Here is a 134,240-nt window from a genome sequence, read left to right as displayed (position 1 = left end):
AACACCTGCTCGTCATGGAAAAGTTCGTGAACTGTCGTTGTCGAAATGTTTTCAGCTGAGTGATGTGTGTCGAATTTTTAGTCCTTGGTCGTCTTCGCGAATGAAGACAATAACGTGAGAGACGTTGATGTGGTTAAACGTGATTATCCCATGCGTGGGTTGTCATTCTGTTCATCATATTCATTTTATAATGTAACATGTCACAGAAACTCCTTTCCTGCTTCACCTGTTCGCCATATAAATCAACTAACGAAGTGTAAATTTCGGTTGGTGATTTTAGTTCGCATGCGGTAAATGAATCACTCCTTGGTTGTATGTTTGCCCAATACTGAAATCAAACTGTACTTCTAATTTTCAGAACTATGCGCGTAGGTAGAGAAATAGGCATATCTCTGCTTATTGCAATAACTACAATATGTCTACCAATGTTATATGATTCACTGTATTATTTAAAAAAAAAAGTATTTATCGCAGTTTATGTTCATTTGTTTTTAAACATGTATCTTATTCCAAAATGTTAAAATCCGCCTGCATACTTCCTGGTAATATATAGTAATTTTTAAAAATCTCTTATTTTTTTATTCTTTTAACATTTCACAAAATGATCGTTAAAATTATTTACAAAATAAATTAGAATTACTCAAAGCGGTTTGAATATTTTATGAGAACAGTTCATTGATCTTATTAAATGTTTAGTTTTTAAAAACAAATATACATTTAATAAGTGTTATATAAAAATAATAACTATTTTTTATTTTATTACTAGTTGTGGATTACTAATAAACAAAGTTTATCCGTAATCATTCTATCAAAATTAGACTGATTAGTTATGCCTGTGAATAATCTTGAATTAGCTAATTAACTTATTAGTTGAGGACAAGAAGTGAATAACTTATACATTCGGAATATTTGCATATCAGTTAAAATTAATTGATGAATTCATTTAGCTTCATTTTAGTGTAGAATTCTTTACTGTAAATAGCTTTTTGTTTGTTTGTTTATATCATTATTATATATCGATAATAACTGTGCAATTTTTGGATGTGTTTTATTATGTATAATAAAATAAAACATCTGAATTTTATAATTCTGTTAAAGAAAAACTGTTAAACATTTAAAATATGAATTCAAAGTTATTCATAAAGTGAATGAATGTGCAAAGCAAAGGAGTTAAACACTTTTAAACCTCTATATAGCTTTTTCTTGAAAGCTCAACACGTAACCACGCAATCAAGTAGTTTTTGGAATAGAAACATTATCTCTTTCTGATACAATTACTGTACCAAGTGACTCCAAAGAGCTGATGGGAGAATGTGATATGAAATTGAAACAAAATTCCTTAAATCACGTCAGCCAGTCTATGCTATGTGTTTTGACATCTAATAACAACAAAAAAATACAAAGCTGTTTTGATTGATCTCATGCATTTATATTAAAATCTCATTGTGGTTTTTGAGTGATTACTGTTTTTCAACATGGCTCAGGTACGCTTTTGATTTTTGTGGCAATTTCATTGTGACAAGTTAATTTTATTATTTTTGAATTCTCTGCAAATTGTTTTATAGTATAGGATCAAACTAAAGGTATATATAAATTCGGAATTGAGAAGAGAAAATTTTAAGATCTGATCATATTAGAGTCTTGACAAATAACAGATTAATTTAGAAGAAAATTGTCGATAGGAAGTAGTTAGTAATGATGCAACTTTTTAATGTTAATATAGCTTCTTTTCAATATATTTTCCCGAGGTACACACTTTGAAGGGAGCCTCCGTATCTCAGTCAGTATAGACGAAGCCCTTTGGTCGGAAAGACTTGGGGTTCGATTCCCGTCAGTGACATGAGGAACCTTTATCTGGTCTCTTTCGACTAAAGATGAGTTAGCCGGTCTCATACGGTGGTAGAGGGATTTTTTCTCTGAAATTTGGGTTTTTAGTCCCTCAAAACAGACAAACCGCACAGTAGAACAGACGCAATTTACAGACAAGAATACTTCGAAGCATAGTGGTAACGCCTTATCCATGTATTACGGTTAGGAAATCCAAGGATACTTGGAAAGCCATGGGCGTTTAAGTGTTGCCTGGTAAAAGCTACTGATAAAGTACCACTTTGAAGAAGTACACATAACAAGAAATTACGTAGCTAAACTACCACAGTAAGAAATATATCGACCACTCTTTTAACTAGATAAAGACTGACAAACGTGCTCTTCTCATACACTCCTACTCTCCGAGTGCAGCCTCTCATAGAGGGACATATCCACTTTTATGATCCAAATATTTCCTGTATATATTTATAAAGCGCACTTTTATGAATGAAATACTCCGTAAATCAAAGTAAATCAAATACTTTTGTACGGATAATCCGCAAACTGAATAATCTGCATCCACATGTATTACGGTTAGGAAATCAACAGTACACAACTTCACAATTTGAAGATGTCCAAAACCTTAAGTAAAACCTGTAATATAACAGTGTCGTCAATGGGCTGCTCTTAACATGAAAAAAAAAGGAATCTATTGATGTGTTGTTTCTAGAACACTGGAAGTCATAATACTTTAAGAGCAGTCCATTCTGAAACAGAATTTCAGAGAGAGAGAGAGAGAGAGATTGACAGAATGAAAAGGATGAGAAATTGGTATAATACATTTATATAGAAGTAGAAGAAATTATGGTACCCAGTTCGGTGAAGCGGTATACCTAAAGAAAATATCTATCGAAAAGGAGAAACAGAAGTTCTATGACAAAGTGGTTGGAGTAATTAGAGTGAGACTGTGAGCAGGACTGACATCCATTAAGCGGACTGCTCTCTTCTAGAGTGCAAGAAACAAGGAAGCTTTTGATATATCCTTAATTACGAAAAGTATTTCAAGAAGGGAAGAAATTTTTGGGAATTATGTAATATTAGAAGTTGTGCAGGCGAGAAGTAATGTCTTAAAAGGAAGAAGACACCAATTATTTGATCTGAGAACTATGAATGCCATGTGATGTATGCATGTATTAGTTCTGTTGGCTGCCTTCTATTTCCCTTTTTTGGGATAGGCTGAATATACTTGATTTCTATGCTATGGGATAGATGCTGTTAAATGAATACATGATAGCATGTGGTGACAACAGATGACAGATATTAATTCTGGAGTGTAAATTACGAGTGATTTAGGATTGCAATGCGACAAGGACACGCGTTAATATCCAAGCTATTAAGAATTCTACTGCTTTCTTTCTAACGAAAGATATTAGGAGGAATGCAAATGAATGAAATATGACATTACGACGGGGGGGGGATGAAAAGTTCTGATAAACACCTAGAACAAAATGATTGGCTCGTGTAACAAGGAAAATAATTTTTCTCAGAGGATTGCAAATTATGCAGCAGCGTTGTAACAAAGTGTATAGCACTTCGTGGAGAATATGCAGAATACTGTATAAAGTACATGGTTCTACCTCAATTCCTTCATGTTGATCACAACTATCACAATTTTTCAACACACATTCGTATATCCCACTATTCCATTCTTTTCATAGTAGGAAGTGATTTTCCTTAGTCTTCTAACTAAAGTCATCAAGTTAGCTTTATCTTCGCGTGATGTTTCAAAAGGGTATTATTGCATGAATGTGTGAGAGGGAGAAGAAAGAAGAATTTTCACCCAACAGTCTCGCTGTAGGATTAGAAACTTTGACTCAACTGATGCTGCCTACAGCTAATTTCTGGACTATTTTACCCACTCATGCTTCATGTAAATCTATAAACACGTTATACTGCAGTGTACCGATTCCAGTATTAATATCAACAATTTTTGGAAATAGGAGTTGATATACAGTATCACGACTCCAAAAAAATCAGAGGCGTAAGATTTGAATTGACAAGTCAGTAATTCCATCTTACAAAGTTTCGCCGAAAACACACTCGCACATTTTCTTAAAAACTAGTAGCCGCTCTACTGTGCTACAGTTCTATATTTCCTTCTTGAGAGAGATGAAAATCAGAAGGAACACACAAGTGTATCAGCATATCGAAGTATACATTATATGTAGCAGAATTTCCGACAAAAAGGCTCCTAGAAACTATTTCTACTCAGTGAAGAAAATGTTTCAACTTTAAGACTGTCACAATTTGTTCTCGATCATGTGCTGGTTTATAAGTATTCTACATCCTAGTTCATATGTGGAACTTAATGTGGTCACATTCACTGATTTTCAACGAAAGTTTTCCTTAGTCTGCCGACAATTATGTCCTAATGCCGTAATATAAAAACAGCCAGTCACCGAAAAAAAAAGAAGAAAGATTCTTGCAGTAAAGTAGCTTATCTTGTAGAAGAAATTCTACCCTAGTAAATTATAAAATTTGAATGACATGTTACCTCATTTGTGAAGCACCTGCATTCTTCATAACAAAACGAGTACTGAAAGCCTGAACGTCTAAACGAGGCTATTTTTATTTTCACAACTTAGGTGCAACAGGAAAGATAACAAGAAAGAGAAAATTTAGATCAAACATTCAATCAATGACCAATGATATGCGTTCTCAACCGGTATATTTTGTTGTTGTTGATTTATATATAGTGTTAATGCTTGCCATAATTTTTTTGTAAAACATTAAACCAGATCGATATCGGAAACACACGAAATGCTTTTGATAATCTTATTAGAGGATTTTAAAATGTATTGAGTAGTATATAAAGTTACTTGCAAATATTTGACATTTCCTTTACAAAATTTTATGTTAACTTTTTTACATGATAAACTGAACGGCATTTGGAAATTTATTTTATTGTTTTTTTTTTTAAATCGCAAGACCTACAAAATATCTAGAGCAGACTTTAACCAAATCAGTGACTTACAAGAGATTCGAATCTCCACAAAACAGGAACCTTTTAACCAACTGATCCAGCGAGACAAATCAGCGGGCGCTATCGTGAACAGCGCACTTATAATCAAGGTATCTGAACGCAGTTATCAGAGTCGGTAACATGAAGTATAACCATTTTTTCTTAATGCGAATTAAAATGCTTTAATTAGTGAAGGAGTCTCCGTAGCTCAGTCGATTTTGATGATGCACTTTGGATGAAAAGACCTGGGTTCGAATCCCGTCTAAGACTAGAAGAACCTTTATCATGACTTTTCAAAGGAAGGCGAGTTAGTGGTTTCATATGGAAGTCGCGGGGTTTCCCCCTCTCTGAAACTCGGTTTTTCGTCCCGCAAAGCCGGACAGAAGAACATACGAAATTTAGAGAAATAGGAGTAGGATACTACGGGAATACCGATTAACCACCTATACGTTCGAATCTGGTTTCAAAAGCCTACATGGCTTAAGTTTAAATGTAAATAGGAAGAAAGTCGTCAGTGGAACGTGGTATGTCGTTCTATCACTTTTCATTGCAACGAACTGTAATAAGCTAATAATAATCAACTGAGTACAAAGTTTCGACGGCTTGGGGATGCAATATAGCCACCAATTTATTCTCTGTAGTGATAAATCATTGCTATAATGACCAAAAAACATTATGTAATTTAGATATCTAAATTTTATGAATGATTAATAATCGACTACATATGAAGAATTTCAGTGAATAAGAAATAGGTGTAGCTAGAATGCTCACTTCACTCCTTCAACAGTTAACGAAAATCTTATATTATCTTAAAAAGAAGCGATATTCGACAGACCTGAAAAGCTGACATTTCATTTTATTTGAGATGTATTTCAAAACACAAATAACTTATGATATTGTAGTTCATTAGATGTCAAAATAATAGGTGACAACCAGATAGTAGATTTTTTTAAAATGCGATTCGTGGCATTCAGATCAAAAGCAAACAGACAAACGTTAAACGTGTTTACTTTTCACTAAAAATGCTGTGTAATCACAATTACCGCAGAAATCCCAAAATTAAAATTTAGAATAGAAACAGCCCTCGGGTTTTCCTGGATAAAACGAAAGCACAAAGTTTGTCCTCTGGATTAAGATTTCTAAACTCATAAATGAACAAAAAAGAGGATAAAAACAAATACCGCTTTGCATATTAGATTATTTTTAAAAAAATACCAACTTATGTGTAAATAAAGGTTAAAGCAATCATAAACTTAAAATGAATAACAAAACTGCTTACATAACTATGCACTATATATTCAGGTAGAAATTTGTAGAGTATAACATTTTGTCATCTCCCTCAACGATTCTTATATTTGTACATGAATCACTCAACTTTGCAATACTCCATAAAGCAGTAAGAAAACGAAATTTTTCTATAATAAAATTAATGACACTGCACCCTGAGATGGACATATCATGTGTTAAGTTCTATATGTTTGTATTTCAGTGTTCATGAAGTTCATTAAACAACGCATTTTGAGTGGAAGTCGTCCATCACCATCTTATTGATGATGTTATCAAAGTTGCTTCAGGAGTAATATGTAACATCTAAAATAAATTTTGGTTGACAGATAATGAAAAATATCAAATCAAAGAAAGAAGATATTAAAATATCCGGAATATGCAATAGCTTAGTTTAAGTTTTATAGAATTTTTTAAAATATTTATTTTTTTCAGATTTTCAAAATTTAATTATTTTTATTTTATTAATTTTAATATTAATTTAAAATTTTATTTCTATTTTTACATTTCATTAATTTTTATTATTGATAGTGTTAATTTTTTTAATTAACACTGACATTTTCATATCATTTTCAGCTTAACATTAGGCCTCATATGTACGAGAGGGGGGATGGAAAGCGCTAATAAACATAAAGCAACTGATAATAACCGCAAGAAAGAACATACAAGGATATACGAACGAGGGGACGGGGGAACTGAAACGTTCTGATAAACACCTAGAACAAAAATGATATTAAAGCAGCTGATATAACCACAAGAAAAAAATATATATTCAAATCCTTTAACCCCCATGTTTTATCAAATTGGTATAATTTGTTCTTTTTCTTTTAGGATATATAAGAAGACATGTCAGAGGTTTTGAAGAAATTTGAAGACAGAGCTGCGGGTCGTCATAAAGTTTTTCGTGATGCAAGAAACGTCCGCAATTGATATTCACCAAACTTTGTGTGAGATTTTAAGGTACTGTGCCTCACCATACCCAACCGTTGCCAGATGGGTGTCTAAGTTTAAAACTGGGCATCGTGAGACGACAGATGCTCCCAGGTTAGGAAGATCTTCCACAGCGATTACACCTGAAGACATCGATGCAGTGCATGCCATGATCTTGATGATAGACGAATACCTGGATATCCCCCAAAATAATTGCAAAGATTCTTGGGTATATCCAGGGAACGAGTTGGGGTCATTATCTACTAACATCTGGATATGCAGATGCTCTCAGCGAAGTGGATCCCCGAATGTTTAAATGCTGACCAAAAGAGAGTACGTGTGCTGTTATCTCAAGGGATTTGGGGTAATTTTGAGAAATCGGGTGCAAATGTTTGCTCATATTGTGATTATTAATAAAACATAGATTCATCACTTTGATCCAGAGACCAAACAACAGTCAGTGAAGTGGAGACACAAAAGTTCTACATCGCCAAAGAAGTTCCGAATTCAAAAGTCAGCGGGGAAAGCTCTTGCCATTGTCTTTAGGGATATGGATGGTATAATCCTCACCAAGTATCTAAAAAAAGGTGAAACTATTGGAGCAGTAGTTTATTCAACAGCTCTGAAGGAGGTACTGAAGGAAAAACGCTGCGGCAAACTGATCAGGAGCGTGTTGCTTTTGCAACACAGCGCACCTGCTTACACTGCTCATGAAACTCAACAGACAATACACAACTTTCAATGTCTGGCTCACTCACCCTATTCGCCAGACCAGGCCCCATCTGACTATTTCCTACTCCCAAATTTAAAGTAACACTTGAAAATAACAAATTTACCACAAATGATGAATTCATATTTGCAGCTGAGGACTGATTTGTACAACAAAGGAAAAGACTTTTTTCTAAGAAAATATTGCAATTGATGTAGCAGCGAATATGTAGAATAATGTGTACGTTACATGGTTCTACCTCATTTCCTTCATGACAATTATCACAACTTTTAGAACATCCTCGTAAGAATATAAGAACATAAGTTACCTTCATAACGCTGCTACTAGTATTTCTCCCTTGTGGTTATATCAGTTGCTTTAATATCATTTTGTGCTGGGTGTTTATCAGAACTTTACAGCCGCCCCCCCATATAACTTCTGAAACTATATAAATCCCAAATCAGCATAATCCTTATATTACAGTTATATCTAAGAGCGGAGCACCAAACCGTGAAGCCTAAGCGTTAGACGAGAGTAGATCATTCACCTGCTCGCAGAATATTGAATATCTTATTCTGCGAATGCGTCGATTATTTTTCAATTTTATAACAAATATATTTCAAGGAGTTAGAGCAGCTGCAGTAGCTATCTAGAGAAGAAGAAGCCTAACTATCAAATAGCCATGAAATTCAAGTTCACTGATTACTCGAGCGTCCAATAATCCACCGATCTGGAGAAATTATCTGTGCACTCATTAATAAGTGAAGGAAGCATGTGCATTACGAAACGCAAACAGACGATTAAATCTCTTTGCTCTTTCGCCAAGTTTACGCGAGTCCAAGTTGGTATTGTTTAACATCGTATACCATATAAAAGGATGAAAAAAAATCAGAAAAAAAAAAGCTTTTTCGTTCTTCTTCTTCATTAATCTAGAATCTTGGTTTGTTATTTCATTGAAATTGCTCTTCGATTGGTCATCACTATAGATGAAATATGTGCGTTTTCAATGTTATTTATTCAACTGCTTATTTCCATATGAATTAGTAAAAGAAAAAATACTACTGAATAAAATTATGGTACATAGATTGCTATGGAGTGTCACTTTGATTTTATTTAAAACTGAGCAATTTAGTTTAGTATTTACGCGATCTATAAATTATAATCGCATGTTTCGCAATGAAATGAATTATTTATGTGAAGAATTAATACTCTGGTTATAAATAACTCTTGCGCTCTAAGGAAATTTAATGCAAACCTATAATTCATCTCGGTTGAATTATGCACGTAATTCACATTTTTCATAAAAGAATAAGTATTGGTTTTCACTTTCTGTTCACTGCATTAGGGTCCTTTTTTTTAAACTCGATAAAAGATAATAATCAGATCTAGTATATTGTCCACTTCCACCGTTATTTTTCTTTCACTATATCTTCTAAGTTGGTTTTCCTAATTAGCACTCTCAAGGCAGTCATTACATACTTGTACAGAATACCACGTTAATCCCCGCGCCAGGAACACGACAATTAAACTAATTTATTATCTCTTTAAACTAAATACTTGTTTCACCAAATACGAAGGACGAAAACAACAAAAACAGCAACACATTTCGTGGTTTATCATCTAGAAATCGGCAAATTTGGCTCTATCTCTTATTCAGTATCACAATAATATGAATGAGTATTTTAGCATAAGCTACATTATCAAATTGATTTAATTATATAAATAAAATGAACTATTTTTATATACAGTGATTTTGATAGGTACATCTTCATAATTTATGTAAACCATGGATTCCTTAAACATTAAAGGAGGTAGGGAGATCTCTATGGATTTCATGCACACGCGCGTGTGTATGTGTTAACTCTTTAACTGGGTCAATTCTGTTTAAGAGCGAAATATTAGTTGACATGATACGTCCCGTTGTAAATTTAACACACAAAAAAAATTCTCTCCTGATGGAGTATTCATATAATGTTGTAGAGTATACTAAGATTGTTCGTGGAACTCGTGAGGCCGAAGACGACGGAAGGTATAAGAATCGCAGTTGTCACAGTTGATCAAACGGTGGAACAACACAACTGCGATTTTCAAAGGAGCATATTGGTACGTACAATGCATTGGATCCTCTCGCTAACAAACTATTACATCACTGTTCCTTTTCTATCAACTGAAACAAAGTAGCTACATATACAATAGGAAAGAGCGGAAAAAGTCGCTAGTGTACATAAATCTAAATAAATTTAGGCCAACATATCGGTTTCGTTAGATTGTTCTGAATTATGGCTGAAGCAAGTAAGTGTACTATGTTATTTTTATGAAACCTACACACGAGAGGTCACAAGACCTGTAACACAGTGCTGGGTTTGAACGAGTAGTGAGAGAGGGGGGGAAGAGATATCTCTTAATCAATAAGTTTAGGAGTTGGAGACTGTATTCATTGGGGAACACGACTGCAGGAAAAGTTTTCCAAAGAACAGAGGCCGACGAATAATGGAAGAGTAGAAGAAAATTGTTAGATAGTTGGAAGTTGAATTATGTATGGATTTTCACCAGGGACTGCGTGTTGCCAGTTCACTGGGGCAGAGCCCGTGAAAATACCAATAAACAAAATATGGGCGCTGCCCTAGTCAACTGGCAACATGTAGAAACCGAACATCTACGAGAAAGCGATTGGATAAATCAGTGAGAGAGAGAAAGAGAGAGAGAGAGAGAGAGAGAGAGAGAGGGGGGGTTCATCCTTTAAGCAGATAGCCCTCTTTTGGATAAAATGAAGCATTTGGAAGGAGATTTAGGTGCACCATATGAAAACATATTCTAAAGTCAGAGGAATCTAGGATTTAAACATATTAGAAGTTGGGTAGAAGTAAAGCAACTTTCAGACCGATTTCAGCCTCCAAGTTTTCTGGGGCCTGAAGACGTCATGGCTATCATGTTTTCGCTAGGATACGGCTCGATTTGTAAATCAACTGAAATAAAGAAACGTGATCCTGGTTGGCTTTGAGAGTATTATCAAAGTGAGGATAGTGAAGGGAGCTATTCCTTCAGTGTTAGTGAGAATGGCCAGGTGTCAATTGTTTAAGACATTTATTATGAAATATCTTGAAGCAGCTTGAATCGTTAAAGCTTCAAGAATGAAGAAGATGAATGAAGTTGGCTTTTAAAAAAACAAAAAAACAAACTATAAATGTGATTTGAGGTTAGTTGAGAGCAGGTTTTCGATGTACAGGAAGAAGAATAGAAAAACGTACAGAACACTGAGGTGCTCTAGCACTTAGGTGGAGGATATGGGCTATGTATGTAAGGAAAATGCGAAGTGAAGTGAGTTCTTTAGTGAGCGAAATCACACAGGAGGATGTTTAGCATCGAAGGGTACAAAAATGTCCTTACCTCAGTGGAGAATATTTAGTGAGGAGATTACTGTTCACAGCATTGCTTAAAGATCTGGAAGTATATGGCCGTGCAATGGTATTGCACGGTTTGTCAAATGCAGACGAAGAGTGAAGTATACTTCCATCAACAATAATATGGATCAGATTTGAAGTCAGTGAGAAATTTACATATAGGAAATGGCGAAAGTTCAGTCTTAGGCATTCCGACACTGGAAGAGAAATCAGAAATCTCAGAGGAAGGAAATATCAGCTATGATAGCTTATGAATGATCAGAAAAGGAACTGGCGACCTATTGAAAAACACAAACTATTATATATATATAATACTTTGTGCCGAACCTAATATAATGTCCAAAAACTGTGAACAGAGAATACTAGAATCCATCGTATGGACCATTAATTAAACTGGTCAGCCTCCTGGTATTTGTCGATGATTTAGCTGATGGTGATGTTCATTACATTTTTATAGAAATGAGATGAGAATAATATGTCGACAGTTTGATAACTAACTTTTATCTCTGTTTTTTTTTCAAACTTGCGTAAGTGGAATATATATAAAAAATACCGTATTTAAAATATTTTTACTGATTTAAATTAGATGTTTACTAATTTAATGCCAAACTGAATAATATGGAAAAGCAAAGTTATTGTGCAAACTGTAAACTGGAAATTGGAATGATTACACAGTAAACAAATTTCATGCAGTTTACTGTGTAGTCTTTCTGTTCAGAATTTTCATGAATCAATTTTAAAGTATTTAAGAACTTTGAGATGCTTTGTTTCTAATATGAAAAATAAAAACTAAATGTTTAAAAATGCTCCAACTTCCTTATGACATACTTTTAGATGTATTGCCACAAAATGGCATAATTTTACGAATCAATCGCCTCTCCCAACAAAGAGCTTGACAATATTTAAGGAGTATTCTTTAGACACTTGTGTATTAATATTTTATCTGAATTGCTACATCACTAATAAAGGCTACTCTTCATTTCATTACTCTTCATTGCTATTAATTGTTGTTTTATTTTCATGGATTTCTCAACATCTGCATATGAAATCGGATTAAATAATACTATCGTGAAAGATTACATTCTTTAAATGGCCTAGCATAGTTCTAAAAATAATGTAATTTCATAAGAAATGTAAATTACTACAATACTAAACTTATCATAAAGATAAAATATATTCAAAATGAAGGAAATGCTCATTCGTCATTGAAAATTTTAATGACATTATATCGCACTGAAAAGTAAATGAAATCAATAGATGTGGCCGGAGTAGCTAAAATGAAGATACTTATGAACAAAAATATGACGTAGAAAAATATGACGTAGGTAAATGTAGTTCACGATACGTACTAAAACGAAATCCTCAGCGATATACATCATACGATATATATTCAATTTGCAGAAGTGTTTTGAGTTCTTCAAATGAGCAACCAGCTATAACTCTGGTCGCACGTTATGTGTGATGCCGGATAGATCTCTATTCTTCACTCCTTTTTCTCCTTTGGGAAACCATCAACGACAAACTTCCGGAATGTTACTTTTATAACCCTAAATTCTGATCTCCAAACCATTTCTTCAATGGAACATTAATCACATTTCAATGCTAGCAAAGCTTGTTATTTCTCATACATAAACCTTCTTGGATATAACTCTTAACCAGTACCGTCCACAGGATGTAGCATAGGGACAGCCTGCCTCATGGCGCGGCTTAATAAGGGCGCTCGTTCAGCCATATTGCGGTAGGCGCCGTCGCTACGCTAACAATTCCTGTTAGCGTAGCAAGTGCGGAAAGAAGTTTTTCCAAGCTTAAACTGATTGAAAATTATTTGCGAACAGCAATGACCGAAGAAAGATTGGTTGGTCTAGCAATAATATCGATAGAGGCGGACATAACTTATAATTTAAATTTAGAAGAGCTTATAAACAGTTTTATTGTGCGATATCCCCCATAGAGCAAACATTTAATTAATATTATTATGTAATCGTTTTGCATTGATGTTTCTCTTGTAATAAAAACAAAATAGCATTTGGAGATTTTCTTATATTTTTGTCTTATAATCCATCAGGGGCAATATTTAGTTGTTTGCCTCAGGACGCGATCTAATCTGGCGATGGCCCTGCTCTTAACTCCGATTTTTCATGGATTAAACATATTACAAGTACTGTTTCCGTAGTGAGATAATAGCAGCATTCGTTCTTCGGTCATAAACTATCGATGATCAGATATAGTGTAATATACTGGCCTCATAGTTTCTTAGTTGCTTCGGGTGTAATTCCAGCCACAATTTACATTACTGCCAACCCAAGTATAACTTCAAACGAACTTTATCTTCTTTGGATAACTCTAACGTCAAATATTTTAGCACAAACCTATTACGGCTGCCATTTCAGAATTCGATAAATTACGTTTTTTTTTTCTTTCGCTCAAAGCATTGCTTTACTCTTGACAACTATTAATTCTGTACAAATCACATCACAAATTCATCTGACTACTGCATCCTGTTTTCACATTTACGCAGTTCTTCTGCGAGCTCTCTAAAAATTCTAGACTCAATATAAGAGCCAGAAATTAGGTTGATTAATGATCCACCTTTCATCAATTCATTATCTCATTCTCTTTCGCACAGGCATTTCTGTTCTGTTCATTTTTTACAAATACTTCCATGGCGATTATTTATTATAAATGACAACGTTAATTTTCCCGATCTGATAAAATATGTGCAGTTTCAACATGTTTTCACAGTTTATTCAACACGTTTTCACAGTTTAGATTTGATTCTAACTAAGTGTTCAGCGCTGTTCTAACCGCACTGGTGCAGTGTGTGCAGTGTTTTGTTAAATGGGGTTATTTGCTATTAGTCTCAGCTAGCATTACAGGATGGTAATATCATGTAAAGCGGGACTATAAGCGAAATGTCCTACCACAGAGATCAGAGATGTGAAAAAGTTGGGCAACTTAAATGTCTCATTGGTTGAGTAATATAAGTTAATGATGCTGAATGTTGGAGGAAAGCTATCGATGAGAAACACACATGAAGATATAATCAAGAAACATGTGTGCTGAAGTATGTGTAACACTAGCCGTAAGCTAATCATTTGCGAATCTCATTTGATCACTCCAAAACATCTTGGCACAAGATTAGACCAGATTCAAACAATCAACTCAATGCGCCTCACTTTGTCTTCTGCAAAGCAAAAGCCTTCAGTGAGTTCAAGATTCCTTTCTTCTTTTTAACCTCTGCCCACAAATAACAATGAAGTATTAAAAAAAAAATTCAGCTAACGCCTTTTTATTCCCTTATACGGGAGTAGGCGAGGCCATTTAGCCCTATCTAACTTTTGGAGACTGAGTGGGCAGTTCAATCTCCACTGGTACCCAATCAGAGACAGATGGCCCAAGGCTATCACTAATTAAGCGGTACGCAGTGAAGAGAGACGGCTCAAATGTGCCGCCATCTCGTGGTCTCTAACCCTAACACAATATATTTAATGTCTGAAATAATGTGGGTTCTACGGTCGATTTTCTTGAGTTTACAGGACGAAAAACCCGAGTTTCCGGGAGGAAAAACCTGCTTGCCCGTGCCAGAGATCGACTAACTCGGGAACCGGTCGAAAAAAGGCTTAGAAAAATTTCCTCTAGTCGCCGACTAGACTCGAAACCAAGTCTTCCTTCGTGCGGCCAAGCGCGGTGGTGTGCAAACGCCACATCCACTGAGCTACACAGGCTCTAATGATGTATTATGGGATTTGCAATCTTTCGCGTGTGGGTTTGATGTAAAAAAATAAAATAAAATAAAAATTCACTCTCTACTTCACTTTCTGTTCAAGTCAGTAATGAAGGAAATATTTGATGACATTTGTGCTCAAAATCTAACTGCAGCTAGATTTTGAGCACAGTTTGATCGCAAGGAGCTAATTTGTGGGGGGGGGGGGGCGGAATAGGAGCTAAATGCGGATATCATAGAGAAAAATAAATGAATACTGTAATGAAGGAAATATTTGATGACATTTGTGCTCAAAATCTAACTGCAGTTAGATTTTGAGCACAAAACGTCTGTATAGAATGATGGAGAGAATGGAAGTTTCATCAGATCGCAAGGAGCTACTTTGGGGGGGGGGGGACGCGGAATAGGAGCTAAATGAGGATATCATAGAGAAAAATAAATGAATATGGAAAATTCTTGATTGCATCCTTTCAAAACAATGATAGTCAAGTAGACATCCATTAGATTTTGGAACTATCGAATATTTATATCCATGAATGAATTACAGCACCCATTATGATGATATATAGCTTACGTGGGAGGTCTGAAAGGTTCTCAGCCTAACAATGAAAAAAAAAAGTTTATAATTTCAAAATTATTTTTATTTTTCAACATAATCTCCCTTGAGTTTAATACATTTATTCCAGCGATGCTCCAGCGCTATTATCCCGTTCCGTATAGTGATTCTCAGTAAGATCTGCAAAATACCCCTCTACAGCTGCAATCAACTCTTGATTCGAAGAAAAACGCTGATCAGCAAGGAAGAGTTTTAGTTTAGGGAAGAGATAGAAGTCAGAGGGAGCCAAATCTGGGGAATAGGGTGGATGTTCCAACAATTCGTAGTGCAGATCCCTTAATTTTCCCATTGCCAAAACACCTTTGTGGGCAGGTGCATTGTCCTGATGAAAGATGATTTTTTCTTCTGCAAACCAGGTCTTTTCTCACGAATTTTTTCGTCTAGTTTGGTTGAAAGATCGGAATAATATTCCCCAGTTATTGTTTTATCCTTTTCAAGATAATTAATAAACAAAATGCCTTCAGCATCCCAAAACACTGATTCCATGACCTTGCCTTCTTTAGGGCTAAACTACTGTTTGTGTGGTGTGTACTGGTGAATCCAAGTCTCATCCATAGTAATAAATCGATGCACAAAATCAGTTTTAATCTTGTTAAAATACTCCAAGCACTGTTCAGAGATTTTCATGCGAGTGCGTTTTTGATCTGCTGTGAGCAAGAGCGCGGCACCCATCTTGCGCAAAGCTTTTTCGTTTGCAATTCTTCATGCAAAATATATCCTACACGTTCTTTTGAAATGCCTATAATCTCAGTAACTTCAGGCACTTTGACTCTCCAGTCATCCAATACTATGTCGTGCACTGATCTATGATATCTGGTGTTGCTACACTTTTTACACGTCTTTCAAGTGAATCATTTTCAAGGCTGGTACGGCCACGTTTAAACTCGGCAGCCCATTTCTTAATTGTCGAAAACGAAGGAAAAGAGTGCCCATAAGCTTTTATGAACTTCGCATGAATTTCTTTTGGCGTTAAACCTTCTTTTACAAAGAATTTTATAACCGCAACTCAATTTTATCCATTTCAAGGGATACAGACAACACCTTTGCTTCAGACAGCTGTATAAAAAACTACTTGATAGAATGACTTGCAATTTCACATGGATGATTACGATATATGTGGCAACTTTGAAAAAAAAAATCGTGCCGATAATGTTGCCATTTATGGTCGAGGCCGAGAACTTTTCAGATCACCCGCGTATATTAAAAGTAATGAAACCTATGTTGCAGTGTAATATTATACAGCATTTATAATATAACAGTTGAGAAGATTTTGGATTTAAATAATGTTAAGAATTGTACAGTAGAGTACGTTTTTTTGGGGGGGGGGCTACGATGAATAGTCTCTTCGCTTTGTGATGTATTACAGTCAGTAAGGGCTAGAAGTCTGTGTTAGCTAGAAAGAGAAATCTGATATCATGAGTAGAGATTTGTTATATTATAAAAGATAAGCAGAAAATAAACGGAAAATAATGCTTTGGTAGCGTTAAAGTTCAGAAAGTTGTCATCATTGTCATCATCATCATCATCATCCCCCCAAAGAATGGCAAAGAGATCAATGATTCAGACATTAGTTTACTTTTAAGATAATGGTTATCCTGAAGCGGGCTTCATTTGAGTACTATAAAGTTTCGCAAATGAAGGAGAGGAACTGCAGTAATCAGCAATACGGGTGGGATTTGGAGTATAAGAGGATGGCTGCCTTTTGATTCGCTTTCCTATAGGAGGAAGAGCGTCGGTGAAATTATAAAGTCAGATACTTGGCGGAGACATCTCAAGGGAGGATATCATCCACCAAGTATGATACGCAGTGAACGAACGTCCAGAGTGGAAATTGCCTATGAGATTATAAAGAGCGGAAGTCAGACCATAAAATGATCTCTTGGTAATGGAAATGTCAAAAGTGACCGTACAAATTTCTTCAAACCCTTCAATGGATTATCCTTAAGGACAATCCATTGAAAGATGGGTAAAATTGGCTAAGATATCTGCTAGGCAGCGAGAAGGACAGAATCCATATTGGTGATCACTAATTAATTAGAGAATCTCTAGGTAGTGAAGAATTGATTCTTAGTGGTTTTCTCTATTGTTTTCGAAACAATTTAGATGAAAGTAGTGGTAGAATAGTTTGAATGCTGATTTTTTATCTCATTTTTTTCGGGGAAAGGGTAGGTACTAAATAGAGGAATGTGTCCATGATTTTGAGTACATATAAGTAGTATAACTTTTACAGATGATATAGGATGAGTGACAAATTCCAGAACGAAAATCAGAAGTGACTTGAGCTGCTCTTGCCTTCTATGCTTCTCATACCTGTGATATAATACTACCATCAGAGGCTTTATATAGTCGTACAGATGTCGCGAAGTTGTCTTCAGAGTTCACGTAAGCTCTCAAGAGGCATTGCAGTACAATGTCCTTCCTCACAAAAGGCTTTCCGTGTTACGAAAAATCAATATGAGGTAACTATCTAAACTCTTAATTCATAGTGGGATAAGAATTTCCACCCTTTTTAACTGAAGGTAAGTCATTATTTGCCAACATTCAGGCCATGGGTTTAAATCCCACTTTGACATACATGTTTGTTGCGAATATCATTAGTTAGTAGTCGAAAAAAAGTACATGTTTAGTCTCTAGAGAATGATTCAAAATTCTTTATGCTTTAGTCTATCCACAGTACTAAATATGCTATCGATTATCACCTTTCTTTGATGAAAAAAAGAAAAAAGAAAAAAGAGAGTCCGAAAAGAGTGGTTTTCAATTCTCTTCTGAACATACAGTACTATCATGATGTAAATATCTATAACGTAAACACTACCGTCAAAATAATAAAAAATGGGAAAATGATACAAGTATAGCAAAAAATATGGGCATTTTCCGTAACTTGGTTTATTCTGTAAAATCAAAATGTCTTTCTACTTTCGGTAACAATCCAAATACCATATGCCATTAAAAGTAGTTTCGCCAGAATGTCTCTATTATATGATATACACGAATGGACTGATGAAGTGACGTTAACAAATGTTTAATTATTCGGCGAAAAGCATTAACCGATATTACCTAATGCTATACAAAAATGTGTTTCATATAATATTTATTAATATCATAAGTCATTTAAAAGTAACTTATTTCAAATTGTACCAAGTTTAAATACGAGAACTAAACTTTGTTCCTTCGAAAAACGGCATTACCCTTACAGAGGTATTAAATTTTTCATTCGCTATTTATATAAACTAGGTATGTACAAAAATGAAATGATATAGCCTGAAACGAACCTGCAAGTTCAAAGTTCTGTCATAAAGTTCTGCCAACTGAGAAACAAAAATTTATGGATTTCTTATCGGTCTTTGTCCAAGCAGCATAGGAAGCATTAAACCGATGACTATTTTATTACGTAACCATCAGCTTTCTTATCATATATACCACCATATTTCTCCTTTCTCTTTTGTGTTCGTTTAAAATACAGTTAAATCTCTGTAGCATAACCTAAAGTTTGGAGCATCCATTACTGATGCTATTTTATCCGATGTTTGCACTTATTTCAGTGAATAACCCGGTTGATGCACAGCGTGCTCGCTGTGAATCAACCGGGTTATTTACTGAAATGGGTCTAGGGTAAAAGAACAGCTAACCGTCCATTTATTTCTCTGTTTTGTAAATTATCAAAGATTTTTGAAGCAGTTACTGCTACCAAAAGAAGGAAAATGGCATTCGTAACCAAATAATAGCAAATTTCTCTTTCTTCCTTAAAAGATCAATATTTGATCTACGCTCAGTAGTAAGTTATGGCGTGTAAACACTGAGTTAATAGAATTTTAAAATAGCTAGCAGGGGAATGTAGTATATAATAAAGAGAAATTATTTCAGCTACTTTAATATAATGAAAGACAGTGTAAATCCATTACTCATTTTCAGACTATGCTAGAAATGCAATAACGATTCAACGAACCGATGGAACTGTAAAATGTTTTACAGAGAACAGGCATGTTGGAGATTTTTATTTAGCATTGATAAAACAATGAAGAACAAAGGAAACAATACGAATCGCTATTTGTTATGGAAGTCCTATAAAATAAGTTGTAAAAGCACTCGTTACTGTTCTTGTTTAGAAATAAACACTACAAAGTAAACTAAAGCAATGAGGTGACTATAATATGTTTGTTAACTGAGTGTCCAGCAAGTTTTGTACACGGATCGAGTTTCTCCAGAAAAAAAATCTCTTCCAGCCGTCCTGAGACCAGACGACTCATCCTTAGATGAAAGGTCCTGAAATAGGTTACCTTTCCAAAGTCATGCAAAATACTGCAAATCGTTACTGCGGACGCTCCGAAAGGCAAGAACCTGAAACAAACCGTGCGTTGCTTAGTGCGTTTTAAGCATCGTTACTGAAATGACAATCCATGTCGCGTCATTTTTCGATTCTCATAGAAGGCTAGATGAATATAAATGTAAACCAGCTAACAAAATCGTATATTATTATTATTATTATTATTACGTAACACCTTCAAGGAGTCCTTTGAATCATTGTGGAAAGGTGCACTATGCAACAACTCACTGTCTCCTCTACGTAATCTTCCAACTACTCACTATGACTATCATCAGCACATAACGCCATCTACATCCCACCGCCACCACCACCACCACTATCACTAATAGTAGCTTTTGTCTATAAACTTCGTGTGTCCTGTAGGCTGATTTGCCTGTATGCGAGATGAAAACACGAGTTTCTGGGAGAAAAACCCTGCTATCTCCGTATGCGATCAGCTAACTAACCTTCAATTGAAAAAAAAAAAAAAAACATATAAAGATTCCTCTCGTCACGACGAGAATCGAACTCAGGTCTTTTCTAGAGGAAAGCTACACTGTGCTGTTGTTTTCCCAATTGCGCTACGGAGGCACTTAAGTAAATATCGATAAGCAAATTCGCGGTGAACTGGAGATCGAATAACATCTTTTCTAAAAAAAGAAAGTGTTAAGAACTTCACAATGGCCGGTGTAAATAAATATTTTAGAAACGAAGAATAAAAACTAATACGTCTTAGCCAAGTAACAGGAAATGTGCATTTCTATTAAAGTGAAAAGCTTTTGATAGTACAGCTTAATGTGAATTTCAGAGGTAGTGATTTACATCAGTTCTTTATAGCAATTTAATTTATTTAGCAATTTAAAATCAAAATCACCTTTCAAATCTGCGTTTAGTCTTGAAAATAGTTAAGAGGCTTTTAAATTCTTTACAGTGAATGTAATTTATGAATTCAAATAAAACCCATTTATAAAAATCTTCGAAGCAATCGCTAAAAATTTTCGAAATAGGATTACAAAACTGAATCCGATACACAGATGTAATTAATCCACAAATAAACAATGTTGTGGAAAATGCCCATGTTCTCGCGAATATTTTATTCAAACATTCGCGATCCTCTACTGTTCAATTGATTTGAAAAGGTTGAGATACATCTTACATATAAGTCTAGAATAATTTAGACTTATATTTAGATCCATGATAATTATCATCAAGTCAAAACTACTAAACTAAAAATTTTATCTTCTGGAATAGCTTACCTACGGAAGGGCAGATCGAAAAAACAACTATTGTTCTCGTATTCCGGGACAAGCTACTGGCTACTTTTCTATCTACATATTGACAACCAACGACTCTATCTTTACTTTGATATCACATGTGACTGGTATTTCATACCAAATAAACGTTCAAATTAATTATACCATAAATGAACTTTAAAAGAGGAATTTCTGAAGTTCATTGGTCGACTTAAGCAGAATATGAGTCTGCTGTAAAATGGCATTAATGGCACTATATTCACTGTAATTTATCTATTTATCCTATAGAATATATCAAAACAGGTGCCTGTTAGTTTTGTTTCTTTAATCGCTATTCCAATTTGCATCGCTGAATATACTATTATCAATTTTGCCTTCTCCATTCGAGTATGGATTGCCTACAGACTTTAATCCAAAAACTGAACTTCCTGAACTTGTACGCCCAATATCTCTGTGAGAGGTACAGGAAGTCTTAAAATTCACCAAGAATGGCAAGGCTTCAGGAGTAGATGGTCTCCTCCTCGAATTTCTCAAGTATCTCGGCCAACGAGGACAAACATGGCTGGCTTCCCTGTTCTCAAAAATTATAACAACTGGAGAACTACTAAAACTATAACGGGAAGCCAAAATAATTGCTATGCCCAAACCAGGGAAAGATCCAAATAATGTCAAAAATCTACGACCTGTCGCCTTGCTTTGCTCCACTTTTAAGCTCTTTGAAAGAATTCTCCTTAAAATAATTTTAACACTCATCTAAACAGCACTCCCGACTGGCTTCAGGCTTAGAAGAAGTTGCTCTGACCAGGTCTTGGCCCTGACAACACAGACTGAAGCAGGCTTTCAGAATAAACTTAAATCCGGAGTCACTTGCATTGATCTAACATCAACTTATGACACAGTCTGGATCAGGGAACTCCTCCTAAAAGTAGCCAATATTATAAGGAGCAAAAAAACTTTCCAGCTTTTGGAATCCATTCTCTGAAACAGAAAAATCCGGGTCCATATTGGTGACCCAGATTCCTCCACAACGATCTCCCATAGGGCTCTGTGTTAGTCCTTTACTATTCAACATCTACATGTCCGACATACCACATATCAGCTCATGCAAATACATATACGCCGAAGACCTAATGATCCTACACCAGTCTCCTACTTTGTCAACTTGGAAACAACCTTGAACACAGAACTAAACATCCTGGAAGAGTACTTCAAGCACCTGAAGCCAAATCTAGCAAAAATTGTGTCCACAGCATTCCACCTAAATAATGTAGAGGCAAATCAATGCCGCAACCGCTCTTTCTGTGGATAGATGGTAAAACATGAGCCTCGCCCGAAATACCTTGGAGTTAGAATGGACAGAAGCCTAACCTATAAAAGGCACATCACCAACCTGTACAACAAAATTAAAGCGAGAAATAATATCATTTCAAGGCTTCCTGGAACAACCTGGAGTTGTGGGGTAGAAGGCTTAAGGTCGTTTGCACTAGCCCTCACATTCTCTGCAGCAGAATATTATGTCTCCGTTTGAGAAAGAAGTGTGCAAACTAACATCAGAGATACCCAGCTAAATTCTATGATGCGCACAATTAGTTGGACACTGAGAAGCACCCCTTTCCCCCCATTGCTCTACCAAATATACGAAGAAGACAAGCCTCGATTAAAGAATTTAATAAAGTAATGAGCAACTGGCTCCTGCCCCTGTACCAAACTCTCAAAAATTCACCTACCCTTCGCCTAAAATCAAAAACTCTTTCTGGTCCATGAACGAACACTCTTCAGCTGCCTTACCATCAACATTTGACACGTGGAGAGGACACTGGTCCAACAATCTCTCAATAAATGGTTTCCTGGCTGAAGATCCCTGTGCTCGGCAGCCTGGTTTTGCTCTTCCTAGGAAAATTCGGTCATCTGTCAGTTAGTTCTGATCCTACTACATTACCTACTACACAAGTGGAAATGGTAGGACCGCCCTTATTGTGACTTTTAAGCTAGAACAAGCTTAAAACCACGACAAAGTTACAAGGCGAAACTTTGTTTTGCCCTAGTAGCAAAAGCACAAGAAACAATTTATGAAAAACAAAATACGTTATTATGCAGTCTCATTATAATAACATTCAATAATCGCAAATACTTCATAGTAGTTACACATTTCACAGATACTGTATATTCGAATTTGATGTTATTACTTATCTGACATTGTAGCAAGTGTTGACAAATGCAAGTAATATTCTTACGACACTATGACTAGTGTTGTGCGTTTATTTTGTAGACGTACGAAATTATGTAATATTTCATCTTCAAAATATATTTGAATATGAAATTAAATTATTATTTCTTTACTTCCAGAAATGCAAAATAAATCTAAAAAATATAAGTTGCAAGTTTGATCATAATACAATGAATGCATTTCTGTTTTGAAAATATCAGAAATTGCATAAATGTAAACGAGAGATGTCTATCTCCAGTAGCAAACATGATGTTACAAAGTATTTACCAAGAAAACAACAATTCTTAGACTTTTTAGGAAAAAACGAAGTTTTTTCCTAAAAAGAACTTAGTCCTAGGCTTCAGAATTATTAAAATCTGGTCATATTAGTATTGCAATGCGACCTACCATGCCGTATAGCTGCGGAGCATGCATACTTTGCTCTGGGCACTAAAGCATCAACTGTTCCATTATTTGAAGCGAAGTATTTTTGACTGAAAAGTTGAAGGTACTCAATAAATAGTTTCGCAACTAAAATTCTCGGAGATATAAATATTTATTAATGGATATTGATCAATCAACAAGTATGTCAATGGCACAAATATCGTTTTAAAACCAGTTTGGTTTAAAAATATTACCCTAACCAAAACTATAAATCCCTTGTAGCAAAGTGCAAAATAATAAATAACTAAATAATGAATAATTAACTAATAAATATAATTAACTAGTAAATATAACAATAATAAATAACTAAATACATACACAGATAGTAAGCGTTTTATTTATTTTTATTTTATTTTATCTTATTTTATTTATTTTTTTGCTAAAATTAAATATGACCTAAACTGTAGAGATCCATTTTGCTATTCTGAATGACGTTTCATCTGAGCCTTAAAAAGGTCATATTTTGCTAGCAGTGAAGATACCATCTTAAGAAAATAAGATCGGTTTAAAGCGCTTCATTATATATAGAATTACACCATATTAAAATACGATGCTACTTGTTTGACCTAAACGTCACAGTGAATGCGCTTATATATTCACAAATGTTACGCCACATGTCTGAGGTCCACTTACATAATATGCAACAACAACAAAAAAAAAAAAAAAACACAGAGTGTTTACTTAATCAGTGTTATCGTCTTAAAGTATATAATTTTTCGTAGGATAAAATATTTTGTGAAATTTCTCTTTAGATAGAGCTATTCTGGTTATAACGCAATTTATATATATACCTAGCTGTAGTGAGAAACTGTGTCATCTCAGTGGTTAAGCTAAATTGTGTACATGCTTTGCATATTGTGATATCATAAATTCAATATACATGCAGAAGTGTTTTAAAGTTATTCAAATCTTTAAATATCACCAATCAACAATTCTTCGAACTGATGAATCTCCCTCAGTGATAGAAAACAACTGTTTATTTTCAAACCTGGAAGGTTAATTTATGATAGCACCCCACCCCCTCAAGAGTGAAGGAAAAGACATCTATCAGCATAAAGAATCGCAGGTCAACCAATAAGAAAGCTGTTGCCATGGTCACAGTTGATATTTGAACTAATCCTGCGTGGTTTTAAGCTCGTTGTAAAGCTATGTTGCCGGTTTTCTGTCGTAAAAGAAATTTCTTTTATTTAAAGTAATAAAGTGAGAACATTCTGAAAGAACTTCTGAACGAGGGAGATCGTACGTTTCAGTGATATTTATGCAATCAGGTAATTTGAGAAAACGAGTGTTATCTAAGCGTTACGCATTTTTTAAAAAGTTTTATCAAGTTTTTTTTTCTTTTGCATAGATACGAAGTCGCTAAGTTTTCGATATAAAGTGTACAGTAATATATTAAACTTACTCATTTATAATTTTAAAATTGGAAATTTCAAATTATCATGCTTTAGGCTGAAAACTCAGAAGTTTTCCTTTTATAACGCTGTTTTATATAAAAGTATATTTTTTAAAACTTGTTTAACTGAATAAGCTTTCTATATATATAATTCCATGTAACATTCCGTCGAGTTTACAATAAAAAACTATATAAATTACTAGTATGTGTATGTGGTACATCTAAATGAATGCATATACAGTATATAATCTTAATGGATGTGAGAATTATATAAACGTTTTGGCACTCGTTTGTATGTGCGTGTGAGAGTGTGTGTGAGTGAATCCTAAACTTAGTATAATAACGCTACCCCCATCAACATTATACAAGTCTTAAAATATGAACTTAGTTAACTCGCAACACTGAAAAGGTTATATCCATACATCAAGCCTCGAGGGGGGGGGGGAAATAGCCTTACTATATATTAGGAAAATGGTTAGGAAATGTATTAGGAAAATTGTGTTTCGCATATAATTAAAAATGCTATTTAATATATTTTTAAGTTTTGCTGAAATACATCCATATGTTTAGATATTACTCTGATTACCTAGAAATTGACGGGGGAAAATGGTTTGTATTGTTTAGATTTACTACGAAGGCAGTTGAGTCATTTTCTTCAGTGTCATGACTGAGCTATCAACTGCATGTGTTCAGAGGCCTGTTTTTCTATGTAGTGGAAGAACAAACCTAGTTTGCAAGAGAAAAAAATTCCTAAATCCCCCCCCCCTCTCTCTCTCTCTTCCCAACACTTTCCAAGCATGCGAGTTTTCACTCTTTTAGTGTAATGAGAACAGGTTGTGCTTATTAGAGCTGTGGCCAAGTACAAAAGGCATAAAATTATCAAAGTCCTATAAAAATTGCAAGAGAAGATAATTAAAATCCATAAATGTTCATTTTATTTGTTTTTGTTAGATACATACAATGGTATTAGTTCAATCTCATGAAAGCAATAGAAAAATTAACAGGAATTTAAGAGTGTCGGCAATTGGACAGATCAACAAACAAAATTTTCTTGGAGGTCTCATGCACAAAGTATTTTTCAAAAGCAAGAGCCTAAATATGTGAGTCCCGGTAGATTAACTAGTAGTGAAGATGCCCTTCAGTTAGAAGACATGATCGGGTTCGAATTCCATTTAAGTGAGCCTAAGAAACCTTTACAATGGCTTATCAAATGAAGGTGAGTTATCCATTCTCACAGGCGGTAAAAAGATATTTCCTCCAGGAAATTCAGAAAAGAAATTCCAGAGAAGTAAGTGTGGCATTTGACAGACATAGCAGTCTATGCAGATAGGATTGACTGCTCTATCATAAATAATCTTTCGTAACTGGACTATTAGTTACCAATAATTAGGTATATATCAAGCCAAAATTACTTGGTAGTGCCTGTCACTACCAAGTAAGATTGTTTATATTATAAATAAATAAATAAATATATATATATTTATTTATCTTTGCTATAAAATAAAATCTTTGCTCGTTCCAGTTATTAATCTCTCTTTCTCCTCTTCCTCTGCACTTTTTACCCACTGTAAATCCCCCTCTTAAGACAGGAACCTCTAAACTTGCTTACGGTACTTAAAATAAGGATCAATTATCTCTTTGTAAGGGAATAATAACATCTTTTCCTACTAGCGAACTTCTGCAGGGTAATGAAAGAATGCCATTTGCCGTTCTGCCTGCCTTCTTATGTTTCTTAAGGAAGTTTCGTATCACATTTCATTATGGAATGAATGAATGAAGAATTTTTCATTTGCACTTAACTAATAATTGTCATTCTGGGGACAAGTAAAGTTTCCTATTTCTTCATGCCTAAACAGTAGACCTTGGTCACTGTTGCTCACAAATTCAATCCATTTTATTTTAAAACTCCGTCACACTTGTATCCACGCCTCTAACAATGTTGCTGTCTTTTCCTTAATGACATATTCATTCTAATTTGCGTTATTATTGTGTGATACTATACAAAATACCATACTAACTTCCAAATACTGTATATAAGAGGACTACTTTCTGCATCTCATCTTATTCTTCGTTACGAAATTATAATAACTAACCGAGTTTGCTAAACAGGATTTATCCTTTCCAAGAAAGTCGCAGTTCACATATAATCGCTGATCTATAATTCTCCACTTTATGCGTTGTGAACCTTCTTTATGTATTGGAATAATTCTTACTAATTTCCAGTCCTGAGTTACTATTCCCAATTTTGGAGCTTTATTGACGATGATCAAAAGTGAACTGACTAACCTTGGCATACATCTTATTACCACCAATGGAGATATATTATTCTTACATCGAACCTTATCAACTGCTAACAATTATCTCAAATTTAAGATAATTTAATATAACCATTTAATATGAAGACAAAGACCGGGACATCCAAGAATCATCTATGGATTACTCGAGTGAGGAAGAACATGATGCCCCTGAGATCTTACAAGGTGAAGTGGAAATAGTACTGCGGGAAACGAAGCATGGAAAGGCCCAGGAGAAGATGGAATTATGGTAGACTTCTTAAAACTGGGAGGAAGCCCTGTCATCAAACAGTTGAGTAAACTCTTCAATAAATGCCTAAAGCAGAGAAAAATTCCGAAAAATTGGAACAATTCACTTCTAATATTAATTTTTAAAAAGGGCAATAAGGAAGAAATTAAAAAATACAGACCTATAAGCCTACTCCCCACCATATATAAAGTTTTCACAAAAATTATAAATAATAGAATAAAATCTAAACTAGAAGGAATGCAATCCTGTGAACAAGCTGGATTTAGAAAGAATTACAATACTTTGGACCATATTCACACATTAAGACAGCTCATTGAAAAATCAATTGAATACAATAAACCCTTATGTCTGGCCTATATAGACTATGAAAAAGCATTTGATTCAGTTAAAACATCTGCAACACTAAAAGCACTTGAAACCCAGGGAACTGAGAAACCATATATTGAAACACTAAAACATATTTACAATAATGCAACTTCTGTAATTAAATTATATAAAAACAGTGAAAAGTTCCCAGTACAAAAAGCTATCCGGCAAGGCGACACCGTATCTCCCAAATTATTTACAGCTGCACTAGAGGAAGTCTTTAGAAGCCTTGATTGGGAAACAAAAGGAATAAATGGAGAAAGGCTGCATTATCTGAAATTTGCAGATGATATTGTCCTGATAGCAGATAATCTTGAAGATCTGGAAGAAAGGCTAAATCAGCTAAATGAAGCCTCCAGAGAAATTGGATTAAAAATAAATAGAGAAAAAACAAAAATAATGATGAATAAATACATAAACCATAGAACTATCAAAATTGAAAACCATGAAATAGAACAAGTTACTTCATATGTATATTTGGGCCAATTGTTATCCTTTGAGGAGTGCCAAAGAAAAGAGATTGAACGAAGAATTCACCTTGGATGGATGGCTTATGGGAAAATGAGAGACTATATTCAGAAGTAACATCCCTATGAGTCTAAAAAGGAAAGCTTTCGACCAGTGCATACTTCCTGGCCTAACATATGGAGGAGAAACATGGACTTTAACAGAAGCCCTAAAGAAAAAGCTGAGAACAACACAACATCGATTGGAAAGACGTATGCTAAAAATAACATTAAGAGATAGGAAGACAAATATCTGGATAAGATCTCAAACAGGTGTCATGGATATTGCAAAATACGTTAAACAGGCCAAGTGGAGATGGGCTGGCCATATTGCCAGATGAAGTGACGGGAGATGGACTAGAAAAACAACAGAGTGGAGACCAATGGATGGAGCAAGACGAAGAGGAAGACCGAGAAGAAGGTGGAGAGATGAACTGGAACAAATTGCAGGAGTGAGATGGATGGGAGAAGCAGAAAACCGAGTGATCTGGAAAATCATGGGGGAGACCTTCGTCCAGCAGTGGACAGAACCAGAAGGTTGAAGATGATGATGAAGAAGAAGAATATAACCATTGAAGACAATGTAAATTATCATAATTTCATATCAACAATATCTTTTTACCTTTATTAATCCATTAGATAACTATTGCCTGTCCAGAAGTATGTCTTTATGTTCTCTTCTATGTAACCAGTTTTTGACACATAAACTCAAAAATACTTATTGAATTCAACTACAACCACAGCTGATTATTTAAAATTATTCAAAATTTACGATGAACCTGGTTAATTTATTTTTATAATCGTTTCTTTATACATATACGTAAGATCTTAATGGATTAATCTAGAATTTTTAGTTCGCTGTAACTCAAACTTTGTGTTTTCAATCTTTAATATTTAATTAATCCGATATTACCCATAAGATTCAATGACCTTCTCCAATTTTTCCTTGGTACATACTAAGTGCACTGTTCAAGTATTTATTACTATATTATCTAAAATATTTGCTTTATGTCAAGTCAACATTAACGATTATCACGTTAATGGTACATTTATTCATATCCTTACTTCATCCTTATATCCAAAACATTTTGCTATTTTATAAGAAAATGGTTGGAATTTTGGATTTTGGAATAATATTTCAGATTATCTCTTATACAATCATGCCAAAAACGAAACATAATCTACGCTGTATTGATAAATGTCATATTTTCCTAATCAGACGATTATATGGCGAAATGTTCTCCATGAACATGCCTGCATTCTATACATTCTTGACGACTGCTAACCTTTCCATAAAACAGTGGGTAACTGTTGGAAGATTAATTTCTTTCCTATAACTTCTGTAACAGCAAATAAAGGACTAATTGGCCGCGTGAATAACAACCCACTAAGAATCGATGGTTGTGAAGATCTTCTGATGGTAGATGAATATCATCGCTTAGGGGGTGAGACCACCACTTTGCTTAGTAGAGGCCCGAAGTGGCTCGAAAATTTCCATACTTGGTCTCTTGAGCCAGGTTTCTGGATTATATAAACTGTGACCCACTCACATACTAAAGTATTATAGATTCATAAATTTTCTTGAGTGGGATTTACATTAAAATACTAATGTTTGTTGATCAGACTGTTCCTTTCCTGAATTTTTTCCGAAACGAAGAGGCGCACCATTCGCGAGAAAAAAAAATTAGATGGAATCATCAGCTAGCTAATTTCCAAACAGCGAGTGTGGTCTATATAATATTTCAGATTATCTCTTATACAGTCATGCCAAGAACGAATAATAACCTACGCGGTATTCTGATAAATGTCATATTTTCCTAATCAGGCGATTATATGGAGAAATGTTCTCCATGAACATGCCTGCATTCTGCACATTCTTGACGACTGTTGGCCTTTCCATAAAACAGTGGGCAACTGTTGGAATAAAATAAGAGCTCAACTCTCAAATGGTACTAATATTCAAAATATTTATCATACTGTACTTTTTAATGACAACCAATTTTTACCAATGAATATATATTCCTCAATTTTACGTCATGTAGTTGTGTGATATCTTTATAACTAATTTCTTTTATACTTCCCTATAAATCAATAATGATTGTAAGCCATCTCCATGTCTAATCATGATCCGAACATCGAGTAATAACTATTCGTCAATGCAGTATATTTCAATGCAATGCGGTTTCTATTTGATAACTAATGTAATTAAACAATTATATTAGATTTAAAACAGCCTGATTGTTTTCACTTACTTGTCTATAAAGTGTGATGTTTTTGCTCTTGTTATTTAGAATTACAGCTGCAGGAACTAATGCTATGAGGCAAGTCTAATATATCTATTAACTGCGTATATCCTTCTGGCCGGTATGCCTGATCAGAAGAATGATAAACCCGGGATTGATGGAAGAAGAAACCTCCCTTCCCTGTTGGGACTGATTAACTCTCTTACAGTTGAAAAGCCCTTATAAAGGCTTTTCCCTTCTTTACGAAATTTAAAAGTCAGATTCGCATTAATTCTTCATTCAAAATTCAAATTAGTAGTTATATATTACTATGGATATTCACAGAGCGTAACTTTTTTGCAATCTTTCTGAGTTAAACTCGTATATTTTTAAACCTGAAAATCTCTGAAAACAGCCAAATTGCTTGTCAGGATGATAAATAATAAATAAGGAAATATAGCAAAAATATTTGCGCTTTAAAATAATTTAATGTAATAATTAAAACATATTTCCATTACATATTTTAGATTAAATAACAAGAATAAAATGAAGCTTCCAACTATTAACAAGGCCCTGTTTCCTTTGAAGATAGTACTTTTTTGTTGGTTCGGAGGTAAGCATTTTTGTCTCATCGAATCTATTTTTATAATTCCATTAGTGATTTTCATTTTGAACACTTTGAATTTTATTCTCAAATTACGATTTTTCCACTATTATAGACCCAATACAAAAGTATCATATAAATACTAAAAAGGAATTATGGGAAGAGACTTCTCTAAAATAAAGAAAACATATCACAAACTTTAATCGAAGATGTACCCTATATTTGATCAAAGTGAAAATAACCAAATAAACGTGTGGAATTTATGTACGAAGAAATAAAAATTAAAAATCTTTATTGAGTATTATGCGCTGATTATCAATGCATATCTCTCAAATCAAGTAATAGTTATCAAAACATATATAAAAACTATTTTACTTTTATTTTGTCCAAAGTCTCGATATTGTAATAAAAATACTGTTTTAGGCAGTGATTATATTAATTGAAATATAATTGTAATTCAAATATAATTGTAAATGCAAATTACAAAAAGCACGACGTGTTATAAATTTAAATGTGGCATGTCAAGGTTAACATTTTGGTTTTACTTAGCATGTAATAAATGACTGGAAGGCTGATCACCCAAAATACAAGCTGTTCCAAAATTACAATTGCATTTAAAAAAATGTATTTCACGATACGCCAGGCTTAAAGTATTTGTTTATTTTAAGCTTGTGGTACTGTGTCAGTATCCTGGATACGGTTAGAAATACTTTGAAAACAAACTAAGGTTATCTCTCTAATTGATAATTACAAAGTGATTTCTATACAAATTCCAATGTAATTGATAATCGTTTGGTATAAAATCGGGTAGAAAAGATATCCATTGAGAATAACAGCAATAAGTAGCCATGCGAATAATAAAAAGCAAACAAATAGTGATATGAACAGTACAGAACAAATTAGAAGAGAGAAAAAAACTGAACAGAAGAGAAATCGAAACGTTTAACTGTAATGCATCCATAATTGAAGAATACTTGTTTGACGAAATGTTACAGAACAAAGAAATTTTATGTAAATAATTATTAATAAAACTGGCTAGCAGGCTCTTTCAAACTGTGCACGTAGAGTTCTTTAACGATATCGACTTACGAATGAGTTTTACTGTTGAAGCGGAAAAAGACGAAAATTATAGCATGTTTGTACATTTTCGTCCAAACAGGCTATAGTTTAGCAATCAGGGGGCTTCTCTTTAGTATTCAGTCTGGAGTATCCCCTCAACCACGCTTGCAGATAGATAAGACAGATACCTACATGACACTTCACATACCCTACTAAGATATGTAATTTTCAATTAGCTTCCAGGACAGAGAAAGTTTTGTCCTCATGATCGTCTCTGCATCAAACAATGACAATAATAAAAATAATTACCAAACGCCTTAAAAAGAGCAATACCCTCCAAATCACATTATTTATACACCACATCCTGACCTTACATGAAAGGTACAACCGATTGACAGGGCTTGCTTCTGTATATAGATATAGAATCAAAAGTCTTCAAACACCTGAACAACATTTCCACCTTCCTAAGGCAAATCAAGTGACCGCCGGGATCCTCACTATGTTAACGCAAAATTTAGGACACGCAAGACGGATCATCTTGATCAACAAAAAAAACGATAAATTCGGTATGGACAACCAAAAAAGGGCCTATCATAACATTTGGATAAGGACTGTTTCATCAGATGTAAGCCAGCCTATTACACAAATCCCAATTTAAATAAAGCACAAAGGTTCTACTTGGTAGCGGCACAAGTCCTACACAATCCTGTTAACCACAATATAACTGCTAGAGGAGATTATCTTACAAAAAGTTTCCACATGCCTTATCTTTCCATCAACAGTAATCGCAGATCACCGTGATGAGCGCCATTGTCGCCTGCATGCATATTATTGTCCTTGTTTTCGGGATAATTTTATTTTCAGTTTTCCCTGAGTGTATCTTTATGTGTCGTCGATAATGCTAGCTTGAGTTGGAGAAACGTTGGCATATATTGTTTTTAATGTGACTCCACCAATGAAAGGTTTTTGATGGAAACCTATACTAGGTATAGGTTTCCATTCGTATCGTGGGTGGGATAAGAATTTTTTTCTCCTGTTTTATTAATTTTTTTGTATTTATGTATTTTTTGCACAATCCGGAAACTCTGCTCTAGAGATAAAAGATGGAACTTTATCAAGCCACTATAGTCTAATTTCGGTAGTTTCATACCGGACGATAAAATTTCTCTGCCACTTAAAGTCAATCACAAAAACATCCATGTCCATACGCGAATCCCGCGCTTTATTTATTTTTATTTCAGTTCCAAGTAGATTTTTTTCTGTCAAAGAATACTTCAACCGGAATAAATATTTCACTACATAAAAGCAAAATAAATAACTAACTTATATTTTTGTTCAGATTTTCTAATGCAGCAAATCATTCTGAATATCATCATAAAAATCCAAAACTATTTCTTCACCTTAGTACTTTAAATTCTTATCTAAAGAAAATTAAAACGTATAAAAATCATCACAGCAACGTTATTACTATTAAAATGTAAAACTGAAAATAAATTATTTCAAGGAAATTAAATTAGAAAGAAATAAAAAAAAAACATATTATTCTAGTAAGATAAACGTAAATTATATATTTAAGAGGGAAAAGGAAATAAGGAAATTAGACATCATAATTTCAAAAGATGCTCCTTTTTCTATCTTTTATTTATTTTATTTTTTTGTGTCCAATGAATGAACAATAATAACAAACAAAAGACAATTCAAACTACTCCAGAAATAATAATTTCAAAAAGGTCAACCATTTTTTACTTTTTGAAATTAGGTGTAGATGAATATCAACAGATTTATTTGAATAATTTAACTGCATTTAGGAGGTAGATGAATTTCATCTTTTGGTGTGAGATCACCAACAAGAGATCTATTATTATTAGTGGCCCGAAATGGCTTAACTTCCATTTGGTCTCCAAAGCAGAATTTCTGCGCCCTCTAACCTTTTCTTTTACTAGTGAGCAGTAAATTTATAACCTAGTATGGGCTAAATTCGCATAAAATTATTTAATTTTACCGCGAGGCTGCGAATAACATAATACAGAAGCAAACTTCGGAGGCTGAGGTATAAATGCATAAAATATTTCTGTGTGGAATTCAAAACTATTTATACATATTCGTATTAATTATCTAAATTAACCTATTCATAGAATAAACTACGTTTCCTGGAATAACGTTCCAAGTTACTCCAGGGATTGAACCCTGTCCAGAAAAATTTAAATATAAGAATTTCACAACCAACTTTGCCAATGTGATACAGTTTTTTCTTCCTGAACGCTACGTATTTTCACCCCACAAAATAGATAAATCAGAGGGGAGAAACACTCAAGACAACACGCTTCGTTGTCCTAGTTAATTTGGCTGTAATTCCAAAAACCTAACCCCACCTGAAATTTCATTATATGAGCTAGTATATACTACAAAACGGAATGGAAAGAAAACAGCTCGAGAATAAAACAAATCCGCACCAAAAGAAAAGAAAACAAAGTAGTGAGTAAACATTGGGATGCCAAGTTACTGCCTAAATTGCTTGTAAGATTGGTGACTTTAGTAAAGTATAGTGAGATGGAAGATATTTCTTTACCACTGTGAAATTTAATTTGGATTCATTATCAAATCCCCACGAGTAAACAGACAATCGAGAAAAGAAAGATCCGCTTGGCTGCGACTAGTCTCGTGGTGCACTACTGTTGCAATTTGTTAAGTTCTGATGCTGCTAGAAAGCTAGGCAAGGGTTAAAATTTTTCAATTTAACTTGGAAAAGACTAAAAATAGCTTTTCATTTATTTACATTTACTTCACCAAGTATGAAGCTTCTGTGTGGATATACAGAAACATCTTACAAGAGAAGATTTTAGACTATTCTGTTGTAAGATTACTATATTTTGATATACATTTAATGTCATTAGTTTTGCTAGCATAAATCTTTGCAGCTATATTAAATTGCTATGAGGAAATCATAACTGATAACAAAAATAAGATATTTTAAGTTTCGCTATATGAAAACTCCATAGTTCCATATACTAACGGCAATACTAATACTGCTGTATTTTACTTCCGCAGCATCGTCATCTTTAATACCATATATGACCATCCATATGAAGGAGTTAGGAATAACGGTGGAGGAAACAGCAATCATCTACACTCTACTACCTGTAACTCAAGTGTTTTGCTCTCCCCTTGCTGGAATGATCGCTGACAAGCTTGGTCGCTATAAGGATGTGCTAATGTTGAGCGTACTCTTTTCAGTAGCTTTTGCCACAGCGATTCTTTTCGTTCCTCCAGTACCGGGCCCCAGAGTTGATCCTCCAGATATACATATACACTGCGGTCCAGTTTTCTTCCCACACGTAGTGGTGGACAACTGCTGGGGTGGTCAATGCGACGTTTTCTACACGAATGACACAAACATCTTAAAACTTACTGCGTGCAGTATTCATTGTCCGCACAATCAAACAGCCCGCATCAAGATGGATGAATTATGTTTGGATGATAGTGGAAATGAACTATGTCACGTGGTGGATGAAAATAGCACTTTGTCAGAAAATTTCACACTGGGTGTTCATTTTCACAGTCCTCATCCTGAACGCACTTCCTGTTTATATCCAATTCAAGCTGTAACTCTACAAGAGAAGACGTACGAACAGTTTGCGTGTCCAATTTCAATAAAAGGGATTGAAAAGAAGTGCTCCACCATCTGTGATGCTCAGCATATATTCGATGAAAATAGTACTCTTCCTAAGAATCACTGTATCCGGTCCACAGGAAACAGAGCACTCACATTCTGGTTATACTTTGTTCTACGTATTATGTTCAATATATTTATGTCTATTTGCCTAACGTTACTTGATGCGACAACGCTAGCCATGGTAGAAGCTCATGGAGGGCAATATGGTCGTCAACGTTTCTGGGCTATCTTGGCACAAGCGGTGTTCTCCCCTGTCACTGGCTTCCTAGTGGACCTAATTAGCGAACACAGAGGTTATATGGACTATTCACCAGCGTTTCACTTCTATAACGTGCTAGCAGTGTGTACCGCTATTGCAGTGTGGATGATGAATGTAGATGTCCCGCCTCCAGCGGAGAATGTACTACAAAACTTTCGGAAGCTTCTTCGCGTTCCTCCAGTAATCTTGCTAATGATAGTCACATTTTGGCTTGGCAGTATGTGGGGATTCGTGGAGTCTTTTTTATTCTGGTACCTTCTTGATCTTGGGAGTCCAAATTTCCTTCTAGGATTGACATTAACCACAGGAGCAATTGTAGGATTGCCATTTTTACATGAATCTGACTGGTTCGTGAAGAAAGCGGGACAAGTAAAGCTGCTTATCAATGCTTTATTATTCTACTTTATTCGTTTCTTCGGGTACTCTTACATCAACAATCCATGGTGGTGCATCCCTTTCGAAGCAATGGAGGCATTTACATATCATTTAATGTGGGTAGCTGCTGCTACATACAGTGCTCAACTTGCTCCGCATGGTCTACTTGCCACTATACAGGGTTGCGTTGGAGGACTTCATTATGGAGTAGGTAAGTAAATTACTTTCATATATTAGAATGATAATCATCATGAAATACCTCTACCTTATATATTCTTTAACAGATTTTTCATTATAACGTGATTAAATATAAGTTATGATATAAAAGGAAGAAGTACAATCTAAATATAGAAATGATTCAATTAGTTCTTGTTTTACAAATTTTATCACATATGTGTATAATTCGAATTACTTTATTTGAAAGATATTTCGTTTGAACAAGCGGGAGAAGGTTAAATTTCATTTATATTGAAACGAAAAATATGAATTTAATGATTAACGTAGGGGTGGTCTCTGCTCCGCATTTTAAATTAGGCGTTCTAAATTAATAGCTTATTAATCATCCAAATGGAAGTTGAAAACAGTGTACATCAAAATATTGAAAATATTGCTTGCTTCTGTGTCAGCTGAAATCTTGTCAATGTTAAGCAGATAAAAATTGGTTAATATTTTATGTTAACCGATAACTATAGCCGCAAAAATATAGGTGATGTGGATATATGTTATTTTGCATTCAATTAACACTTACTGGAAGAATGCCTGCTCAGAGCATTAAAAATCAACAATACAGTTCATCACGTTTATTAGGGCAAAGCGAATTGTACAGTTGGAAAAATAGCTATCATTTATTACAGAATGCTCCACCCTTTTTTTTGGGGGGGGGGACAATATGCACTCTATTGCAAGCTTGGTTTGTAGCATAGATACCGCTGCGCTTTTCAACCAATCTGCTATGTGCTTGAATCTCTGTGACATGAATGTTTGTGAATTCCATTCGGTGGTAGATGAACTTCATTTCCCGCTGTTAGATTATCCACTTAGTTACTGGATGAAATGGTTTGAAAAAAAAAAAAAAAGAGCCATGGGTGCTTCAAATGAAATCGGAAGCTGATGCCCTGCTAGGACAGTGATGTTTAGCATTATTGGATAGTGTGATAAACAGAATGCTTCACGTAGACGTCAGGCATATTTGCTGTAAACAACTAATCAGCGCAAGAAGAGAATGAAAAATCTAATGAAAAATCATCTGTGAGAGAATGAACGCGCCATGTGTCAGACACCCATACTGACAACCAACATTGATGTTCAATATGGTTCTGTTATTTCATGAGGACATAAGAACAAGGATATGATGATATAAGCAGGAAATCATGAGTAGTCATGTCTAGTCACGACATAGAAAATCAAGGCATGGAGGTGGAGTGATGATTATGAGTATATTTTCTTGTCACTTTTTAGATCCTCTATTACTAGTAATGCAAAGTTTGAATAGCGCGTCATATCTGAACATCTTTGGAACGATGTTCAGATACGGAACGATGTTCAGATACGACGCATATATAATAAAGCGTTATTTCACAAGGCAAATGTCATCTAGGAATCGTTCAGGAACATAATAGTGACTTTACCATAATCGCCTGCGATCTCTTTTCTATTAGGCATCTTTGGAAATGAGGCAGAAAAATATTATTACGATAGGAATCCACTTCAGACAAATTTGATGAAAATTAACAAATGCATCCTGTTTACCTGAGATGGGATGGGATACCTGTGGAGATTTTCAGGAACGTGAGTTAATCTTTTTCATAATATTGAGGCAGTTCTGAAAGTTCAAATAATTCGACAGGGTAGATGGAATATATCTAATAGCAGCTCAGTATATAATGCATCTTACTTTCGTGTTCGTATTCCATATGGAATACATATAAAAATCTGTATCAAATGAATGTTGTTTTTCTTTTTCTAAGAGTATACTGCAAAATGTAATGAATAATAATAAGCAAAGGATCTACTTGCAATTATAATGCGATTAATGACGGTGGCGCAACTCGACAATTTGAAGTAGTTATATGCGTTTGATATTTATATGAATTATATAATTTTTGATAGATGAATCGCACCTTCATATCTTCGCATCTTCCATGTTTCACAATCAGAGCATAGTGAACTATAGACTGTTATTCCATAACCAAAAAACATCAATTATATGACAAGAACATAATTTAATCTAAAAAAAAGTGGTTGGGTATTTAGAAAATATTAGTTAAGTTTGCAATGGGGGAACATAACAGTAATCCATTTTTTAACAGTCCTTAACACCGCATGCCAAAAAAAAAAAAAAAACGTTATCTTAAGCTATTACATATCATCACTCCCGAGTACTACAGCACAACAGACCACTTACTCATTCGATGACAAGAAATATTATCAAATAATTATAATTCACTGACTAAGAAAATAAAACCACAACCTTGTTAAAATCTTTTAGTAAACTTCACCTGATATCAGTATTCGACTTAATAGTACCTATTTTCAGAAATGAAATATACCTTTCAATTATTTCCTTAATGCGATGATATACAATCAGTTCCCTAAATCGCAAGAGAATACTTTTCTATCCACCTACTATTATTCCGTATACAACATCACATACAACAACAACAACAACTGCATGAAACAACAGAGATAACAACAACTGCATGAGACAAAGTAAGAGCTGGCGATGAAATTCATCTTCCATCTAAAGACAATCACAAATTGCGCTGTACATCCACGGTGGAATTCGAGTCCTCAACCTACTGCGTGGAGAGAGGATGCGCTAACAGTTGGCCAACCAGGCCGAATAGTTAGCGTATCCGCTGAGTATTTACTATAAAATATGTAGCAGTGGTCAAAAAAGCAGTACCAGTAATTTTATCAAGTGCCTCTTTAATAGGAAAGACACTCAAATCACTGTAAGCAACACTACTTTATAGGATTAAGATTTAGGTTCTTTCCAGGCCACATAGTGTCGGAAATTTTTTTTAGGTGCTAGACTATGAACTGCGCATCAGGAGGAAGATTACTTAACAGTGTGCCGTTTTTTAATACATCGGTGGGTTCATTTATAAAGTTCTTCAACTTTTATCAAGGTCGATTTTTTTTAAATTAACTAATATTTACTTTTCTGTAAAAGTTTCAAAGATATTTATGTATGCACAGAATATGATTTCGTAATTATAGCACGATATTCAAATACGATAAAAATAAAACGGTCTATCGATCAATAATTTAAGTGGGAAATATACAGAGCTGGTTTCCAGATTATGTACAAAATCAATGAAAAATATAAAAAATAAATAAAATTCAGCCCGTCCATGGTACTACTCTACTATAGGTTTACAACCTTTCGTTGATGGTAGCACATTAAAAATCATTTTCATAACCTGGTGAATGTAGACATTAAACTCAATATTACATGTTGCATTCTCATTCCCCCTCTTTTAATGTGATTTCCAATTTATTACTTTTTTCGGATAAACACATTTTTTCTTTCACTTACCAAAGAAAATTCAAAATTCTCTAATACAGTATTTACCTTTCTTTTTATAATTGAAATCCTCAACGTCAGCAGAATTCAAAATGCACATCTTGTGTAAATCTCTACAATTTCTAACTTTTATCTTTTACTTGAGGTAATTTACAAAAACAAGATAAAAGGATTAGCAAGGCTAGGATTTTCTTCGAAATAAAATCCCAAGTTAAATGTTTTGTGCTCTACGTTCTTCACCAACGCATTTCATATCACGCGCAGATCATAATAAGCCCATCTTACATAAAATGGTAAGATGGGCTTACTTCTCCTAGCAGTCACATGGTAAGTCATAAATATATACAGACACTATTTATTACTGCTTTTTTGTGCATAATGAATCCCTTCTTATTCATTTCATGTTCCCTTAAGTGAATTCACAAGGGATTTGTGCCGAGAGATTATAGCCCATGTATAATTCACTTCATCCCATATTAATTTATTGACCTGCATACATAAATCGTCTAAAAATCATTTTTCTGTATCGAATGTCTATTTCTTCTTCTTCTCTTTTAAAACGTTTCGTTTTTGCCCTAAACTTGCTACTCATGGGCACAAAATTATTTTCTTTAGATCCTAATTAAAGTACAATTCATTCCGCCATTCACTTATTTAATACCCGAGCTAAATGCAACCCAAATTTGGGAGATAACTTAATTAGTCATTTCCCAAATTTGGGTTGGGAAATAACTAATCCTGAAACCGATAGAAAGAATCTATTAAAATTCAGAGCTGCGTATTGCTTTTGTATTTTAACAGAAAGGGCACGCAAAACTTCTTGGAGTACTCCACTAATGCGCAAACAGAAATCAAGAGACAAGTGTATAACACAAGCCCATAAGCAACTACAACATGAGCCAATTCGTTCCTGTAGCGGGAAAGTATACGGTAGCAGTAGGCAAGGGAGGGGAAATGAAAAACATCACGTATTTTTAGTCGATTATCACTGGATGTATCAGGACAAAATAGTATACTTAAGTTTTCAGATTGATGCATCGTGCGGAATCATCCAGAAATAAAGAATCTATAAATGTATCATATTATTGAAATATGGACGGCAGCGACTTTTTAGGTTGCCAATGGCCATCAGCTGTATGTTTACCTTAGAGGAAAATGTATTAGAAAAACCCAATCACTTGAAATAGAACCCACAACCTGGAAGAAAAATTTGACTTATCCTACAAATAATCTTAATCTGTTTACCAGTGAATTCTATTTGAACTGTAGGTTAAATCGTAGATTGCATATATTCCATATATTCCAATAAATTGTAGATTGCATATATTCCATATATTCCAATAAATTGTAGATTGCATATATTCCATATATTCCAATAAATTGTAGATTGCATATATTCCATATATGCAATCCGACGTCATAAAAAAAAATATTACACTATTTCATCTGTATTTCATTTAGCTTGTTCCTTTTCCCATTTAACTGTGCAACACGATTTTATTCGAAAATTGTTTTCTTTTCTTTTTTTTACCTGGGACGATATACTTTCAATTTTCAAGTTACTGTTGTTTCTCTCTCTCTCTCTCTCTCTCTCTCTCTCTCTCTCTCTCTCTCCGTTAGAACAGCACTAAACTAAAAGCTGTGACTTCTGTACCATTCTGCTGGCTTTTCATTTCATTTTACGTAGATGTATTCCTAATTAATCTTACACATCCAGATTTCCTTCTCACATCAATTATCTCACGTTTCTTGGGACATAATAATGATGAATGTTATATTATATTACAATGACACACTGCCACTTATATTCCATCCTTCATGAAGAACAAGAGCAAACTTCTTACTCGACTTAAAAGTACTATTATACTCACAAATCAACAATAACGTTAGCAGATGCAGACCTTTTTAACATTTAAATGAAGAAACATCTTGTATATGATGCAAAACCAGATGTAGTGTAGTATGCGAGGAACTCTGTGATTGGATTAAAAGAACGATATCTACAGTATTTGTGGGGTATCATTTGTTTTATTTTCATTTTTTTAATATGTTTGTGCCATTAAAAGCGAAATTTATACATTTCCCTTTTAATGCATACGTAATGAGTTTTTTGGACAGTATTCTATGTTGAAATACTCAAACACGTGGAAGGCTTATGTGTTGGCAGTATATGTTAATTTATTTTCACGGTATTGTGAAATACCTGAAAACAACTTAATATGTTGAAATATTGTTCAGATAATGCAGTCTTGCCTTACTTCCTCTTTTCATCTTCCCTAATTTCTTCCTGATATCAGTATACATTTCTTGTTTCCAGTAAAGTATCGTAATTATCTCGAGGTCCATTTTGTCCATTTCAGTTTCGTGTAATTGCATATTTGGTCAGTAACCTTTTCGAAGGATGTAAGTGTGTATATATGTTTTCTTTTTAATTTCTCTAGCTCTCTCTCTGTCATTATTCTACAAAAAGTAAAGTCGATATTTATGAAACTGTTCCTCTTTCTCCGGTGCTTTAGATGGGGCATATGACAGAGGAAAACATTTGTTCAATAGTGTTTCCGATCAGTTGGTTTCGAGAAATTCGCAAGACACGTGGATAGAAAAAAATTAGACCATTTTTGATTTAGTGGTTTACATGGTGATCAGTAGTATTATGTGCAGGAACATATTTCGACTTCTATCAGAAATCATTTTTCATGAAGAAACCTTTCTAATTATTTCTGTATGCAAGGTATGCCTACTCATTTCATGTTTCTTGAATAATCGCCTCTTATGAAAGCTTGAAAAATTTATGAGTTGCCACCTAAAGTTTCCAGAGTGAATGAAGTAAAAAAAGCGAGCATGACATAGGAGGGGGGAAAAGAATTCTTACAGTTCTTCAAAACAGTGCTGCTCAGAATTTATACACTTCGCTTAGTGCTTCTTCCATGATAGTTTTTCAAAGTTTCTCGTGAAATTCTCTTGAGAATTGTTGTCGTATACTGTTAAATGAACCAAACAACACAGTTGCTTCCTATTTTTCAAACTTCGTGCCTACGTTTAGGAACAGAAACAGGAGGAAATCGTGATGATAGGAGGGGGAGATGATATGACTGAGTACTACGAAACTCGGGCAAAATTCTGTTATGTATTCCATTATATATGTGTGTGTGTGTGTGTCGGGTTAAACCTAGAAATAAAAAACAGAATAAGCAAAACTGGTATGGTGAGTAGCTAGCTAAATAAAGTTGTATGAAATAAGAGAGAAATTAGCCAAAACACCAAATTAGCAGTATAAAAGACAGTGTTTAAACCAGTTTTAAGTTATGAATCTGAGTTGGGTTAGAAATAAAGCACTTGATCAAAGACTAGGGACCACTAAAATGAGGTTTCTGAGAAACTTCGTTTTAGTGGTTTGTGAACCGATGGTATCTATGGCAGAGTCATATTGAAAAAGAAGATATTAGAAAGGAACTTGATATTATTAGCATTCAAGAATGTGTCAGCAGAGCTAATTTAAGGTGGTGTGGCCACTTAAATAGAATGGATGAAGAAAGTTTAGTAAAACAGGTGTTTGATGCCAAGATGACAGGATTGATTCGGTCATGCCTTAGAAGCATGAAATGTTAGATATGACAATATTGAAGTGCTCACAGATAACAGGCTGATTTGGAGGAAAATTGTTGATAGGAGATTAATAATAACGTAAACTTAATCATGTAGTACTGTCATAGTAACCTGAACATCTCTTAGGATACATATCAGAAAGTGATAATGATGATGATGATATATATATATATGTTAAAAATACCAAGCAATTTTAAACTTGGTTTTACTCCATTTCCCAAGTAAGCAAACAGACAAACAAGTCAGGTTTGCGCCTGCAAGTGATGCAAGTGAGATTTTATATATATATATATATATATATATATATATATATATATATATATATATATATAATCTCACTCACACCCTTTTGTGTGAGATTTTGTAAAAGAGTGCTGGCGTGCCTCATGACTATACTAGTTACCCTTAGCATTACATGTAGGTTTCATAAAGGACACAACAAGATTAATCATTCAGTTTAGCAGTCTAATCGTACATCATGCATACTAATTAATATAAAGGTAATGTTTTCATATTAGCAGTATTTTGAGTTACACAGCCCAGTCCGAATAATATAACTATTCTATTATTAGTTAAGGCTCTTCTTGTTCTCTAAACGTCCGCTATGCAGAGTAGCTGAAGACCTTTGAAAGTTGAAGGAGGTGTGCTGCGATACGGCATCAGGATTGATTCCCATAGATCTGATTTCCGGATGAAAGATTCAAACGACGGATCAAGTGATCCATAATCACAGAGATATTCTATGGGATTCAAATCCCATCGAATTTGGCGGCTATGGTAACCTGTAAGTTTTATTTGTTTATGTTTTTTAATATCTGATCCTCACAAGAAAAGTCACAAGACCTATAGCACAATGGTGCCGTGTGTGGGCAAGAGGAATAAAAGAAAGGAGGAGTTGCTCAAGCAAAATGTTCACATTTTGCTTGAGCAACTGAGTATTCAAATCTTTGGGGAAGGCAAAGTAGGGAGTAGGGGGTACTGTTCGAAATGAGAAAAGTAGATGGAATAAAAGAGGAGATAGTGAAGTTGATTCGGTGAATTTTAAGACAGACTAAAAGGGTATTGGTTAGCAGTGGCTCTTGTTTTAATGATTTTGTAGGAGAATAGAATAATAGTGGCCAATCAGCAGAGCGATGTCCATGAAGTATCTGTAGAAGAGGCACAAGGCAGAAACTGAACGACTCAGAGAGGGATTGAAGTGGGTTTGTGAGAGAGGAATCATTAAGATCATTAATAACAGGGGAGACAGTTGGCGATCATGTTGCAGATTCAGGAACGCAGACCATAGGGTGGCAGTTTGGTAAGCAGGTCTTTGTGTCAATCCCGTCAAATGCCTTTGAAATGTCGAGAGCAACCACGTGAGTTTCTCCAAATCTCTCCATGGTCTGAGTCCATATGTGGGTGGTGAAAGCAAGAAGATCAGCTACAGATCGCGAGTGGCAGAATCCCCATACTGCTGGTCACTGATTAGTTGGTATGTCTTTAGGCGGTTCAAGAGTTGGTTCTTGATTACCTTCTCCATAATTTTTGAGAGAACAGAAGTGAGAGAAATTGAACAGTAGTTCGTTGGTTGACTTTGATGGGCTGGATGTGGATCTATTTCCATGTTGTCCAAAGTTCTGTCACATTCGGTGAACCACGCTCGAAAGATGCTGCACCAAGAATATTACCCTGCGTGAATACATCTGTGCAATTTGGGGAGGTATTCGGGATGAAAGGGAGTACCCAATCAGACATGAACACGAATTTTGAAGCATTCTTAGTATGCTCTATTAGTATTATGACTCCAAGAGATTTTCAGTAAAACATCCTTCATAACATCATAACGCTTCCTTCTCCTCTCACCTATTTCTGCTGGATCATGACACCGGGTTAACTCCTCTCCTCTCTCCAGGTTTTCTCCTAACTATACGACTACCGTTCATATGGCATTTCTAGAAACTAGATTTATCCGAAAAGGCAACTTGTTTCCAATCTTCATTATTCCAAGGATGTCTCTCAGATGCAAACTTTACTGGGCGCCTATTTCGAAGTCCCATATCAAGGAAGGTGTTGAATGTGATCTGGGAAAACATCACCATTACCATTCGTCTTCTGGTTAAATCCTATGGTTAGCCATTCCGCTGTTTTTCGATTGGGCTTACAAAAGGCGAAAAACCTATGTTCACCAGGAGAACCGATGAAGCGTGGACACCCAGCTAGACCATTATCCTTTTACTTCGGGAAAAGTTTAACTACAGCACTCTGCGTACAGCCTATAATATCAATAATTTCCTGCATACTTCCGTCCTGTAACCGGCATCCTACAATCATGCCTTTTTCGAAGTCCACTGGATCCTCTTTGCCCATGACAATTGGCAACTTAGAATAAACAGTATGCATACACGCTATCAGTAACTCACATACTGGCTTTCACCATAATATAAGTGCGCAATCTGGCGGGATAAAATCACACACACACACACACACACACACACACACACACACACACACACACACACACACACACACAGCTATATGATTTTAAAACTGGATCAATGATTTGGTTTTAGAAATTTGGGTAGGACACGTACTATTTCACATAACAACAATGTTAAGATGAAGACCAGAAAATAGCGGTAGTAATCTGTCATATCCTCGTATAAAAATGAAGATATGACTTATTCAAGCCTCCGCTTATTAAAGGTCTGATTAGGCTTGAAAAAGGTCCATATTTGATATCTAAATTAGGATTTCGGATCAGGTAAAAGATAATACGTTCGCTAGTAGCGATAGTATTAATCTTTCAGCGAACGGCTAATATAGAGCCTGGTTTCGGCAAACCGATCTCCAAAAATCTTAGGGGTAAAGAGTGCTGCTTGCTCTTTTTGCGGAGTAAAAAAAGGTATACGATCAAAATAAATATTTTTAGATAACTATATAGGGTTTCATCCTAATTATTATAATATTTATGTCCATTGCACATCTGCCTCTTAAATAAATGTATAAAAAAATAAAATAAATGCATTAATATAATATAAAAAGATAAATATATTCCTCAATGTTTAGAATAGGAAAATTCGAAATGTGATCGCTTTGTGGGATATTTCACATTTTTGGCAGTTGCTGTATACAGATATCGTATTAAAATATTTCATTTGACAAATCCACCAGAAACGCACTAGGATGACAAATGCTATATAAAACTATAGTTACTTTCATCATATATATATGAATCTGAACATTTATGCTACTATCCCTCCTGAAATATAGAAAGGCGCACGTGGATTATACGAACTACTGAATATTATATCAATAATATATTGCAATAAATTACTGCTTAATATATCTGCAGAGAGCTGACCTGAATAGTACAGATCATTAATGATTATTCAAACTTACTTAAGGATAAAGGTAGCACGTAAGAAAATATAAAACATACAAATTGCCGTCCAGTTTGGCCGAGTGATTAGCGTATCCAATCTACAACCAAAACAGGCTGTGGGTTCTAGTCCCGCGATGGACATAGATGTATGTGAGAGCGCGGAATTTCATCACTCAGTGTGAGACCACAGATATATATATATGTAGAAAGTATTTTTAACTTAGGTATAGTTATGTTAAAGATACCAAGCAATTTTAAACCTGGTTTTACTCCATTTTTTCCAAGTAAGAAAACAGACAAAATGTCAAGATTAGTGATCAGAGCTTGCTCCACTTCTACCACGAGTTGCCTTGGTCTTGCACTACCTGTGGGATCAGCTAGTCTTGCATAAATTGCAGGCGCAAACTTGACATTTTGTCTGTTTGCTTACTTGGAAAAAATGGAGTAAAACCAGGTTTAAAATTGCTTGGTATCTTTAACATATATATATATATATATATAAAGTAATTTTTAAAAAAATCCATACCCCACACCCCACACATGGTATTGATACTGTAAATTTACAGCCTTACGTGGGTGGGAATCAGATAAAAATAAATAATAAATAAATATAAATAAATGAAATGTGCTAATATGCTATATAAATTCATATTCATTAATATCAAAGGTCCAATTAATGTGTTATTGCTAATGGAGCAGTTCTGTGGTCTGTTGTATAAAAAGAAAAAAAAATAGAACCGTTCCTTCCTTGAAATGGAATAAAAGAAATCTTATCTTTTATGTGTTTGTTAGAAAGAAATTTTTAATAAACTTTAATGGTTGATAGTTTATTGAAATAAGCAAAGAATACGGCTCATAAAATTATTTTTATATTGTACAGAAAACAGTAAAAAGAACATCTTTTGTTTATCCTCACGAAGCTACTAACAAATGCTGAGTGTAAACAGCAAATTTATTACCATAAGCGGATTAAAAGCGATCAATAAAAAATCCTGTGCACACTATGAAATGCTTAATGCTTTTGAGGTCAAAAATGTCTCCGAATTAATACAATGCATGCAGGTCTGTTATTCTTGTGTTGGCAATGGAATTTCTACACCGAATTAAATACATATAAAGGTCCTTTTAATCATATTTTGTTCCACAGTTGAAGTACTGTCTTTGTATAGTACAATTCAAAATTTGAGTTGTACTATAAATTTTATACTATGTACTTTCATTTCAAGCTAGAATAAAAAAATAATGCAACAAAGAATATAAAACTGTTTGCAGTATTCAAATAAAATTTCTTGTGAAGTCCGATTATTTAATGTGTTTATAAAGCGAACTATTTTAAATTAGAATGATTAAAATACATGCATTCATTGTTCGCATCTCGTTTCTGAGTAGCAATGGGTAGTCCAAACGCAGTTGCAATAAATAATAAAATCTCTCCCGCTCTTCTGCTAATTATAAAATGAAAACTCCAATCATTATTGAATAATGTGTTTGAATTTGTATAATTTCTTAATGCCTTTTAAAAGCATTATTTAAAAATTCAATATTACCGTTACAATTGCACACTGAAACTCATCTCATAATAATACTTGATGCACGTCTTTTAAATGTTTAGAATTAGTGATTAAAACATTTATCATTTATAATAATTCATCTATTTATCATTTATCATTTATAATAATAAGTTATCTTTTTCAGAAATCATAAGACTGCATTTCTAAAAGTTCAATATGAATAAATATCTCCTCTCGCGTAAATGTGTTTTTCTCACTTATCATCTATTTCAATCATTCGTCTGTGAGGAATGCTATAAAACTTTTTATAGTACTAAACTCGATATAATACTACCTATTCATGATTATCCGGGCTAGCAGAGGTAGAGAATACATGGATAATTAAAAAAACACGGATACTTTGAAGTTTATCGAGTCAAGCCATGAATACTGTTGCAACTTGAACAGCGTATACATTTTTAATCTATCAATAAATGATTTACAGCTTTTAGTACATACAAACTACATATATAACATGCATAAGCAGCACTCAATTTTTGAAATGCTCCCCTTTTGGCTTCACGCACAACATCCAACAGAAACGCTGCTGCTGCTGCTTGCTCCACTTCCACTTTCAATTTCAAATCGAACGGATTCAGATCGGAACTTTCAGACGGCATCAGATGGTGATATTGACGGCGAATGTGCCCGACCACTGTTGTGTGGTTCTCGCCCTGTGTGCAGGAGCTGAGTTCTGTTGAAGGTGCACTGCCTACCATGAAACAAGGCGTTGTTCAGGGACCGTACCACAGGTTACAGCACGATGTCTTGATACAGTCTTTGGCAAAGGTTTTGACCCCATTCTCGCAGAAAAGCAATTTGGACAGCACGATATGTCACTCTCTCCTCAACTAAACCATCACTGACGCGGAGTTGATGATCTCTCTGAATCCTGGGTGCTATGGCATGTGCTGTACGACCACCGAGAGAATATATCCGATTATTCTGGCGACTAAACGACTCTTCAGTGCTGAAAATCTTGTCATCTGTGAAGAGGATATCTCTGTCTGTTGTTCGCGTGCCGCTGGAGAAGTGGCTTTGATTTTATCACTTTCTGCTGCATACGTTGTGTGTTGGGAAGTGTCCAGTAGAACGACGATACTCTCTCTCCCCCAGGTCATCAGTTAATAACGCGTGAATCATTCTCTGCGAAACGTTCATCTCTCGCAACATTACTCTCTGTATTCTCACAGGAATACGGCAGAGGCGTGACTTCGTAGCCCTCACAAGCTGCTGCGTATAATAAGTAATTTGCTGATCAAATACTAGATATATTAAAGCAGATCATACACAGATAATCCGGGCGCAGGACAGTACTCTTAATTGTGAATAAAAAATAACAAAATAGGGAAAAAATAATAAAATAAAAATTCATAATTTTCAGACAATTAAAATTAATATTGACATTAAGAAGCTGAGACTTATGAAGCGATAGCTGCCTGTTTATAATAGCTGTCATAGTTATAATCCGGTTGAAAAAAAATTAACGATTAGTTTAATGGAGTAGTTTCTTAGTATGAATATTTTGGGAGAAAACACACAAATTAGCTTATTTATGAGCACTTCAGTTATAAGAAAGGAGTAATGCAGGAAGAAGAACAGTATATTTAATCTTTATTAAACAGCGTAAAATAAAATGCGTATAATTTTAGATGTAAATTATAAGATGATAAAGCAACAATAATCAGCAACAATAATCAGCTTCCACTGAATGAAACCTCAATGAAGGCTGTACCAGTTTGGGTTATGACTCTTCACGTAATGCACAGCATTTTACTCTTAAAGGACGAGTGCTGTGCATTATGGGATAATAGGGCAATTTGATGTGAAGTCATTTGCTTCCGTATACAAGTGGCCCAGCATGAAGATACTTCACACGAAAATTTCCTTTTCTTCAGCTTTGGGTAAGGATGAAAACAAGAATATAATTTCTTGTCATCTATAATTTATTTTTGTAACCTAATTGGGAAAAAACACTTTCTACAATTATGTGTAGCTAAATATTTATTGTATGTTAAGCTTCCCCAAAAAAATTTCTATTATCATTGATTTAACATTTTATAATTAAGATATAATTGCCTCTATAAAATTATACGTGTTTTATGCTCAGACGATGCTAAAACTAAAAATTAAGAGCAATCGATCATCCACTGAAATCAACGCTGAGTGCTTGTTTGTCTTCCCAAACAGGGAAGACAAACAAGAATTAGAATTTGAGAGAACTGCCAAAAATCCAAGTAAGAGTTTTCTTTAAAAAATAACGTGTAGGTTTGAGAAACCTCATTTAATGCATGAATGGTCTTAGACTGTTATCGGGTTTATTCTCAGTACAACTCAACCCTTTCTCACTAGCTGACATCCAAGCGAAGGTAAAAACCATCTTTACAAATTTATGTATGTTTTATACCTTCAGCGATATGACGCATGCGTGCGTAGACTAGTAGGTAACTTTCAGGTTTTTCTCAGAACAGAACGATAAAAAGATAGACAGGCAGAAAGACAAGAGGAGAGAGAGAGAGAATCCTATGCTATAATACTACTACTAGAGACTACTATAATTAGACGAAACACACGTATAAACCACAGTGAAAATTATTTAATTGTAAATATTTCATCCTAGGTATCTTAGGGCATCATCAGTACAGTATTTAAACAAAAATTAGGAATAACATACAGTTAGGGCGCATGATTACAATAGAATCTCATGAAAACGTGCATAACGTGCTAAAGTAGTACAAAAAAAAAAAAAAAAAAAGTTAATTATTTAACACAGTTTTGTATGATAATTTCCCATACTTTAGGAATAGTAAGAACGTCGTTGCGGTTTAGGTTTGGTCTGTGTAGTAGGGCTTCAGAACTTTCTTTGTATAAATTCATGTTTAAATATAGATCTATGTAAAAGTTTAGCCTTTTCCCAATGGATCCTATGGTTTGGATTTTCAATTCCGTGTTGAGAGAGGCCAGATTTCTGCGGTTTAAGAAGACGAATGTGGTCTTGATGTTCCGAGATGCGTTTCTGAACAGACCTACCTGTCTGTCCAAAGTAAGATAATTTGCATGAGCATGGAATCTCATAAACACCAGGTAACATCAAGGGTGAGAATTTGTCCTTAGGAGAAGGTAATAAGTTGTAAATTTGGTTGATAGGTTTGTAAGTAGTGGCAAAATTGTATTTCTTCATAATTTTAGAAAGACGTTCTGAGATGCCTTTAACGTAAGGTATGGGAATCCTATGCACTTCTTCCTGTCTGGTTTGATGTATGCAGAAGTGACTGATGATTTTTTGAGTTGTTTTGGGATTATATCCATTTAGGATGGCTGTATTTTTGAAAACTTCTAATTCCTGGTTTAAAGATTCTTCAGAGGAGCAGAATTTGTGTGCTCTGGAGACTAGTGATTTAATAATGCCAGATTTCTGAGATGGATGATGAGCAGAAGAATTATGAATGTAGCGACCTGAGAATGTAGGCTTGCGAAAGACGGAAGTGGCGATGGAACCGTCTTCTTTTCTTTTGATGTGTAAATCCAAAAAAGAGATACCTGTGGAGATTCTTTTTCTAACGTAAAGTTGATGCGATGATGAAGAAGGTTAATTTTATCTAGAAACAGTTGTAATTCAGGTTCGGGATGATTCCATACTGCAAATAATATGCTCTACATATTAAATACCTTAATCTATTAAATCGATCAAAAATATCACTAACAAATTACCAACGGAAAAATGGGTAGTCAATTTATCTAAACCGTCAACTAACAAAAGATGAATTAAATGTTCTAGCAAGAGGCCATAAATTTGCGATTTCACCAAAGTGTTTCCCATATTTAGACTTTATACATAATATAGAAAGAAACATCAAACATCTCTCCAGTATTGAAGCCAACAAACTTCGTTTCGAAGTAGCTAAAGTGATCTATAATGCCAAACCTTCAGAATTAAATATCCCACCGTCGGAATTGAAAGCTATTATTTCCTTAAAACGTAACAAAAATTTAATCATTACTAGAGCTGATAAAGGAAATACCACTGTGGTTCTTGATACCAATTCATATGACCGAAAAATTAATTCACTTCTTCGAGATCGTAATACTTACTCCAAATTGGATTTTGATCCTACGAATCGTCAACTCAGAAAATTAAATAAGCTACTTAATGAAACTTCCTCCTTAGATGAAGAAACAATCAAAAAACTTAAGACATACCATGCAAGACCTCCTAGAATTTATGGCTTACCTAAGCTACACAAAACTAATGTTCCACTTAGACCTGTCGTAGACTGTATCGGCTGTCCAACGTACAAGTTATCAAGATTCTTATCTAACCTTCTCCGCCCTCACATAGGCCACTCAGTCTCTTCAATCAAACATTCTACTGAGTTTCACACAAAAATTAAAGACATTCAACCATCAAAAACTGACTTGTTAATCAGCTTCGACATTGTCTCCCTCTTCACTAACATTCCCCATAAAGAAACAATAGAATTACTAACTCAAAAATTTCCGTCTGATATACAGGGTGTTCGGGATAAATTTGACATATTTATAATTAATTATATTTTTCCGTAAGTTACATGTATTAACACACACTTCTCTTCATTTAAAAGTTTGGACCCTTCTTCATTCATATACAAGATGTCAGAAAGGATGGATAGCTGGAACCCACCTGAATCATGGAAGAGAATAACTTGTATCATGATGATTCGTGCCCGCCATCAAAATAAGGATATTACGACTGCTGCCCAATGCTCCCTGAATACAGTAAAAACAATCAGGCATGAACTAGAGACTTGCAATGGTGACTACGAGGATGTAGCAAGAAGAAAGATCCCTAGCAGACGATCTGATTGCGTTCGTACAGCAGAATTCCTCGCAAATCTGCAGGAACAGGTGTTGAAGAACCCTGGCATTGGAATTCGGGCTTTGTTCGTGGAGTTGCTAACTGTAGTCAAGCCCTGGATAACAAGGGTAGCCAATGGTAGGCCGTATGTATGGCAGCAGGATTCGGCCCCTTGCCACACCTCTGGGAAAAGTCAAAAATGGTTGTCTGAAAATTTCTACGACTTCACCAGTCCAAATGTTTGGCCTCCAAACTCCCCAGACCTTAACCCCATGGATTATTTTGTATGGGGCGCAGTTGAAAAAGACACCAATCGCACTTCCAGTAATACAAAAGCCCAGTTAATGGATAAAATTAAAACAGTTTTTGCGGCCCTTCCCAGGGAGACTGTAGCATCAGCTTGTTCGAGGTTCCGAAGCAGAATTGAAGCTGTGATCGATGCTAATGGTGGTTATTTTGAGTAAATCTTGTTGATAGTATTGTAATTAACTCTGCCTGTAATGTTTTTTTGTCAATTCATTAAATTTAATAGATACAAAGAAGATTTTCTTTTTCCTTACGAAACTGTCAAATTTATCCCGAACACCCTGTATATATCAGGAATTTCATGATCATTGATGATGGAATCATGTTTATCACCCTGCATAAGAGAAACCAGACAGAGAACACTCGCAGTCTAGGAACATATTATACTCTGCGTAGCTATCTGGAGTGATATAAACAACCAACTAGCTAACCAATTATTTCATTAAAATTCAATGAAAGATGTTTCCATTATTTCACCTCTCGAATCGCAGCCAAAGGTGTATTGGAGTTTGTACATATACAGGATTTGTGAAACAAGCAAGTGGGCTACAGTGTATATTAAAAAAAAAAAGATTTGCACGGAAGTATAATGATGTGTTATTTTTTGTTCTATGCCGCTACGCCCGTGTTCTGTGTTTTTTTTTCAGCCGTAGACATAGAATACAGCTCACAAATAGTCAACAGTTATTATTCTAGTTTATTCTGAACGAAATCCAACACGATTTCTCTTTTTGAATTTAATAAAAGCCTAACAACAAATTGTAATTAACCTATTCACAATCACTGAATTCCTAATTTATTTAGTTTATTTACTACTTAATACGGTATTTACAGAAAGGCTTAAAAGCAAAGTATTTTCATTTTAATGAGCGAGATAAGTGCTTCAAAAAGAATGATCTAAAGTTTTTTTTTTAACAGATTGGTGTGCAATCATTTTAAAACACCAATACCTTCAAATTAAGGAGTAACGTTTCTAATCAGAAGATTTTTTTTATTTTTTATTTTAAATGTGCATAAAGTCTTTTCAAACTGTACGGGAATATTTAAATATTGAAACAACAGAATTTGTGCATTTTCACTGTGTCTGTATCTGAGAACTTGTAGCCGTGTGATACATTGAAAGTTCACAAGAAGTTTGCTTCATTACTTTCATATACACAAAAATCTGCATGATAATCAATATTAATTGTTAATTTAAAAATAGTTCATAGCAAGTAACTGTAACAGTAGCTGTTAACAGTTACTGCTTCCCATTTGTAAAAAGAAATGGAACTCCAATCAGCAAAACGTTTCGTAAAGTTTCTGTTGATTTCGAAAGTGAACATTTTGCGAATTACCTGCCAATCTTCAGTTTAATTTCAATCACATACAGATTATTATATTTCTATTTTCTATCTTTCTATTTTATATCCCAAAATAAATACTCTATTTTCTTAACTCATCACATAAATTATATTTCTTAATGATTTTAGTAGGACAGGAAAAAATGTAGAAATGATTGCATAAGAAGTGGTATCGTTTTCATACAGTGTAGTCGCAGAGCGAAATTTTGCTTAGTTACAAACGCTGACAGTTTGAAATTATGCGAGTAAAGTTCACAATCATTTGGCAACTGGATTATGAGTATACACCTAAAATCTAGATCAAGGACTCGACGTAATAGCCGCTAATCTTCTTTTGTAAATAACTTGTTGTTCGAGCAAGCGTAACACAAAATCTTAAATAAATAATCATATTTGCAATTAGATATTCTGTAAAAGTTTCATTCTTTATTAAAACGTTATAATATTATGTTACGTAATCTCGGTATTGGAAATATGGTGAATTTCCTAATTTTTTCAAGAATACTGATTTACTTAATTCCTCTTGTAAGTTTCTCAACAAATATAAATATACTATTCATATTTGTTGACTATCCAATGTTTATTTTTTTCTTTCGAGACATCTGACGAAATAACGTACAAGTTAAACACGAACGTGAAGTTTCTGGTGTTTCGTTCGAATAAGAGCAAAACGCAAAAATGTTTTTCCTTTTGAAAATTATGCAGGTGATTTTCTATGAAACAGAAATTATTTATCCGCATATACTCCTAATTAAGAAATAAAATAAAATCTACCATTTTTATATGAATCCTACCGATGAAAGGTTCCAAGACCTCTAGTATATTGGGTAAAAAATTCGGAAATCCTGCTCTAGAGACCAAACATAAAACCTTTTCTTCAATTCACCCTTTTAAAAAACGGAGTGGCGATGTCTTACCTTAGGCAGCGAAAGTCATCTACCACCTAAAGCCTTTCAAAAACATATATGCTCACAATGGGATTCAATAGAGACATGGCCAACTGAATAACCGTTTTTATTATGTTATTTCATTTTTTTTATTTTAGGAAAAGGCACTGCTATAGCGAAGAGCATGCAAAATATAAGTTAACATAAGTGCTTTTAACTGATTGAAGCATTCCAAACAGATGAAGAAAGTGAGTACATGACCTAGCTTTAAAAAGTAGTGTTTGTTAGCAATGAGGCGCCTCCATAATGCACTCAATAGAAAACACCAGACACTCATCATTTAGTTAGAATGAACTGAGTTCCATATAACTTTTACAAGCGGTTTTCAACTGAAGATGAGTTGACTAATCTTGGTCGGGCTACGATTTTGTTCTCGGAAACGTAAACTTCTGCTCCGCAAAATAGCGCACAATATACTAACCTCATGGCCTTGCTAAAAAAAATCTGGCCCTGCAGATTTTTTTAGCAATCGCCCTTAGTATTTAAGTAATGCTATTACAATAAATTCAATTTGAAAATTTTCGACTTTCTAATTTTATTCTTTGCTATATTCTGAATTTGGTATGCCACAGAAAGATAATAAGATAAGTATGCGCAACATTGAAAGAAAAGTAGGGAGGGAGGGAGAAAATACAAAGCTGAATTTTAAATCAGCATCATCAGAGCAGAACAAACTTGTACACGTGACAGTGAGTAAGTAAAACAATAAAATTGCAGTTGTACAAAACATTTAAAGTACTATTTATGGCGCCCTCTAATGTTGGGGAAAAAATCATTACAGCAATGTAGGAGTTGCTCTTAGGATGACAGTCTCCAAAATTTTGGCAAATTAATGCAACCATACTTGTTCAGGTTAGGAGAATTCTTCAAAGCCATTGCTGACTTAAAAATAATCTTTCAGATATGTAGCAACTCCTAAATAGCACATTCGTTTTCTTCCATCTAATCCTGTGTGAAGGAGTGTCCAAAGCATGGTCTATCTTTTCTAATTTTAGGGATGTATTTTATATCTCAAGAGCCTTTATAGCTCAGTCGGTATACACGAAGCCTTTTGGTAGGAAAAACCTGAGTTCGATTCCAGTCTATGACTTGAGGAACCTTTATTTGGGTTCTTTTGACTAAAGGTGTACGAAGGTAGAGGATTTTTCCACCAGGAAACTCGGATTTTTTCGTACCTCAGATCAGGCAAACCGGCCTCGTGAACATACACGGATTTACAGCCATGAATACTTACGACAGTATGTGGAAGAGATAGGGTCCTGGCCACATGTTACGGCCGTAGTTAACAATGAGTCACATCATGGCAGTCAACCTCCTGGATAGGAGACGGCACATGAATAGGATAGGATTTTATATCTCAGAATTATTGTCGTAGTGCCTAAACATTAAATACTATTTAAAACACCAGTCTTATGGCGTGTATAATAATTTCAATGAAATGATTGAAAAATCAAATGAATTAGATTGCATCAATTTAATAGTTTAACGAAGTTACAATAAATAATACTTTCTTTAATGACAAGCCAACACAAAATAACGTTGATAAATAATAGAGACGTGACTACCATATATTTTGTAATAATAATATGAATATATAAAAACATGAGTCATTGGGAAGAACACTCTAAAACTGGAATATAAATTTTACGAAGCACAGGAACAAATATGGACAAGGATCGGAATTTTTTAAAAAAAAAGTAAATAGGTAAATATACCAGCCACAGAATGAGAATAATCGGAAAACTATGTTACCACATGAAGGTGAACAAAAAATAATAACAAAATAAGAGTCATATAAAGCAAACATATTGGGAAGGATACTCTAAAGCTGGAATATGATTTTATGGAGCACAGAAACAAATAAGGTAAAGACGTGTGAAAACATGAAAATTTTAATTAGAAATATTTTAAAGAAACAGAAGCATAAAAATAACGAATGGAGGATGAACATAATAACAGTATTAAAATAGAATATAATCCTAAGCCAAACACTATAGACAAATAAACTGATAGTGCACTACTCTAAACATGTGGGCAAAAATTATCACAGAAGAAATTAGAATCAAGATTAAATTATAACGATGAACAACGATTCCGTAAGGGGAGATCATGTAGTGATGCAATATTTACTGTAAAGATAAAAATCGGAAAAGCTAAACAATATTTATATATTTTTTGTGAAGGATTTTGACAGAATAGTATATAACAGAATAGTCATCAAGTATACTACTGAAAATTATTGAAATAAATTATATATATATATATATATATATATATATATATATATATATATATATATATATATATATATATATATATATATATATATATATATATATATATATATATATATATATATATATATATATATATATAAGGGAAGGATTATTCAGCGTAATTCTGGATTATATAATAACATAATTTTAGAATAGTAATTAAATGAAATAAATATTTACAAAACTTAGTCTGATATGCAGTGACGTAATATTACTTGCAGTAAATGACCTCCAAAGGCAATTTCTTAATTTCCAAAAGATATGAAGCAGTTTTAACATGGATTTATCAACAGAGAAGTCAAAAAGAATATTTTGCAACAGAACCAATGAGATGTAACTTCAACTAAATGCAAAAATATTGGAACAAATAATGAAATTTAAATACCTCAGAATAACTGTAAACGGTTATTCTGAAGGCTAATAAAATATAAGGATGTTTAAGTTCAACGATATGGAAAAATAACGATCCAATAAAAGAAACAAAAGTAAAAATATATAAATCAGTATTTCAACCAACAGTGACTTATGCGTGTTAAACAAGAATAGTAAATCTAAACTGCGACAGGTAAATACATGTGAAATGAAACGTTAAGAAGAGCAGTTAAAAAACAAAACTCAATAGAATAAAAAAGAAAAGAATTATGAAAAAGTTAAGACATAAAGAATGGATATAAAAGATATCAGAATGAAAATAAAGTATTAATAGAATGAGTTTAAAAAAAGATTAAATTAGCAAGAAACTGGAAACCATATGCAAAAAGACCAATTGACAAAAAATGGGGCAAATTGCCTAGATCGAAGTATCACAAACACAACATGAAGCGTACGGCGAGAAGAAGAACAAGATATTATATATCTTGGCAACATTGTATTAGCGAATAAGCATTAAAAATTTCTTAAAACCTATCCTATGATATACATTAATTTTTAAAACAAACGGTATTATTTTACCAATGATTAGAAAAGGACAACTACATTTGCTTGAAAAAAAAATAATAATATGTTTCATGGTACTCTTCTCAATGATGGATTTATATCACCGGCTTTGCAAAAAAAGAAATAAATAATCTAACTTTTCTCTCTTTTGAATAAGAACAGGAAACTTCGTTTTAAATTGCAATTCAGGAATGGAATCTCTTGTTTATTAGAAATAAATCATTTATCGCAGGTTCAGAAACAGAATTTCTGGAAAAAAATAAATAAATAAAACGTGGTGGCGTTGTCTTAGAATTAGTAAAGGGCTTGTGTTTGGTTTTGCTATTGTTACTATTCAGAATTATTTATGACCAAAGGAACGGAGGACACGAAGCCTTAGTCAATTGCGTATTATTTCTGTTAATTGTGTGTGTGTGTGTGTGTGTGTGTGTGTGTGTGTGTGTGTGTGTGTGTGTGTGTGTGTGTGTGTGTGTGTGTGTGTGTGTGTGTGTGTGTGTGTGTGTGTGTGTGTGTGTGTGTGTGTGTGTGTGTGTGTTCTTCTGGCTGGTTTGCTTGCATCACAGGATGAAAACACGGAGTTTCCGGAAGAAAAATCCTATCATACTCCATATGTAAGAGAAGCTATAGCATCTTCATATGAAAAGCCTTTATAAAGGTTCTTTGTTTCCTAAACGGAATTTGAATCTAGGTCTTCCCAACCAAAGGGCATCATCGATAACTACTGTGCTGCGAAAGCACTTACCATGGAGTAGTGCATTGTTATTACATTATGGTCAATCTTCAAGTGGAATATTTTAAATGATGATTCTTTCTTTTAAGGTTACACGGTGATCAGCATTCATATTTATAAATTTAGGGTCACAAAAACACACGTGTTGAAAAGATTATTTTATTAATTATTAATAAAATAGAACTTGACGTTTCGACCCCCTGAGATCATCAACAGAAGGATACTTGCGTATAAGGAACCAAGCTACATGCTCTAGCCCTGTATACCGGTAGATTTAGTTAAAAATTAACTAAATCTACGTAGTTAATTAATCCTTTTTCCTAGCATGACCTCTAGTGAAAAAAAAAATTATGCACGCGTGCCCAGAATTTATGGACTGCCAATAATACACAAAGCAGACACACCACTACGTCCGATTGTTTAAGGAATTGACAGCCCAATTTATCACTTAGCCAAAACATTAGCGGCCACACTCAAGGAATTGGTAGGTCAGTCCCCTTCCTTTATATTAAAAATACACATTTCATAAATAAAATTAAAAACATTACACTCAACGACCAAGATTTATTAGTTAGCTTTGACATAACTTCCCTTTTCACCGCTCCGGATATTTCTTGTGGCAAAACAATTTTTACCTTCAAAAAGAAGGTACAGCCATGGGCTCACCGCTTCCCCCCCCCCAATAGCTAACTTTTATATGGAAGACTTTGAGCAACGTGCTCTAAAGACAGCGTGTCTAAAGCCCAAAATTTGGCTCATATACGTCGACGATATTTTCTCCATTTGGCCCCACGGCCGCGAAGCACTAAATACATTCCTTAGCCACCTAGCCAAACAACACAAACGTATCCAATTCACCATTGAAATGGAAAAAAACAACTCTCTTCCGTTCCTAGACACATTTATCACACGTCTTCCCTCTGGCTGTCTATCCTTCTCAGTCTACCGCAAACCTACACACACACAGGCCAATACATACACATAAATTCTTACCACCACCCAACACAAAAACTAGGTGTCATAAGTACCCTTACACACAGAGCTCAAACTATTTGTTCTAATGAACAAGCTCTAAACCAGGAATACAAGATCATCAACCAAATATTTATAAAAAATGGATACAGTAAAAAAACTATTCACAAGATCCTCCACAAAGATGCCAGTAAGAACAAAATATATTTCAGGAATGCTATTGCCCTTCCTTATGTTAGAAGCATTTCTGAAAAAATAGACAGAACACTACGCAAATACAACATTAAAACCACCTTTAAATCCCCGAATAAGTTAAGACACCTACTCAGTTCTTCTAAAGATCCTGTTCCACACCTAGCCCACCCAGGGGGTATACAAAATACAATGCACATGTAACATACCATACATAGGGGAAACAGGGCGAACTATCCCAATTAGACAAGACGAACATAAACGACACATTAAATATCTCCATTTTGGAAAAACCGGCCTTTCTGACCACGCACTCCAAACATACTACAGAATTGATTGGAAAAATACCAAGTCCCTACACCGCACCAAAACTGGTTTGAGAGGAAATTTAAAGAGTCATGTGTCAAACATAACCCAAATCTCAACAAAAATGATGGCATAACCATTCTAAGAATGGAGGACCCATCTACAACCTGTATAGCAACCCAAACTAACCGAAGAAAAATCCCACTACAAGAAGACAACCTGGTGAAGTGTTTGTAACATTCAACAGCAGCTGAAGGAAATCATATTATAACAATCAGAACTGTACAAATCCAGAAGAATATTAATACATGAGGACTTTAGCAGTTTATTGCAGTTGCAATTTTTTTTAATCACTAGAGGTCAGGCTAGGAAAAAGGATTAATTAACTACGTAGATTTAGTTTACCGGTACAGGGCTAGGGCATGTAGCTTGGTTCCTCATACGCATGTATCCTTCTGATGATGACCTCGACACAGGGGTCGAAACGTCAAGTTCTATTTTACTAATAATTAATAAAATAATCTTTTCAACACGTGCGTTTTTGTGTCCCTAAATTTATAAATAGGAATATTTTAAAATTTAAACGAAAATGAAACACGACTACTAATATTTTTCTCAGTCGTAGAGACATCACTGGGCGAAACGTAAAACAGGTAACAAAAACGAATTGGAAAATGATCGTACTGTTTGATTGTTTGCGGGGGGGATTAAAGGTACTGTTAGTCGTGTACTGAGGAGATTCATACGACTATATTTATTTAGGTTAGACTGGTTTTTAAGAGAAGCTGCTGAGTCCGAAAAAACAGTCTCCGATGCTTATTCTCGCTACAATGGAGCAAAGAGTTTTTTTATTTCGATTCTGTGTCTACAGCACACGTTCCAGCAGACCTGAGTGTCCATAAATGTGTACAATCGATGTTGGCCGATCTTCCGGTCTGTCTGTAATATGCAAGTGCAACTAACTTTTACACCTGGAACCGAGAAGGGAAAATGTTGATATTTGGGAACAAATAAAGATCGTAAGCATGATATAGGGTTTGAAAGCTGCTTAAATATTGCATTATTTTTAAATTTAAAGTTCGCTAGTTTTTCTGAGGTTCACTGGATATAAAATAGTAATAGTATTAATGCCATCTGTAGTGGCTGGTTGTTTTGAATTACACCGTGGCAACTAAAGCTATGAGACTAGTGTATTATACTTGTTAATTGCTTTGTCTTGCTAGTCTGCGTATTTCATCCCAAGTTTCCAGGAGGATATCTCTCCCGCCTCCTTATGAGACCGGCTAACTGTAGAATTGAGTATTTTGTTAATTCTTTGAGCATTTTATACTAGATAACAGGATACGTTGGAGATATTAAATTGAACAATTCAAGTGTGAAGGATTCTGGTTAAAACTGAGATTTGTTGCTTGTTACCTAGTTTTATTCGTCATTTTTAATAAATTGTAATTGGCTATTGAGCTAGTGGAAGAAAGGTCCAATGTGTTTAGGACATACTGAGAAATAGAGAACACATCAATATATCTTAACAGAGAGAAGTATGAAGCACAAAATGTGCCAAGAGTATTTAAATGCTCCGTGCTGAAACTGGTAATGAAGGTGAGAAAGAGGAGGAACCTATAATAGTATCCTCCGTGTGTTTGTATATTTTGTTCTTCTAAATGAAGTAACTAGGACAGATAGATGAAATAAAATATTTAAAACAGGTTTGGTGTGTTTGCAGTTGCACAGTAAAGGGATAAAGTAAAGTAGAGAAGAATAAGATATCAATAAGTAAAGTAAATTAAAATGTCGCATCAATGAGGTAAATATTGGTGAAGAGAGAAGTGATGTTAAAGCTGACTTGATATCTCACTTGTTTACTCACTTGGTGAGAACTTGAAATAGATAAAGTTTTTTTTTCACACAATTTCCTGATCGAGAAATTGTTTGGTGGGTATGGCATGTTATGGCAAAGGAATGCTTTATGGCCGATGCATTTTCCCAACTGCAAAATCTCGTGGGAGGTGTAATGGTCTGGAGCTGTTTCTCATAGTATCCACCTTTGGCTGTTGCGCCTTGAAGAACACTAATATATGCACAAAATTTCAATAACACGATGCTTTTTATATTTTGGAAGTTTTACAGGAAAACACCAATGTCTTGTTTAACATGGCAACTTACTTAGTCATACTGCAGCTGTTATAGCTACAGTGTCTGAGATAAATAATCTGGAAAAACTTTACTAGCCTGTATAAAGTCCTGACCCAAGCAATCAGAAGACTTTTGGGACGAAATGGAAATAAGCTAGAACCAGTCCAAGTTCCTCTAAAAAGGTAAACGAATGAATCATGATGAAAAATGTTATTCAAAATAACTGAATCGTATTGTCACAAAGTCCCATTTTGTGATAATACGAACTAGAAGGGCGGAATGTGTGATAAGGAACGAAGGAGAACCTCACGCTATTGAAGTGTGTGTAATGTGGGTTTCTCTGTAATAGTATTCTCAACACGTATAAATTGTGATATACTGTATAAGTGCTGACATGTAGTATATGCACCATAATCCAATTTCGCACACACACACACACACACACTGATGTGTATGTGTGTGCGAGAGGGGGAGAAGTGACGGAATAATTTCTATTAAGAAAACTTAGTGTCATTTTGTGCAGAAGTAGTAAATGGACAATCGATATTCTATCGAGATGCAGATTCTATCGAGATGCTGGCAAGAGGAAGCAGTCTCTTGTTACTAGAGTGAAAAGGTACGGTAACAAAATCTTCCATCCAGATAGAAGTCATCACGAAAATTAGTAACAAACACGTTACTCAATACAAAACATCTGACAAGACAACCGTAGATACCACCTTAGTCCAATAACGATGGACATCCTCCAAGGTAGTGTTATCTGAGTATCAAGTATAACATATGAAAATCTTAGAATAATGCAGTTATACGTGGGAACATATATATATATAATAATGTAAATATGAAATTATTATTATTATTACATGACACCTCCAGGGAGTCCAAAGACTCATCGACAGAGGGCACTTATTCTACAACTCTCCATCTCCACCACTCAGTCCACCAACTACAGCTACTTTCATCATCCACATCAACGCCATTTACCGCCGACCACCACTACCACCACCACCACTAGTATTTTCACAGACAATCACAAATATCCATGCCCACGGCGGGATTCGAACCCACAGCCTTTTTGGCTGGAGAGCGGATAAGCTTACTACTCAGCCAACCAGGCTGGGAATAATGCAAGTACTGTATACGTATAATGGGATAATGCAAGTATACGTAGAAACGTAATTACACTATTAATTTATTTTAACAGTATCGATTAATTAATCCTACAAAATAGCAAAAAAATAGAGTTAACATAATTTTGCTACTGCACGAATAACGGTTACAGATCAATTATAACACTGATTTTAACCATTACAAATGGTCATGATCATTTTATGACCATGATATTGATCACTAAATGATTAGATATTAAATAGCTTTTATATGCTCATATATTCTAATACAAAAAATTGTGCGATTTCATATTCTTCTGTGTAATTCAGCCAATGCAGTGCAGTTATCTATTATGGATATTTCTATGGTGGAGTGTGTGTGTGTGTGTGTGTGTGTGTGTGTGTGTGTGTGTGTGTGTGTGTGTGTGTGTGTGTGTGTGTGTGTGCGTGCAGAAAAATAGCGCTCTACAATTCCATAATCTTTTGACATAACGTGAATTATGAATTGGTGAGTAAAATCTGTTAAACACCTCCCATTAAAATGAACTAGCGATTATAATAATCAGTAATAATAATAACAATAATTTTTTTTTTTTTTTTTTTTTTTTTTTTTTTTTAAACATTTTATTATGTCTCAGTATGAATTACATACAATAATAATATTTACAATATTTAAAATAAGGTTTATACAGAATTTTTGAATTTAGAATATAATAATAATAATTTTTTTTTTTTTTTTTTTTTATAAACGACTTATTTGTTTTTGTTTTTACAATGAAAGTGATAAGGTTTACTATCACACAGAATATCTGCACACACACAATGAAAAACATATTATCTTTTTTGTACAGTACGAAAATTTGATATACAAAATGCAGTGTACATTTTATAAATATGAGTATACATTTTTTTTTTTAAACTAGCTAAATATGGATTGGCATCAATGTGCACTCAATTCACGATACAATGCAGTAATGCAGCATACACTCACAATTCAATAGTAATAATAATACTTTTTTTTTTTACATTTCATTATGTCTCAGTATAAGTTACATACAATAATAATATTTACAGTATTTACAATTTGGATTATATACATTTTTTTTTTTTTTTTTTTTTTTTTTTTTTTAATGTCTCAGATGAATTGCTTACATAGTTGCTGTAGTAATTATATGTATATAATATTTATAACGCATTACAAGTGTATAACAGATACTTGCAAGTTAGTAATTTTCTTCCTCGAAGCTTAGCAGAGCTTATCTGAGGAAGATAATAGATGACAGAGGGTGGTGGTTTTATGGTTGTGTTCCTATAGTGGTCACAAGCCAGGTGTTGATTTTACTGTTTGTTGGTACATGCTTAAGATTTCGACTGCTATTACAGTTTAACTTTTTTTTTTTTTTGTGAAAATAGGGTTGGATTTAGACATGGTGTGTTTGTTGCTTTGTGTTCTTGTAGTGATAGTTTTTGGAGAGGGGGGGGGGGTTGTCATAGGTTTTTTTTTTTTTTTTGTGTGTGTGTGTGTGTGTGTGTGTGTGTGTGTGTGTGTGTGTGTGTGTGTGTGTGTGTGTGTGGTGGGGGAGAGAGAAACAGGAATTGCTCTAATTTTCATTCTCACTATAATATTTATATAGTGCCTGTTTCAGCTCTCTGTATGTTCCTAGGTTTCTGTTGTCGAATGGCAGTTTGTTTATCATGTCAGGTACGTAGAAGTTTCGGGTGGCTTTGCCGTGGTGATTGTTGTACTTATATGTTATGTAGTTTGTTGACTGTGGTCTTGTTATTTGATATGTTGTTCTGGTTACTCTATATGTTGGACTGTAGTAGTGTTTTAACATGACTGTGTAGTGGCGTAATTGTTTCACCTTAAATATTTTGTGTTTTGTCCGTGCTTCGTGCATAAGAGTGGGTTGTTCCCAGAATATCAGTTTTATCATTTTATCTTGCAACCATTGTAGCCTGTTAAGTCTGTAGTCTGTGCAGAATGCGTATGATGTGATTGCATATCTTAAAATGTTTTCACATAATGCTTTATAGATTAGTATTTTTATGTGGGTTGGGGCAATGTCTTTTAATCTGTATAGTTTGCTTGCTATTATCCTAAGCTTGGTATGTAGGTAGTTTGTATGGCTATTCCAACTTTGATCTGCATCGAAGTGAAGTCCAAGGTAGCGTGTTGTTTTCACCTGTGTGATGGTTGTGATTTTAGGTTCTGCACTTTGTGTATAGGAGGATGAATGTTTGATAGTGAGATATTTTGTTTCTATGGGCAGGGTTTGGGGGTTTTTGAATATCATTAGCTTTGTTTTTCCAGGGTTTATATATATGCCGTTTTCGGTTAACCAGTTAGTGATTTGATTGATGTCGTGTTGCATATTTTTGTAAGCGATATTTGCAGTGTTGTGAATGGATACTATGGCAGTGTCGTCTGCATACTGGAAGATTTTACTTTTTAGGGGGAGTTGGCTTATGTCGTGTGTGTATATGTTAAATAGAATGGGAGATAGGACAGCTCCTTGCGGTACTCCACAGGTTACTTGTACCTCTTTGCTGTGTGCTGATCCTATACGTGTGATGTGCTTTCTGTTTTTCGTGTATGCTTTAAACCACTGGAGTAGACGACCTCCAATTCCGATATGGGTAAGTTTCGTTAACAAGGTTTTATGTGTTAGTGTGTCAAATGCTTTTGTTAGGTCAATGAATACCACTAATGTTATTCTGTTTTTATCCAATGCAGAGTTTATTAGATCTGTGAAATCTTCCAGGAGTGTTGCTGTTCCTTTATTTTTTTGAAAGCCATATTGTGTTTTGGGTATGATTTGAAATTTTTCAACGTATGTGGAGAGTTTCTGATGTACAATGCGCTCCATGATTTGGTTGATTACAGGCAGCGTGGCGATAGGTCTGTAATTACTTATTATGTTTCTTTTTCCCTGTTTGTGTATGGGTGTGATTAGTGCAGTCTTCAGTGTTTCAGGTATGTGTCCCGTTTCGAAGATTTTATTTAACAGTTTTTGTATAACTGGGAGTAGGTCGGTTGAGTGTTTCTTGATGTCTTTTGGTCTGATTCCGTCTATCCCCGGTCCTTTGTTAGGATTAATTTGTTGAATTGCCAGTGATAGTTCTTCTTTTGTTACTGTGGGGAACCACATCGACTGGGTTGCTCGTGGACCTAGTGGAGAATGTTCGTGTGTGTGAGGAAAGGTTGTTTCTTGTAGCTTTTGGACAGAGTTCACGAAGTGCTGATTAAAGTTGTTTGCCAACTGTTTGGCATTTATTATATTGCATTAATAATATTGGCATTATTAATAACATTGGCATTAATAATAATAATAATAATAATAATAATTATTATTATTATTATTATTATTATTTTTTTTTTTTTCAGATAAGCTCTGCTAAGCTTTGAGGAAGAAAATTATTAACACAGTTGTAACATGTTATAAATATTATATATATATAATTATTACAGCATCTATGTATGCAATTTATATGAGACATAAAAAATAATAATTAATAAATAAATAAATTATTATTGTTATTGTTATTATTAATATGTATATTCTATATTCAAAAATTCTGAATAATCTTATTGTAAATAAAGTCACTCAATATGAAAAAAAAAATTGCGATAATATCATTAATATAACATTACTATTTAACATGAAAAAAAATAATGCAATAAATTATTCTTATTATTAAAAAATTATGTAAATAATTAATTACATTGTATGTTTATGAGAATTAGGAATGTAATATTTTAACTGCATATGTGTAAATACTGTTGTATAATCACGCTTTCTCAAACCTCGAAAAAATAAGTAAACTACAACATGTAATATAATAGAACTTGTGTAACTCTGAACCATATAATTGTAAATTATTACTGCAAACAAACTATGTTATCATCATTATTATTGAAATCTCATTATATGTAGCACTTAGTGCTGAACCTGTAAAATAATATACTGAATGTTACTCAAGATGATAATTGCATATATGTAAATATTTGAGAGATCAATAAAAAAAAATATTATTATTATTATTATTATTATTATTATTATTATTATTATTATAAAGCCGGAACAGGCCACTCTAGGCCTAAATCCTTGACAAGCATGATGATGACGATTATAATTATAATAATAAGTGTTTAATTTTCAAACTAAATAATTATATTTATTTTTTACTTTTAGGAAGAGGATCTGGAAGCTTCATAGGAGGTACAATAATGAGTCGTTATGGCGCACGTCTGGCTTTCAGAGTGATGGGTCTGTGTTCGGGAGTTATGTGTATAATATATGCGGCTGTGTATTACGGCTTTATTTTTAAGATCGACAAGAGTTTGGCTACAAAGAATAAGAGTGGAGAAGTAGAACTCAACCAGTGTAACAGTTAAGTAAAATGTTGATTTATTAATTGATTCATAGTTTACGCTTACTCCCTTATCCTTATTCCCATTGTTTGCTATATCAATTAGCTGTATGCATGCATTCATTGAGCGATTTAAGTATTATACGAATGAAAAACTCGATGGCCATCTAGAAAGTTTAATGGTTCGTCATGTCATTGACTGAATTCGAACCCAAATATTTCCGTAACAGCAAACCTCAATAGGCTATCGCGACTGAGCTACGGTGCTCAAGAGAGGTATACCAATATTAAAATAATAAATATAAAAAAGAGAATGAAGTGACAAAATAAATCTAAAATCTAGCAAGCGTTCGGTATTGTTCAGAATCCATCCCCCCTATAAACACTTAGATTTAGAAATAATATAAAAATATAAATATTTGTTTGAGCTCGACAAGTCGAACCAAGCTAGTGTTGCAATTATACGAATTCAATAATAAAAAAAAAATTCTCGCTCTCTCGTATCATCTTTCTTTTAGAAACGCGTCAATGTAACAATGACACATCTCAAAAAGAAAGGCGATCTCGTTGTTTGGATAGTTGAAGTGCAGGAAAGCACGCCTCAGAGAAAAAAAGTTAATCAAAGAGGTCTGACTGGTTATCATAATTTGAAAGAGTAATACGCAGATTTCTTTCTTAGTTGCAAGAAATTTGCTTATCCAGTTCTCTAAGATGGAATAAACAACTTTGAAATTTTCTTATTTTCTTATTACACTCTCCATTTTGATAACCGCAAAAAAAAAAAAAAAAAAAAAAAAAAAAAACAGAAAGTAGGGTTTTTGCGAGAAAACCCAACTATTCGAGAGGGAAAATCCTGCCACCTCCGTATGAGACTTGCTAACTCACCAGTCTGGTATTGGATACGAAATCTGAATAATAAATAATCATTAATGCGTATAATGAAAGAATAATTCGATGAGTAGATAGCTGAAGGAATAGTAGCTATTGCTGTCAGTTTAGATTCAGTTAGAAATATAAGTAGAGAATAAATGTCTAGAAATAGTACATATTTGTCTGTAGGCCACTAATATTGAGATGAAGAAGTGGTAATGGTGTTTTTATAGATTTCTAATACTTTTCACATTTAGTTGGCTATTTTTTTGTTCTTTTTTCTGTTTTTTACAACTATATATATTATTGGTATTCTTTTGTGTGTAAGATTTCTATGCGATACAGAGTAATATTTAAATTGTTTATAAGTTCTTTCGTAGTTGCTAAGTGTGAAAAGTTAACATATCTCCTGGATATATCGTGGGCTCAATAGTTTCTTCCCCGCATACCATATTTAGGTGAATTATGAATATTATCTCCTGGTATGAGGACTACCGCCTATTGTTAGACTGCTGCTTATTGTAGACCTGAAGTGCCTTGAAAAAGTCACATGTTTGGTTTCCATAACAGGATTTCCGGAATATGTAAAAAAATAATATCTAAATAGACTGTCTGAATGTGCGAGTATGTGGGGATGGCAATTTAATGTTGCAAAGTGTAAAGTTTTAAAATTTGGAAAGCAAAGATGGGATACAGAGTATAGGATTTGTGGGGATATTTCAGAGGAGATGGAGGATATGAAATATTTGGGGATGATGGTAGATAAGAACTTGAAATTTCGTGGACATTTTGCTAAATTGTGAGGACAACACAGCGAATTATGGGAATGATGCGGAGAACACTGACGTGTACAAGTAAGGATGTTTTGATTCCATTGCAAAAGGCTTTGATCAGGCTGCATATGGATTACTGTGCACAGATTTGGTCGCCAAGATTTCAAAACAGTGATGAGATGTTGGAGAGGGTTCAGAGACGATTGACTAAGTTGGTTTGTGGTCTCTGGAATGTGAAATATGCGGACAGATTGATAGAATGCAAATTACAGAGACTAGTGGATAGAAAGAAGAGGGAAGGCATGATCGAAACGTATAAGTTAGTAACGGGTAACTACCTAATTAACGTGGGTGAGATTTTTCATAGAATATCTGAAGACAGGGAGAGAAAGAGAGGCCATCTTTGGAAGCTGTATAAGTTGGGTGCGAGCAATGGGGGGGGGGGATATGGACAGTGAATGCATTTAAGTAATGCACTGTCTGAGAGTGTGAAGAGTGCATGGACAATGAATGCATTTAAGTCAAGGTGTGATGAGCTGTTCATGTGAGAATAGGACCTCCCACAATGAGTCTCTTGACGCTATGGAGGTCTGTTGATTTAACATTTTTTAACATTTTATTATCATCTGTAATAATGATTATTATTACAGATGTTTCTTTGCAATTTTACACTCTATATATACAATAGCAATGGATATAATCACTGTATATTGCATACTTTTGTTTACAGTTATTACATACATTACATACATTTGATTACATATGATACATTACTTACATTTGTTTACATATAATACATACATTACATACTTTGGTTTACATGCGATACGTACATTACATGCACTTGGTTACATATGATACATCTTGGATGAGAACTAATTTCTCTGCTTTCATCCTCGAAGCTTATATGTAAGCTTATCTGAGGATGACACCAATTGGTTATTATTTATTGTTTTTTTTTGTTGTGTTGGGAAGCTACGAAATCTATGACTGAGAAATTCGCGCGCGCGCGCGCACGCACACACACACACACACACACACACACACACACACACACACACACACACACACACACACACACACACACACACACACACACACACACACACACACACACACACACACACACACACACTTTGGGTGCGTGTTTCTTGTTCATAGTATGTCCTTTTCAGGTTATTGTAGTTTGTAAGGTTTCTGTATTCAAAAGGTAATTTGTTTATCATGTCTGGGATGTAGAAGTTTCGCGTGGCCTTTCCGCAGTGATTATTGTATTTATATGTGATATAATTAGTAGTCTGAGGTCTTGTTATACGGTATGTATTTCTGACTGTCCTGTAGTTGGCATCGAAATAATGTTTTAGCAAAGCTGCATAGTGACATAAATGTTTTGCTGTCAGTATTTTGTGTTCTGACATTGCAATGTATATAAGGTCGTTATTTTCTCTTTGTTCCCAAAAGATCAGTTTTATCATTTTGTACTGTAGCGACATTAATCTATTTAATTTGTAGGGTGCACAGAAAGCATACGTTGTTATAGCGTATATTAGTATATTTTGGCATAGTGCTTTGTATATTAGTGTTTTTTGGCATATGGGAACTATGTCTTTTAAACTGTAGCGTTTGCCACTTATTGTTCGGAGTTTGTTGTGATAATAATAATAATAATAATAATAATAATAATAATAATAATAATAATAAATACAAATATATATGAAATTAAGTCCACGTGGTTTGCCTTGGGCGTGGACAGTAAGGTTTCTTCCCCAGTTTTTTCCTGGGGATTTTCATCTCACAGAGCAGGCAAACCGGCCTTGAGAACTCAACTAAAATAATGCATACATTATTTATTATATATATATTGCTCCCTAGTTTGACGGAAAATCACTTAATTCGTTACCGCCAGGATTTGTCTATGTATTATATACAGAACGACCTTTAGGAATACTTGAGTGATGTAGCCGTCAGTGTGTGTGTGTGTGTGTGTGTGTGTGTGTGTTTGAAGGAGGAAATATGGGCTCTGCGGCTTGTTCAGCATGACTCTGAAGTGTCACCATTATATTTAAGAAGTCGGAGAAGTAACAGAAACTTAAGATTTTGCTTTTTCAGGTTTTGGGCTACTGATATAGCAAAACTTCTTTCGAAGTTCTTCACTTGTCACCAAATTATTGAATCTATATAAATGTACATCGACTCTCGAGGTACAAATCTGTCTTAGATAGCAGTGTAGTGAACACACACACACACACACACACACACACACACACACACACACACACACACACACACACACACACACACACACACACACACACACACACACACACACACACACACACACACACACACACACACACACACACACACACACACACACACACACACACACACACACACACACACACACACACACACACACACGCACGCACGCACGCGCGCATACATGCACATCGTAAACATACGAATACTTTAGTGCAGGGCTGTCGAAAGCACTGCTCGTGGGTCGCACGCGGCCGCGGCGCGATTTTGTGTGGCCCGCCTGCGGGTTTTGATTTTCACGAGCGAAAAAATAAAATAACAATTTGAATCGAATGCGTATTAGATATTTTAATTCTATCACTAATCGATAATCTCGATGTTGGTAATTTTATTTGGTGTTTTATATCACTATATATCCACGTGTTTTTTCCAATATTAGATGTGTCAAAGAAGCGTTCTTACACTGTTTTGTTCCAACGCGCATGCTCCGGGCGCTCACGGGGAATGTGAGCGCGCAGTTAGTGTTGCTCGTTTGTTCAGCTTTCGAGGTTGTGTCGCTGCTGCTCACCAACTTACTATACTAGTAATTATTTAAAATGTGGCCCTCGGATTACCTAAGGTTGGACAGCCCTGCTTTAGTGAATGCATATGCTAGATATGTAGAATAGTATTCACTTATCACAATGTCTCATAAGCAACACTATATGCAGCAATTATCTTCAAGCCGCCTTTATTTCGTTAAGACAGTAATACATTCTTAAATTATATCTAAAAATACTACAAGGATTTTCAGGAATAGTTTAGTGCTAGAGAACTACGACACCATATTCCTTTATTAAGTATTCACACATAGATACCATTTAGTTAAAGCATCGAATACAAACCAACTGTGGTAAGAAGAGTGGCTTATATTCGCTTCCATATAATTTTCTCATAAAATTTATTAAAGCATGTATTTTTAAAATAACAAAACGTGTAGTAAGTGTAGCAATTTTTTTATGTTGAAAATGTTCTTAACACTGAACAATATCAAATGGCAAAGCTCCCCACTTCCTCACGAACGCAAAGAAATCACTCCGCTTCGGAAAGGCAGCTACCAAAAACTAGGTCAGTTATCTTATCTAGGAATGTCCATGAAATAAACATTTTCATTCGCTGAACACATTACCATATATGAAACACTATACATCTCACGGAAAAATTTCAGTTCGCTTCATGAAAGAGAACATCAATGTCGTAAACGAATAGAAAATGTGTGTAATGAGTCTCTTGATAAGAACGAGTTTGAATACAAAGTATCTATAAGAATCAGCAAACGCTCTGCAACTTTTTCATATATAAATGGATAATAAAATAAATTATAAAACTGTATTTACTTATTAATCATATGGTGTCTGATGCACATAAAGTTACTGTCTGTTTTTAAAATAGTGCATTGCAGCTTTCTTTCGCCATTTTAAATAATTACTACTTAGTGACAAGTGAAGCTGATTTAAATTGTATTATAAATGAATGGTTTAATAAGTCGTCGTCTAAGCAATTCAGGTATAGGCTTTTTATGTCCTGTTCCTGCAGATGAAGTTGGTCTTTCTATCTTAGTCTTGGACGTCCGCGGTCTCTGATATTCTTCTATTTCTTGTACGATGTTCTTTGAATCTAATCATTCTCTTATTTCTATTTTTATTTTTATCTAATCTAGTGAGTCCTAGGAGAAGTCTTAGAAACTTCATCTATTCTGCTTCCAATCTATGTCTGTTTCTTTGTTTTAGAATCCAGGTTTCACTTCCAATTTTGATAGATGGTTTCGAGGTCATATTATGTAATCTTAATTGAGTTTCTCTAGTCATTTGTTTTCCAAAATTTCTTTTAATTATGCCTTTCATTCTATTGTAAATTTGTAGTCTTGCTTCCAATTGTGAGATTATATTTCCTAAGTATTTGAATTTTGTAACTTCTATTATTTTATTGTTAAGCATAATTTTGACATTTGAATGGTGTTTCCACACAATGCCATAGCTTTTGTTTTTGTTTCAGAGATTTTCATTTAGAAATTTTTTCTATTTCTTTTAGATGGTTAGTTGAAATTTGGAGTTTATCTTCTGAATTTGAAATTAGTACTTGATCATCTGCATAAAGTATTGTATTTTGCTGTTTATTATTTTTAGTTTAATTCCATCTTTGACAGTTGTTTACCATTCTTTTAGGATTCTGTTTATATAAATGTTGAATAGAATTGGGGAAAAGCCACAACCTTGTCTTACTCCTTTATTTATAATTATAGGTTCTGATAATGTTCCATCTACAAATTTGATGCAAATATTTGTTTCTCTGTATAGACTTTTTATTGCTTTAATTAATTTAGGAGATATTTTATCGTCTTGTAATATTTTCCAGAGTAGATTTCTGTTCGAATTATCATATGCCTTTTCGTAGTCAATAAATAGAAGAAAAGTGGGCAGGTTAAATTCTTTTCTTTTTTCTATGATCTGTTGCATTGTGAAAGAGACATATGTGCATCTTCTCCCTCTTCTAAAGCCACACTGTTCTTCTTCTAAATAATTTTCTATATATTTAATTAGGCTGTTCTTTAAGATGTTTGCATATAGTTTAGATGATGTTATTAAGAGAGTAATGCCTCTGTGATTTCCATATTTGTCCCTGGGACCTTTTTGGTGAATATTTATCACTACTCCAGTTTCCCATTCATTTGAGATCTTTTGATATTTCCAGATATTATTGAAGAGTTTAAGTAGGTTTTCTCTTAAGCTATTGTCTGCATATTTAAAACGCACATTCCATCCAGGTACGGGCTATTTCTATTTCTTGAGTTTTTTCATTCTTTTTCTAATTCTCCCATTACTATTTCTTCTGTACTTTCCTGTATATTGATATCCTCAATTTTGTGAGTTTTGTCATTGTTTTGTATTTCTTGTTTTTCATTCCACAATATTTTATAGTGTTCTATCCAATCTTCTTTGTAAATTAGATTATTTCTTAATTGGTCATTTTCTGTTATTTGTAGTTTCCTAAAATGTTTAAAACCTGTTATTTGTGGTCCAGTGATATCCTGCTCTTATGATTTAACATATTTACTCCAGTCTTCTCTGCGTATACTTCTGGAAAGCTTTCTGACTTCAGCCCGTAATTTCTTATATTGTATATAGTCAGCAGTGTTTTTACTTTTCACATATATTTAAAAAGCCTGTTTATTCCTTTCAATTAATTTCTTTAAGCCATCATTCCAAGTTCTTAACCATTTTTTTGTTTTTCTTGATTTGTATCCTAAACTTTCTTCTGCTGCTTTTAATATGGTTTCCTTTATATTTTTTTATAATTTTCCAGTCAGTTCAACATTTCTTGTGGTTGGTTTTATTTTATCTCTTATTCTGCTTTTATATAAGTTTCTAACATTCTCCTGTTCGAGGAGGTGAATTTTAAACTGTTTATTAGATGTTGGTTCGTTGTCTTTTTTTTCTTTTGAAGTATGTGGTTCTTTTTATGAATTCAAATCTGTTTCAACCATTATGTGATCACTATCAATTTCTCTCCATCTAAAAACCCTTGTGCCAATGCTATTATTATTTAGTTTGTTGTTAAGAATAATGTAATCTATTATTATTAACAGCACCAATTGTTCCTCTTGCTTCCCATGTGTAGTTATGTATATTTTTATGCCTGAAGAAAGTATCGCTGATTTTTAGATCGTTAAATATGCAGAGGTCTCTTAATAAAATTCCACTGTTATTGATTACTGATTCTCCCTCTGATCCAATGCATCCTGTTATTGGGTTACTTCCCACTCTAGCGTTGAAATCTCCCATCAAGATTGTTGCTTCAAGATTGGTGCCCCATCAAGATTGGTGTAATAAGTATTTTCGCAAAAAATATCTTTCCTAGAAATTAATAGCTGGAGAATATCGTTCTTCACCTTCAAAGTTTTATTTTATTCTATATTTTTCTTATGTAACTCATCTACTAAAGATTGCACCTATGATACATTACTGCAGTGGTCGGGTTAAGATTTTTTTTTCTTCTATTTTTCTATTTTTATATATATTTTTATTAATTTTTACCTGGAAAACCTGCACTAAAGACCAAACATGGAACTTATTCAAGCTATTTCAAACTTCCAATAATGATACGATGTCCTCACACCTGCCGATGGAATTCATCTCCCATTTAAAGACAATCATGCCCACAGCGATATTAGAAACTGTAGCATGATGGTTGGGAGCGGATACGCTAAGTACAGTCAACTAGGTAGAGAAGATGTATCCGCATAATCATCGAACCATCAGTGGAGGAATCGTGATTAATTTATGAAGGAAAACAACACGGTCATGAACACATTCTTCTTAATCCTACTAACACCATAAAGTACTATATTATGAAATCATGAATAAATCAAGTAAGTGGGAAATCCCAACAAAAAATAATTCTACGACGAAATGCTAAACTGGATGTTCAGTGGATAACGTCTCTGCATTCCTACTTGTATGCTGTAGGTTCGAAACCTACTGTGGTCATGACTCTAGGCATGGATACCAAATATTAGGTGAGAGATAATTATTATCACTTTTTGTGAAAACACTACCATCCCGCTCAGCGGAGACCTGAAGCTGCTTGAAAACGTTCCATGTTTGATCTCCCGGAGGATATCCAGATTATCTAACTCTTAGCCCACCAGGTACTAATATACGATACGTTTACAGCCTTTCATTAGCAGTATGCACATAAAAATTTTAAATAAAAATTGAAGAGCCCACACTAGCAAACAGCAAATGGAACTTCCTCTTCATTTTATATCTAATTATGAGTTTGTCAATCAACGACTAGTCACTTGCATAAGTAACGAGATATCACCGGAGTATTCGAGCCTTCAATTAGTAGATGATAAAACAGTAACAGCCAGACCTATTACATTTATAGCCTCAAGTAAAAAAAAGAAAAAATTTAGTTCTCGATACTGACGTATAGGCGGATTACAAATAACACCCTCACATAAAGCATTTTTCTTTTCCTATTTTTTTTTAATTTAAAGAACATCATAAGTTATTAAATATATACTAATAAGAAATTAAAAACAATAGCATATTTGTGTGTTTATACAACACTACAGATATGAGAAAGAAAATAATCACTCATACAACTTATTGGTAGCACATAATTGTAGCACATAATTGGTAGCACATAACCAATAATAATAATAATAATAATAATAATAATAATAAGTGGTTTGGGGAGATGATACACAACGTTAAGGCCTACCAGCAATTTTTTAACAATGATGTAAAATACAGGTGTGATACAATTAGAAATTTATAATATTCGGTAATTTTTGGATTTCGGAAATATACATGCAAAAAAGTTTCAGAAAATTTGATGCATTTAATGAACTCTCGACTAACTTCAACAAGAGAATGTGAACGAAGATTTTCACACATGAATCTGATATTCAACCGAAACCAGAACTTCGTTGATAACAAAAAAAAGTAACAATTTCTTCGCTGCTTTTTTATGAAACTATGTGAAACGTTTCAATCTAGCAAAATATGTTGATTCAGGGCTGCTTAGGAAACTTCATTCAACAATAAACGCAAATACTAAACACAGAAGTATTCAGCACGTAGTGCAGAATGACAATTTAAATTTGACATTTTTATAAATAAAAATCATATATCACATTTTGTATATGGTTTTTGTACTTTTTATATGGGTACATTAAATACATTCTTAATAATCTGTATGTTATATACTTAATTTGTTGTTCTTATTCCAAAAACAATACTGAACTATGAAGTAGCATCGTAAATATTTTTTTTTGTTTTCATATTCTTTAAATTTAAAATTTTTCCTCTTATCAAAGAATGACTAGAGACACCTATTACTTTATTACAACCCATTCCATTCATTCACCACTCTTCATGCAAACATTCTAGTCCTTACACACTTGCTAACCACACTCTTACCCAACCTACAGCGATGACCTCTCGTTCTGCTCCAACTAGTCAAGTGCGGAAACAATTCCCCTGCATGAATCCTATAAAATCCTTTAAGTAACTTCAATGTTTCTATCATATCTTCCCCTTTATCACCTATTAACCAACTTTTGCAATCCACAAAACCGCAATCTATCCATCGGATCATTCCACAGATGACTCACCATCTTAGTCACTCGCCTGTAGATCCTCTCTACAACTTCCTCATCTCCAAGAAACCCAGATGACTAGACCTGAGCACACAGTAATCTAGATGTGGTGGTAACAAGACTTTATAAAGAGGAATAATAACTCCCTCCCTTATCACCGCTTGTTAGTGTGTTCTTCAATAACGAAGTAATCTTGTGAGCTACCCTGACGACTTTAGTAATTTGCTCTCTAAACTCCAATCCCAAAACTACCCCCCCCTAATCCTTGGGTTCATCAATATCCCTGGAGTACAGTCCCGATAACGTGGTATACAGCTTGTAATCTCTGTATCCCAAAATGCATAAATTTATACTCTTCCACATTAAATTGACATCTGTCATCTTTTATGTTTTGCCCATAATGTCAGCCTATTTACATAATCCTGCAAACTCTCTACATCACCTTGATTAACTGTTCCCCTATCCAGCTTTGCATCTCCAGCAAACAACCGAATATCTTCCTTCAAATAATTTCCTATATCATTTATATACAACTTAAACAGTAGTAGTCCCAGCACAAAGCACTGCCTTCTCCTGTTTGTACATCAGCAACCCTTTTATCCATATCACCAGTTTCACATCCATCTCCATTTATTGCAATTTGCGTAACGGAGTTCTATGTGTGTATCCTGTCAACCGCTTTTGCAAAATTCAACAGTATCATAGTGTACCCTTTATCCAACTCAGTTGTCACTCTATTATAAAAGTTAGTAGATTACTAAGACATCACCAACCCTTCACAAAGCTGTTGCCCCTCACAGAATATACTATTCTTATCCACCTATTGTTGAATTCACTTTTTGATCAATTTGCTAATGCTTTTTATCCCCACTCCTGAGATAAGAATTGTACTATAATTTGGTACCATAGACTTAGATTCACCTTTATACAAAAGAATTATTTTGTCATCCATCCAATCTCTTGGGAATTTACAAGCATTAAGGCTTAAATTAAGCAGCCTAGTCAAAGACATTACTAGTTTCCGTGCACAATCTCTTAAAACGGCGATATCCCACCCCATCCATTCCCACAGATGTATTTGCATTAAGATTCTGCAATATACTAAGTACTTCTAATTCTTCAGCATCTGTTCTCACATCAGTACCCGTCCCCTCTGTCATAACAATATCTTAACTTGGATTATATACCATTACAAAATGATCACTCAGTAGCCCAACAATTTCGTTTGCCTCTGTTACCTCTCTGCCATCTGCACTCATTGAAGTTATTCTTCCATAGTGTAACCTAACCTAACCTAACCTAACCTAACCTAACCTAACCTAACCGAACAGGCGAAAGGAAATTGCCTTTCGGATTTCCTTTCGCCTGTTTGGATAATCTGTTCTCATAATCTGATTTTGCTTTCCTTACCATACTGGTCACTTTTCTTGCCTGATCCTTGTACTGTTCATGAGTTAGCTGGTCACCTTTCTCCTTATATACCCACCACAACATTTTCTTTGTTTGCAACTAATGCTTAATGATACTACTCATCCATTGAATTCGTACCCGACTTACTCTCTTGATTTTGGGTATACATAATGATATTGCTTCTTCCACATACCACTATCCCCAATGCACTGTGATTATTCTTCCCTTCCAGATCTTATGCCATGGTACTGCTTCAAGCTTCCTCCTAAGTGTATCATAATTGCTACCTCGCGAGTCAAACCATATGTATCACTTTTCCCAGTTGGGCGGGGGGGGGGGGGAAGAGTGTGGTTACCTCTGATCCTTATAGCAAAATCCAACACTCTCATACCCCGAGTCCCTTCTGTCGAATTCTGTGTCAAGTAAATATTTCTCAGTAAGTGTATAAATTTCATTTCCTTCCTACCATGTGATCTTTCTTCCTTCTAATCTATATCTCCGAATTACAGAGGCAAAGTGGATATTAGATCCAACATTATTTCAAAGCTGAATGTTTGTAGAAACTATGGAAGTTTCGTAAAATTGACTTGAGAGATTACAAGAATGCAATCCTTGGCACTGGAGTTGCCTTAGCTTGCAATACTGAAAAGACATGAGCCCTGCCCAAGCGTTCACATATTTGCCTTTTATTAGTGCATTTTAAGGTTTCACTCGCCTGACAGCTGTTTCGATCTGGTTGGCTCTCTTCAGAGACCAGGCAGAAACCTTAAGAGAGCAAAAGCTGTCATTCAGCAGTAAGGAAATCAAATGTCAGAGAAATGTATTTTTCGTAAGTGACCTCTCGGTTGATGCGTAAAAATAATTACTAATAATTACAGTTACAAAAAAAAATTACAAATAATTACATCGCCGAAATTAAGCCGTACGGATCTTTGTTTAGTAATTATATCACTGAAATTGAAATCCCCGATAATTATTACTCGATTTGCTCGAATGACTCGGCTCATTTGACTAATATGATGATGCATTTTTTCCATATCATCTCTGGTCAATAGCAGCAACCAAGTTTATAATTTTTCCTATTGGCTTGATTTCTCACACCAGATTGACTCAACAGAACTGCCATCTGCCTGACTGATACTATTCTTGTTGACTGCAATTCATCTGCTGTCACCAGCAGTAACTCATCCCTGTCCTGTGTGCTCTATCCTCCCTGAAATTACTAAATCCATCACATTCAATCCCTGTACCTGCTTTCTATGCCTTCAGACAAGTCTCACTAATGTCTGTAATAATAATAATAATTTAAAGAAAAATAACAAATAAGGAAAGTGCATACAATATGTACAACCACACTTTACTTTCCATGGTGTCTTTTATAGCTGCTATATGATATTGCTGAGGTATTACTATTCTTTATGGCAACTCATATACTAGAGGTTGTTCAACCTATAGTACAGTGATGGTAGAAAGCTGAGGAGAAAGAACAAATTTCTTAATATTGAATTTCATGACCGGGAGATTATCTCTTTACTAAATATTTGAAAATCGAGAATTTTCCAAATTACAACAGTAGAATAAATGAATGAAAAGAAAGGGAACGAAAAGTTGTACTGTGAGTTTAGAGTTGAACTGTGAAGTAGTCCATATGATTTATCGGCGAGTGGCGGAATTAAAAATATCAATTCCGATGAACAGTGAATATGGAAAAATATTTGTAGAAATATTTGTTTCTATTATTTGGATATGGAGCTGAAGAAACTAAGGCTGTAATGTCAGCGTGTTATGTCTGTTTATTCCGTCTGTTCTCTTGAGAGATTCCCCTATTCTAGGGAGACAGAAAGCACTACCGCCTCCGTATGAAAAAACTTGAAACCGAACGTCTCCGTGAAAAAGCTGAAACTGAACGTAAGTTCACAGAAACACAAAGACACAGAACGTAAGTTCAGTTTCAGCTCGCTCTCTCTTGTACTGAGTCAAGGATATTCAGTTCTTAGTAGTATCACATGTGGAAGCATATGAATGCAGTCAAGTGGGTGGGTGGATATTTATGATTTGAAAATAATTCTCTTGAGCGGCAGAGAAAACCTAATTTATGGAAAGCTGAAGAGATATTTGGAGCATATTTATGTGTTCGTATGCCTGAAGATGAAAGTTATCCTAATGAAGGAAATTTCATCTTGTTGAAAGCGCTGGACGTTGCCAAAGGTGAGAACAGAAGAAAAAGTTCTTTTGCGAAAAATAGTAAGTACTAGTAGAGTATAGTATTAATATGGTATACTATAGTTCTGCAATCATTGAACTTAAGGTTATCAAGACCCACTGATGTAATGGTTCAGAGATTAGAAACTGGGACTGCAGAACATGATACGCAAGATTTGTTGATTTACTCGTATGTAGTGAAAAGGTTGCCATTCGAGAAACAGGAATATAATATACTCTCACCAACAAAAATGTGGCTGGAATTTTGTGTCAACGAGAAAAGGTCGTTGGTATATAAGAGGAAAAGTCTAGGCTCCAGGAAGATAGGGGGGGTTAGGTCTAGACTCTACTTACTGGCTTTTACATTTTAGCATGCTTTTTAAAAGAAAGATCTTAGTGGAATTTGATAAGTTTATAAATGCTGATAGGTATAACTTCCATTATATAATTTTCCTTGGAATCTGATATTTTTTTCGCCGCAAGCTTAAGGACTTGTAGTTGTTGTTGTAGTAGTTACAGGGTGTTCGGGATAAATTTGACAGTTTCGTAAGGAAAAAGAAAATCTTCTTTGTATCTATTAAATTTAATGAATTGACAAAAAAACATTACAGGCAGAGTTAATTACAATACTATCAACAAGATTTACTCAAAATAACCACCATTAGCATCGATCACAGCTTCAATTCTGCTTCGGAACCTCGAACAAGCTGATGCTACAGTCTCCCTGGGAAGGGCCGCAAAAACTGTTTTAATTTTATCCATTAACTGGGCTTTTGTATTACTGGAAGTGCGATTGGTGTCTTTTTCAACTGCGCCCCATACAAAATAATCCATGGGGTTAAGGTCTGGGGAGTTTGGAGGCCAAACATTTGGACTGGTGAAGTCGTAGAAATTTTCAGACAACCATTTTTGACTTTTCCCAGAGGTGTGGCAAGGGGCCGAATCCTGCTGCCATACATACGGCCTACCATTGGCTACCCTTGTTATCCAGGGCTTGACTACAGTTAGCAACTCCACGAACAAAGCCCGAATTCCAATGCCAGGGTTCTTCCACACCTGTTCCTGCAGATTTGCGAGGAATTCTGCTGTACGAACGCAATCAGATCGTCTGCTAGGGATCTTTCTTCTTGCTACATCCTCGTAGTCACCATTGCAAGTCTCTAGTTCATGCCTGATTGTTTTTACTGTATTCAGGGAGCATTGGGCAGCAGTCGTAATATCCTTATTTTGATGGCGGGCACGAATCATCATGATACAAGTTATTCTCTTCCATGATTCAGGTGGGTTCCAGCTATCCATCCTTTCTGACATCTTGTATATGAATGAAGAAGGGGTCCAAACTTTTAAATGAAGAGAAGTGTGTGTTAATACATGTAACTTACGGAAAAATATAATTAATTATAAATATGTCAAATTTATCCCGAACACCCTGTATATGTGTATTCAATTTACATGCATCCTTCAGCCGATTTCAACAGAAGAAAGCAGGTTTGCGAAAAGTTAGAGAGAGACAGAAACAGTACGTGATCTGAAGGTAAGATAATTCTTCATGAAACCTTGATTCATTCTATATCAAATTAACGACATTACTGCATCACAATTAGTAACACACAGACAAATCTTTGGTGGAATTCATATTCAAATCAGGATTAACTCTGTATATGTTCGGGGAAACTGAGACCTGATGCGGGGGGTTACATTGGTCGAAAATGTTCTTCTGAAAGAAGCAAATAAAATTCCAAACAAGCAACATTCCTAATAATTCAAATCAGTTGAGCAGACGAAAGATATAACATCGGATCTGTAAAGTGTAAATAAACTCTAAACATATATCATGTAACAGTATTAAATATTGCAGTGCATAGTTCTAAAATATTCTGAGATTAAAATACAGTATATAATAAGAATACAAAACATTATCCAAATGCTGTTAATCTTTTTACTATCATTAATTTATTAGTGATAATGAACTTCCCTATCAAATCTTCCGCTACCCAATTTCCTGTGCCCTGAGCAGATTTCCATTTTATATCTATCCTCCTGCATTTGCAAGTATTAATATTCGCAGTTTTTTCTCTTACGAAAGTCGTTCTCATAAATCTCTCCTCAAATCTCATATTACGTACGTTCAATAATGATTTCAGCTTTGCTGAAATTAATGGTTGCTGGGCATAAAGTTGTGGCAGAAAAACAAATATTTCTTCATTCACAGAACGATCAACGTGTTGCTTTAACTGTTCTAGTGTAGCATTATTACAAAAACCACTTTCATCCATATTATTATACACAATACACAACGTCCTCTATTGTAAACTGATAAAATCATCAGGAAACAAGGAATCAGGAACTTAACGGTTATATAAATTAGATAAATGTTAGATAAATTATAGACAAATCAGAATAAGCAGAAAAAAGCGTACGAATTCCTCATCTCCTCCTATCTTATCTTGGCTAAGTATTACGTCCAACGTCTCGTTACGAACAAGTAACTGCGCACCATAGAAAACTAATTAATGCTATGAGAGAGAAAGAGAGAGGGAGAGAGAGAGAGAGAGAGAATAATTTTTATCTGGATATATGCTATAAAATATAAAATATATTTATATTTTCTGGCTGAATTACATGTTTTGCGGATGAAATCATATAAATATGTGACCGGCTACCTCGTTTTCAGTCGAAAAGTCCTCATAATAAGGTCATCACGATCTAGAGAGGAAGTAATGTAATTCTAAGGACTAGATCTTTCTAAACTAAAGTCAACGTCCCAGTGTCCTCATGACTGTACTCTGCTACAGAAAAAAGAACCAAAAATCAACGTGTAAGTTTGATTAAGCGTTTACCATGAAATAATCATCACTCCGAGTATATATAAAAAGTACTCCCTCCACAAAAGATCTGATGTATTTCCTATAAGCTGTTTAACAAAATTAATAATATTAATTGAATCGTCACAGATATCTCAAGCCTACGGAATCGGTTTTATTAAGTTATACATTATTTAGTAAAAATAAGATCAGAATAAAGATCAAAACTCCAAAATTCATTCTGTTTGAACTGAAAGAATGGGATCTGTCATACCCAATTTCAATTTAAGTAAACTCGCAGCTTAGGCAACTATCATATGAGTTGAAAGATTATTATTATTATTATTATTAAGAGAGGGACCTCCAATGAGTCAGGGACTCATCGAATGAGACCACATATTACCCTCACCATCTGTCCTATCTGTTTGAATTCATTCACACAACGTGCACTCACCACCACCCTCATTGGCAATCCATTCCCATCAGGCACCACTCTATGAGAGAAAAATCTAGCTCTCGCCTCCTTCTTGATGGTATTCATTCTTAATAATGCCCTCTCGTCCTTTCCCCATCCATGAAGTGAATAATTCCATCTACTGATATATATGACCCCTTCAGAAATTTGTCTCAATCATATCACCCCCACTTTCTTCGGTATCCTAGTGTATGACCTACACAACTTCTCAATCTGCCTTTTCTGTATTCCACAATCCTGATATCCCTTTTATAGATTTTATAATATCAATTTTATAGACCTTCCCAAATTAGTCCTAGTAATATCCCAAGGTCTTGTAAAGAGGTAAAATGACTTCCTTGTTCTTATATGTTAAGGTTCGTTTCAGCATTGCAATTATCCTCTGCGATTACCTGCAGTATTGTTATATTATGGCCCTTAAGCTTTCTTTGCTTCTTTCTCCTCTCCTTGCTCCTTCCCCCTGATGCTATTAGAGTATTCGAGGGCTAGGGGTGAGTCTTTCCTATCTTACTAAGTCATTTCGTCTTATGCAGCCTCCGAAGAAGGCAAGCTAGCCTCAACAGGTGCCGGTCCCAAGCCCGGATAAATGCGAGGGTTGATGTCAGGAAGGGCATCCGGTCGGAAAACTTCAATGCCAGCTCAAACTATGATTATGAGTCAAAGAGAAAATGATATAAGGGCTAGGGCGTACCCCTTCTTTAACCGCACCCGCATCAAGGGCGGGTGCGGTTAAAGAAGTGAGCGCAACAGGTGGATAGGATGTTGCGAGTGGGAAAACTGAATGTTGGAAGCATGACTGGAAGGGGAAGAGAGGTGGCAGACATGATGAGGAAGAGGAAGTTTGACATTTTATGTGTGCAGGAGACAAGGTGGAAGGGGGGAAAGGCAAAGGAACTGGGAGATCGATATAAATTGTTCTACTCTGGAGCGAATAACGAGGGAAGAAATGGTGTAGGAATTGTGGTGCGTGGCAGAATGAAGGGTAAAGTACTGGACGTGGGTAGAAGGAATGACAGGATCATGTGAATGAAATTGGGTCTTGGAGAAGAGCGGGTGGTCATATTATGTGTATATGCCCCGCAAGTTGGTTGTACAGCAGAGGAAAAAGATGAGTTCTGGAACGTGTTAGATGAAGAAATGAGGAGAATTGGAAGAAAATGCGATGATTGTCGGAGGAGACTTGAACGGACACATAGGAAGACATAATAGAGACTGTGAAAGGGTGCATGGTGGCCACGGAGTGGGAATGATAACCAGGAAGGAGAGAGGGTTGTGGACTTTGCAGTAGCGTTTGATCTGGCAATTGTGAACTCGTTTTTCTACAAGAGGGAAGAACATTTGATAACATTTAGGAGTGGTAACAACAGCTCACAAATTGACTACATTTTGACTAGAAGAAAACATCTTAAGGTTATGACAAATTGTAAAGTAATCCCAACAGATCAAGTAGCACAACAACACCGACTGCTGTGCGCAGACTTTAAAATAAGATCGAAGATAAGAACTTCTGGATGCCGTGGGATGAAGACAATTCAGTGGTTTCGCTTAAAAGAGGAGAGTGTGAGGAATCGTTTTAGGGAGAGGGTGTTAGAGAGGATTTCGGATGGACTGGAAAGTGTACAGGATTGGTGGAAACATAATTCAAAAGTAATCCTGAGCTGTGCAATCGAGGTGCTTGGTGAGACATCTGGAAAGATTAGAGAGCAGAAGGAGGGTTGGTGGTGGAATAATGATGTACAAGTGGCAGTGACAGCTAAGAGGAAGGCAAAGCAGAAGTGGGATGAGTCAAGAGTGGAAGAGGACAGAGAGGTGTACAAAGAGAGAAAGCAAGAAGCCAAGAGAGTTGTGGCACAGGCGAAGGTCATGGCATATCAAGATCTGTATGATCAATTAGAAACAAAGGAAAGACAGAGAAAAATTTACCAACTAGCGAAATGTAGAAATACAGCAGCAAAGGACATCTTACATGTGAGGCAGATCAAAGATGCTGAAGGAAGAGTATTATGGAGGGATGTGGACATAAGAAACAGATGGAAAATATACTTTGAGGGACTTTTGAATGAGGAAAATGCAAGGACTCTCAGAGGAGATGGGCAGCCTTCTGAGGGGATGGTGCAGAACATCAGTAGAGTGGAAGTGATGGAGGCCATGAAGAGGATGAGGAATGGAAAATCGGTGGGCTCCGACAGAATTCCAGTGGAGGCATGGAAGGCACTGGGGGAAGAGGGAATTGACCTGCTGTGGGACCTGTTCATGAAAGTTTGCCAACAGGAAAATATACCCGAGGAATGGAGGGAGAGTACTCTTGTCCCCATCTACAAGAGTAAAGGGGATGCACAAGACTGTAAAAATTACAGAGGAATAAAGTTGATGTCCCACACAATGAAGATCCTAGAAAGGGTTCTTGATGGTAGATTGAGGAAGGAGGTGGAGATTGCAAAGGAACAATTTGGCTTCATGCCTGGTAAATCAACAACAGATGCTATCTTTGGGTTACGGCAGATGATGGAAAAATATCGAGAGAAACAAAGGGAGCTACATCTGGTATTTATTGATCTAGAGAAAGCATATGATAGAGTGCCAAGGCAAGAAGTCTGGAGGTGTCTAAGGGAGAAGAAGGTGCCGGAGAAATATGTCAGTTTGGTGCGGGAAATGTACAGAAATGTGAAGACAAGTGTTCGGACCTGTTTGGGACAGACAGAAAGTTTTCAAGTAACAGTTGGCTTGCATCAAGGGTCAGCATTAAGTCCATTTCTGTTTAATATTGTGATGGAGGTGGTAACAGAGGAGGTGAGAGAAGATGCGCCTTGGACAATGTTGTATGCAGATGACATCTCCTTGTGTGTACATTCAAGAGAAGAAGCGGGAACTAAACTGGAAAGATGGAGAAAAGTGCTGGAAGAGAGAGGTATGAGACTGAGCAGAAGTAAGACAGAATATATGTGTTGCGCAGTGGGCGGCGGCCAGGAGACAGATCTGGAGCTGGAAGGAAATGTCATCAGGAAGGTGAGAGACTTTAGATACTTAGGTTCAACAGTGGAAGAAGATGGAGGAGCTGAGAAGGAGGTGGGATGCAGGATACAAGCGGGTTGGAGGAACTGGAGGGAGATGGCTGGAGTGTTATGCGATAAGAGGGTGCCGATCAATCTGAAAGGCAAAATTTATAGGACAGTAGTGAGGCCAGCTATGACATATGCTATAGAAACTGTGGCCCTGAGGAAAAATAATATCAGCAGGATGGAAGTGGCAGAGATGAGAATGCTTAGGTGGATGTGCGGTGTGACCAGAAAGGATCGTCTGAGAAATGACTATGTCAGGGGAACAGTGAAAGTTACGAACTTAGGAGCGAAAATACAGGAGACAAGGTTGAGATGGTTTGGTCATGTGATGAGGAGGGAGGACGAATATGTGGGAAGAAGGGTCATGCAGATGGATGTGCAAGGAAGGCGGAGAAGCGTGGGCGGCCAAAGAAGAGATGGAGGGAACTGGTAGAAGAGGACTTGAAGATGAAGAACTTGGATGTGGTGACAGCCCAAGACAGGAAGGTGTGGAGGAGACTCATTACAAACAGTGACCCCACTTAAGTGGGAGAAGCTGCAGAAGAAGAAGAAGAAGAAGAAGATGGCCCTTAAACTTCAACTTTCTGTATATTAAAACTGCAAGGTCCCTAACCTGATCAGTTTCTTCTAGCATAATCACGCAATATAATATGACACTGTCCCTGTCTATTTTGCATCATCAGCAAATATTATGTCGCCTATCAAATCCTTCCCAATGTCATTAATGTATAGATTGAATAACAATTAACGAAGGGCTGATCCTTGTCGTACATCACAGATTACTTGAAATCGTGCAGACTCACATCCCCCATATACTATTTTTTTATATCTATCATTTTGCCATCCTCTTATACTGGCTAATATTTCACAATCTAATTCCATATGCTCCAGTTTATGTAACGGTTTTACATGCTGCATTTTGTAAAAAGCCTTACCAAAATCAAAATGTATCATGGTTTATTCATCCCTCTTCTCGAACTCAACGGTAAGATTATTATAGCATGTTGGCAAGTTGATCAAAAATGACCTCTCCTTCGTAAACCAATGCTGTTCATTGCAAAGTATAGATTCACTGTCAATCCAGTTCTGCATGCGAGCTCTAAAACGTGGTGGTGCAGATTGTGGAAAATCTTCATCACCACTCCAGAAGTACTGAGGGTTGTTTGGTGGATACCTCAATCATTGCACCACTCTAGTGCAATGAGATTGCCATACATTCTTCCCACTCCTAATGAATCCTTCCCATTCAGAGACATAAATTATACAGAGTTGTCAAAGAAATCGCCCGTCCAGCTGGACACTCTTTTAGCATCCGTCCTGATATTCCTTTAGACCCCTATTGCCGAATTCTCATTCGGTTTGTGCAGCAGCTATGGTACTCCTCCACATACACCTGAGATTTTTCAACAAATGAAGAGGTAGCAGGTGAGCTCTCAGCAGGTGAGCAAAATGGGCACTCGTTAGTTGAACAATCTCTTCTGTATCTGTCCGTATACCATTTGAATTCAATAGAATTATTCTTTGATATACATTCTTTCTTGTACTTGCAGTATAACGAGAGAATTTTTTTGGGTTGTATTTAGCTTGCACAGCCAGTTTCTTTCGTACTCAGACAGCTTTCCGTACAAAAGTTATAACTCTAACTCTTCTGGCCTGCTCCTCATACTTTTCGTAACTGATATCATCCTTCTACAGGCGGTATTCCTTCTACATCATATTTTTCTTAAGAATTTCTTGCTTAATAAGACTAAACATCCATTTCTTAAGCACAGAACCCAGCATCTCCTCAGTGTGCCATAATGTCTTGCTTTGTAGTTCAGCACGTTACGTTTTTTGAATGGAATATTCATAAATAACCACTTTCACCAACCGAAGGCAGAATAGTTAAGTCTTTAACTGAAATCCTCACTGACACTATAATCAGGGGTAAGTCTCTTTAACTTCGAGTTCCTTCTGTCACGTGCTACTTGAGGAAGTTGTCTCGCATCAGCTCAATAAACTGAGTTTCATTCTTCTCAAGAGATTTCACTGCTACCCAATTAATGTTCGGAGAATTAAAGTCCCCGTTCTGATGACTAGTCTCGCACCAATTATCTTTAGTTAGGAATTTGTTTCTTCATCACTAGCAATCGATTCACAATAAATCTGTCAAAACACCCCACTATGTATTTGATCTTGTAAGACTCCACTTCACAGCAGATCGCTTCAAATCCACCAGTGCATGGAAAACTGTTACTAGTACTGCAGTCACAATTCTGACTGTATTGAAATCATCCAATATCAGTAGCAGCGCATTCCCTCCTCTCATATCTTACCAATCCTTCCTAAAAATACTGTAACGTTTATGCTCGATACCAGTTACTTGTCTGCCTCTGATAGCCAGGTCTCACTAATGCCTACAATGTGAGGTCTCAACATATTCACCAATGCAACAAACTCTAAGTCTTTGTTTCTGATGCTACTAGCCTTCGTGTACAGACATAGTAAGTTACCTGCGTGCTATTTTATACTCTTGTCTGTAGTTTGCATAACACAGGTGGATAATCTGCAGATCTCTGTTCTTATCTAGTGTCTTAATTATGCATATATCCTTGCACCTACCTGATAAGTCCGAACTGTACGAACACAAAATCGTTCTCTCCTCATAATCATTTCCATGATAATATTCATTCCCATAATTAATACAATTACATAACATTGTCGCTTTTACACACAGATTATCACATTTCACCCATCATTATCTAGTTTCCCTGACTCTCTGTGTTAAATCTCATATTAATTAATAATTTCTCAAGGCTCAAGATACCAGTCGCATTCCAGTGTAGACCGTCTCTCTTATACAAATCCATTCTACCCCCAGACTCACTACTCCACACATCCAAAAACTAGCCATTCCTTCTACACAGCCTGTCGAATATATATACGTATATCTATGTTTATACTTTTATCGTGATCTAAAATGGAATCATATTAAATAGATTTTACAACATAAAAGAAGAGTGCACCGGATGTTTTTGAGTTATTTAAATATCCAATACAGAAGTTGTAGCGGAGGAACGTAGAAAAAATAAAGTTGTCAAATTAACAAACTGCTTTAATGGAACTCTAAAGAAACCTTTAGTTCCCACTATATCGTCACCTTAATCTTTTCAGATCAATACTTGCATAACATATTAATATATTTAAATTGGAATAAACAACGGATAATCTCTTCAACGGGAGACAGAATATTCTAATTTTAAGATTACATCAACTCAAAGTATCATGCAGCATCATTTCATTTTTCGCCAAGAATTTTGAACTCTTAATATGAAACTAAGAGAAAAGAGAGAGAGAGAGAGAGAGAGAGAGAAATCTCAAGTAACGTTTATGAGAGAATTAAGACTGTTTTCTGGACAAATAAATGACAAATAAAAATTTCAAATGTTATTTCCACAGCGTTTGAAATTTTTGTCTCATTGTTTTATCATTTAAGTATTATAGTATCTCCAGGATCACGAACGGATCATCAGATCCCTTGTGTTCAAACTGTTTAATATTTTCGTTATTATGCATTATGAACTTTTTGTTACTACATTTCATTATTGCATATTTAAGAATTTTCTACCATATCTACTGATTATACTAAAAATAAGATTATATCTGACTAAGGCATAGATTTCTCTACTTGCTACTTCAGTTTTACTTCAATAAAGAAAAATGCATGCTAAAAACAAAATGTAAAAGACTGTGTTAAGCAGCAATTTAACTTTGGTGATGGCTTCACAGAAATAATGACTAACCAAACAACATGTAATCATATAAAACATATTTTACTTTTGATGTGTGAACAGCAAAACCGTCTTAATTGGTGTGAGTCAAACACAAAGCGTACTGCGAAGTCTCACTGATGAAAAAAAAAAACTTGATTTCGTCGGGATACAAATAACGAGCGAATGACAAACATGCAATCTATAGAAAATCAGTACTCAGTAATACACAGTTTACTTCAGTAACCATATTACTGTATATCGGTTCAAGCAGATCCTTAAGAAAAGGATCTTTATTTAAGTATTTTTTATTGAACATTATTTTATTCGGCTTAATCACATGAATAGGAATGCGAAGATGATACTGGAGGAAAATTCCTCTCAGCAGGACTATTTTCCGCCTCTCTTTGCGTGAATGGTTGCAACGATAGCGTAAGTGAAGTCCAGAATCCAGAAATCATATCAGACGTGAAGGCAGTAGTAATCACCAGCGGTGAGCATTTCCGATAAAATGTATTCGATCACTGCAATCACACGCATACTGTGAGTTTTGGAACTTCGTGCTGCACATATCAAACACATATCTTAAGCTTTTTTTTTCTCTCCTGTTGTACGGGTTCTAAGAAATACATTTGTCAGAATGTAAATATTAGTATATGAACATTTTCGCCAGTAGGAAGCTAAACTACATTATGTTAAATTTGCTATCGCGATATAGCGAATGCCTGTGACAAACTTCTTCCAAAACTTACAACAGCATATCCAAAGATGCACTGCCCTAAATCTAGGTGGCATTTTATAAAAATCCGATGTGTTCTATTCTGGTCAAATAAATGATTGAATTAGGAAACCTTCCACAGCTCTGCCTTTTACAGTCACAAGAGTAAGCATGTTTTTCGTGCCTCTTTTTAGATTTTCATTGTTATGTAATGGATAGTGCACATATTCATGTAGGCCTCTGATTTAATATTATAAACCTAAAAATGAATCATTAACAAATTTAATATAACATCCCTTGTTTCTTATTGTTAAATCAAATTACTAAATTTCTCTTATTTGATCTTTTTTAATTTTTACTTTCAGCTATAAAGGATGCTAATGGACAAGCAATAGCAGATGATCCTTTAGCTGTACAACCGATGATGAACTCAGAAACAGACAACAACCGAGAAGATGAAGTGCGAAAAGATAAGCCGAATGATTCAAATTGTGATACTCTTTCTTGACGTGATGTCCTAAAAAGAAACGTGTACATAAACATTTCAACTAGCTTTTTCTCTAAGATCATCCTGTTTCTTGAATAAGAGACTATTGAAAATAAGATTGTACATATATAAAGATGAAGTGTCACAGCAGACGTCTTTGTTTTATGTTCAATCGTGGATATTATATATTGTATGAGTCCACTTCGCTGTTTTCTTAGTATGGGTTTATAGAAAATAAAGTTTCAAAAATACCAACATTTATTTAAGCATAACGGTTTTAATGAATGTGGATGAAATATTTTATTACCGACACTTCTTGTTTGAAAGATCTTTTTATACTCATTTATATTTTGAGGAAGTAAATAAAATATAAGACATTAAATACGGCATTCGTTTATCTTAGCAAAACAGCTGCTTTCCAGTTTTGGGTCATGGCAACCTTAACGAGCATAAAGGTACGAAGTTCCAAGTAACAGCGTTTCTTAGCCTGCTCTACGTGACAAGAACATCGTCCGAACTTTCGATCACTGGAGGTTCACTTGCAGAAAACAACACACGGAAGTATATATAATAGCTTTGCTATTCGAGCTACAAAATCGTAAAATTTTAATAGACTGCATGTAGCGAGTTTCCCTCCTAAGCAATATTTTCAAATAAAGTGACGTCCAATGTTAAACGTTTAGGATTATTGTCCAGAAATATTTGCTCAACAATAGGCATGCATAAAATAGAAATATCACTTCACGTCATATCATTCTCACTTAACGATGCTTTGTGAAGTTCATGATATGGTGTGACAGGTATGATTTTACATTCACCTATTTTATATTATTTTGCATATAGTCGTAGAAACTAACTGCAACACTCATAATATGTGATCAAATTATTGTGTCGCTCTATGTTCCCGAAGTGTAAATTTTATTTACTTTTTCTTAACTTGGAAAGAATATGAATTAAATTCGTTCAAATTCAAAAACCTATAATGCAGTTTGACAATAACGACGACTGAAAATTCTTGAAAAATGGAGTTTGCCAACAGCATGTATAAAACAGTTAACAATTTACAAACATGAGTGAATAAAAAGTTCCACTCTGATAATAAAATTTGCCGACATAAAAGAATTATATTTGAGAAGTATGACGATTCTGTCTCTAAAGCTAATGAATTATTTAGAATTAACAAGACATGCCAGGTATTAAGCCAGTCCAGTATATTTTGTCTGTCAGTATGTGTATGTGTGAGTGCATTTCAGCACGTTTCTCAGTTTGAAGTGCGAATCCTCAGTTTCCAGGAATGGGAAAACCCCACAATCACAGCCTGAGATTGGTTAACTGAACTTCAGCTTAGAAAACATTTTAGCATTTTCAAAGAATTTGAACCAGGGCGATTTTACGCAAAGGCCGTGTGTCATCCTTAAACATGTACCATGGAGGCGCTCCTGTCCACTATAAATGACTTCCATAAAAAGTGCAATTTAAGACTTCTCTGATTATATGAAACATTAGATTTCAGAATAAAATTAAAAAAAAAAGAAACAAAGGAATTTCGTCTCCGAAATATCAAGTTCATTTTAGGTTATCGAAGAACTGTATTTGAAAACCTTTTCCTTCATATAAATGTACTAAAGTTATTTTACTTAATTTTTTACCTCACAGAAAATTGTCAATTTTAATTTCAAAATGTAAATCGATTTTGCATAAAGCGTTTTTAAGAACCATACTACTAAAAATTATTACATTTACATTATTTTAGACATATTAAACCAATTTTGAAATTTCAAGAGTCGAAGTACTGAACTAATTCCAATGCTCCTGTTTCTAAGTATCATGATTTAATTCTAAATTTCGTTGATGTAACAAATAACTAGTTTATGGCACACTTTCGGCGTTAGTTGTAGAAGTCATCCTTGCTACAACTTTAGGCTACGCCTCTGCACAAGAAGGTAGCTGAAATTTGACACCCATGCCTCCAGTATAATTAGAATTGGTACAATCCAAATCAGACATACCAGCTTCGCCCTGATAGAGCAGTCCCACTAATGTTTAAATTGCTCCAAAATTCGGATCATAATAGCGTTTTCCTCAAATCAGGTGTTCAAAAGTTTGAATCTATGAGATGAAACATATGAAACTTTTGTGTTCTACAAAAGAAAAGTTTCATATGTTTCATCTCATAGATTCAAACTTTTGAAGTGTATATTATCACGCAGCTGTCCGAAATGTCAACATTCAATATTATAATGAAATTTTCATGGAAAAAAACAACGACATGTACTGACAAAGAATTGGCATCATGTCATGATCTCTCTTCCGAGCTGCACTACTGAGAGGATGTTTAATGGTAGCCATTCAACAGATATTCTCTAAATGCAACCGTCAGATATATCCATTCTTCAGAGTAAGCGGCTCCTTCATAAAGACTGTTTCTTTCCATCATTCCGCCTTCCAGGAAACGTAAAACAGTATATTGCAAATTAGTTGGCCTAGATATAAATGAAAACCAAGACCGCAATGCTGCCAGTGGCTGGTGGACCAACTTATGGTAAATCAATTTATATCTACAGCTGTGTAAAAAATGGTAAAAAATATCACTATGGCTAATCCAAGCCTTTTCTGCCAATTCTCTTAGCCGACAAGGTAATTTCTTAACTAATACTATTATCAAAAATACAACAGTAAAAACGCTTGCTACAATAAGTAAAGCCAAAATGTACTTCTAACAAGTCGTTCCATATTAGTCAAGAATTGTAGAATGCAACAAACATAATAAATCATTCAAAACTGACTGCGGCTGATATCATTAAAATAATAAAGCATGATAGTGAAATCTAAGAATGGTTTTCTGAACATTACTTTATCTTAATCAAAGCTTAACATAAAGTGATGAAAGAGAGATGAAAGTGTTGTTCTCCTCGAAAAGAAATAGCTTCTTTTCCGAAAGTTTTTTTCTCAGATCATTATCTACTAATGTTTATTTTTTACTCTTGTTTCTGCGTCTGCGAACAAACTAAACATTACATTATTACATTATTGCATTAATTTAAAGTCATTGACAGATACAAGAACAATCAACTTAAACTAATAAATTATCTCTAAAGAGTGAGATAAGCACGAAGATTTCCATAGAAAAGTTATGAGAAACTCAAGGTATTGCTCTTGACGTCTGTTAATATAATAGGGTTTTAGCACAACTCTATTTCATAAGCGTGAAATCATCTAGATGATGTCTTTGAGACATTTCAAGACATCCAAGTTTGCAATTTTATTCCATCACGAAAAGAGCTTCCTTCAAACACAATTCGCATAGCCAAAAATTAGTTCCAAAATGAAACTTTCTGCCAGTATAAATGATTATAAAAAATCCTAGACATACAAATATTTACATATATTAGTGATATAGCAATTGCAAAATAGCAGCCAATCATATAACGCAAACTAAAAAACGAATATAATTCTAGTCTTATGAGACAAAATTTGTAAATAAAATGTAAAGGAAAATGCTTGAACAAAAGTGAAACTATCTCAAAGAGTAAACGTGATGTGGGTGGCTCATAGACTCTGAAGCACGGTCGAAGATCAAATACTAATTAAAAATAATGAAAGATCTTCATCTAACTGCATATGATGATATAAATTCCAAACAAACAATGTTCTGAATCGTTAAACGTAGGAATTTCTTATTCGATAACTATCCAAATTTTATAAGTAGGAATACGATTACAGTTTAAAAACAATATGATTTATGACTTTCTCAAAATTACATAATATACTTTTTTCAGTTTTGAAAAAACATCACTTATGGAACGTGTTGCATTTCTAGCTGTCGTGAATACATTAGTTACATGCACTGCGCAAACTTGCACCCATACTCCTAATTTCAGTAAACTGAATTCAAGTTATTCGTATTGCTTCTCTTAAACTAATCTGATATCCTAGTGGAGCATAAAAGCAGAAGAGCCTTAACAACATGAAATGTAAAAAAAAAAAAAATGTGCGTACATGAAATCAGAAATAAAGCAGAAGGAGGAAGCCAATTAAGGAGCAGTGCTGCTTCTAGCGGCACTCTCATCTAGTGGTTAAGTAATATAGTATTAAGTTTCTTTATAGCATCCATCTGTACGATCGAGAAAATGAGGTCACGGATCACGGCCAGTATCTAAAGCTAATCAGAGGTCGAGGTCCTTGTTTACAAATAAAGACGATGATTCTCTGAAATTTTCAGTTTGGAGAGATTGTGAAGGGTCGTAGTATGACCATCCTCTACTAACAAGCTGGCACTTTGCTCTGACGTATCACCAGTACCGACATGTTGTGGCCAAGTAACTCGGGTAAGTAATGTAGACTGTGACTTTCTATTCAACTGAAATTGAACGTTTAGTTGAAGGATAATAAGCAGTGTACGTTAATGTGATATATTGCAGCTTCTTTTTATGTATGTACATATAATCTCCCTTTCATCGTAATATATTAATTAATGTTTATACTTTGGAGAAGCGAAGTCTGGTAAATATACTAAAATAAGAGTAGTTTATGTTCTTTTCTACTACTATAAACCACTATAGCAGTAACGTATACAAACGAAGCCTAAATTTTATAGGAAACGCAAAAATATAAACACCTCAGATTTATCTGCATCATTTTAAAATAGTATTATGGTTCGCATTTTATGTCAGGAAAAAAACTGAATTGACAATTTTTACACTGAATTTATATATACTTATTTTGAATAGTTTGGTTCATTTAAATATTAACATATAAAAAAGCATTTAGTTTTCTTACATCTGATCAACGAGATAAATAAACTAATAAAATAACTGACCTAGATGATCAAGGATTCAGACCAAACTGACATACTTATATGAATATATATATACGCTTTCACGTCGTATGTTTCGAGTATTTTGATAAGTGTCTGTCTGTGATATACAGTTTATATATATATATAAACTGGAAAAGAATTCCCGTTTGGAAATTTCACCCTAACTTTTTCCCAAAATAACATAACATTATGCCAGCTAAATGGTGTGCCTTAATTGAATGATATTCAAACAGATATAGTCGTATTAAACAATTTAAAATAATTAAAATTAAATAGAAAAAATAAGTACCACGAATATCTAGAACAAGTTATAAATACTCGTACGTAATTCATGTATTACATCATAAATCTTATCTCATGATGAGACAATATGATTTTAATGACTAAATCATATTAAATCGACCACAAAAAAGCCGTGTCGTAATGGCATTAGTGTATTGACCTCATTAACACAAATAAGCCTGGATCTATTTTTGACATAATTTCGTTTTGTCGTATTTTGTTATTAAAACCGGTAAAATTATAGTGAAGAAAAAAATGGAAAAAAAATCTTTCTGTAAGCAGCCCTAAACTACAACATAGGAGTTTTTGCTGAACTCCTATTCAGCAAAAATAAACCTACTAGTCTATCTCCTATTCACACCACCACATCGATGTTAGCAGTAGTATCTCTTATAATTGCTTATGTACGATATAATATTTAATCATTCGGAGTTGAATTTTCGATTGTCAATATTTTGATTGTTTTTGCAAGAATTATGATGTTCGTGATAAAGGTATGTTAATAAAAGGACCTCCTCAAGTGCTTCAGCAAGTCCACAAGGATTGTTAAATCCTTGTGGACTTGTGGATAAATGTGTGAAAATTAAAAAGTCTCTTTTTATTTTTTTCTTAATATAGACTAATTTTTCGCTTATATACTCCATGTACTTTTTTTAATAACTCTTTCCCAAGAAATGGTCTAAATGAAAGTAAAATGGAAATTACTTGTAAAATTATACAGATAACATTAAACGAAATTTCATCCAGCCAGTGAGGGATTATTAACATCAGTTGGAATATCTTCGTTAATTTTTTTCAATAAAATGTACCTACTAGAATCAAAATTGAACCAGAGGAACATATCTTATGTGATTCCTAAATACAAGATTCCTAAATATTAGCCAGAGTGGCATTGTAATATAATAATTTATCAATATATAATTTCGACACGTTTTCCCCTTTGTACCCAGTGCAAATAGCCTGATTTGGTTCATGAATTTTTTGTATAGAATACAAATACAATTTTTATGGATATTCGACCCAGCTAGAATACCAGAATTACTGCGTATTAATATAATGCCCAAACGAAATGACTCATAGGTGTTTGCACATTTTGCGAAATGCAGAATAATAATAATATATATTTTTTAAAATTACCTACTGTTTTTATGGACTTAGTATTCATACGATAGGATGTGATATTCATAAAGAATATTACACTTTTTTGAAGGCTTCACGAAAATGTACATCCAGAATGATATGACAGGACCAGTCAAAGTATTCATTGAATTTTTTGAATTAAAAATTACACTTAAATAGTTTGCATGATCATTAAAATAAAATACTTTAAAAAGCTTTCATACAAAGAAAAGTCAGTAATCGATTTTTCGAATGATATTTAAACAGTAATGTGGTTATCATTATAGATAATTATTAATTAAAAAATCTTGTAAAAGATTTTTGTAGATATATAACTTTTAGATAAATGTAAGTATAAAATTCATGTATGTACTGTAAAATACTGGGATGAATGGAAGCGGCAGTAGCTTTAAATCTTTATGGTGCTTTGGGACAGAAGTGGTGAACAGGTCTGAAAGTCCGAATAGCAACGAGGTCGCCTGTTAGACAAGAATAACATTTATAATATGAGTTTTTAGTGTAACTCTTTATGCTGAAATATTTACTTTTCCAGAATAATGCATAAAGATTACAGTGTTAAAGAAGAAATGTGATAATTTTCGGTCTTAAAGTCGAATCAATTCAGCTAATTTTTATCAAGGCTAAACTGTAAAAGCTAGGGTTAATTAAGTCTGACTTAACTAACCACACGCGCGGGCGCAGATGACAGTGTTACATCACCTAAAATAAAGCTAACTTCTCGGTAATTATTTCGATTAATGTATGCACAAATCATGAACACAAATTACCTCCAACTTTAATTGGAAAGTCATCAAGAAAAGCCTGAACAAGCAAGCTAACAAAAAGCTTTTTAGTTCTGATAGTATCTCACGAACTGCGTTCAAGAGATGTGCTCCTGAAAGTACCTGTCCTTTATTACTATATATATCATATTATACTCAGAAGTCATCCATAATATCGAAGCAGGCACATATGCAGCGATTCCAAAAAAGGACATAAGTGTCTAACATCAAACTATCGACCTATTGCTTTCATCTCAGTGCTGGGTAAAGTAATGGGGAACGTCATCAACCGTCGACCTTTAAACAAATTGGAAAAAACTGTCAAGTAATCAATGATCACCAGTATGGAATATGTAAACAAGATTAACGGCACATTTCCTGGCCTACGTTAGGATATGTATCGTGGAAAGGTAACAAGAAACGTGCTATTGCATACGACATTTTCAATTTTCAAGGCATTTCATAAGGCTTTTCATAATGCATTTCATCTAGGGCTTCTCAGCAAACTGTCATCTAGTGATATATATGTGTTTCATATCTTTTGTAAGTGGATTGTCATTTCTCTGTGGTCGTTAACTGAGTGGGGTGAGTGTTCTCTCTCTCTCTCTCTTCAAACTTTCTTACTAATACAGGTGTATCTCAGTACTGTTATTTCATCCATTCTTTTCCTCCTATACATAAATGGCCTTCTCTCACTTACTTCAAACCCTATCCATAATTTTTTTAAGAACAGCACTGTCCATTCCCACTACACATTCGACAAACTTTGTAACTCTAACATCTCCAGATTCAAAATCATTTAGAGTGCCCTAAAAACAAAAACGGTCTCAGTTCTTCTCCATTTACCTTTCCTAATGTTAAGTAACAGTCCAGACCAGGTCTGTCTTCTAGCTGACTCTTACCTCTAGCCTCTCCTGGACAAACATATTACTTCTATAGCATTCTCAAGTTCCGAAAAACATCGCATCGTTTTTCACTTAAGACGTTATTGTTTCCACTGTCCAGCCACTAGCTTTGTAAAAATCCCAAATTCAACCAACCTTAAAATATTGTTCTCACATTTGATGTTGTACATCTAAAACATCTGTAAATATTTTTGACACCTTACAAGAAGGTATGATCAAGAAGGTGTCCTAATTGACAAACCCCTCTTTAACACTCTCTGAACGACTCGACTTCCGAAAAATATCGCATCGTTTTTTGGTCAAGAAGTTATTGTTTTTACTGTCCAACCACTAACTCTACAAATCAAATTCGACTAACCTTACAATATTGCTCTTACAATTGATGTTGTACAAGTACCCAACGTCTTTTTACAGGTGAATTGCTGACTCAACGAGCCTGCTGTTCCCATTTTTCATTTCATCTATCTCGATTCTGTGGAACAGTCTTCCCCATGAAATATTTCCCCAATGACTACAACCTCCAGCACTTCAAAAAGAATATCAACAGATGATTTTTCTTTTGATCCCTGCCCATAACCAGCTCCGATTTTTATAATATTTGTGGCCTCTCCTGATTGGAGGTCATAAAAAAATAATAATGCTTTAATATCCTTAACACATTCCTGTAACTTCCACATATTTTCCAATTATTTTGATATTTTACAGGAATCCTTTAGGACAATTATAAAAACAGAAAAACTCTTCACACTTCACCTGCAATTCAAATGGCGATAGTGTCAATCCTTGCAGCTAAAACATTATGAAATTATTTTAATTTTAAAAGTAATGCCTTTCATTCCAAAACAAGCGGTGAAATTCTCGATTCACATCAAAATCTGTTTAATCATAGCATAATGTTGAAAACATTGTATTTTTTTATTTCCAGTTACTCTGGGCAAATTACCATCTTTCCTACAGATAACCGTTAAAACTCAACACTCACCTACGAGATATTTTTTATCATTGACTGCTTCTTACTATATCTTCCCTTATAATCCTAATGGAATTATTACATATTATAACATAATATATTATAATATGTCGCTTATAACATAAAATGATAGAGAATGACACGCTACTGGCGAGTTTATGAAAATTAAAGTTGGGAAAAATTATATTCTTGGTTTCTCTTCTGGGTCTGGTTCCTACTGTCGAGACCTCAACAGAGGTCGAAAGTGGTCTGAGCAATGGTCTTCCCATAATGCAGGGCATTATGCATGTCCAAAAGGGGGGGATGTGCTTTGCATAAAGAGATACTGAGGCAATTGATGTGAAGTCATTAGTTTTTATATACAAGTAGCCCAGTCGTGAAGATACCTTGCGCGCAAACTTTGTTTGCTTTCACTTGGATAAAGGATGAAACCAAGAATATAATTTCTTGGCATCTTTAATTTATAGTATAAACAAGCAAAAAAAACTTTCAACATCTATCTCTGATCTATTTTATCCATAAAATCGTCCATAAAAGTTCGATGTAGTTGTTAAATGACTGATAGCTGTTAAATATCACATAGTGATAGCAAACAAACTACGTGTAGATCACTGTGAATGTCTTAGATGAGATGATTTAACATAAAACTTGTTATTCAAGTTTTACATTGCTATAAGACCACCACCTAACTTATTGGATCTCCAGGTGCCAAATCAGCTAACCCTTAGACCACCCAGAATACTAATAAGAGCAATAGTTTATAACGTTTCTTGTGGGTGAGATTACAATAACATATAATACAACGGTTATTCATTATGTGAACCGACATTTATACAACGTTTTAATGCCATACTTTTAGATATGTTCTTCTTGACTGCATCATCAATAGCAAATAACACGAGGTGACGATGTTCTACTAATGTCAGACGACACATGACTCCAAAGGACTTTGAAAAATCTCTGAGCATAGATTAATATTATTTACTATGCGTCCAAATGCATTTACAACGTGCATTAAAAGATACTCTGATACTGGTCTGGTTGGCCGGGTGGTTAGCGTATCCGCTCTTCAACCAACAGGTTACGGGATTGAATCCCGCTGTGTGTGACTGCGTTTAGATGGAAGATGAATTTTATCACCCAGTGTGAGACCAAACCTATGGATAGGGTTTACGGATTATGTAAAAAAATACAGAAAAAAATCTAAAATTAACAAAAATAGAAAAACCTAGTCCACCGTGTGGTATGAATGTACTATAGAATTTTAAAAAAAAACTTTCGTGAATAGCCACATAAAAAATAAAACATTCAGATCATCTTAACTTTTAAGCAGTATGCAAAAAGAGTTGATTTAAATGAAAGTTATGAAAACTTAAAAGCAGTAATTACTTTAAAATAGCCTTGCAGTAATTTAAAAGACATAAGGACATAATTTGTTAAGGACATAATTTTGACAGCCAAAAATGGCGCGATGAGTCTACTGCACAATTTAACTCAGATATAGAAGTATGTATTTAAATACATATTTCTATATCTGAGTGCAATTAAACTTTGAATCCAGTTATTTTCATAAAGCATTCAGAGAAGGGAAGACTCCATATGTTTGCAAACTCTATCTTGCTATTATCATTTATAATAGAATAAGCAACACACTTATTTGAAAAAAAAAACATAATTTTAACACTATGTAAAATAAAATGTATTCTTACATAACACTGTACGAAATTTGATGGATATAAAAGTCCTCCCAGTATCGAACCCCATTGATTATTAGAAAAACTTTTCTATGTTATTTTAAGAAATACTGAATTGTTGAGACTGTCTCAAGTTATAAGTTTTTAAAATTGAGAATAATCTGTTATTCAAGTTTTACATTGCAAAACAGAAGTCTCAAATTACAAAACAAAATGCGAAATAGAAGAATGAACACAAACAGATAAAAGTGGTTCCCTGATGCCAATGCACAAACTTTTGAGCCTATCCGGCTATTCTGATATAATCAAGTATCACGAATTAATTCTAATCATGTTCTTTAATAGAGGGGAAAAAATAATTTCGTTGAAGTCCGAAAAGTAAGCAGCAGAAAAAAATTGTCAAACCAATATTGTATTTCAAAACAGATTTTTAAGCTCTTCTAATATTACGAACCATCTACAAAGAATAATTATAATTATATAAGCAAATAATATTATACATGCACAATACTTTTTCCTTAATTAAAATAATAAATACCTGTATATATTTTGGCGAGAGCAAAAGTTTTCGATTACTAAAATCACTTAAACTACCTACATTTTATACATAGTAAAGAGAATGGGGGGGAAATATTTTTTTTTATGTTGGGCCCATACACGAGAGGTTAGTTGGTCAACTTACAGTACGTTACTACCGGGTTTAGGAAGAGAATTTGGAAACGAGTAACTAGTTCACGTTAGATTTGAAGGTTTGTGCATTGCATTCCTTGGGAAACACATGGGAAGGAAGTATGTTTCAAAATACTGCAGTAGTAAGAATGAAGGAGGAGAAAGAGAAACTTATTCTATGAGCATATGAAGTTTGACTGTGAAGTTGGGGGTATCCGCATATGTTTCAATGGATTTGGTGGGAGAAATTATTGATGATAGACGCCTCTGTGAGAGTCGTTGTTGGAGTGAGTTGGTAAGAGATGAGTCGTAATTAGTCTGACTGCTCTCTTCCGTATTGCATCGAGTAATTTTAAGGAGTATATTTAGAAATTTGCGCAGTTGAGTATCTACCGGCCAGTTTTATTTTAGATATCGAACTTATGCACGAAATTTATCTGTCAAGACTAATCATGAAAAACGTTTCTACGGAGTGTTTCTTTACGACAGAACAATTTCGTAACGAATTTGAATATCTATTCAATATTAAAGGTTAGTATGGTTTTTTTAATGAAAGTATTAAATATTGGAGAGTGAGAGTTTCATCTTAGGAAGCAATAAGAAACTTTTAACGCATATGCTCAATTATTACCTATTTCCAAAAAAATATAAAAATATTACCTATAGAACAAAGACTAAGAAAGCAGTAGAATGAGAGACTATAACATACTACTTGACTTAAATTAATGATAGGAAGTGTACAGTGAAACATAATTTTTGCTATGCACTAATGGTTCTCATTTGAATGGCGACTGTTATCGGGATATTGGTTGTTTTCATCTATCAGGAAAATATTATATATATATCATAAGTAAGTTCCACAAAGTTAAACTAAGATTATTTGTAATCGTATTTAGAAGATCTGAAACTAATTAAGGATACTTTTGTTCTGGTGCAGTTGCCCTGCAATCCTCGCAAAAGTGAATATCCAAAGGATGAAAAATTCACCATAGAAACAACCCTCCTAAACTATTACAATAACATGACAGCTCTTTCTCCAACTTGCACTGTACTTTTAGAGGTAGCAAAGCATTTGACTGAGGAAAATCTTTCGTACTCGTCGCACATAACGTCGTGTTGTAATTTTCCCTGAACTTAAGACAAAGTTAAAAATTAGAGTATCTAATACAATTTAAAAAAATATGAAAAGTTTCATATTTTGTTTAGTAAGAAATCGTGTTTAAAATTAGCTTCCGACAGATAGGAACGATAGGATAAGTATAAGTATGGAGAATGAGTTAGCTTACAGATCTCAGGCTTTTGTACTGCATGCGAAACTTTGATTCAAAACTTAGAATCATAAAATATTTTAAAGATTTAGAGGCGTTTAGAGGATAGTGGAAAAATTCCTATAGGAAAAATTCAAATAAAATAGGAAAGAGAAAGTAATATGCTAATTGAATTTATCAACCGGCCTAAAATGATAAATTGTAAGAAAGGGCGACTGAATATAAGAATTTTGATAATAAAGATATTAAATATTATTATAGCCCCCTCCTGGTGGAAGGGGACTATAATTAAATTAAAAGTGTTCAATATTTTCATGAGAGACTGTACACCGAAGTACATTCGGGGAAGTGCACACGATACAGTTCCTAAAATGCACAAATTACAGTAAGCCAATCAATAACAAACACTTCGCCATTTTGGTTAGATCTTTGTCTAACTTTGCCCACTTGAACTTCGTTTTCTCAAGTCATGTTTTCCTAATCACGTGACAAAACTATCTTACATATCCATAGAGGTATCTGACATGATCACGATCGACAATAAATCATACTGGAGATATGGAAGAGAGAAATGAGGGTGGTGAGAGATATTCATAACACTAGTAACAAAGGTCAGAACTTTGTAGGATTGAATGAACTCTTTGAAATCATCTAATAAGCACAGTGTGCATTATTTTTGGCCTTAAAACATAGATTTAATTTTGGTAGTGAAACAAGCATGCAGAGAAATAACTACAATGAGAAAATAAAATTTATACATTTCACCTAAACAATATGGTCCATAGATAAATAGCATATTGTACTAAAAATCTGCAGGAAATATACGGATACAATATAAATGAAATCATGATAATATCTGTTTCATCATCTCATCACACTATTATAGCAGAAATGTACCAAACCAAGGTTTTTTAAGATGGAAGAAGTATATGACTGGGTTTTACAAAATATTTTAGAAGAGCAACGATTTCGTGGTTGAATAAATTAGTCAGTTTTTCATCTATTGCACTTTTTGTTTCCAAAATATACAATCAACATTTTTATCTCATTCAGTATTACACTACATGTCATTAGTACTACGTATACAAACGTCATACAATTAGCAACATAATTATTAAGCATTTCTGCTTTATCATTAATATACGCAGAAAAGCACTAGTGCAACAGAATTCTTCTGTAATATAATAACAGATGAAGCTGCACGTAGTGTGTAGATGATGTCATGACTAAGGTGGTAAGTGGTTCCAAGTTGTATATTTATAACCTTTACAAAGCCAGCAATCTATATATTTCGCTCTCAACCGATGAACTTTCTTTGTGTATATATATATATGTGTGTGTGTGTGTGTGTGTGGTGCAAAGCATTGAGAATACAGGTTTCATAACTCAGTAATAAATTTCTTTTGTATAACTAACCTTTGATTACAGATATTCCATAAGATTACAGATATTTCATGAATCTTCTTTATATATATATTTTTTAAATTGAATGACTAGAAACCGAGAAAATGAAAACAAAGTTTAATAGCACAATTAGTTTCAGCCTTCTTTAGGTGCACATTAAAAAAGAAATAACCAGTAAAACATAGAGGAAATAATTGTAAAAATCACTGAAAGTTGGTGTATATATATATATATATATATATATATATATATATATATATATATATATATATATATATATATATATATATATATTCAACGTTGAAACGTTGAAGTCTGCGCATTCAAAACTGTTGTCTCGTTGGCTTCATTGTTGGGCGTATGCATGCGTATAACATCTCGCGAACGCCAGTATTTGATCATAGCACAATGTCAGTCTGAAAGGGTGTAACTTAGGTTGTTGTTGAGATGTGGGGGGTTAATAAGGATTTCTTTTAATTCTATTATTTTTCTTTATTATTCATCGTAGCAACGGAAAATGTTATTAGACTCGTCCCATAGGACTGTATGGCTAAAGTTATCTTCATTAGAATCGGCCGAGAACAGAACATGACTAGACAAAGCACTAGCTCGCGTTCTCTTGAAATTGACTCTCTTATGTCCTTCAATGCTTAACTCGATCGATTTCTCTGTTTGGCCAAAGTATGGTATATCACTGTTGCACCAAATCTGGTAAACACCGGGATATTTAAGGTTGTGATGTCTAGGTTTCGGACAGCTCATTGAGGAGCAGATTTTCGGAAGAGGAGTAAATTGTATTCTTATATTGTATTTCCTAAGAACCTTGGCCAATTTGGGTGATACAGAGCTTATGTATGGTATACAAATATTACCTTTAACCCTATTGGTCTCTTCATTATTGCGAGCGGGTGGATTTAGTAGGAATTTGTCGATTGTTATTTTGTGAATAACCATTTAGTTGAAAAGTAGACCTGAGAAAATTGCGTTCTTTATGAAGTTCTATCTCATCATAAGAGAGCAAACACGATTTCCTAGTGTAGAAATGATTCCAAACTTTTAAGGAGGATAATGATGGGATTGACCGTGGAGATATCTGTTGGTGTGGGTAGCTTTTCTGTAAATCGAGATTTTTAATTTCTCTGAGGTCAGTTTGATGTCCAAAAAAGGAAGAGAACCATTAGCTTCAAACTCAGCCGTAAATTTTATGTTCGGATGTTGATTATTTAGATGTTCTAGGAAGTTCAGGAGAGAGTCATGGCCATGGCTCCAAATCAGGAAAATGTCATCAATATATCTTTTCCAAATTCTTGGTTTTAAAAGATAAGAAGAGATGTCTTTAACTTCCAGATCTTCTAAATAGATGTTCGCAAGTACAGGTGACAACGGGTTACCCATTGCAAGGCCATAATTTTGTTTATAGATGGTGTCCTGAAACTTAAAGTATCCTGAGGGGATGCAATAAGTAATTAAGGCCATGATCTTTTTAGATAATTTATCTTTGAGTAGTACAAGAACTTCATCCGTAGGAACATGAGGAGACTATATTAAAACTAGCCATGATTTCATTTTCCTTAATAATAATATCTTTATAACAATAATATCTAATAAGCATAATAATATTTAAGAACATATGGTAAATATGTTCCTGTCTCCTATATTAGCTAACATATGTTTTGAAGATTTCGAACAAAAGGCAATCTCCTCAGCTACTCTTAAACCAAAAATTTGGCTGAGATTTGTAGATGACATATTTCTTATCTGGGAACACGGCACCGATAACTTTCAGTCATTTTTTAAATCATTTAAATAACTTCCACCAAGACATCAAATTAACAATGGAGGTTGAAGAAAATGGATCTCTTCCCTTCCTGGACGTAAGACTTACTAAGACATCTGATTCTATAAAAATCTCAATCTTTAGAAAATCTACACACACTGATAGATACCTACATGCGTCCTCACATCACTATCCTGCACAGAAAGTGGGTATCATCTCAACTCTAGCACATCGTGCCAGATCTATACTGTCAGATGATGAAGAGCTAAAAATATGAACTACAACATCTACAAAACACTTTCACAAGTAATGGCTACTCGTCGAAAACTATTAATAAGCGTCTATACCGCCGCAATCAAAACAACTCAGAAACACACAAGACAACCCCAAAGGTTATATCTACTTATCATACATCAGCTCGCTCTCCACGAAACTAAGAAGAATTTTACGAAAGTTCAACATAAAAACCTGCTTCTCTACTCTTCCTAAACTAAGATCGATTTTAAGCAAATACAAACAAGCTCACAACCATCTACAATTCCCAGGAGTGTACAAAATCACGTGTGACTGCGGAAACAATACCATGGCCAAACTAAAAAATCCAACCTCCTATGACTGGAAGAACACCAGAGGGACATTGCCTACAAAAGAACGAGAGCAAGTGCTCTGTCAAGCCATGCACTGCTTTCAGTAAACACAAATGATGAAGGTCTTCAACATGAGAAAAACTGGACAACAACTTCAAACCTTGATATATGCCGTGACGAGGTGGAGCGCCGCATAGTTCGAGTCTAAGGAAATTGTTATGGATTCTCATCATATAAATGATAACCTCAGTTATAATATACCGGACTCTTTCAACTCTGCTATCCGATATTGGCACACTCGTGAAATCAGACGCACGCAGATGACCAACAATAGAACTTCAACACGGACTGTAACTACAGTTCCAAGCTAACTGAATTTTGCAATAGTCGTTTTTATAGTGATACGATGTTTCTTATAGCGTTTTATATTTGCTTTCTATGTTCCCACGCCTGAAGAAGTCGGACAATCCGATGAAACATTGCGTTTTGAATAGATTTAATTGTTATTTCTAGTTCTCGGATCTAAGTCAGTATATATAAATATGAATATATATATATATATATATATATATGTGTGTGTGTGTGTGTGTGTGTGTGTGTATGACAGAATGATCATTAACTCGGTTAACATACATAGTTTTATGAAGAATTGAATGACTAGAACCGAGATTTAATTAAAAAGGTTTTAATATAAAAACACTACTCGTTTCGGCCTGTAACAGCCTTCTTCAGGTTACATAATAATTGAAATTAAAGAAAGAAAACACACTAAACATTGAAGGTTAAAAGACTATGAACAACATAGACAGTCTCTATACATAATTAGCATGAAAACGTTGTAGTTGTATTTGAAGTTGTTCTTTCGTTTGTTGCATTGTTGGGAGAGTGCGTGCTTACAGCCTCACGTGAACGCCATTACATGATTACAGCTGAATGACTATCTGGGAGGTTGTAGCTCAAGTTGTTATTTAGATGAACAAAATTGAAGATGATTTCTCTAGATTCCACGATTTTTCTCTCTAGTTCTTCACTGCAACGGAAGATGTTAATAGATGTTTCCTAGCAGACTTTGCGACTTTGGTTTTCATCATTAGGATTAGCCGAGAAAAGGATATGACTTGATAATGCACTCGCTCGCTGTCTCTTGTAAGTAATGTCCCTCATGTGTTCTTCCATACGCAATTCTACAGATTTGTTTGTCTGCCCAAAATAAAGAATATCACAATCACACAATGTTTTATATACATCGGGGTATTTGAGTTGATGATGACAAGGTTTTGGGTGGCTAATTAAGAAACGGATCTTAGGAAGTGGAGTGAACAAGGTTCTGATATTGTATTTTCTTAGAACTTTTGCTAATTTATGTGAAACAGAACTTATGTAAGGAATAGATATATTGCCTTTGAATCTATTTGTTTCTTCTGAGTGATGTCTAGGAGGATTAAGAAGGAATTTTTCAATGATTTTCTTGGAATATCCATTAACTTCGAAAGAAGTTTTCAGATGGTTTATTTCTGTAAGAAGTTCATTTGGGTCATCTCAGTCTCTATACATAATTATGTATAGAGACTGTCTATGTTGTTCATAGTCTTTTAACCTTCAATGTTTAGTGTTTTTTCTTTCTTTTATAATGTCACCTGAAGAAGGCTGTTACAGGCCAAAACTAGTAGTGTTTTTATAATAAAACCTTTTTACTTAAATCTCGGTTGTAGTCATTCAATTCTTCATATATATATACTAATGACATATAGTGTAATATTGCATGAGATAAAAATGTTGGATGTATATTTTGGAATAAAAAGTGCAATACATGAAAAACTGACTAATTTAGTCAACCACGAAATCGTTGCTCTTTTAAAGTATTTTGTAAAACCCAGTCATATACTTCTTCCATCTTAAAAAACCTTGGTTTGGTACATTTCTGCTATAATAGTGTGATGAGATGATGAAACATATATTATCATGATTTCATTTATATTGTATTCGTATATTTATATTCCTGCAGATTTTTAGTACAATATGCTATTTATCTATGGACCATATTGTTTAGGTGAAATGTATAAATTTTATTTTCTCACTGTAGTTATTTCTCTGCATGCTTGTTTCACTACCAAAATTAAATCTGTGTTTTAAGGCCAAAAATAATGCACACTGTTCTCCATTATCATTTCGTATTGAGGTATCCCGTACTCGAGATCACCATTACTCCTAATCAATAAGTATTCTAGAAGCTACTTTACTGATCTATTTTTAATATAATTATTGGTAAAAATAGACTTGTTGGTGCTTACGATACTAACCAATAGCTGCTTATAATTTGTTGCGACATCTCTTGGTTCCCCACTATGTGGCCCAAGTTTTACAAATAAGATGCTTTTTATGAGATGCTACTTTTAGAGAGAGAAAGTAGATAAAACAGTGTAGGAATTAAGTACAGAACATATTTTGTCTAACATTTTATATGTGGATTACGCATATAAAATGAGGATGTAAATTGTACTGTATTTTTACAACAGGATGTAAAAATATAGTACAATTAGTATTGCGGATGATTAAGGGTTCGATAATCCCGAAAGAATCCCTTCAATGGAACTTTTGTTTTTAAAAAAAATCACATGCTGTAACTGTTTTCTGTTTAAAATGGTTAAGCAATATGATTGTATAAAAGTTTAAGGGGGGGGGGGATGGAACGCGATCATTCGCTTTTTGGGTGATTCTCATGGAAACAAAAACTGTAAGAAAAATAGTTGCCTGGGGAGTCTTATTTTGACTAAATACGTGCCTGCAGTGGAAAGATCACCCCATCCACAGGCCGCATTCATTTTAGACCGATTAGGTTGAATTTCTTAGCGTTTCTACCTCAGCATAAGACAATTATATTCCAAATTAAGTCGAAATCCGTTGAAGGATGACATGTAGAGGTGGGGAAAAAACAAAAAGAAGAAGAAGAAAAAAAGGACTATTATCGGGAAATTTTTTTTGTTTCAAAATGCAAAATTTTTTTTCTTTTTTGGTTGTGATTAATATTTCAGATTTGGCAGGCAGTGTTCTTTTGAATACTTCTGTTGAATAAAAGTGGCAGAGACCAACAGTACACAATGCAGAATCGCGGTTATAGAATTTCGAATTTTGGTCTAACTGATTCTTGTAGTAAGAGTAGTTAAGTAATTCGGTGTAGTACTTTTCATCGCAGACGATGCTGTACGATAGAAATTATACCCTCACACATGAACTACTTGGCCGGGATAAAGTTTTTTATTTTTTATCTTATTTATAATTTTTATCTTATAATTTATATATCTTATAATTTTTATCTATAATTATAATTAATCTATCATATTTTTTTATCTTATCCTTTGTTAAGAACGAAATAATTTATCCTTGATTTTATGCAGATTTAAGTAGAAACAAAATTCAATTTCTACATCAGCAGCAACTATTTATTGGTGCTCCAGTCAAAGTATCCCAAGTACAATACCTTTTTTTTTAAATTCATAGAATTATTATTTTTCTCATCTATTACTAAAATATCTAATGCGATGATAACTTTTGTTGATAAGAAAACATCTTTTAAATAATTAGCCAGCTATTTTGGGCACAAAATTATTAAAAAGAAAACAGCAATTGTAGCACTACATTTGACGCAGCTAATGGAAATCTAAACTTAAGTTTGAGCAATAAAAGAGTTCCTGATGATCCTCTCACCAACGAGAGCGAAACTTTGTCGTCTCCCACCACTCCGATATATTTCACTAAGTGTTACGAAAGGACAGCAGGTAAGATCGAAAAGATAAAAACCTTCGTATCCTTTATGGAAAGTTGGTAGTTCTCATCTGCGCAGTTAATCCTGTCAGATTTCGTAATTTGATGAGCTCCTCATACCGTTTCATCATGCATACAGTTTCTTTATATTTTTACCACTCAGGCATCATTGCAAAAGCCAAATTACAATTAAAGAAGAATTCTTTCCTTATTATGAAATTGATTATATATTTTTTTTCTAAATGTCATGGGCATAAATATGTGACAGTTGATTTCAAGTCAATATAAAAAAAAGAAACAAAAGCATCTATAGCTCAGTTGGTTTCAACAGAGCTCTGGTTGGAAAGACCAGGTTTCGAATCTCATCTATGACGCGAAGAATATTCATCAAGACTTTTAAATTAAAGGTGAGTTAGCTCCTCTCATATGGAGGTGTGATTTTTTCTCCCAGAAATTCAGTTTTTATGGTCCCTCAAAACAGGCAAACCGGTCCGTGAACGCACATATCTGTAGACCTTTAGAGAATGCAGCAGACGAATGGCAAGCAGGCTGCATTAATTACCGAAAAATCCCAAATTAAGGGTCTCGGACGTACGAAAATTTGGAAAAATGAAGCTTTTGCATATGATTGAATATGTCAAATATCTATTCAATGTGTCATTTATTATACTTTATTTTCAAACTGAAAATGAATTAATATTTTAATTAACAGGGTAGTAACAGTAAAACATTTAACCATCTGTCTGGCTTGACTGTCAACAAGTTAAGAGATCTCTTTTCTAGTTGATCTCGATCTATTTTTGAAATTCCACATTAACGTAAACATCTGATCTTACTGCATTTTACAGCTGTAGGACAAGGGGTATGGGAGAAAACGTGGTTTCATCACAGAATATTTACTACATATTACTTATGGTCGTGTTAGCCTACTTGCATCTGACCGATATTACAAGAGATACCACAGTATAAACAACAGTAAGTTGAGAAGTTAGTGTGCTATCCGCCTTCCTTTTGGGGCCCTCAGGTAGTCACTTACTGAATGTCCATTATTTCCCTGCATACTTCCTTGAATTTTACGAACGATATAACTAAACATTTCTTTCAATTTAAGCATCTCATATTATTATTCATTAATTATTATGAATGATTATTTATTTTCTTATATTAAATTCATTTATTTGAATTCCACATAAAGCTTATTAAATATATACAGTATATAAAATTCACATAAATCGTTGAATAATAATATGAAATGTTTTAAAATCGAAGTATATGTTTACTTATATACTGATATTATTTTGTCAAATTAGAGATATTCACTGTTACAGCTTTATTGTATTTTCAAAGTCAAAACTTTATAAAAGGCTTTTCATCTGAAAATGAATATTCTGGTATCCTGTGATAGGACAAGAGGATGAAAACTCGGAATTTTTATTCCGAAAAGTAGACAAACCAGCGATTAGAACAAAATTGATATTGCAATCACATCCTTAGTTACTTTTACAAGAATTCAAAACAACTCAAAGACAAATATTTCTCTTCCAATGAATCATAGCCAACGTTGTTCAGTGTAAGATCAATAATAAGTATGCGAAGTAAGAGAGCGCAAAAAGCACAAACTGTTTAAAATATAGAATATTTTATTTATTTATATTATTGTAGTTATTATGATAAATATTATAGAATATTTTATATTTAGAATAGAGAAAAAAAATAAACTGCTGAGTCAAATAACTGAACGTGGTCATATTTAGAAGCGTTCTCAAAACAACAAGCATTTATTAGATCATGTTTAAGTTAAGGGGATAATAAATCCCTCATTATTTTAAAGCCGGATACGAAACTCGGAGATCGAAATCTAAGAGTTTCATGCCGAAGAACTATCGGCGAGTCCAAGCATAAGTCATCACCTGGGTAGTACAACACCAGGGTAATTCGTTGCAAAGGTGGAACAAGTTCCGTCATTATCCTTAATATCTTCTCATAATGTAAAACGCAGCTCCTATGAGATATATTACTGTTTTACATTATGAGGAGAGGTGACTACCCAGACCGGTTTCGACCTTTGTATAGGTGAAGCGGGCTCTAAAAATAAGACGATCCCGAAAGATCGCCCAACTCAGCGTTGTTCCACTCAGTGACAGGCTCACCCTATGACCGAGAAGAACTTCTCAGCATTGGCTCTACCCAGTGGCAGGCTCACTCCACCACCAAGCAGAGCCAAAATCTCAGCGATGGCCCCACTCAGAGACAGGCAAAAACCTACCTCCAAGCGGAGCTTCTCAAAGCCAGATCCTCCCCGGTTACCATCCTCATTGCGGTCTCATCAGTGAGTAGGTAGACCTGGAATACCAAGGTTTAAGTGAACCGAACTTACATATACCCCTACTAACGAATTGCCAGACCGGTGTACCCATATATTATTATTACTACGATAAAGAGCCAGGAGGCTATTTTTCCTGCGGCGTAAATTAAGTTAAGAGGATAATAAATCCCTCATTATTTTAAAACCGGATACGAAACTCGGAGATCGAAATCTAAGAGTTTCATCCCGAAGAACTATCGGCGAGTCCAAGCGTAAGTCATCACCTGGGTAGTGAAACACTAGGGCAACTCGTTGCAAAGGTGGAGAAGATCCACCTTTGCAACGATGAGACCTCAATAAAGGTCGAAACCGGTCTGGGTAGTGACCTCTGCTGAGTGACCTCTGGGTAACTGACCTCTCCTCATAATGCAAAACAGTAATACATCTCCTAGGAGCTGCGTTTTATATTATGAGAAAATATTAAGGATAGTGACAGAACTTGCTCCACCTTTGCAACGAGTTGCCCTAGTGTTGTACTACCGATAGTTCTTCGGCATGAAACTCTTAGATTTCGATAGATTTCGATCTCCAAGTTTCGTATCCGGCTTTAAAATAATGAGGGATTTATTATCCCCTTGACTTAATTTACGCCGCCGGAAAAATAGCCTCCTGACTCTTTATCGTAGATCATGTTTGTTCATCCATCTGTATTCATTTTTAGAACAACTCCAATCTATGGAAATGGAATTTGATAAAATTTTGTTTATAGTAAAGTAAACAGATGTTGTGCGAATGGTGGTTATTATTTGATGAAATGTTAGTAGACTCGTCGTAGGATGTCTACTAACATTTCCTCAAACAATAACCATCATCCTTATAACATTTCTGGTACTTTAAACCCACTAACAAAGCATTCATAACTGATTTCAGCAACCCATTCCAATCATTTACTCTCCGAGTAAAAAATTTAGTCTTTCCTAAGCCTTACTCACTTTCCAGGGATGCCTACTAGTTCTATCTACACTAGTCATGTACTGAAAATTTTCCTTCGTATCAGCCCTAGAAAATCCTTTAAGTAACTCATGTGTCTGTCATATTTCCCTCTCTTCCATCTGTTGACCAACTACTGAAATCTACAAATATTCAATCTTTTCTTATGAGGAGCCTTCTCTATACACTTGCTACCAATTTGGTCACTCATCGGGATCCTTACACCTCTTCCACATCCCCAAAAAACCAAACTCGTGTGTGTGTGTGTGTGTGTGTGTGTGTGTGTGTGTGTGTGTGTGTGTGTGTGTGTGTGTGTGTGTGTGTGTGTGCGTGCGTGCGTGCGTGCGTGCGTGCGTGCGCGCGCGCACAGCTGTGTTGTCCAGATAGGACTGAATCAAATCTTTATAAAGAGATATAATATCCTTCTTATCTATAATCGTCAGTGTATTCTTCAATAACCAGGTAATGTAATGAGCTATTTTAGATACTTTTGCAATATGACCTCTGAACTTAAACTCTCGGTCCACCACACTCTAAATTCCTAAACTCATTAATTCCTCCGTTCACCATTCAACTGAGTGAGTAAATTACTCAGGCATGAGATACTCCTTCACAGAAGCATGCTTCCCCATACGACATCTTATTCATATCTACTCATCTCTGAATTTTGCCCTTAACCAACTTCTCTAATATCTTGAACACTAATCCTGAGATGCTGATCGATCAATAATTTGTTGTCCCTGACTTGGAACCTCCTTTATGAAATGAACTATTTTCCCCACTTTTCACTCCCTTGAAATCCTACAAGAGTTGAAACTGAAATTAAATAATCTGGCCGAAAGCAATAGAAATTCCTTAGCACATTCTTGTAATAAGCGAGCGGATATCCCATCTAATCTCTTAGCTGTATTCGTATCAACGTTCCGTAATATCCTCTACACCACTGCTTCATCTACCTCTGTTTCCACGTTGGTCCTTGTCACATTTCTTACTGCAATAGTTCCTCCAGGATGGTATACTCGTACGTTTGCAGCCTGTGATCACTCAATTCTACTATTTCATTTAGTTCAGTCACATCCTACTGCATTCGTTAAATTATTCTACCATAATTAATCTTCCTTTTACTTGCCACATATTGAAATAACTCTTTGGGATTACGCTCTTGGCTTCCTCAGCCAATTTCCTCTACTACTCTGATCTGCGTTCCTTACTTGAAATTCACTCCACAGTTATTTTTTTTTATTTACGTTTACTTTTTCTGTAACTTTCCTGCTTAATGATGCTACTCAAGCATTTAATTCCTACTTGATCTATCTACTCACTGTAGATATGCAGTCCACTACTAATTCTTACAAACACCGCTTTCTCATGCACTACTGAATTTCTTTCCCTGGAATTTCTTATTCCATGACACTCCAAGGGAAGGCAGTCTCCTGAGTTAGTTGTAATTACCAGCTCTGCAATTTTACATATAACGCTTCTTAACTGAAAAAATCAACACGTTTAACTACCTCTCATGTCAAAATCAGATAATCATTCCCTCCAACTGGCGGTAACATGGTCATCTTGGTTATACACAAATTGTCTGATGTAATCACAAGATCCTCTGGTCTCTTTCATTTCATGCTGTGACAGGTAATTATTCCTTACGTAGCTGCATAAATTCCATTTCTTTCTGCGCACGTGATCTTTCCTCCTTCCAATTTATGTTCCAATAGTTGTTGTTGTTTTTGTTCAACACAATTTGTATGCTTACCTGATCATTTTTCTTTGTTATTTCCAATTTCTTAACATTCTAATGAACACGAGCCCGTTATATTGAGATTCATTCAGGAATTCTGCTAGGTAAATAACAAATTTTTGCCTACACCTACAAAACTAAGTAAGAGTAAACAAAAGTATCTGCGATGCATTTTTAAAAATTAGCATATTAACAATAAAAAATATATAATTCTATGTGCGTCCAATCCAACAATGGTTGAAAATTTATTTTTCATTAGTATCGCAGGTATGGTAACGGTCAGTAATCCAGAATTCCTGATCTAGATAACAAAACATTATGCTTTTACAAGTCACTCGAGGACTCCATTAATCAGGGTGATGGCCACACAATAAAGTAATAAAATTCATGTACTATCTAAAGACATTCACAACATAGTAACTTTGATTGTGAATATATCTGATTCAGCGACGCTCATGATTTGGACTGCTCGTAGGGGAATAAACAGAATAAAGGTATTCTGGGCAGCAACCATCTCTTTTATTGTTGGCAAAATGGAATTCTAAAGCATTTTTGAGTGGTCCAAAGAAGTGCAATCCGTTAGAGTAAAGAAACTGAACAGAGGCCGCTGTAGAATCGAGAGCGTTGTTACACAATAACACACCACTGTGACTTTGGCCCTGAGAGTTTATTCTTAATCGTTAACTTCTACTTGCCAGTTCGTTTTTCTGTATTACTCGTAGTGGTGGGTCCAAGTTTCTTCACTAATGAAAATGCGCCTCATAAATGCATTTACTTACTCATGATATTGGTTCAAAAAAAAAGGGGGGGGGGGGCTTATCATCTGTAAGTTGTTTGGGCATATATGTGACTGCACTGAAAGAATCTCAATCAATTTTCAGTTGGTTATGTTACATCTGATAGTCAAACAATTGTTTTCAAATGTATGGTTGTCTAAAGAATGTATTCTCGTGCTTAAGTACAATAGATAAACTAGGCTCCCTCCTGACATGACACATGATCAGAACAGAATACAAACCTCTGAACAAAGTTATCATCCTAAGACAAATCAAGACCTCCTGAACCCCCCCCCCCCCACTCTCTCTCTCTCTCTCTCCTTCCCATGTGTCTACAACATCACCTGGGCGTTGAAATCAATATTTTGAACACACAGGACGAACTATTTCAGTTAGGAAAAAATAACATAAGCATACATCCCGGATGGGCAACCAAAAAGGGGACTACCAACTCAACTTGTCATACAGAAAGACCACTTCATCATAAGATGTCAGAAAGCCAGGTTACTTCATAAATCTCGGTTTAGATTGGAGGAACTGTTCCTGGAGCTGCACAAGCTCTACAGAACCAGGTTAACTGTAAACAGAACTGACGATGTGATTTTTCATAAATGTTGGCACACCGCCCTATATATATATACCCAACAGCATTAGCAACAAGAATCACCACGAAAAGCGCCACTGTTGCTCTCTATACACATAACTGTCCTTGTTATCTAGTTCATTTCGGTTTGTGTTTTCACTCAGTGTATAGTGTTAAATTCCCTCTGATAATTCTAGCTTAAGCTAACGAAAGGTGTAAATAATTCATTTTCATTTTTAGCTAGTAAATTATTTATTTACATTCCAGCGTCAACGTACTTTTCTGTTCCAGAAACTTCGACATGAATAATGTATAATGAATTTGTGTAGGCTTTTTCGGTGTTCCTTCAGTGTTATTTCAACCATATCAGGCAACTGATATGGTTGAAATAACATGATTGTTTTTCGTCAGGATATATTTTTGTGCATGAAAATCCGCGCCCTCTCAGTATACGCTTTGCAACAGCAAAACACTGTACCGTACTGTGTTGCAAGTCGGATGGAAATTTGCGCGCACTTAAACCATCAATAAACGATAACTGAATCCGCGTAAGATGTTCTTCTTTGGCAACGCAGTCAGTAGAGCAACCATGTTCTCACGGAAAATTTAGCAGGGTATGAGATTAGTCAAAATAATACCTTAAATAATAACAAAATTTCGTGTTGTTTACGGTAAAGTGTGCATTCAGCGGTGCTACCAAATAGAAGAAAAAATAAATAAAACACTGTGGATGCTTTTGGACATATCCTCTCTACGTTTCTTTTCTTTAAATGATCAAGGTTACAGTACTATGTATTTGATTTGAGAAGAGAGAGATGTTAATATAGCTTCCCAAATAACTACACAAAAAGGCGCATGGAGAGGGTACAGAGTTCTACAGATCTACAGTGCTGTGTGAAATTTAACCGATAAAAGGAAGCAGTTGTACTTCAACTAAAGCATGTGGTGTGACATCTCATTCAATCTCTTCATGCTACCTTGATAACGTTCATATGTAACTAAACGGAACATCGACTTTTTATATGTATTTTATAATAATACCTAGGTATAGCATATGATATGTAACGAGCCACAGAAGCTTTTTATATCGGCCCCAACATACGAAAGACTTATAGTATATCGTTACCATATGCGGATAAAAAAGTAAGACGAAATAAGAACATCTGCTAATGTCTCTTGAACTGAGGGTTCTAGTCTTTGAGAAAGACAAAATGAGTTAGGATGTTCGAAATAACAGAATTATGAATGACAGAGGAGGAGGAGAAATTGATTCGGCAAGTTTAAAGCTGGACGGTAATGGATGTTAACTGGAAGCTGTTAACTGAGCAGGAATAATGATAGTGGTGGTGATGTCGAGTTCTGTAGAAATTGCCGATGAAAATACCGATAGAAGAGACATAGAGAAGAAAACCGAACGTCTACGAGAGAGTGACGCTTGGAGTGAAAAAGAGAACATCGAGTGCCTGGAATTGCCCTCTTTGACACTCTTCTGTCTGGCTTATCTAGTCATGATGCTCTTCGGTTGGAAAGAGTTGAGTCTGAATCTCGTACGGAATGCGCAGAACCTTTAAACGGGATTTTCAACTGAAGGTGAGTTAACCGGTCTCATACGAAGGTGGAAGGTTTTTGTTCTGCCGAAAAATCGAGTTGCCATTGGACTAATCGGCCTGAGAATGCATTCATAACTGACAGGCACAGCAAACTATGAATACAAGATAATTAGGCCATGAAGCCAGGTTAAGTGGCAGTGACAGGTCAATGACTAACACACTAAGGGATGGCAGATTAAACGTAAAAACGTAATGAACATCTAGGTACTATGTAAATCATACCAATTTTCGAGACTAAAGTTACATTCGTCAATAAGAGTTGATATTGAATATTTTAGAACAACATTCGGAGTGAAGCCATCAGGCATTTTTGCTATCATCTCGCTGACCAAGAACCATATAAAAGTGTTGTGCGTTAAGTAACTCTTTCTTTTGGCTTCTAAAAGCATTACACTAATTACCCACATTTCCTATATTCGCAACTTGTATAGAATGGAATTACAAAACATTCCGATATATATATATATATATTCTTCTACTTCAGCTTCTTCTTATCTAATCCGCTATAAAATTCTAATTGCTTCTGTCCGCAGCTAATGCCCGTGATCTTATGCCAACCGTTTGTACATCATTCCTCCATCTTCTTTAACGAACTTTCGTTCTTCCCCCCCCCCCCTTCGTATTCACTCGGTGCTTAATATTGTCCATCTTTCGCCTGTAAATATGCTAATATGGCCAGTCCTTCTCTATCTTCACGTTTAAAAATACTTCACAATAACCTCTGCTCCAATAATTTTTCTAAGTATGTTATTTCTAAGTCTATCCCTTTTTGTTATATAGACCATACCTCTCTCTCCAAGGCTCTCTGGGCCGCACGCAAACCGTCCTCATGTCTTTTAACGAAGAGGTTTAAATTTTTAATAACTTTTTTAATGTATTAATTATTTTAATTCTTTTTTGTTATAAAGTATTATATACAGTTTTTTTTTAGTCTCTGCTCATATTTCACTTCCAGAAGTAAACACTGGAATAATGCACCTATTAAACAGGTAAATCTTCTAACAGATAATTTTTACATCCCAACCAAAACACTTTGTTTTCCTAGCGTGATTCTTCTGTTTATTTCTTTATCTTGTCTTCCTTAAAGGTAACTTATTTTCCGAGGTAAATATAATCATCCACAATTTCAGTAGGATTATCTGCTAATTTTTAGTTCAAAATACATACAGACAAATCGGCGTTGAGCACACTTGCAATTTACAGACAAAAAATACTAGTGGTTGTGGTGAGCAGCAGATGGCGTTGGTGTAGGTAAGAATGGTAGTGGCGGTTCACTGTGGTTGGTGGATTGGGTGGTGGAGACGGCAAGTTGTTGAGTAGGTACCCTCTCTCTCGATGAGTCTTTGAACTCCTTGGAGGCGTCAGTAATAATAATAATAATAATAATAATAATAATAATAATAATAATAATAATAATAGTCTGAATTTGTCATACTTTCTGCTTTAGTTATGTTAATATTTAAAACGTTTTGCTATTTTCTCTGTCAAAGACATTTAGCATCTAACATTGAAATAATTATTTTATTTTATTTTATTTTATTTTATTTATTCTTTGCTAACGGAACAATGTCATATGCAAAACGTAAACAATTCATTTTTTCCACTGATGGAATTAATTCAACACTTTCCCATTGGTATATTCCTAAAGACTTCTCCTAATATATCAACAAACACTAAATAAGCAGAAAGATTATAGTTATTTACATTTTCTATTACTTGGCTCATAGCATGCATATGATGTATTAAAAAGAATCTTGTTCTGAAGCTTGCCTACTAGTATGACGGTTATCATCTAAAAGTTGCGTTTCGATTTAAAATAATGGACTATAAAGATTATACACAGTTATGATAATAAACTGACTGGCATTGACAACAGCAGCCTTACGGATTAAACCTCAGTAATGCAAGTCTGTTTCAGGATTTGTGAAGTAGGCATGAAAAGTGCAATATTCCTAAATACGAGGTGAAGTCATGTTTCATACAGCATTACTGTATAATGCAAATCAGTAAAATAAATTATAATAAATATCCATTATTGTTTGATAACCAAGAGATAAAGCAATGTTCTCTTCCTCTGCAGAGAATTTTAATTTGATTTAAGGCGAATAATTCTAGGCTGTCCACCTACAAAGTGGCCGATAAGTCACGAAGAGGTTTAAATTTTTAATAACGTTTTAATGTATTAATTATTTTAATTCTTTTTTGTTATAATGAAATACAGAACCTGGTTTTTTTTATCAGTTAGGAACAACCCCCTTCGTGACTTATGGGCCATGCATGACACGTAATCAGCGTACAGTCCGTCATAAAGTTACGAAAGAAATACTATAAATAGCAAATTAAAAAGAAAACTGTAATTGAAGGTTTAATTAATATTACATGTCTTGCGGTATATTTCTCATTATTTAATAACTGCATTGAAATAAAGTTATTCAATAACATGCACGCTGATACAACAATTTTTTTTGCGATCCATTAGATCTGATTTATGTTCATTAATTTATTCTGATCTATTAAGGTTGATCGATGAAGTTGATCCACTGATACTGATTCACGACCGCCACGCACTCTTTTGTTGACAAGAAAGATTACCAAATTCTTTCAAATTCATTAGTCCAAATATCTGTTGGAAAGAAGTCGGCAGACACCCTCATAGGAAAAGTGAATCGTGCCATGTAATGAGTGGATGTAGCCGTGTTTGTAGCCAGTATAAATTGGAGGAATATGATGCTTCCAATTGAGTGCAATTGCGTCCAGGTAAAATGGCTGGGAGAAGGGAATTGACGGGGTTTGAAAAAAAGTAACAGGATGCCATTTTGCAGATTTATCTGTTCGGCAAATTGCTGACAAAATGGGCCATCCCAGGTCAACAATCAGTGATAACATACTGAGATGGAATCGCAGGGAATCAACTGCAAGTGCTACCCACAGTACGACCTACCACACCCAAAAAACGTGACCGTAGGATGCTACGAAGGTAATATGTAAAATCAGCCATTCGTCGGCCGATACGTTCAATGAAGTTCTGGAAATCGACTGGAAAACATCAAATCGCACAAATACATTCAAGACGGAGGTTCACAACGTGTATTTCCATGGTAGGACCGCAATATGCAAGCCCCCGCATTACCCAAACCAACTGCAGCGGCGTTTTCAGTGGTGCAAAGAGTATGTAGAGTGGCACGTGGAAACTTGAAAAGCTGTGTCATGAAGCAACAAATCTTCCCCTCTTCCAAGGTCTTCTTCCAAGAAGAAGACACTCTTTTATACCCTCTTCCAATCAGATGAACGGGTGTGAGTGTGGCGGATGCCCGATGAACGTCTTTTACCAGAAAGCGTAACCCCAACTATGAAATTCGAAGGTGCTGGTATGGTCCTGTATTTTCTGGTCTGGCCTCGAACCTCTGTTTGCGGTACCACGACTACTGAACTCCGAAAGGTTTCTGAATATTCTGGATAATGCACGCCTCCAACTTTGTGGCATTTCTACAGAACTGACCACTCTCATTCAGCAAGACAATGCACCTGTCATAAGGCTGTTGCTGTAACTGCGCGGTTTATGGACATGAATGCCACCACACTTGACTGGCCTCCACGAACCTTGATCTGAACCCTATTGAACATCTGTGGGATGAAAACTGGAGCGTCGGGTGAGGATAATGGACGTCCGCCCCACAACAGCCCAGGACCTCATTACATGCCTACAGGAAGAATGGTTCCAAATCTGCATTATTCACTATTCACTTCAGGATTGCTGCAGTCATTGCAAAGAAAGGGGCTCTTACATCTTATTACGGTGAGCGCAATGGCTGTTTGTTCCTCACACTATGGTGTCCGTTGACTTCTTCCAAGCAGGTAAGTCCATGTTACGCTTGCAACAAATATAGAAAGATATAGTATAATTAAAGGAGCTAACCTATGAGCTGGAAAATTTCCCCGATTGTTTATATCACTGATTATACTATCATTTATCTCAGATGATCCATCTGAATAAAAAGCTTTAATCACTGAAAGTTGTTCTTCATATCAACCTAATATTTGAAGCTTATTCTAGTTTTATTGCATATGTTATTCAATACCACTTAAAACAGGTGCTATTCTAGCTTTTATTAAAACTTCTTTCGTGATTTTACCTATCTACCTGTATAATACAATTACTTTCGCAATATAAGTGACGTTATTTTATTGCAACCAGCAAAAAGAAACAAAACCCTAATAATTATATTAGCCTAGTGGCTTTGCGCTTCGCAACCATATACCTGGCGGGAGGAGTGTCCTAGGTTCGATTCTCGTCGACGACGTGAGGAGCTTAAGGATCTGCCATAGTCAAGTTAGCCGGTCTCGGGAGTGGACAGCGGGTTTTTTTCCCGCAGTTTATCTGGGGTTTTTCATCCAGCAAGCAGGCAAACCGGACGTGGACACACACGGATTACAGTCAGGAATACCGACCCAGTCATAGGCCTGTTTCGTCAGATATGCCGGTTCCGGAGTCCGGATAAAATTTGGGGGGGGGGGCTTAGATGGTGCCGCACATTCCTGTAAAGGGAACTTACGACTGTACCATCACACGGTAAGGAAGTAAGCACTATTTGAATGCTAAAATTCCTTCTTATTTCCAGGTGTAAATTAGTTATTTCTTCCTTTTGAAACGAACATTATGAGACACAATTTATTATCAAGTTGTGGAGCTATTCTTCAAATAATTTGCCAAACAATTCACAACATTCATAAAACAACTTACCTGAACTGACTGAGACTTCTCTGGGTGCATATTTTTGTTCAAATTCGGCTCACTATTGCGTGATCAACACATACACACACACACACACACACACACACACACACATGCAACAGCGAGCGAGGTTGTGTACTGATCTCAATATAAACATAATCTATATTGGAAATATTCTTAAATATATTTAATTTCCGAATAGCTTATAACTCACTCATACTTATCTGAAAGTGTAACGCAAATAATTGTAAAATATTCACCAGCAAGAGGTAAAAAAAAGAAGGAAAGAAAAGGAAAGATAAAAAGAAAGAAACTGTTTTACTTAATAGAGTTCAAGCATACTGTACAATTATTTACAATTAAAAATTAGGAATCTACGGCAAGAGATGCCCTGCTTCACTGTAATTTCCATGGTATTAGGTTGATAGAAGATACACTATTACAAGTTAAATTGTAGTCGACGGTTAGGGGACTCTTAACGGTGAACGAATTCTGGAATTAATCAGTCCGCTGTGCAAGCAAACAACGATTTATTCTACCGAAAGAAAGTCCAGTGTTTTCAGCAGTTCAGAAAAATCGACCGTGTACGATTCAAAGAAGTACATATAAATAAATATTAGTTCGATAATTTATTGGAAAATGGGATTATTATTTTGCAAATTTTGGGAATGTATTCAACGATAATACATACCTTTCCAAATCGATTGCCTCTACCTACTTCAAAAAAAAAAAAAAAGGATAAAAGAAGTTAGAAGTAAAGAGCGAGTTCTAACTATCTATGGGATGAAACCACGTTCGAAGATTATTTATCTTTATAGAATCTACTCTCTCCACCGTTCCATTTTCTCTAACGGCAATGGTGTCTCCTTAGTAGCCCATTTGAGAAAAGATTTGAAGTGTGTGTGTGTGTGTGTGTGTGTGTGTGTGTGTGTGTGTGTGTGTGTGTGTGTGTGTGTGTGTGTGTGTGTGTGTGTGTGTGTGTGTGTGTGTGTGTGTGTGTGTGTGTGTCAAAACTTTTAGCAGAAAGGATACTGCTAAAAGTTTTGATTGCCAATGTTAGCTCAAACCTTTCAAACCTGCATTGTTCTTAAGGGATCGGGCTTAGAATTACGATGAATACGAGGCGCTCTCAAAAAGGAATGATCGCCACATGACACTCAGAGTTAGGTTTAATGCTCCTACCCTAGGAAGGCAGAGACGAATTTGTGGATTCTTTGCCAAGTATTTCAAATTTGTTTTATTGAAAAGTAATACGTTGTAAAGCATGACCGTAGTATTTTAAGTTACCTTAAAATTGACTGCAAATAAACATACGCATAAGCTTGTATCAAGATTCAGTTTCTAATGAAACTGTAAAAATTGCGACAGAGACTTCTGAGACGTTAAATTTTGTTTCGGAGTGAAACAATATCCAGCATATAAAAATTTTATTCGCTTTCAATGACCAAAATCGGATTTATATCCGTTGGTGATTCTGAACATTTGGGGGATTGGAAACTCCATTCGACTAAGAAAATAGATAAAAATGTGACGTGGTTAAAACTTGTTTATGATGAAAATAAACATGCTCAACGTGATGAGAACAGCCAAAGAAAATTTTCTGTTCAGTAAGTTCTAACAAAAACGATAGAATATTGCGGTTGTTCCACATCTTCCCTGATGACACTAAAACGACAAAAAAAAAATCCTAGTTACAGTTGTCGAGTTCCAAACAAGATATAGTTCGCCCACCGATTTGAGGTCCCTCGAAACTACTGCGCATGTCAGAAAAAGGAGAATCCATTCCGATAATAGGGTAATCAGTCTGTCTTCTGGGATCTAATAATAAACAAACTGAGTTTGTTTATTATTTGATCCCAGAAGACAGGTCGGAAAATTTAGCTTTTCTTTTACGAACACTGTTGTTTTTAAAGTGTAACTATTTTGCTCGTATAACAGTTGGAAAAATGTACGTAGAGTGTTAATACGTGCAAATACTGTGTTCCACATAAAACAATGTCACTTCGCTCCATGATAAGTTTCCTTTTATTCTGGGACTTTTTAAAACAAAATCCGATTTCATGAAGTATTTTCCTTAAAGTTTCTCTTTTCCAAGGAAAATTAATTTTTTCTTTAAGCACAGGAATCAAGTTCAGAATAGTTGGCACTCTTTTCTCGAATACGTAAAATTCGTGAATAGCTCTTCTTATAACGTCTACATCAAAATCATTCAAAGCAACGGTTTCGATGGTTTTCTTTCTCTGGCGCTTTTTTTTTTTTTTAGGAGATTTAAATTTTGGCTTACCTTCACCTTTTGATTCCCTACGAATTCTTTTAACAGTCGACCCCGATACGCCCGCAATTGCACTTGCACGTTTTATGACTTGAGAAAGGGGAACAAGAAGACGGCCTTCTGACGATTCTTTTTCGCAAAATGTCAGCACATTATTCAATATTCTTTTGCAAGAGCTACTGAAGCGTTTAACAACAGAACTTGTTGACTGTACTGGATCCATCATACAAATTAATAAAAAAATAATGCAAAAGGAGAATAAAAATCAAGCTAGTACAGCGACAGACAAGAAAGCACGTGATTTCGCATGTTGGCGACCAATTCGTACATCCTTCATTTCTTTCTCCCCTTCAGCATGAATCGACTATTCTTGGCACAAAGCCAAGAAGGGATCTAGAAATGGTGGGTGAACTATATCTACAAATGTTTGCAATAATAACACGAACGCGTGGCCCACTGTATCACCAGAGACTGGAAGGGAATTTATGGGTACATCGAATGACAAATAAATGTCATTATCTTAGGTGGAAGAGGGGAAATACATTCTGGAAGTATTTATATTGCACCACTTATTTGTACATGAAGCCCTTTTAATCAATAATCATCATTCTACTCCCATCTTCCTAACTTGTGTACAGCGTCTAGCATAACATGAAACGTCCATTAATTACTTAGCACTGCGGTTCTTTCACAATCCATGATGCGTCAACTTTACTCTTATAAGAATAATATGTCAGGCAGGGACACCATCCTGTTTATCATACCGCTTCAGTGCTCTTCCTCTCTGAATAATTTACTGACGAGGAAGTTCCTTTTAGCGAGGAGGCTTTATCAATTTTAGATACCCAGATTTATATATTAAATGTAATTACTTCAATATTAGGATGTTCTGTTGGCCAGTAAACAACAAGGACATCTTAGTTTCACGAATCCACTTCAGGAATGACATGTGATAATGATAAGCGAGGTTATAGGAGAGCAACACTACGTATATTTATTGAAAATATAATGTATGTACTTTTTGTAAGAAGCTCACCATAATATTGATTTCTTTCTTCTTATGCATTTATTTTAATCCCTTTTGTTATATGTACAAATGCATCTATATAATAAAATTTAATAATGACTAGGATGCTCCTGAACAAAATATCTGTCTCAAGGAGGTCGCTGCGGGATGAAAAACCCGAGTTTCCTTGAGGACAAACCTTGCCACCTGCGTATGAGAACAACTACCTCAACTTCAGCTAAAAATCCCTTATAAAAGTTGTCCTTCGTTCGAACCGAAATCTTTTTAACTATGGAGACTGTGTACACACATACACACATTAAGAAATTCACAAACATTAATTGTTTGTGATTCTCTTTAAGCCATAATTTTGGCTCAAAACGATGTTTAGATCTCTCTCTCTCTCTCTCTCTCTCTCAACTAATAACTAATTGGGAGAAATCTTACGAAAGTTTCAGATGGGATGGAGTTAATAAGAATTCAATGAACAAAAAAGTGCTTGTGGCTGAAGCAACCGCATACGAGACTTTTTTATTTGATTTTCTTGGCGCAAAGACATCAAAGGTCATACTACCCCAGGACATATGGTAATTCGTTAATAGGGAAATCACAAACATCCATGCCCTTGACGGGATTCGAACCCGCAGCCTCTTAGTTGGAGAGTGGATATGCTATCCACTCGGCCAACCGGGCCGACCGCATACGAGAAAGATGCGTATAAGACCACAGGTATCGAGCATTACCGGCATCGGAACAAAATGCATTTATTGTTGAAATCTTGGTTTAAATTGTGAAATATGCACAAGGTAAACTAATACTGAAATGTGTCAACAAATTTTAGTAAAGATTCCAAAATTATTAATATCTGTTCTGTTCTGTTTCATGAAAAACATTTCCGTTATAAGAGAGAGAGAAAAAGAGGAAAAAAGTAATGCTAATAGGCAAGCGCACATCTTAAGAGACAATTTTACATAGAATGTTATGATGAGTGATAAGGAGTCAACAAAGGATCATATTTGGGATTTTACTTAATGAGAACTATTCACTAGAAGGATAGGCAAAATATGGGAAGATAGTCACCTATAATAATCTGTTGTTTGTAGAACGAAATTGTTACATATCTTTCTTCTGAAATGCGCCTAAAATAATTCATATCATATTAACCCTGCAAAGATCACTCTCAGTTTAAGTATGCATGAACGAGTTACTTGAGATAACTTATAACATTGCAAAATTGATAATCATGATATTTATATTATACTGTATTTAGAATATGTAACCAATTTAAGCATTCTCGGAAATGCACTCGAAATCCTTTCAAGCTCCACAGCTGAGTTAACGCTAACATAGAGAAATGCCCATATGCCATAATAATAACACAGAGAATGAGGAAAGAAACTTGAACTAAATTTGTCTCTTGGTAAAATATTAAAATGTGAATTATACACCTTTGTACATTATTAGTCGAGTGTTTAACAGGTTTTTATCTCACAGAAAATTCTGGAGAAAAAAAAGACTGAAACTACCGAATTGGACAAATTATACTTGTTAAACGTCAAGAAACGAAAAACATCATATCTTGGCCACATCATGAGAAACAGCAAATACCAACTTCTACAAACTATTTTGATAGGAAGAATCGATGGCAAAGGAACTAGAGGAAGAAAAAGAATATCATGGTTTGACAACATCAAGACGTGGACAGGAAAGAGCAGTGCACAACAGCTCAGATTAGCACAAGAGCGCAGTTTGTTCGCCAAGATGGTCGCTGACCTTCGATAGAAGATAGCACAATAAGAAGAAGAATACTTGTTAAAAATAAAGGAGAAAACCCATCAAACAAAAGTACAGGACAAGACTGAAACTGTGATCGCCGTTCAAAACGGAAGTCACTCTCGGTTTTAACCAAGCAAACACACATGTGGCGCTGTCTGTTACACGATGTATAAGCGCATTTCGATACCACTGTTACAGTATGTTGCGTGACATATAGTAACTTAGCACGGTCTAGTGGTTAGATAATCACTCCTGTATTTTTTTGTTATTTTGTTTTCATTCAATCATCTTTATCATTATCGTTTGCTAACGAGAACAATGTTTTGATCCTCCAGTAAACTGTTGCAAAAAATTTTAATTTCAATAGCATTCCTGATATTAATAAAGTATGATGTAAAACTTAAGAATATCTGTTTAAAATCTCGAAAACATTTAAGATCCGTTACGCCATAAGAACAATGCACTTCCTTTAACCTATTTCTTTTTACTTCTCAATACTCAGTAATAACGCTCAAGGAGAGCAGTAAATTCATAGGGTAGAATGATATGACACTGAACAAAAGGAAAGATGATATATTAGTACAGTACTTCAGAAAACAGAGCATAAGTCACATGTGATGGTTAAGAGAACAGGGTGAAGTATACAGAAAGATAGCTTGACGAGAACAGATTGAACATGAGATTAAAACGACAGAGATGGATTAGTAAATCAAAAGTTCAGAAGTTGTGAGTGTGTGTGAGAATCAAAGAGCCTTTCAACGTTCTTTAATTTTGTTATCGTTTTTATTTCTTGATCAACCGAGAAAAGGGAAAATATACTGCTATTTCAAATGTTAACTTAAGGAAAAATTCATAAATCCGAGTCCGCAGTTTATTCTGATTCTGAAAGCTACTTTCAATATGTTTTTCTTCGTGTGTATTTTTTTCGTGTGTGTGTATATATATATATATATATATATATATATATATATATATATTTAATGCATTCGTATACTCCTGTGTGTGTGTATATATGAATGGAAGTGTAATTTAATTATGTTGTTTTAAGAAACACAATAATAACTCGTTCAATAAGACAAAAGTTATCAGAGTAAATTATAGTTTTCATTTTAGACTTCATTGAAAATCAAAACTTATGGAAATTGAATGTTTTCTGTATCTATATGCGTCGATATCATGCCTCACGTGTTTTCATCTCTTAAATCAATCTGTGGATTTTGATGAAATTTGATATATTCTTAGTGAAATTGATTTCTTTTAATTTTAGTATATATTTAGTATAACTAGTATCCTACTCATCGCACTAGGTGATCATCAACACTTGTCTAGCACATTTAAATCAGTAGAAGTTTATTAAAAGCTTATTAGAAACCACTTAAGGCTTCTAATGCAACTATCACCTAAATACATTCTCAGTCATTCACGTTCATAGTGAGATTCAAATCCACAGTATGTTGGGTTGGGAATGCATAGTAATCCTATCGGCCAATTGGCTGGCATTGCCAAATAATTTAACATACTCGTATAAAAAATGTCCTCCTCCCATATTATGTCACTGGATAAATCTTACCTTACCTATCAAGCAATATTCTTCTACTTCTGATCAGTTTTCGCACGCAAACACACACACCACACACACTTGCAAAAGACATTAGATTTATTTGCAATCACGATGCAAAACTAAAAAGTTTTTCAAGAAAATTAAATATCCAGAGAAGCCTTTTGGATTAATTTTATAATTTTAGTTAACTACATTTAAACTATTTAATAGCAATTTAGTTAACGCACTTTGTCACTGGTACTGCCATACTTAATTTCTGAATTATCATTTTTATAGTTATTCCATGGATTTTGTTCTTGCAAAGTATGTCTCTGAGAATTTCCTTATTCATCCATATTAGACATATTATGAAATTTTCGAATTTACTCTGGAAATATATGTAGCCATTCAATTATGCAAGCTATGCTTCAGTGTCACCAATTTTTCATTAGTGTCACTTCCATTAAGGAATGTCTCCAAGTTAATACATACTAATCCTCTTATCAGTCTCTGAAACTTGCTTTTTTATTCACATCTGATGTTCTTTAATTATAATTTCTCCACTTAGCCTAAATTACTCTTCCAGGGTCGAACATTCATTATAGAGAAGTTTCAGGTAATTAATACGGTCCGTCATTAATTCCATTGATGTTATAATGAAATTCAAGACCTCCTCAGTGGATTCACATATGTTGTCAGACAACTTTCATG

The 134,240-nt window shown here is 34.7% G+C and overlaps 2 protein-coding genes across 3 annotated transcripts in view; both read left to right on the top strand.

The window, feature by feature from the left end:
* The first annotated feature begins 24,901 nt into the window (after window positions 1-24,901).
* On the top strand, window positions 24,902-94,402 carry LOC150104715 (major facilitator superfamily domain-containing protein 6-like). Of its 2 annotated transcripts, XM_090395891.1 has the most exons (5): window positions 24,902-24,966; window positions 31,257-31,342; window positions 35,441-36,910; window positions 69,029-69,226; window positions 94,039-94,402. In XM_090395891.1, exons 2-5 carry the CDS (start codon window positions 31,276-31,278, stop codon window positions 94,179-94,181), a joined length of 1,878 nt encoding a protein of 625 aa, XP_090252017.1. In that variant the 5' UTR covers window positions 24,902-24,966; window positions 31,257-31,275; the 3' UTR covers window positions 94,182-94,402. The 2 variants fall into 2 exon arrangements, with proteins under 2 accessions (XP_090252017.1, XP_090252018.1); XM_090395892.1 differs by lacking the exons at window positions 69,029-69,226; window positions 94,039-94,402 and adding an exon at window positions 48,079-48,155.
* Window positions 94,403-98,388: 3,986 nt separating this feature from the next.
* LOC150104714 (major facilitator superfamily domain-containing protein 6-like) overlaps window positions 98,389-134,240 on the top strand; it is a 63,182-nt gene continuing 27,330 nt past the window's right edge. Inside the window, exon 1 of the mRNA XM_090395890.1 lies at window positions 98,389-98,488. The gene's annotated coding sequence lies outside the window, so the exon portion shown is untranslated. The remainder of the gene's footprint in view (window positions 98,489-134,240) is intronic.

Source organism: Typopeltis vanoorti, chromosome 7 (assembly GCF_054136105.1).
Source record: "Typopeltis vanoorti isolate ZY-2024b chromosome 7, IOZ_Tvanoo_1.0, whole genome shotgun sequence".
NCBI classification, from domain to species: domain Eukaryota; kingdom Metazoa; phylum Arthropoda; class Arachnida; order Uropygi; family Thelyphonidae; genus Typopeltis; species Typopeltis vanoorti.
Note: the sequence above shows the minus strand (reverse complement) of the source record. Positions and strands in the feature narration are given on the sequence as shown.

Coding starts and splice junctions, on each gene's coding strand:
- LOC150104715 (XM_090395891.1), top strand. CDS start 31,276: ATGAAGCTTCCAACTATTAACAAGGCCCTGTTTCCTTTGAAGATAGTA. Junction 31,343..35,440: donor ACTTTTTTGTTGGTTCGGAG/GTAAGCATTTTT, acceptor TTACTTCCGCAG/CATCGTCATCTTTAATACCA. Junction 69,227..94,038: donor AGAACTCAACCAGTGTAACA/GTTAAGTAAAAT, acceptor TTTTACTTTCAG/CTATAAAGGATGCTAATGGA.